This window comes from Lygodium microphyllum, unplaced genomic scaffold (genome assembly GCF_053477565.2).
Source record: "Lygodium microphyllum isolate KBCC unplaced genomic scaffold, Lygodium_microphyllum_v1.1.10 scaffold_105, whole genome shotgun sequence".
NCBI classification, from domain to species: Eukaryota; Viridiplantae; Streptophyta; class Polypodiopsida; order Schizaeales; family Lygodiaceae; genus Lygodium; species Lygodium microphyllum.
The window spans coordinates 11,193-155,371 of record NW_028229588.1 but is presented as its reverse complement, the minus strand read 5'-3'; the positions used below and the strand labels follow the sequence as shown (position 1 = coordinate 155,371).

At 41.3% G+C, this 144,179-nt stretch overlaps 1 protein-coding gene and 1 non-coding gene across 2 annotated transcripts; one reads left to right on the top strand and one right to left on the bottom strand.

Moving 5' to 3' along the window:
• Positions 1-63,976: 63,976 nt before the first annotated feature.
• LOC148008634 (uncharacterized) lies at positions 63,977-137,086 on the bottom strand. The gene is made up of 7 exons (XM_087674141.1): positions 137,040-137,086; positions 136,681-136,937; positions 106,079-106,130; positions 105,888-105,955; positions 85,363-86,334; positions 84,877-85,095; positions 63,977-64,415 (listed from the first exon to the last, which is right to left on the bottom strand). Exons 2-7 carry the CDS (start codon positions 136,858-136,860, stop codon positions 64,251-64,253), a joined length of 1,656 nt encoding a protein of 551 aa, XP_087530267.1. The 5' UTR covers positions 136,861-136,937; positions 137,040-137,086; the 3' UTR covers positions 63,977-64,250.
• LOC148008635 (U6 spliceosomal RNA) lies at positions 74,431-74,537 on the top strand. Its single transcript, XR_015689977.1, has one exon. It is a non-coding gene; the product is annotated as a U6 spliceosomal RNA (small nuclear RNA).
• Positions 137,087-144,179: the final 7,093 nt, after the last annotated feature.

Sequence of the window (144,179 nt, the reverse complement as noted above, 5' to 3'; positions counted from 1 at the left end):
CGAGTAGAAGGGTTATAGCATCTATACCCTTTCTACTGCAGAGAGTAACCAATAAAGATGCACTTCTCAGCTTTTGGATCCAACTTGGATCTCAACTCATCTGGCACATGAACATAGGCAATGCAACCAAAGATTTTCAAATGAGAAATATATGGTTTTCTACCAGTATACCTCTCCTCTGGAGTCATCCCATGTATTGATGCAGTGGGAGTCCTGTTCATTATGTAGACTGCTGTAGCAACTGCTTCAGCCCAGTAAAAATCTGGCAAGTCTTTTTCGTTGAGCATGGCACAAGATACCTCTCCAATATGCTTGTTTTTCCTTTCTGCAATTCCATTTTGTTGTGGGATATAACTGCATGAATATTGTTGCTTTATGCCATGCTCCTACAGGAACCTTGCAAACTCATTTGAGAGGTACTCTCCCCCTCCATCTGACCTTAGGCATTTTATTTCCAGGCCTGTTTCTTTTTCAACCATAGCTTTAAGAGTTTTGAAATGCCCAAACACTTCACTTTTCTTTTTCATAAAATACACCCAAACTTTTCTGCTATAGTCATCAATAAAAGTGACAAAATAATGACAGCCTCCAATAGATGCAGCTTTAGTAGTCCACACATCAGAGTGGATTGATTCCAATGGCTTCTTACTCTCTTGAACATGTCTAGGAAATGGTTTCCTTGCCTGTTTTCCAAATTGACAGGCTTCACATACCTTATGCATTTCTGCAACCTTGAATTTAGGCAATCCTGCAATAATATTTTGGGCCTGCATTGATTTAAGTTGTACATTAACATGACCAATGCGTTTATGCCAGATATCAATATCCGCAACTACACCGATCCCATGTGCAAACATTGCTGCACTCAATTCAGGCATGTCTGCATCCAATGTAAACATTCTGTCCTTCTTCTTTCCTTTTGCTATCAAGTGACCTTTATTTTTCATATCCTCAACAAAGCATCCATGAGGATTAAATCTGACCTGCAAGCCCTACTCAACCATTTGACCAACAAAAACTAGATTCTTGGTGATATTTGGGACATGAAATACATCTGACAGGTATTTCTTTTTCCCATCCTACATAGACAAAGGAATTTTTTCAATTTGCACAATAGGATGTGCAGTATCATCACCAAACTCCACAAATCCTAGTTTTTCCATTTTCCTTGCATCTTGCATCCATTCTGCATGACCTATCATGTGGTTTGACACACCTGAGTCAACATACCACACTTCGTTGCTTTCTTCTGCACTTGTCACAGAATTGGTAATGTGCTGCACCATAAACAAATGCTCATTTCTGTCATCATCCTGTCTACTAGAAGATGCATAATTCTCTTATTGCAATTTTCCATTCATGATGCCATTCTGCTTTTTATAGCAGTCTTTAGCCATATGACCCATTTTACCACAGTAGTAGCATTCAACATTGTTGTTGGCATTTTGACCTCTTTGCCATCCACCACAATCTCTTTGGCTCCCCTTGCCTCTAGAGTTACCACGTCCTCCTCCATAGGACTGGTTTTCTTGAGTTTGCTGCATATTCTGATTTCTACCACGGCCTCCAGATCGGCCTCCTCTACCTCTGCCTCTACCTCTTCCAGCATTTGAGTAAAAGACAGCTTCTTTTGAAGTTCCTCCTGAAGAAGATGCACCACCATTTCTCTACTCCTCAGAAATTAGAAGAGCAATCAACTCCTCAAAATCAGAAAATCTTTCACGGACGGAAATGGATGGTTGGAACTATGCATAATCCTTTCCTAGACCATTCAAGGTCACAGAAACTAAATCATCATCTTCCACTGGAAACCCAATGGAAGCAAGTGCATCTGCAATCTTCTTCACCTTCATGTGGTAGTCATTGATGCTCATACTTTCTCTTTGCACATTGTGCAACTCTTGCTTGAGCTGCATTTTCCTGGCTTGTGTATTTGTGCTATACATTTTTGACAAAGTATCCCATTCCTCCTTTGGCATACTTGCATCCTGAATATGCACAATCATAGAGTCTGGAATACTGATAGACAGCCAGTACATAACTTTTCTGGCTCTCTCATGCCATCCTTTAAATGCCCTCATTTGCTGTTGATTGGGAACATCAGGAAGAACTCGTTCTTTTTCATTTCCTGCAACGAATTCCCAATATCCTTTTCCCATAAGGAAATTCGTCATTCTAAACTTCCATGCTTGGAAGTTGTTCTTGTCAAGCTTTTCAGTGACAATTTATGAAAGAGAATCAGACGCCATTACAGAACACTGCAAAAAATTATGTCACTGCAAAAAACACAGCTTCAGCCTCACAAGGGAAAATCTGCAAAACTGACGAAAGTGGTATTTGACCACACAGTCACTTCCTAGTGACGATTTTGCATCAACAGGTAACAAGGATGATTCTGTAACTCCCAATGTCTCTGCGCACAGGCACACGATGCAATTTCTACGGTAACTTTTCACCGACCTGTAGAATAGTGGTCACACAACAAAAAACAGGGACTTTTCCTGAGTGTGTGTGGAAAACTTCCACCTCCAAAACAGGCCCCGAAATGGCCTCGAATCAAAAAAACAGGGCAACCAAGGGCTAAATCCCATTTCCGCAGCATATACTGCCCTCTTGCTACACCGCGAAGGGCGTCTCAATCTGAGACAATGCACTCTTGCACTTTCCAGCTGTGCTACCTACAGAGACTTGCTCCCAAACTCGAAAAATGAAAGCAACACTGGTCCTCTTACCACAACACCGTGAACTTGGTTTGTTTTCTTGAGCTCCTTACCATGAACTAGGCTCTGATACCATGTCAAGATTGTGGGAGAGAAGGAAGGAGTCTCACTTGTAGCTTTCTCACTTACACAATGGGGGAATACACACAAAGGTGGAGGGTGAAAACAGTTTTTCCTCTTCTTAGTTGTGTAAGCCAAAAAGAACACAAGTACAGAGAAATAGAAGAACCCTATATATGAGTCTCAAACCAAACTCAACTAACTAAGGTGGCATACTAACTAAGCCACGAACTAGAGTAAATAAGGATAGCTATCATCTAGCTATTATTCATGGGCGGTGTACGAACTTCATTTGCAGCTAACAAGTCAGTGACATAAATGCACAACGGTCACCTTGGCATATCACGAGTGGAGCTCGATATCTCAACAGTATAACTGTGGCATAAGATATCACAAACCCCTATTGCATCTAATATTTGATTTTACTTTGCAGATATTGTATGCATTTTTAATTTTTCCCTTTATTTCTTTTTCACAAACTTGGAGGTAGTTTCATATCTCTTTTTATGCTTTTGAAGAAACCTACACATCACAAAGTTGAAATTAAAATCACATATAAAAAACCAAAAGAAACAAAGCTCACATGGAGACACAACTATTCACATGATTAGATTGACAAATGGTCATGCAATGATAGGGCTTTGAGCCTTGCATGAAGACAAGGTTACCCACTTTATTAGACTGTCGAATGTCCATGCAATGATTGGGCTTCCTACAATTCTTATTCTTTTATGTCTGTTCTTCGTGCTCGGTAATCTATTCTTTCTGCTTAGTGAGAATTATTGTGCCAATGGTTTTTCTTCCTTGCATCTTGTGTGTTAGTTAAAGTTGTAAAGCTTCAAGTTTTTAGGGTTCCACTTTCCTTGGCTGTTATGAGACCACCAGCATGCAAACACACATTGAGGGCAAGGCCCATGCCGGTGCCTTGACACTGGAGAGGACAAACGATCTCTTTGGTGAGACCATATAAAACACTTTGTCTCAATAATAAAATAGGTTGGCAACGAGGATGAGGGGTAAGTAGTTGCATCGGCACTTGCATGATCACATATAGTTAGTTATAGGATGAATTTTGGGTGCCATATAGTAACTAATTAGATAGTTGTGCATTGCAAGGAAAAAAAAGGGGATGAGTACCCAGTACTCGACAAATTATATTTTACAGCATGGGAACTACACAAGGAGTATGGCCTGAACCATAAGGGGAATATGACTCACGACTTGACCGATGCTAATCTCCTGAAGGAATAATGGCTCAAATGTTCAAGTTGTAGCATATTGAAAGAATGCCAAGATATACCTGATTCTAAGTTTTTTGAGGGCTATAGACTGCTCTTTCATAAGCTTTATCAAGCTCCCCCATTGTATGGGGAGATCATGGAAAATTTTGACAAATACTATGCATTTGAGAGGTATAATGATGCAAAAGAAGACCCTTCCATGCATAAGATTGCATGGGCAAAGTTTAGGGAAACTATGCTAGACATGTGCAAAAGCAAGCTTGGAGGGCTAGAAAAGAAGTTGAACAATTGGAGGAGGGAAAATGGCATATTTCAAGGTGGCCTACATGAGTCGAATAGAAGGATAGTGTGCAAGCAACATGTGAACTAAAAAAGATTGTGTTTTCAAGTCAAGACCTTCTAAACTAGATTGCATTTGACAAGTTGCGTGTAGAAGTTGAGGAGCTTACATGAGTTGATGATATCTCTCCAACAAAAGAAGGAGAGCTTATTGAGGGTTGAGAGCTCCAACATCATGGTGGCCAAGAGAATTAAGGATGGCATTACCATGTTTGAGAAATGCTTGGAGGAGCTACATCGACAAGGTTTGCTTGATGATGAAGAACTAAATGAAGTGGAGGCCCATTTGAATGTGTCAAAGTGTGTGCTCCATTGACTTGGAATCACTAAGGATTTGTAGCTTCTTACCCAAACATGGGAGCTCAACATGTACTTTTTCCTAAGGCACCCACATTGCTTAGTGGTAACCCTCTGAGAGCGGAATTTTGATGCCAAGAAGTGCTTAAAAATAGCTAAAAATTACGAATATCAAGGGAAAAATATTCAACGTCGAAGGCGGCTGCTCGTTTAAGCGTCAAAGTGCTTTAAAGGCGCCCGAGTGACACTTGTTGATTTTTGATAATTTTTCAGACTGCTGTGTGGGTTGTCAAGAGTTGCCGGCCAATGCGGGATGTCAAGCCGGATGCCCAGGATTTTTTAGAGCTCGATTCGGAGTCCGGACGGGGAAATGGCCAAGGAAATGGTCAAGACGCAAAGAGGTGGACAAAAGTTTGGCCAAATGGGCAAGTGACCTTTGGGAGCCCAACATTTTAATGTAGCATGAAACTTTCATGCAAGAAGAGGAATCAAAACATGGAGAGAGGCGGCGCCAGGATGTGCTGAGAAATGCGCCTTCTCCTCTCTCATCATGGCATGCAGGTTACAAGCAACCCCCCCCAATGATTATGGGCAGTGATTCCCCTCTGTATGCTGACTCTATCGTCCTACTTCACCCGTCAAATGGTAGCCTCAATGGAGATCTCTAATTTCAGTCTTTCTCTCTCCTCCCTCTCTCTCCCTTAAGGGGTTGTTCTTGTGTGGGAGAGAAAAATGAAGAATGATTGTCCAGATGAGACCGGGTTGCTTCCGGGTGGATGAAGACATGAAGAGTGCTGTTCTTGAAGATGTTGGACATTGAATGAGGGCTAAGACGCAGTCCCATAGCAAAACTGAGATCCCCAGACACAAAGCCTAAGCGGTAATTCTATTTTTATGAAGAGAAATTGAGTTTTTATGCTATTTGGTTGATGAAATATTGTTCCCATGGGCTGATTATGCATTATGTTGTTGTTTGCTATGAGTTTGATCATTTATGCTTAGAAAATCAGAAAATCATAAGTGTTATGGCTGAAATTAATGGTATAAAACCACTAAAACACGTATTTAAGAGGCAAAATGGGAGTTTTTTGCAAAATAAAGGGGAAATATGAGATATAACATCAACAAAACCTGAAATTTTGCTGTCGAAGAACCTAAGGGCCACAGCCCACAATTAATCTTAATTTTTAGTCATTTTTTATTGAAGAAAATAAAGGGAAAATACCAAAAAATGGTGGAAAATGGGTTTTAAATGGGAGAAAATCAGGAAACGATAAAAGGAAAATTCCAAAAAATCACATAAGTATTTGTGCAATGTATAATGAAGGTAGAGCACGAGGTTAGCCTCGGTTTACCCTCATTTCTATGTTTTTTTCCGTATATATTGCTTTCTCTACAAAGAAATATACATAAAACGACTCTTACACCTATCAACGATTGCAAAACATTAAATGGTAGGGTGAGAGGGGAGTTTGAGCATTAAAGTAAAATCTTAAACCTGATTTATGTATTGCATCATGGCTATAGGACGTTGTTTTAAAATAAAGGAAAAGGCAGCATGAGCGTAAGGCTCGGTGTCTCTCCTCGTTTCAATACATAAACATTAGCATGGAAATCATGAAAAGATTGGTTTCGCACAACACACAATGCTGATTTTCTATTGTTTGTGCACTAAACCATTCACATTATGCACTATGCATGGTTCATGGTATCGAAGGAAAATCTCCTGGACTGCATAGCAATTGTTTTCTTAGGACTTTGACCCACGATTGAGAGTATGAGGTTATCCCTTGCCGTAGGGTAGAGGGTCGGTTTCCTAAGGGACTGTAAAGTGAGGAAGCATGGTATATCTCTTGAAAATATGAGAAATATAAAAGAGAGGAGTTTGTGCTCGTATGTGTTATATGTCTAGCAGCGCATCAAAGGGCCAATCCCTGAGATGTAGGAGAGCTGCAGTGGGGCTCCGACTATTAGTCGGTGGAGTGCCTCCTATGTGTATGTGATCGTGGCATTGCCAATGTATAAGGGTTCTCCCTCTGAGGAGTTTAAGGAAAATGTTGGACTATAAACTATAAACGCATGAATTAAGCTTTAGGGCAGTTTGTCCTTTAGCATTAGATTGACGCTCCTGGTCCGCGAGGCCGTGAGGGTGTTTGTGTGTCATGAGCATGAGGTCTGGCTAGTGCTATAGCCAGTTCCGACCCATTTTAGGTCCCATCAGTGGTGCGTCTGCTGCTGGGAGCTACTTATAAGTGGTGGTTTTTGGATCTAGGGTTTCTAGGGACCAAAAGAAAGTTGGTTTATGTCCTCTAACAAGGACCATCAGGCTGAAATCCAGAAAGTAGAACGTGTTGAGAGGGCTAGACGGCGGTTAGAGATTGTAAGCCGTTATTCTCCTCAAAGGAGTAGCCCAACACGTATACGAAGCAATGGTCTTAGTCATTTAACTACTCCACTTATTTCATTAGGTGCAGGAGGAAGTGTAAGATCTTCCTCTCCTCCACCAAGTCTACCCACTTCAAGTGGGGGGGTGAATTCACCCGTTCAAGCTCCTATTGCTAATCCGATTGTCACCATGGCACAGCCTATTGCGATTCCTGCAGGGACGCCGGATTTACCAACCTTAGGAGTTCCCTTGCCCATTTTTAATGGGTTAGCGGAAGAGGATGTAGAATTTCACATTTGTGAATTTCAAAGATTGATGTTCAATTATCGCATCCAAGATGAGGGACATCTCATGATGTTCTTCAATATGACGTTAAAAGGAAGGGCTGCGGTATGGTATCACAGCATAGAGTCTGGAACCATAACCACCATTGATCAATTCTATGCAGCTTTTCGAGTGGAATATGCCCCTGAAAGAGGTGGCCAATATTGGTTGCGAATCTTGAATGTAACACGTCAAGATCCTCACGAGAATGTGAAAGCATATGCTAAGAAGCTGAAGGAAGTATTCCGTAAGTTACAAACTTACATTCCCATTCCGCCGAATGCCCAATTGCAATACTTTTTGCATGGGTTGGATTTTAATATCCAAGTACAATTGAGCAGTGTGGCCTTGGCAGATATAGACACCGCTATTACACGGGCAGAGGGAGTAGAAGTACGATTACAAATGGCCTACTCCTCTCGAATGAATGTTAATGGGAGTTTAGTACCTAGTGGCAATCCAGCATTGACGAATGGAAGTCAAGGGATGCCTATGACTAACCCTAATGGGAGAGGGAGTGTGGTTTCGAATGTACCTTTACTACCGGCTCCTCCCAGTGTGACTATGCATATGGCAAGTCAGTTGGCTCCACCAAATGTTGGAGGCCAGGTTTCAAATTCTAATGTTGTTCCTGTGGGTCAACAGCCAATGCCAAATCAGATTGTTAGACCAATGGAACGACGGGTCGACGATCGAGGCTACGAGTCGAGTGATTCTAATGTCCTTGGCGAAGTTAAGGATATGATGAAGCATTATACCAATATGATTTCCAAACAATATCGACAAATAGTCGTCGACGTTAATTTCTTGAAGAAGCAACAAAATCTGATAGGGAGTCGACGCCCTGAAGAGGGTGGACCCTCTAGATTCAGTTGTAAATGGTGTGGTGGACAGCACTTCCCCAGAAACTGTCCAAATGTGAAATGTGACATTTGTGGGAAGTCAAGCCATTTAGGTGCTACCTATTGGAGTAAGATTAGTTCTCTCCAACAAGGGAGTAAACAGCTAGGCCCAGTGAATCATAGAGCGCAAGGAAATAACTTGCAGCAGAATGATGCACCAAGACAAATATTACAGAGGGGAAAAACAACTATAGAAGAGTTGCCACAAGGCAACGGAGTCAGCCTTATCGAGGCTGTACGAGTCAATGATGTTGAAACCTCTAACTTAAGAGCCATGACAAGAGGCCAAAAGGCTAAAGAGGTTGATAAAGATAATGCAAAACCGGTTGAGGCAAACCCTAAACAAGGGGATAAGGGGATGTAAGCCCAGAATCCTAATATAGAAGGGGGACCGCTAAGGCCTGTTGACAGGAAAGGCGACCCTAAGAAGGATGAGGAAGTGCCAAGAAAGAAGGTAAGAGCTAAGAAAGAAGCACCAAAACCGGTCCCAAGACCAAAAGAGAAAATGGTTTGGCGAGAAAAGAGAGCTTTGGCTACTTATCATGACTTTGATTTAGCAAGTTCTCTCTGTGAAGTTAAACCAGATGTGAACCTCTTGCAATTGATCAAATTATCTCAAAGAGTACGCAAGGAATTTAAGAAGATCCTGTGTATCAGGTATATTGTGGAACCTCTGGGCATAGCACGAGTAGGGGAAGATTGGTTTAACCATGCTGAAAAGAACTGCCCTAGGGTTCCAGCTTATGTGGATGGAATACTAGTGGAACATGCCATTCTAGACACTGGATCCTCTGTCAATATCATGAGTTCAGAGTTGATGGAGAGGTTGGGTCTAGGCAGCCAGAAAGACAGCTCCACACTTCTGAGAATGGCTGATGATAGTCTAAGACAACTAGAAGGTTGCATTACTAAGGTCCATGTTACAGTTGCGAGTGTAGAATGTTTCTTGGACTTTAGGGTGATCAGATTTGCAAGACGTCCTAGCTATCAGGTTTTGCTAGGTAGGCCTTGGATCTTACGAACAGACTGTCAAGTCGATATACCCGCCGGTTGAGTGGTTCTAGGTAGAGGTGCTAATCGAGTAATAGTCGATGCTTATCCTGAGTCTCCTCAAAGTGAGAGAGCTCCTTTATCTTCTACTGAATTAGAGACAGTAGATGATCCATCTGGTAGTGAGACATCATCTAGTGATGAATCTAAAGAGGGGTCCACTACAGAGGATATCTATCAGATAACTCTAAATGAACCGATAGAACCGCAAGATAGGATAAGAGATGCGGATGTGATTGAGTTAGACCTTGGCACTCCGAATGATTCACGGCCAATTAAATTAGGTTCCATGCTCAGTTCAGCAAAAAGGGAGGACTATGTGTCCTTGATTCAAGAATTCCGCGATATCTTTGCTTAGAGTTATGATGAGCTAAGAGGTATACCTCCCAGCTTGGCTGTTCATACTATTCCTGTAAAATATGGCAGTCGTCATGTGCATCAGAAGGTAAGACATATGCCTTTTGAATTGAGGGACGGGCTATTTGAGGAGTTACAGAAGCTAAGGAAAGCTAGCTTAATCTTCCCGGTACAACACATAGAATGGTGTTCACCCGTTGTTATCAGGAAGAAGAAAAACAACCAGATCCGATTATGTGTGGATTTTAGAGAGCTGAATAAGCAGACGGTTAAAGATTACTACTCGTTGCCGTTTATTGACAAGATTTTGGATCAATTAGTGGGTAGGGAAATATATTTATTCATGGATTGCTTTGCAGGATATAACCAGATGGCAATTGCAGAAGAAGACAAGTTGAAAACAACTTTTATTACTGTCTTTGGTACTTTTGTATACCATGTGATGGCCTTTGGTTTGTGCAATGCACTTGGATCATGGCAACGAACAGTAGACAAGACCTTTGGTGACATCTCCCCAGATGAGTTGAAAGTATTTATTGATGACCTGGGGACAGCCACTGTAAGGGAAAGGATATTGGTTATCTTAAGAAAGTGCTTTGAGCGCTGCAAACAATTTTGTATCGCTCTTAACCCACGAAAGTGTGTCTTTGGAGTACCTTGTGGGCTATTGCTAGGCCATGTGGTCAGTTCAGTAGGGATAGCAACTGACCCTGAAAAGATCAAGGTTATAGTTGCTATGAGTCCCCACCACGCACTCCAAAAGAGGTACATAGCTTTCTGTCGTCGACAGGGTACTATCAAAGATTTATAAATGCCTTGGCAGAAAGAACGTTGCCATTAACGAATTTATTATCCTTTAGTTTTCTATTGAATGGAGCGACCCTTGTAAGGTAGCTTTCGAGGATGTGAAACAGGAGCTAGTAAAAGCACCCGTTTTAAAAGCACCTAAAAGAGGTGAGATGTTCTACATATTTTCAGCAACAGCCACCATGCATAGTATAAGCTGCTGTTTAGCCCAAATATGGGAGGAAAAGTGGTATCATCCGATAGCTTTTGCTAGTCGAAAATTGGGTATTTCAGAGATCAATTATACCTACATGGAAAAGTTGTGTCTTGCGATGGTCTTTGGGACCAAGAAATTTAGGCACTACATCCTCTATGAAAAGGTAGTGTTCTATACAAAGGCGGAAGGGCTTAGATTGCTTGTGAACAAGCTACAGTCGCCTGATCGTTTGGCAAAGTGGTTAATCACTTTGCAGGAGTTCGATTATGAGATTAAGAGTAAGCCACTGAGGTTGCAGGGTATTGTGGAATGCCTTGTGGATTTCGAGGAGCCGAAAGAGACTTTGGCTGAAGGAAGTGATATTGAGGAAATGTTTAAAATTGATACAGCTTCCATTCCATCTTGGTATGCTGCTATTACACATTATCTATCAACAGGAGAGACGGGAGCTAGTTTGTCAAAGTCTGAAAAGAGGAAGATCAAACAACAGGCATTGAAGTTTTCCTTGATCGCAGGGACACTATATCGGCAAGGTGTTGATGATATCTATCGCCGATGTGTGATGCTTGACGAGGTTCCTTTCATCTTGGAGGAGTGTCATGACTCTGCATGTGGAGGGCACTTTGCAGGACGGTTGACGGCACAAAAAGCATTACGAGCTGGATATTGGTGGCCGTCCATCTTCCAAGATTCTTTTGAGTATGTAAAGAGATGTGATACCTGTCAAAGGCATGACAGTAGAGAGAATAGGAAACGCCCACTTACGCCTATCATGGCTATCCTTCCATTTGAGAAGTGAGGCATTGATTTTGTGGGTCCTATTACCCCGTCGTCTACTACCTAGAAGCGATACATTATAGTAGCCCTGATTATTTCACAAAATGGTCAGAAGCACGGGCGACGAGGCAGGACAATGTAAAAGAGACTGCAAGTTTCCTTTTAGAGCAGATCATCTGCCGGTTCGGTCCACCAAAGAAATTAGTGTCGGACCGTGGAACCCATTTTTTGAATAAGGTGATCAAAAGCTTGATTGAGGCTTGGCAAATCAAGCACAATAAAACGACTCCTTATAATCCGCAAGCAAATGGGCAGGTGGAAAGTACTAATAAACAGCTTGTGGGGATCTTGTCTAAAATAGTCTCTGAGAAGAAACGAGACTGGGACAGGAAGTTGTATGTGGCAGTATGGGTGTACAATACAACGTTCAAGTGAGCTATCGACCATACTCCATTTAAATTAGTTTATGGGGAAGAGTGTGTGTTACCCCTTGAAATCGAGTTGCCAACCATACGGTTTGCAATTAACCATTCTTTGGGTGATGAGGATTTCCTTTTTTAACGTTTCACGACCATAGCACACCTGGATGAGCTGAAGTTGTAGAGCTTATTGCATCAGGAGGTAGCCAAGCGTTGGATGAAGCAATTGCATGACCTTAGAGCGAAGAAATATACCTTTAAAAAATGGCAATTAGTCCTCTATTATGATGCGTGTAGGGAGCTGTTTCCAGGGAAGCTGGAACCCAAATGGGATGGCCCCTACAAGATTGTTAGGTTAGGAAAAAAATAGGTCTATGGCCCTATTAGCTCATTTATAGGGAGTAGAGTTTAAAAATAAGGTTAATCTTAATAAGATTAAACCTTATTATTTCTAAGTATGCTAATATAGAGAAATGCATTGCAGGTCCATGCTAGGGATGATTTGAGACTTGCAAAAGAGCTTTAAAGCCAGTTGATGGGGCGGTTAATTCCTTATTTGGAGCACCCATATCTGGAGCAAAGATACCATCAGGGGAAACTTATTTGGTGGAGCAAAGGATACAAAGTGATTGAGCAAGAAGACGGAACCTTTGTGTGGGAGATTAAAGTCTTCTACCATCACTGCTTACGACTGTTGACGAGTATCCCTGTTGAGTTCAATGAAGAAGGTGGGATGGAGCCATCAGTTCATCCTCTCAACATCCTAAACTTTGATTACCATAATTACGAATAGAGGAGTTCGCGATGGCAAGCTGTGTAAACCCATTGTGGACGTATACATTATATTTTGACGGAGCGTCCCCGGGCCCTAATAAAAAAGGGAGTATTGGAGTAGTAATCTGAGATCCCCGACGTAGAGTGACGATGAAGTTAGCTGCTTATCTCGGAGTAGGATTCACTAACAATATGGTGGAGTATAAAGCCTTGATTATGGGACTGCATATTGCCAAACAAGGTGATATTCGTCGGTTGTTAGTAAAAGGGGATTCCCAGTTCATCCTAAATCAGCTAGATGGGACATACACAGTGCGGAGTCCCATTCTCTGTATGTATCATCGAACTACGATGACCCTACTTGAGGAGTTTGAGAGAGTGTCTTTTCAGCTGATTCCATGTTATTGGAATCAGTTTGCGGATTCACTGGCAAATCTTGCTTATGAAGAAGACCTCTTCTTTAATTGTGGTCCTAGTTTGGATATTGTTATCAATGATGAAACAGGACCCGATCGCTTGTGGGGTATGTTATCAGAGCATGCGATATATGGCAGACAATGGTTGATATGGGTGATGCAAAGAGTAGCCGAAACCAATCTACTGTTATTATCCTGGATCCATAGGTTGATTAGACAACATGTTATGCATATGCCTCTTGCTATATATGCAGGAGGGATGGGTTATAACCTTATGCATTTAGTTTAGGGCTACGAGACCTGTGGTTTTCCTCCTTGAACACCATATTAGGGAATATGGGAATTTTCCATGAGTTTGGGACATGTGGTCAAATCTTTGGATTTGTCATAACTTGAACATTATAACTCCAAATCAAGCGCTCTATAGCTCAATAGATTCCATTTTTCAAGCACTTTCCAATGATAGGTCACATCATATGCTTTTGAAAAACTTATGGGCATGTTATCCGAGTGCCACCTTTTTAGTATTCAAAAAATGGAAATTGGGAGATTCCCAAACTCACTAATATTGTGTTCTTGGAAAGGAGCTTATTATTGTATATTTGGATTCTTTCGGGGAGGGATGTGTAGGTGCTATTTGGTTTTATTTCATTAGGTCAAAATGGCCAGTTTTGCGAGGTGTCATTACTTTATTTCTTTAGGCCAAGAGGGCCGATCCTTTTTTGTGGTGAAGTGCTTTATTTCATTAGGCCAAGAGAGCCAGTTGTCTGTTTAGTGCAGGTACGGTTAATGGTTTCTTGTTTTAGTTTTGTGCTAGACATGTTCAGAAGAAGAGCTTGGAAGGAGCCTTTTGCTACATGGAAGCTTCTCGTGGCCCTATCCAGGTGATATCTTTCCTTTATGAGTACTGTGGTTTTTATGCTATATGCATTTGTGTACTTGTTAAGGGGTTTTTCGTTTCTTGTTGGGGACCGGAAACCAAGGCATGAAGTCCCCAGTTTAGGTTATGTATGTCTGAGGGAGGTCTGAGTAGTCGTTGCCTCCTGTAAAGACATTGTCAGGCATTGAAAGACCTGTCTTAGAAGATGGTCCTAGTGCCCCTATTCTGCTAGCCTGCTAGGCAGCCGTTCTAGGAGTTCTTGTTAGTTGTGAGGCAGTTAGAGAAGCCTGCCAGAAGAAAAATAATGATAATAGGGGAAATAAAACCCTGAATATCTTCAAGAAAATCAATAAATTCAAAGGTGTGTAAAAAGGGGTTCTAACCCCTATCATAGAAAAGAAAAGAAAGGAAAATTTATAAGCAGTTGATCATCGCCTTGCGAGGGCTTGGTAGGTTCCTGGGGATGAGTCAGACCCGGGGCCCATGCCTTGTCTTCCTAGGGGTGGCATCTTGCTGGAAAAGAAGAAATTAAGGAAGGTTGGAGCGAAAATAAAAGTGAGCGTCAAAAAAGGATTAAGTGTCACCTTGCGAGGGCTTGGTAGGTTCTTAAGTACCGAGACAGGTCCTGAGGCCGATGCCCTGTTCTCCTTGGGTCACTACGCTCAGCTCCCTCCTTTTTACATGCCCGAGTATATCAATAAATAAAAACCCTAATAGAAGAAATGTGCTGAAAGAAAATGCTTCTTGATCAGGCTATAGGAGTCCTCGCCTGGTAGGAGCTCCTAGTTGTGTTGTCCTTAGTTAGATAGGTGGTTCAGACCACCACTTAGGGCGACCTCTTTGATAGTTCTTTTTTGTTTGGCCGTGTTGGAGCAGTTGGTTAGTGACTATCTTCGGACCTTTTATCAGATTATGCTAGGCCTACTCCTTGTGGATGTCATGCCTTGGTTTTGTCAGGGGGTAGGGTGAGCATTGTGCTATGTTTAGTATGTATCTATTTTGTATTAGCTTGATGCTTCCTTTGGTTGTTTTTGTGCAGATCTATTGTGGGAATCGACGGGCTGAGTTGCCCTATCCTGTGGTTGCAATGAGAGTTGAATTTTGATGCCGAGAAGTGCTTAAAAATAGCTAAAAATTACGAATATCAAGGGAAAAATATTCAACGTCGAAGGCAGCGGCTCTTTAAGCGTCAAAGTGCTTTAAAGGCGCCCGAGTGACACTTGTTGATTTTTTATAATTTTTCAGACTGCCATGTGGGTTGTCAAGAGTTGCCGGCCAATGCGGGATGTCAAGCCGAACACCCAAGATTTTTCAAAGCTCGATTCGGAGTCCGGACGGGGAAATGGCCAAGGAAACGGTCAAGATGCGAAGAGTGGACAAAAATTTGGCCAAATGGACAAGTGACCTTTGGGAGCCCAACATTTTAATGTAGCATGAAACTTTCATGCAAGAAGATAAATCAAAACGTGGAGAGAGGAGGTTCCAGGATGCACCGAAAAATGTGCCTCCTCCTCTCTCATCATGGCATGCAGGTTACAAGATACCCCCCCAATGATTATGGGCAGTGATTCCCCTCTGTATGCTGACTCTATCACCGTGCTTCACCCATCAAATGGTGGCCTCAATGGAGATCTCTGATCTCAGTCTTTCTTTCTCCTCCCTCTCTCTCCCTTAAGGGGCTGTTCTTGTGTGGAAGAGGAAAATGAAGAATGATGGAGGAAAGCTTGTCCAGATGAGACCGGGTTGCTTCCGGGTGGATGAAGACATGAAGAGTGTTGTTCTTGAAGATGCTGGACATTGAATGAGGGCTGACACGTAGTCCCATAGCAAAACCGAGATCCCGAGACACAAAGCCTAAGCGGTAATTCAATTTTTATGAAGAGAAATTGAGTTTTTATGCTATTTGGTTGATGAAATATTGTTCCCATGGGCTGATTATGCATTATGTTGTTGTTTGCTATGAGTTTGATCAGTTTATGCTTAGAAAATCAGAAAATCATAAGTGTTATGGCTGAAATTAATGGTATAAAACCCGTAAAACACGCGTTTAAGAGGCAAAATGGGGGTTTTTTGCAAAATAAAGGGGAAATATGAGATATAACATCAACAAAACCTGAAATTTTGCTGTCGAAGAACCTAAGGGCCACAGCCCACAATTAATCTTAATTTTTAGTCATTTTTTATTGAAGAAAATAAAGGGAAAATACCAAAAAATGGTGGAAAATGGGTTTTAAATGGGAGAAATTTAGGAAACGATAAAAGGAAAATTCCAAAAAATCACATAAGTGTTTGTGCAATGTATAATGAAGGTAGAGCATGAGGTTAGCCTCGATTTACCCTCATTTCTATGTTTTTTTCCATATTTATTGCTTTCTCTACTACAAAGAAATACACATAAAACAACTCTTACACCTATCAACGATTGCAAAACATTAAGCGGTAGGGTGAGAGGGGAGTTTGAGCGTTAAAGTAAAATCTTAAACTTGATTTATGTGTTGCATCATGGCTATAGGACGTTGTTTTAAAATAAAGGAAAAGGCAGCATGAGCGTAAGGCTCGGTGTCTCTCCTCGTTTTAATACATAAATGTTAGCATGGAAATCATGAAAAGATTGGTTTCGCACGACGCACAATGCTGATTTTCTATTGTTTGTGCACTAAACCATTCACATTATGCACTATGCATGGTTCATGGTATCGAAGAAAGATCTCCTGGACTACATAGCAATTGTTTTCTTAGGACTTTGTCGTTTGTCACGAAAGTGGTAGTGAAGCACAGGGGGTGGTACTGGTGCATGCAGGCCAGCATGAAAAGATCCACCATATAGGGGAAGTCTAAAGACTCCCCATAAGCAAAACAAGTCCCCAAAACATGGATTCTGTTTCCTTCATCCATAACTTGGGGCCTAGGAAACAATTTGAGCCTTTTGCCTCCCTCCAATTCTATAATCAACACTTTGAGAAAATCGCTCTAGGCCTGAGTCTCTTGACTCTCAACTGTGAGAAAATCACATTTCATCTACAAGAAAAATATGAAAATGTAATTACTAAAGAGTACCAAATAGTACAAATATTATCAAAAAGCATCAAAAGTAAAATCACAATGTACCAAGATACACTTGTGTGAAAGCTGGATGCAATCATGAAATCCTAGAAGTGGCCAAGGGTTGTGCTCACAAGGGTTATAATCATGAGAGTAAGTAAATATCTGCTTCTTTTCTATACTAACTGCCTTATTCTTCTTTTCCTTATTTATTATGGGTAGTCTTGTTGAACTTTGTAGATTGCGAGGCTAATATGGCATATGCAAATGACCATGCTACTAACAAGCACCTAAAGGGTGTTAGACATGACTCTGTGATGTCAAGGAAGAGGTGCCAAGGGACCCTAAACGTAGCTGAGGTGACATGAAAATGCATGAAAAATACATGTTGGGTGTGTTGTTTGTGAAGACCAAAAGGGGGAGCTAGAAGGAGAGGAGGAGCCCACTATGGTTCCTGTATCTAGAGAGTAGAAGGGGGAGCTAGAGGGAGAAGGGGAGCCCACTTTGATTCCTAAAAATGAGCAGAGACTAGGTAAAGATAATATGTAACTCAACCACTTTTGAGTTCAAGTATTTATTTAATCTCCTACACATACCTAATTTGTTAACTTATTTTGTAGCCCCAAGAGTCTACTGACTCAAAGAGGAGTCTATTGTGAAAAGTAAGCTTCTAGGTGATAATCCTCCAACACCAAGGGCAGATTGATAATCACTAATTTCAATGCAATAATCTTAAAAGAATCAAAGAAACCTTTTAAATAGGACTGGTTGTGTTGGAGGGGTTCAAACCAATCCTAGTTAGTGAGGATTGTTATTATATGGTGAGGCCTAAAGCTAAAAAGTTCCTACTTGCACTAGGAGCCAAAGAAAGTATCATGGTTTGGAGTTATTGCAAGAAGCCAAAGTTGATGCAGATTTTGTCTGCATGCTTCTCCTACACATTGGCCAATGAGAAAATTTCTTATAAGTAAAGCTATTTGGGACCCTTGGTATTTTTGTGTCTTTCTGTAGTATTCTTATTGATTAAGTCTTGTGTTCCTATTTCTATATGAACTTATGTATTGTAACATGCCCGCCCAATCTTTCCTTGGCAGTATGTTCTTAATAGCCCATTAAGAGATATCCTAGAAAGCGTTGTCCCAAATTTTTGTGAAAATCCTTGGAGTTTGCTAGCTAGGCTCGCTCGAGTCTACCCCGTAGTAGTGGAAGTTTAGGCCATTCCCATGAGTCTTTCTAGTCAAATCAATTTCTAACTATCCATTAGTATTCATAGCTTGAGATTCCATTCCCTATATGAATTGCTGACTGAAATAGACTTCCATTGTGTTGGGTTTAAAGTGAATGGGAGAAGTATGATACTTCCAATACCTTTTGCCCAAGGTTCCAAAGTGATGCGAGTCAAGCTTTCTGGTTTCTAAAGGACCATCATGTGAGATTTTTATTCCTTCTTAGGAAAGCTATCGGTTTACTAAGACCACCAAGTCATAGATCTAGATCCATTAGGGGTCCATCCCCCCGCTTCCCTTGAGAGAGTAGTTTTGGTTACCCAATTACCTACCACTTTAGGTTCAACATATAAAAACAACTTCTTTGAATTATCTCCTGATACAAATTTGTTACACGCCTTTAATTCACAATACAAAAATAGAGCAAAGCAATTCCTTCTTAATAGTTCCTTTCAAAAAAATGACTTTTACAATGTTTTCTGTTCAAAGTATTATTCTCTCTAAGTTCTGTTCCCCAACTAGTATTGCAACTTACAGGACACTGTCTAGAAACCAAAGGATAGTTGGTAGTTTATAAGAGCCTAAGGAGTTTATGACTAGAGCCCCCTGGTATTCTTACCCCCTTGTGCCGACTAGAGTTCCCTATAATAAGACCTTTGCATCATGATTGGTCTATACTCAATAACGCAAAACAAAAACTAAAACCCCTTGGAGTAGATTTTATTCATGCTGGACTTGGGGAGATCTAGCACCATTAAGAACACGGCCTCAATCGCAGCGTTCTATGCTCATTGGAATACTACCACAGTCGGTGATCTATACTCAGTCATCCATCTTTTAGCTTAATAATTTTAGAAAACATCAATACCTAGCTTGCAATCACAAACATCTTATTTCAAATGCATTACGCATAAAATTTTAATAAGTTTATTTTCAAGACAAATCTTTTCTTTCCAAAAATTAATAACATCGAGACAAATTAGCACAAGTGAAAAAATTAGCATAAGTGACAATACCTTAATAACATCGAGAAAAATCAGCATAAGTGGCAATACCTTAATAAAATGGAGACAAATTAGCATAAGTAGCAATACCTTAATAACATTGAGACAAATTAGCATAAGTGAAAATACCTTAATAACATCGAGACAAATTGGCATAAGTGGCAAAATTTAGCATAAGTGGTGGCAATACCTTAACAACATCGATATAAATTAGCACAAGTGCCAAAATTAGCGTAAGTGGCAATACCTTCCAATAGTCTTCTTGGATTTTGCCTTCCCTGGGGACTAGTTTGGAATGAATCTAAACAAGAATTTCATACTTGAGAATAACTTTCCTAAAGTTTCATAGGTCCTTGCCCACAATAGAAGAAAATCTTGTTTAGTTTAACTACAAACAGTATCCTTTGGTAATTTCATCTCAAGGTTTCTTATATACCAAGGATTAGCATTTGTGATTATCCATTAGAGACTTCGTTTGATCAACACAAGATTAAAAATATTAAATATTTTAGGGAACACAGTACTCACTTAGGTTCATCTTGTATAGACCTAAGTTACCCCTTGGAATTTGTGGTTAAAATTTCTTTAAAGAGATTATATGCAAGAATTTTAAAAAATCTTATTTTACGAATGCAGCTTTTGTTGCCTACTCATGGGATGAATGAATGCTAGCTACTTTTATTTTTTTTTAATTGTACCTAAGGATCCATGACGGGTGCTTGGTTGATGGTATTCACAACTTTGTTTGTAATCCCTGTACTTGCCATTTCGTTTGTAATAATTATGCCTGTAGCATTATTGGCAACTCCTACTTCCCCAACCTTCGTAACTTTCTTCTTCGAGGTCAAGGTATTTAATCGCAAGATCACAAAAGGGAATTTTGGAAAAGGAGCTTGGGGGTTAATTAGATTGATGAAATTTTGATTTACGAGGGGGGAAAGGCAATCACCAAGAATTTGAAAATTTTGAGAAGAGTCTTGATTCCACAGAGAAATAGAATAGAAGGAATGCAGGATTTGAATTCAAGAGCTCGCCACGGAGTATCCTTCTTGTCTTTGTGACAAGAAATTCCCATGCTCGCACTTCTCTTGCCCCACTCTCTCTTGCTTTATACTCCTGAGAAGGGCCTCTCCCCTCTTGCTCGAACTATCCTCAACGGCTCCCCATGCCTCGTATTTATAGCTAAATTGAAGAAGAAGGATTGTGGCTAAGAAGAATAGCTCTTTATGGAAGGGATCTTAGCAAAATCAACAATGTGAAGCTTTCAAGATTCAATCTAATGCTAGTAATTTGATCTTTGAGGTCTAGAGAGGCTACCAAAGATGCCATGACTGATTCGCCTGGCTCTTGGATGATCTTGCTTCAACCCAAACTTCTCATTGAACTGAGAAGAGGAGGAGATTATTGGATTTAATTCCTAAATTACTAAAGGTGAATTTAGGCTTTTTGGCACACAATCTAAGATGCCAAATTAGGGATGATAGTGCACCATTTTTTTTTTCATAAAGAAAGAAGGGGGGATGACCTATTTGTCGTCATCTCCCTCTCAATCTTCTTTTTTAAAAAATAAAGCATTAAGCTTTAAAGCTTAAAGTTTTTGTGACTTACCTTACTTGCCAAGTTTTAAACGTGTTTGGTCAACTTTGACTTATGCCTCACAACTCTTGTTCATGTGGTTACTCCCATGAGACAAATGGCTACATTCCTTGTTAATCCACGAAAATGTCGGGTTACGATCCTCAGGTCATTTTGCTTGAGATCTTCTCTATTTAATAATTTAGAGTTATTCAAGTCCATTTGTGTAAGAAGTTGGGAAGATTTTAAATTAAATTTGCGATATCACATCCTTTCCCCCTTAGAGGAATTGAGATTTCCTCATCTCAAATGAAGCTAGGGCTATTGGTTACATAGTGATTCATGGTAATCCAAGTGGCATCCTCTTCAGGGTAGTCTTTCCACTAGACAAGATACTCTCTAAGGGTTTTTCTTCTTAGAGTCTTCTCCTACATGTCAAATATCTTTCATGGCTAAAGTTTGAGGACTCCTTGATTGGCCATTATAATTTTTTGGTCGTTAAGTACATAGTTTGGGTTAGGAACATATACTTTCAATAGACTGACATGAAATACATTATGTACTTTCAAGTTATTAGGGAGTTGCAGCTTGTAGGAAGTTGGTCCTAGACACTTTAGCACCTTATATGGCCCACAATACATGGGAATTAGCTTCTTAAATTCTCCCAAATATAAGGAACTTTTCTTTGGGTGAACTCATAGGAAAACCATGTCACCTTCTTTGAAGATGTGTTCTTGTCTTTGTTGATTAGCATATGCCTTATATCGATCCTTGGTCGCTTGAATATCTTGCCTTATAGTCTTTACTTGTTGATCCATTTACTCCAGCATTTTCCTAAATGCTTCTACCCGTAGGGTAGGATTGGAACAATTTAATGGTGTAAAAAAATCTTGCCCATATAGTGCCTTAAAAGGAGTCATTTGAATACTTTGATGGCATGATGCATTGTAGGAAAATTCAACTAAGGGTAGGTATTGGATCTACTGTTTGGGTTCCCTATTACAATAAGCTCTTAGTATGTCTTCAATAACTTGGTTGACTTGCTTTGTTTGACCATCAGTTTGGGGATGGTAAGTAGTATTGAAGCAAAGCTAGGTTCCTAGAGCTTCGAACAAACTCTTCCAAAAGTTTGAGGTGAAGAGAGAATCATGGTTGCTGATGATTCTTTGGGGTAATCCATATAACCTAAAACCTAGCAATATCTAAAGCCTTGTAATTGATTTTTACAGGAATAAGGTGTGCAACTTTTGGTAGCATATCCATGACTACCATAGAGGAGTTATCTCCTCCTTGTAGCAGGGGTAATCCAACTATGAAGTCCATGTTGATATACTCCCATTTCATTTGAGGGATGTCAAGTGGCTGGAGCTTTAATCTTGGCAACTTGACATGCTTGACCTTAATTCATTGGCACTTCAAGCATTCAGTGACATACTTGAGTACATTACCCTTGAGTCTTTCCTAATAGAAGCTTCCTCTGAATGTATTAAGAGTCTTAGCATAACCAGGATGATCCGAAAATGGGGAATCGTAAGCTTCCCATAGTATTTTTTTGAGTTCCTAACTTGCAGGAATACATAGTCTTATCCTATAATAGGCAAGCCCCTCATTTATGGAAAAATCTTGATACTTAGTCTTGAGTTTTGGATTTGAATCCTTGAAAAAATTTTATATTAACAAGTTCTGATAGCTTGGATCCTTTGCTGCCTCTTTTTTGGCCATTTCTATGAGAGGGTTACTAGGCAATGAAATCATTGTAGCAAGAGTTCCATCCCTAGATGGTTCTTCTAGGATTAGAGCATTAAGGAATGATTTACGACTTAGGGCATCTACAATCACATTCTCCTTGCCTAGTCTATACTTGGTTTCAAAGTCAAATTCTTGCAAGGTCTTAATACATCGACTTGTCTCAAATTGAGATCTGACTGAGTAAAAATCCACTTTAGTCTTTTATGATTGGTGACTAGAGAAAATCGATTACCAAGCACGTAATGTCTCCATAGTTTAAAGGAATGAATTACAACAAGTAATTCCAAATCATGTGTGGCATATTTTCTTTCATGGATCTTTAATTTTCTTAAAGCATAGGCTACTCGATGTCCTTCTTGCATAAGCACACAACCCAAAGCAAGAGAGCTTGCATTAGTTATGACTTTGAATTCTTTGCTAAGATCGGGTAGCCTCAAGATAAGTGCAGTTACCAAACTCTGCTTAAGCTTCTCAAAGCTAGATTGTTTGATGAATGACCATGTAATGGAGATCTGCCTTTTGAGAAGGTTCGGTGAGAGGTGCGGCTATTGAGGCATAATCTTTAATGAAGACTCTATACCAGCTTGTTATCCCTAGAAAGCTTTGCACTTTCTTAACCGTTGCTGGGGGTGGCCAGTCTTGTACATCTTGGACCATGGCAGTATCCACTAAAATATCATCTGTCGATACTATGAAAACTAGATATTCAATCTGCTTCTTAAAGAAGGCACATTTCTTCTTTTTAGCATATAGTTTGTGGGCCCTCATTGTTTCAATAACTATTCATAGTTGTGGTCCATGGTCTTCTTCATTATTGGAATATTTAATATATATTGTCAAAGAAGACGAGGACAAAGTTGTCAAGGTAGGGCCAAAAAATGTCTTGCATCAACCTTGTTGAAGGTGGCAAGAGCATTTGCTAACCCATACAACATCACAATAAACTCATAATGACCGTACCTTGTGTTGAAAGAAAGTTTAGGGATATCTTCCTCCCTAATTATTATTTGATAATATCTTGACTTGAGATTGATCTTTGAAAAGACCTTTGCTCCTTGGAGTCAGTCAAGCAACTCACCTATCCTAGGAATTGGATATTTATTTTTCACTGTCACGTGGTTTGATCCACGGTAATCGATACAAAGATGGAGTGTTCTGTCTTTCTTTTTTTGAAATAAAATCCGGGCTCCCCATGATGAATTACTTGGCCAGATGTATCCCTAGTCTAATAGCTACTTGGGTTGTTCTTTTAGCTCAATGGCTTTAGGAATTGACATTCGCTAAGGCCATTTGGCGATGGTGAGGGCAGTGGTTGGAATGAATTGAATTTTATGATCTACTTCCCTTGCTAGTGGGAACTCTATCAAGTCTTATGGAAAAACATTCACATATTCTTTTAGCCAAGATGGTTGATCCTTGGCTTCACTATCCTACTCAGCCTTGTTGAGCTTAATTAGATAGAAATGTAATCCTTTCTTAAGTACCTTTACTATTCGGGAGGCTTTAGCCAACTGAGCCTTAGGATTTCCTACTTCTCCCTAAGTGGTTACTTGTTCTCCCTTTGAGTTTTGGAATGTGATTTGGCCCTTTTCGCAATGGATATGGGCATTATTTGGAATTAGTCAATCCATTCCTAGCAAACACTCATAAGCCCTAAGGTTCGTAATTCGGACGTTCATTTTGAAAGAATTGCCATCCAAGCCAAATTCTATCTTGCTAGTTTGTTGTGTTGATAGAACTTATTTGCCATTTGCTAACTCCATAAGCATTCTAGGTGCAAGAATAGTGTTTATCCCTAGCACATTTTGGTGATACGAAAGAATGGATACTTCCACAGTCAATTAAAATTCGAAAGGGTTTACCTTGATAATCTACTGGTGTTTGAATTACTGAGAATTGGCGATTTCGACCCTTCTTATTGAGAGCGGCATGTACTCTAGCTCTTTCCACATCGGATTCCATTGTGGGATATTTATCATTACTAATCTCCTTTAGGTTTATTCCAGTGACCTTTCCCTTGGCATCTTGGCTTTGCTCGCAAAACTGACCATGTCCAAGCTTCACGCACTACCTCTTGAAATGTCCTGGTTCCTTGCAATAGAAGCACCTTGGAATCCCATTGCTCCCTCCTATGGGTATAAAACTTCCCACTGCATTTGATTTGGCCTTCTTCGTCTTGTTTGGTTGGTACTATCCTTGGGCTCTTTTTGCATAACCTTGGAAGTTGCCCTTATTCTGATTGTTCTATTCCAAATTTTTGCATTTCTTGTCCTTTGTTCAATCTCCTGAACTATTAGAGCTACTCGAATCAATGCATCTTGTAAATTCGATGGTCTCATTGATTCAAGATGCACATTCAGGGGAAAATTTAGACCATTGTAGAATTTGAATACTTGCTGTGAAACATCCATTATAGGTACATATTTTAGTAGTGTTACAAATTTGGAGTAGTAGGCTTCTAGGCTTAGGCTTAATTGCTTTAGATTGAAGAATTTGTTCATCTTCTAGGCTTGATATGTGGGTAGAAGATATCTCCCATGTACTACGTCCTTAATATTGTCCCAAGTGATAGTGCTTTCGGACGTTCTTTGGTCCTTCCACCATTGTTTCCACCAAAGATATACATCTCCTGTGAGTTTTAGTTTGGCGATCATGGCTTGATTTGATGGTGCAGTCCCCTTGCAACATTGAAATAGTCTTCCATAGATTCTATGCATGTTTCTGCTTCAATTGGAATGTCCCTCCCTTTACCATCAAACTTTGATGGCTTGTACTTCTTGAGAAGAAATTTCTTCTCTTGAGCTTCCATAGTATTGAGATTTGGGCTAACGTTCTAAGAAATTATGCAACTTTATGATCAATTTCTTTTCAACCATATTCAATAAAAAGATGTTTACTTGCTTACTCTACCTCATTAATTTAGGAAGGAAATTATATACTACTTGTCCTTCCAATAATGATCAGGGTTTATACTTCAAAAGAGAGTTTTAATTTGTAATCAGAAAAAAAAATCTATCTACTATTTTTTATTTATCAAGGAGACAAACGGATGGATGAAAATAATCTTTAAGTCAATAGGAGGGGAATACATTATTCAAGTAGTTTGGAAGCTCATATTATTCTTGGAAAAAGGTTCTTCTACCACAATCTATGCATGGCATTGCAATATGTCCATCGCATAGTAATTAAGATTCTAAGAATAGATATCCAAAAATCTATATTTCATAGGAAGATTAGGCAAATCATCTTTCTTGCAATTGTGGCAATTTGCATCCTACAACCATGACTCGATCAGCCGGTATAACCCTTGTAACCTCCTTATAGATGTATCGGTTTAGTTTGACATGTCACCCTCTAGTTATCATATTTGAGTTTACTTTGGCCTCGTAGAAGAGATAAATCTTGGCAACCTTAAGGTCTTACATCCACCTTAACGTCTTTAAATTACTCTAGAGGTAAGCAAGATGGTTTTCATCAATATAACAATACCCTCCGCTTAACATCCTATCACCTTTCATAATACAGGGGTAAAGGATTATATATTTGATCTAATATTTGCATCATCTAGTTTCTCCAACTAAAGCTAGAGGAGTGCATTGTAGACATAAACATAACTTGAAAAATCAAGAATCATTTTCAAGGTTTGTCTTTCTACCAAAAATCAAGAACATATATCAACAAGAGAAGATTTTACTATTTAAGGGAAAGATATTTTATGCTATAAATATAACTAGTTTTTTTTACTTGCATCATGTCCTACATCAACATGTGCTCTCATACTAATTGTAACGTGCCCGCCTAAGCTTTCCTTGGTGGTATGTTCTTAGTAGCCCATCAAGAGATATCCTAGGAAGTTCTACCCAGCATTTTTGTTAAAACCCTTAGAGTTTGCTAACTAGGCTCGCTCGAATATAACCCCTAGTGGAAGTTCAGACCGTTCCCATGAGGATTGACCTAAGTCTTTCTAGTCAATTCAATTTCTAACGGTTCATTTGTATTAGCGGCTTGAGATTCCATTCCCTATAGGAATTGCTGACTGAAACAAATTTTCATTGTGTTGGGTTTAAAGTGAATGGGAGAAGTATGACACTTTAAATCCCTTCTGCCACCCGCGGTTCTAAAGTGATGTGAGTCAGGCTTTCTGGTTTGTAATGGACCATCATGTGTGATTTTTTTTCCTTCTTACGAAAGCTCTCAGTTTACCGAGACCACCTAGCCATAGGTCTAGATCCGTCGTGGGTCCTCCTCTCGCTTCCCTTGATAGAGTAGTTTTAATTACCTAATTACCTACCACTTTAGGTTCAACATATAAAAATAGCTTCTTTGAATTATCTCATGATATAAATTCATTACATGCCTTTAATTCACGACACAAAAACAAGGTAAAGCAATTCCTTCTTAATAGTTCCTTTCAAAAAAATGACTTTTACAATGTTTTTTGTTCTAAGTATTATTCTCTCCAAGTTCCATTCCCCAACTAGTATTGAAACTTCCAAGATAGTCTGGAAACCAAAGGGTAGTTGGCAGTTCATAAGAGCCTAAGGAGTTTATGACTAGAGCCCCCTAGTATCCTTACCCCCTCCTGCCGACTAGAGTTCCCTATGACAAGACCTTTCGTGTCATGATTGGTCTATACTCACTAATGCAAAACAAAAAGTAAAGCCCCTTGGAGTAGATTTTATTCACATTGGCCTTGGGGAGGTCTAGCGCCATTAAGAACATGGTCTTAGTTGGCATTCTGTGCTCATCGGAATACTACCTCAGTCGGCAATCTATACTTTGTCATCTATTATTTAGCTTGATGATTTTAGAAAATATCAATACCTAGCTTGCAATCACAAACATCTTATTTTGAATACATTATATATAAACCTTTAATAAGTTTATTTCCAAGAAAATCATTTTCTTTCCAAAAATTAATAACATTGAGATAAATTAGTACAAGTGAAAAAATTAACGTAAGTGGTAATACCTTAATAACATTGAGACAAATTAGCATAAGTGAAAAAATTAGCGTAAGTGAAAATACATTAATAACATCAAGATAAATTAACATAAGTGTCAAAATTAGTATAAGTGGTAAAACCATAATAACATCAATACAAATTAGTATAAGTGACAAAATTAGTGTAAGTGGCAATACCTTAATAACATCGAGACAAATTAGCATAAGTGGAAAAAATTAGCATAAGTGGTGGCAATACCTTAATAACATCGAGACAAATTAGCATTAAGTGGCAAAATTAGTGTAAGTGGCAATACCTTTCAATAGTCTTCCTCGATTCTCCCTTCCTTGGGGACTAGTTTGGACTAAATCTAAACAAGATTTTCATACTTGAGAATAACTCCCCTGGAGTTTTGTGGGTCCTTGCCCGCAATAAAACAAAATCTTGGTTAGTTTAACTACAAATAGTATCCTTTGGCAATTTCATCTCAAGGTTCCTTATACACCAAGGATTAGCATCTGTGTGATTACCTATCAAAGATTTCGTTCGATCAACACAAGATCAAAAATATTAAATCTTTTAAGGACACATTACCTTGAACTTGCTTAGGTTTATCTCGTACAGACCCAAGTTACCCCTTGGAATTTGAAATTAAGAATTCTTTAAAGAGATTATATGCAAGAATTTAAAAAAATATTATTTTATGAATGTAGATTTTTTTACATGTTCATGGGATGAAGGCTTGCTAGCTATTTTTATTTTTAAAAAATAGTACATGCTGAGGATCCATGACAGATGCTTGGTTGATGGTATCCGTAGCTTCTTTTGCAATCTCCATACTCACCATTCCATTTGTAGTAATTGTGTCTACATCATTAGGTAGCTCTTGCTTCCCTGAACTTTGTAACTTTCTTCTTTGGGGCCATGGTCTTTAATCATGAGATTGCAAAAGGGGATTTTGGCGAATGAGCTTGGGGGGTGATTAGATTGATGGAATTTCGATTGACGAGGGGGAGGGGGTGTGATCACCAAGAATTTAGAAAATTTGAGAAGAGTCTTGATTCCATAGAGAAATAGGATAGAAGGGATGGAGGACTTGAATTCAAGAGCTCGCACTGTATCCTTCTTGTCTTTGTGACGAGAAATTCCGATTCTTGAGATTCTCTTACCCCACTCCCTCTTGCTCTACACTCTTGAGAAGGGCATCTCCCCTCTTCCTCAGACTACCTTCAACGGCTCCCCATGCCTCATATTTATAACTAAATTGAAGAAGAAGGATTATGGCTAAGAAGAAGAGCTCTTTATGGAAGGAATCTTGGCAAAATCAACCATTTGAAGCTTTCAAGATGCAATCTGATGCTGGCGATTTGATCTTTGAGGTCCAAAGACGATGCTAGAGATGCCATGACTGATTTGACAGGCTCTTGGATGATCGTGCTTCAACCCAAGCCTCTAGTCAAATTGAGAAGAGGGGGAGATTTCTGGAGTTAATTGTTGAATTACTAAAGGTTAATTCAGGCTTTTTGGCTAAGAATCTGAGATGCCAAATTGGAGAAGATAGTGCACCGTTTTTTTTCATCTCCCTTTGAATCTTCTTTTTTTTTAGATAAAGCATTAAGCTTTAAATCTTAAAGCTTTTGTGACTTACCTTACTTGCCAAGGTTTAAACATGACTGGTCAACTTTGACTTATGGCTCACAACTCTCGTTTACGTGGTGACTCTCATGGACGGATGGCTATAGTCCTTGTTAATATGGAAAAATGTCGAGTTACAATCCTCGGGTCATTTTGCTTGAGATCTTCTGTATTTAATGATTTAGAGTTCTTCAAGTCCATTTTTCCGAGAAGTCAGGAAGATTTTAAAATAAAGTTAGGGTATCACATGTATTCGCTTAGGAAGATTGTGAAGTGTAGCAAAAGAGTTTTTATCATATCCCTTGTGTTGATGAGCAACATTAGAAAACTCCTGTGTTCTTAAAAAGCTTATGGAAAGTGCGGAAATAACACCCTTAGCTTGATGCTAGCAACACCATACTCTTGGAGGACTATCGCTACAAGTCTCTAAGAATGAGTATGGAAACTACTTAGTAGTCCATTCCTATGTGCTAAAGGTTGGGCCCCATGGCAGTCTTTCATAGGATATTATTGAGCATTGGCTTCAAGGGTGGATCAAAGACCCCTAGCCACTATCCTATTATAGGTGACTTTTGATGTATGATGTCAAAGAGGACTTAACTCAAGTGGTGAAAAAATTCTTAATTCAAATGAAAGGCTATTGATATCAACCTAAAAGGCCAAATGTATGAGTTGTTACAGTTGGTGGTGTGTGATGTGAATCTAACATGGGTTCACCACCAAGTGAGAGAGCCCCATCAAAATAGTGGAGTTCCCTCCTATTGCTTTTTGGTGGTGATCCTCATGGGTTGCCACATTGTATGATACCACATTGTGTACTTATGTTTGTATCAAATTTTTAATACTAAGGCCCTTTTGGATGATTATGTGGTTACATAATGATATTATAGGTGGTAATATGTGGTGATCTTAGGAATTTTAAATATCTCAATGGTAATTATTTTGTGATTATGAGGTGATATGATATTGTGCATGGCAATAGGTGGTGATCTTTGAGCTTTTAAAAATGACAATGTTGATAATGGTATCTTAGGAAATTATGTTGAAGAGATGACATCATGTTGATATGGCCTATTATTACTTGGTGGTGATCTTTGTGTTCTATGAACCTGACATTGGTCACCACCAAGCAAGAGAGCCCCATCACAATATTAGAGTTTCCTCCTATCACTTGGTAGTGACCCTTGTGGTTGGTGATAAGTGGTGATTTATGGGAAACATACCAAAAACTACCCAATGCATCCTACATTTTTAAGTGTACCAAATGCAACCCCTAAACCTAATGCATCAAAGAGAACCAAATGTGTCAAACAGGACCAAATCAGCCAAATACTTTGAGATTGTATTAAGTTCTATCGGATGCTTCACGTACTAGAGAGATTAAAATGTGCCAAAGAGTACATGAATCACCAAAATATATGAGAATGAACCAAAGTTTATACCAATAAGATTTTAAGTAAGGAGAATAGCCATAGAAAGTTCCAAGGAGAACCAGATGGAACAGAAAGGGTTTCAAGAGTATCAAATGTATCCAAAACCACCAAGTACTCCCAACAGATTAAGAGGCAATACCAGCAAGGACAAACCAAGACAAAGTACATTGAGTATAGTTGCTCAAGGTCAACCTCTTAGAGCTTAGCCATTTTATATTCTAATTGCCTTGAGACGTTGCAACATTCATTGACTTGCTCCTAGGTCAACTTCAACCTCCCTTATCTCTTTATCATTACACAAAAGTTGATATTGAAGCTCTTGGAGGCGTGCTTTATACACTTCAATCCCATCCTTTATGAACTATGACTCTGATACTTTTATGTGTGTTAAGTGACCAACCCTCAAATATCAAGGAGAAACATGTTGAAAGGAAATTCAAAAATATGCATACAACAAGCTATAGAGCAACAAAGACACCACATGCTATTTCACAATCATTCTAACTACAAAGTAAGTACAATAAGCATTGATCTAGGTTCTCTTAAGTCTATCCATAATTTTTGTACATAAGTGACACAAGAATAACTGCTCCATGTCTTAGTTATTTTCTAAGTCTAACAACCTCCAACCAATATACTTGTTTTTGCAATAGAAAAAAAATTGAACTCTCTTTTGGGCCCTTTAGCATGCAAGGAAAAGTAGAGAGAAGAAGACTAAAAATAATGCTCTTCTCTCTTTAGTTTTCCAATCTCATCTTGTCTTTTTAATATTATCCATAAATGATTTGCTCAAATTCCTTCTCTCTCCTCATCCAATAGATCTTTTTTAATTATATTCAAATAGATTAATTACAGGATTGTGATGCTTGGTTTCCAATGGAAAATGATTATTAGATATGTCATACTTCATTTTTTAATAGAAAACAAGTGAAATTTCAAGATTCCTTTTAATATTTTTGGGATTGTTAAATGTGCTAGCTTTTCATCAAGAAACAAAATTTTTGATTAATTTTTGAAATATATTTGGAGGTAAATATGAATTTTTTAAAACTTGAAAACACTTGGACATCCCTTCTCACTTAGCTCTTCAGCTCCATTCCACTTCTCTCAAAGCTCTACGGTATCTTGTTCTTATACTCTACCTTGACACATTGAACTACCCCATTTCCTTTGATCTCTCTTGTTTCTATTTATTCCATAAAACAACATTCATTCAGCTAAATTTTTTAACCTCTTTGGCATCTCTCCAACTATAATTTGGCTATTTCAAAGACCACTTTACAAAAGTTTTAGTGTACAATAGCATGGTAGGTCTTTATCAATGATCCCATTTGATCATATGTGTATCATTTGCTCATCCATCACTTTTCCCTTAATGATTATCATCATGACTACTACACTATCTTCATGGATCATTAGGGTCAACACCATACATCAATCATCCCCTTCCCAACCTTGAGGCAAGACAAATTTTCTATAGGTACAATTAAAATGCACATGTATCAAAGGAGTTATTGTATCTAGTATGACATAATCTCAAAGTTAGCTAATAAAAAATACAAATATGCTATCAAATAATGAGAAATATGAATCTACTCTCAATGAAAAGCATAAGATCTAGGTCATGAGATGAGTCTCCACTTCAAATTGCCATAATCAAGAAACAAATAAAGCATATCATCATGGTTGAAAAACTACTTATTTGAAGAAGCCAATGCCACTCCTAGATAAGTGTGTAACAAATGGAAGAATCATGTTAGGAGAAATCAAGTATAATCCTCATGTTAGCTACATCAAATACAAATATCAATGTCCTTGCAAAATGTGACACATGATCCAAGTCCCATCCTCCAAAGGAAATTATATTTGAAGCGAAATCACACAATTTAATCTACTATCATATCCACAATCTAGAGTCCTATGACTTAGAATCAACCACTCTTGAAGTTATAGATAAAGGAAGGTATGGATCCACCAAGAATGTAAGCCAAAGATTACCAATCACAAGATGATACAAATGAGTGTATATCCACTCCGTATTATGAAAAACAATCCAATATTTTTGGCTTTAAAAGAGACTACTCATCAAAGCTATAATAAACCCCATTCACACGTGAGCCTCCCTCCTCATTTTCAACTTAACTTGTCGAGTAGACATGGAGAGAGAGAGAGAGAGAGAGAGAGAGAGAGAGAGAGAGAGAGAGAGAGAGAGAGAGAGAGAGAGAGAGAGAGAGAGAGAGAATATGAGTGTAGGTTATCCTTCCCTCCTCTTATTCTACATCCTCTTGGCTTACAATGTCTCACCACAACCAAGTACTCCCACTATTTATTAACCCCCCTCTTGCCCCCAAAGATTAATCTCATCCCTTTGCATTACCCTAATCCCTAGTCTTTCGAAAAACTTATGTTTTGGATTCTTGATTTAGTATGTATCATTGCTTGATAGCAAGATGAAACTAGCAAGGATAATCTAATTAAGAGAGTATCCAATATGGGTCAAAATCCTTAACTAGCCTGCATACCTCTAGAACATGCTTTTGGACATTGTTAAGAGTCTATGATGGCCACCCTATATTCCTCATTTGGAAAACCCATTTAGAAGTAGAATTTTCCTCCTATGAAATAGTGAAGAAAGCAAGATTGACTTCATAGATCTGGATATTCCCTACATGGAGAGTCTTAGACCAACATTGCTATGGAGAAAATTTGCAGGCTCTTATTTCTAGTGTGGCATGAAGAGCAAGTGCATTGCATACTTTGATAGGTCCCATTAGAACACCTAGATAAAAATTATTTAGGAATGGATGTGAAGATTCAAGTTGCATCTAGAAAATTTTATGTGGGGCAAATGTTGATAAAAATGAGAATTGGTTCAAGGCACAATAGAACATGGAATTCCATTATATGTAGGAAGCCCTCAACCAAAGTAATTGGCTTGGTGATCGTACAAATATAGTGACATGTGGTTCAAATAGGAGCAAAGATCAAACCAAAATACTATTGATGGAGGTCTCAACAAGGGATTAAATTAATATGGTCGCACTAAATGTTAAAGGCTTAAATGGGGATGCCAAAAGACACTTTTTTTAGAAGTGGGCTACTCAAAATGACTTGGATGTAGCTTTGATGTAGGAGCACAAGGTGCACAAATGGAGTGAGACTCAATTTCTCCACAAGGATTACATATTCTTCATGAGTTGATCAAGGGGCTCATCTTTAAGCTACATGATTGCAATAAAGGTCACCGTGGAGGTAATATGTACTTATAGGTCATTTGAGGGTGGTATTATAGTCATCTCTATCAAATGTTGAGATGTTGAGCTCTACATGAGCTAGCATCCACTACACATCTTGGTGATGTGGTAGGATATTATTCACTAATATTTTAGGTGAATAACATGAGGATACATCAGTGATTCTACAACTGGACTACACCCATGCAGTCCATCCTTGGTTATGGTGCATTCATCATGCTACCTCTTCTTTCCTTAGCGAATTCACACTTAGTGACCGCATATACATATATTATGGTACTTTCATATTAGTCTTTTATAATATTGCAGACTTAGTTATTTTGTGTGGAAGAAGAGGAAAGAGCAAGAAGAAGATTTCAGCTCTATCTATGTGTATTCTCAAGTCTCCATTACTTTTCTGTGTGTGCTCTTGGGTGGTTCTTCACCTCTCTAGCTTATTTTCTGTTTTCATGGTATCAAAGCTATTCCACAGCTATATGAAGCTAGATTAAAGGCTAAGGTGAAGGATTTGGAGTAAAAAGAAAGCAAACAAGCAACAAGTAAGAAGATCTTCCACCTTACACAATTGGCCTTGGGTTATAGCTATAGGAGGCTCCTAAGGTTGGTAGAGCTATAGTGAAACTTGGTAATCAGGATGAAAAGTGTACATGCTATAGATTAGCCCTTGAGGATCTATTGACTATAATTATTTGTATATGAAGTCATTTTGGCCTCCTCTCTAGACTTATAAGTGGTCTTAACAATAGTTTTTGGGTATACTGTAGTTTCAAGTGTCACTATGTCAGCCATTTACACACGATCATTTATAAGTACACAGTTTACAAATTTTGAATCTGTAAGGTTTCAAGTTTTTGTTGGGTTGCAAGCATAGAAAGCATCTATATATAGAATGGAGATTGTTGTTATTATTGTACAATCAATGAAAAAGGCTGCATGTTTAGTTATGATACACTTGGTATCAGCTTGCTTGCAAATTGTAGTTTTTTGCAAGCTATCTGTCTTGTCAAAATGTTTGACAACTTCAATCATATTGTTAACAAGAAGCTTGATAAGAATAATTACCCCACATGAAAGTTTAGGATGACAAATTCCTTGAAGGACAACGGTATTTGGAATTACATTGAAGGAAACATGGTAGTAGCACCTAAAGTTCTTGTGCAAAATGCTACTACAAAACAGGTAAAGGCTAAGAAAGATTGGGTGCAAACATAGAGTAAAGCTATGTATTGGCTATCTAACAGTGTCAAAGATAGCATAATGGACTATTTGTAGAAAATTGATACCTCACTATTGCATGGAAGAATCTGACAAGGTTGCTCAAAGTAAACACAAAGACTAGAAAGATGTAGCAAAAGAGGGAACGTGTCCACCATTAATTATTATACCTTGAAGATTAGGTGTATTGTAGAAGCTCTTGGATCTATCAGTGTAGTTGATGATGATGATGATGTTGATGTGCATGTTTATATGGACTTAGAGATAAATACAAGAGCTTCAGGTCATCTATAAATATAAGGGATGATATCCCTAATTCTCTAGACTTGATTTTTATACTGATACTCGAGGAGAAGAACCTTGGCTTGGATTCCTCTTCTTGCCAAAGCAAGAAAAAGTTTGAATAGGTGTTTTATTCTACTACAAGGTAGAGGTTATGGTAGAGGCCAAGGTGGTGGTCATGGTCAAGGTTATGATACACAAAAAAATAGAGGAGGATAGCCTTGAAAAAGAGGGAGTCAAAGAGTGCGAGTTGCAGATTCTAATAAGCAACTTAATTTTGGTGATAGTAGAGTATGTTGGCATTGTGGTTAGAAATGTCAACTTTCTATAAAAAAAGGAAGCAAGGCAATCATGGATCCAATAGAGCAAAAACAATGATGACAAAAGTGAATAGTTGTTTATTATGTAGCACTTAATAAATACTATTACTACCAATGGTTCATCAAAGAATGATGTATAGTATGTTGGCCTAGGTTCCTCTAACCACATGACTACTCATGGAGAGTGGTTTGGAGAGATGCAGTGTCCAGAGTCTTCATGCTATGTGAAGATAGGGGATGATACAACTCACCTCATTACTCATGTTGAAAATATCCCTTTGAGTATATAGGATGATAAAGCTAAGTACTTGGTTGAGGTGGTGCATGTACCAAAATATTACAAAAAATTTGATTTCTATTAATTAGATGGTAGAGCAAGGATTACAAATTTAATGTTGTTATGTAGAATATCTAAAAATTTATTGCAAGTTAATTTCAAAAGGAAAATGTGCTGGTAGATTTTTTATTCTTGATGTGAGTTTTGCCTAAAATGGATGTTGCCATGTTTGCATAAGGCTCAAGTCTTGTAGCGGATATTAAAACTTAGTATAAGAGATTTGGTCATGTGAATGTGCAATGGCTAAAGGATATGCAATCAAAGTAGATTATGGATGGCTGGCCTAAGTTTAAAGTTGATGGGATGCATAAAGTATACGAAGCATATCAACTTATATTTTCAAATTAAAAGCATAAATACAAGAAGTCACTTAAATTGATATATTCTCATTTGTGGGGTCCTACAAAGACTGTGACTTTGAGTGGTTGAAAATATTATGTTTCCTTCATTGATGATCATACTCATAAAGTATGGGTTTACTTTATGCGTAAGAAAGGTGAGGTGTTCACTCACTTTAAAAGCTTTTTGGTTAAGAAGGAGACAGGTTGTATATTAAATGCCTAAGGTCGAACAAAGAAGGAGAATATCTCTACAATGAGTTTTTTTATTTTTTACAAAAAAGGTATACATAGATAATATACATGTAAATATACTCCACAACAAAATGGATGCTGAGAAAAAAAACAAACATATTGAAGAGGCAACTTGTGCATTGATGACAGAAAGAAATTTGCATCATTACTATTGGATTGAAGAAATTGCTACTACTATATGCATTATGAACAGGACACCCCTTGCTATTGTATAAAGTATGATACCGAAGAAACGTTTACAGGTAGAAAGCCAAATCTATCCCATCTAAAAGTATTTGGATGTATTGCTTATGTGTATATTATTAATGACGTACAATAAATTGGATCCCAAAGTAGAAAAATGTGTATATGTTGGATATTCTCTTGAACAAAAGGGATATAGATGTTATAACCCTGTTACACATGAGTTGAGAGTTAGCAAGGATGTTGTTTTTGATGAAAGGAGTAGTTGGTATAGCAATGTGCAGAATGCACTTGGGACTAATGATCATGTAATAGAGTAAAAAAACCTTAATGCCTTAGTCAATATTTAACCCACTAGGGTTAAGTGTAAAAGGCTAAGTTGTAACTTGTGAAGGATCTTTTTTCCATGTCTAACATTTCATATTTAAGGTCTCAACCTCATACCATCTAAGAGGGATGGGTAGCATCAAGCGAGCATCCATGCAATCAAGGGACTATGATGGGAGTAGGAGGGCCTAAAACATTGACAAGGGCAATGACATAGGCCATGGAGGAAACGATGAATATTCTGGCAAGATGGGAAGTGGTGGATAGCAAACTATAGCAAGTCCTAGTGGGAGGGATGTGTAACGTGCCTGCTCCTCAAATCCTGGGACATGTCTTAGCAGTCCATCGAGAGATATATCTAGAAGATGCCGCCCGACACTCCCAAGGAATGACACGGGGTTTGCCAACTAGGGTCTCTCGAGTCTGCCTCGCAATGGAACTTATCCGGCCATTCCCACTAGGATCGACCTGAAGTCTGGGTTCCTTGTAGTTGGATCTTCTTGACAGCCTTCTAGCGTCGGTCTACATCTGCTCCACTTTGCGCAGATGCAACTGGACCAAAGCAGACTCATACCGCACTTGGTTCAAAGAGAATGGGAAACGAGAGGGATGCATCGCTCGACCTCTCTGCCCGTAGGGCATAATCCCATTCCGGTCCCCTAAAACGGTATGAATCAGGTTTTTAAATTACAAGTTCTAAGGTCCTTGTCTATCTAACATTCGCATCAAGTAAATTCCATTGAGGAAAGCTCTCGGCTAACCAAGACCACCCAGCGGCAAGATGGACCCGACGGTCACATCCACCACTCTTCTCTCAGGGGTTGTTTTAGTTATCTAATTACCTACCACATTATGTTTGACACATAAAAGCAGCTTCCCGTTAATCACAGGTTCCTTTACATAATTTAGGGCATAGACATGAAGACAAGATAAAACAAGATCAAACACTTCCTTAAGTTATCTTCAGATTAATGTTTGTCTCCTGCCCATACAGGGGAATTAAGTGTCCCTTTCTACCTCCGCAGAAAAAATCCTTCCATCTCTCGGCAATAAAAACTCTAAGGTTTATCCTTCCAATATTCTACCTTGTAACTAGTATCAAGGCCTCGAGATCCCATCTCGAGTCACGTAGAACACTTGTGTAGGGTCTGGAGGCATTGAGATTTACAGCCAGAGCCCCCTTGGCACCCAAGCATCCTCCTATGCCAAGTAATTTCCACCGGGAGACCTCTCGCGGTGGGTTCGGTCCACATTCCCGGCGCAGATTCATAAACCCCTTGGTTAGGGTTTGGCAGTTTGCGGGGGGTAGCTAGCGCCATCCTTCCTTAATTATCCCTTTAGGAAATCATCCACATCTGAAGCAACCTGCCTAATAACATTTACTAGCAAAAACATCCCTTTTGTTCCCAATTATCCTTACAGTTCCCGCCATGAAAATATAATCACTTGGATATTCATCCAAAACCACAACCAATCCTTAAGTATCCTTTTGGAAACAATCAAGCTGAAACAACCAGCCTAACATCCTTTAACTAGGAAAACATCCTTTAACTAGGAAAACATCCTTTCCTAATCTAGCAAGTAACCACTCTGCCTAGCAATCACTTTTTCCATCTTTAACAAGATCAACCTTCGTTAAAACCATTTCAATAGTTCCAAGCAACATGCTTAGCATAAATCAACTACCATAAAGTTTGCTCTCCCCCTTGGGTTAGGGCTTCACAAGGTCAATTTAACAAATTCCTTCTAGATCCTTTAAATGACCTACTGGTCTTTCCCTTCATCCTGATTTGATCAAGGCTAACATTGTCCTATTGTTTCAACTCCTATGGAAAGCTATGCGCAACATTAATGAGTTTACAGATTTTAAGTATGATGATATAAACATCTAGAGAAAATAAGAGTTTGAGGAACCTAGACTTGATTCGCAGGAGTAGGGGCATAGTTGATGCTTGCATCTCCGTCTGCATCTCTCGTGTCTCTGGCTCCACTTATGATCGAGACTCGTTGCAATACTCGGCTTTGGTGCCATCATGGAGAACTCTTCCAAGATCTTCTTCTTCTTCAACTCCACTTTTCTCAACCTCCTTCTCCCTTCTCTCTCTCTCTCTCTCTCTCTCTCTCTCTTCCTCTACCTTTCTCCCTATGATTATCCCTCCTCTCTCTCTCATCCACCTTCCTACTCTCCCTCTCCCTCTCTCTCCTTCTTCTTCTTCTCTTATTCTCCTTCTCTCTCTCCCTCTTCTTCTTCCTCTTCTCTCCTTCTCCTCTCTCTCTCCCTCTTCTTCTTCTTCTTCTTCTCTTCTTCTCTTCCTCTCCTTCTCTCTCTCCTTCTTCTTCTACCTCTTCTCTCATTCTGCTCTCTCTCTCCCTCTTCTTCTTCTTCTCCTCCTTCTTCTTCTCCTTCTCCCTCTTCTTTTTCTTCTTCTTCTTCTCTTCTTCTCCTTCTTCTTCTTCTTCTTCTCCTTCTCCTTCTCTCTCCCCCTCTTCTTCTTCCTGTTCTCTCCTTCTCCTCTCTCTCTCCCTCTTCTTCTCCTTCTCTTCTTCTCATCTCTCCCTTTTCTTCTCATTCTCTCTCTCCCTCTTCTTCTTCCTCTTCTCTCCTTCTCCTCTCTCTCTCTTCCTCTTCTTCTTCTTCTCTTCTTCTTCTCTCTCCCTCTTCTTCTCCTTCTTCTTCATCACAGCCAAAGGGGGGAGGGGGGGCACACTGCAATCAAAGGGGGGAGTGTTGTGTTCAGACGGAGGGAGAAGGGCTTGCTGCCTACCATCGCAGAGAGGGGGGGCGTTGTCCCCTTATAATGGGGGAGGGGGGGAGGTTTGGGGGGGAGGGGGGGGGGGGGAGACGGCTGTTAACAGCCGCCACCCCTCTCACCTGGGAGGCACCTAAAGTGCGGGTTCCTTGTAGTCAAGTCTTCCTAACAGCCTTCTAGCATCGGTCTAAAACTGCTCCACTTTGTGCAAATACAACTGGACCAAAGCACACTCATACCGCACCTCGTTCAAAGAGAATGGGAAACGAGAGGGATGCACCGCTCGACCTCTCTGCCCGTAGGGCATAGTCGCATTGCCGTCCCCTAAAACGGTATGAATCAGGTTTTTAACTTACAAGTTCTAAGGTCCTTGTCTATCTAACGTTCGCATCATATAAATTCCATTGAGTAAAACTCTCGGTTAACCGAGACCACCCAGCCGTAGGATGGACCTGACTGTCACATCCACCACGCTTCCCTCAGGGGTTGTTTTAGTTATCTAATTACCTACCACATTATGTTTGACACATAAAAGCAGCTTCCTTAATTAACCCGTTAATCATAGGTTCCTTTATGTAATTTAGGGCACAGACACGAAGACAAGATAAAACAAGATCAAACACTTCCTTAACTTATCTTCAGATTAATGTTTGTCTCCCGCCCATACATGAGAATTAAGTGTCCCGTTCTACCTCCGCAGAAAAATCCTTCCATCTCTCGACAATAAAAACCCGAAGCTTTATCCTACCAAGATTCTGCCTTGTAACTAGTATCAAGGCCTCGAGATCCCATCTTGAGTCACGTAGAACACCTGTGTAGGGTCCGGAGGCATTGGGATTTACGACCAGAGCCCCCCTAGCACCCAAGCGTCCTCCTACGCCAAGTAATTTCCACGAGGAGACATCTTGCGGAATGTTCGATCCACATTCTTTGTGCGGATTCATAACCCCCTTGGTTAGGGTTTGGTGGTTCACGAGGGGTAGCTAGAACCATCCTTCCTTAATTATCCCTTTAGGAAATCATCCACAGCTAAAGCAACAAGTCTAATAACATTTACTAGAAAAACATTCCTTTTGTTCTCATGGCAATTTATCCTTACAATTCCCACCATGAAAATATAATCACTTGGATATTCATCCAAAACCACAACCAATCCTTAAGTATCCTTTCGGAAACAATCAAGCTGAAACAACCGATCCTTAAGTATCCTTTTGGAAACAATCAAGCTGAAACAACCAGCCTAACATCCTTTAACTAGGAAAACATCCTTTCCTAATCCAGCAAGTAACCACTCTGCCTAGCAATCATTTTTTCCATCTATAACAAGATCAACCTTCGTTAAAACCATTTCAATTGTTCCAAGCAACATGCTCAGCATAAATCAACTACCATAAAGTTCGCTCTCCCCCTTGGGTTAGGGCTTCGCAAGGTCAATTTAACAAATTCCTTCTAGATCCTTTAAATGATCTAAGTGGTTTCGGAAACAATCAAGCTAAAACAACCGATCCTTAAGTATCCTTTTGGAAACAATCAAGCTGAAACAACCAGCCTAACATCCTTTAACTAGGAAAACATCATTTCCTAATCTAGCAAGTAACCACTCTGCCTAGCAATCATTTTTTCCATCTATAACAAGATCAACCTTCGTTAAAACCATTTCAACTGTTCCAAGCAACATGCTTAGCATAAATCAACTACCATAAAGTTCGCTCTTCCCCTTGGGTTAGGGCTTCGCAAGGTCAATTTAACAAATTCCTTCTAGATCCTTTAAATGATCTAAGTGGTCTTTCCCTTGATCCTGATTTGATAAAGGCTAACATTGTTCTATTGTTTCAACTCCTATGGCAAGCTATGCACAACATTAATGAGTCTACAGATTTTAAGTGTGATGATATAAGCATCTAGAGAAAATAAGAGTTTGAGGAACCTAGACTTGATTTGCAAGTGTAGGGGCATAGTTGATGCTTGCCTCTCCGTCTGCATCTCTCGTGTCTTTGGCTCCACTTATGATCGAGACTCGTCGCACTACTCGACTTTGGTGCCATCGTGGAGAACTCTGCCAAGATCTTCTTCTTCTTCAGCTCCACTTTTCTCAACCTCCTTCTCCCTCTCTCTCTCTCTCTCTCTCTCTCTCTCTCTCTCTCTCTCTCTCTTCCTCTACCTTTCTCCCTATGATTATCCCTCCTCTTTCTCTCATTCACCTTCCTACTCTCCCTCTCCCTCTCTCTCCTTCTTATTCTTCTCTTCTTCTCCTTCTCTCTCTCCCTCTTCTTCATCTTCTTCTTCTTCTCCTTCTCTCTCTCCCTCTTCTTCTTCCTCTTCTCTCCTCCTCTCTCTCTTCCTCTTCTTCTTCTTCTATTCTTCTCCTCTCTCCCTCTTCTTCTCCTTCTCTCTCTCCCTCTTCTTCTTCCTCTTCTCTCCTTCTCCTCTCTCTCTTCCTCTTCTTCTTCTTCTTCTCCTCCTTCTTCTTCTCCTTCTCCCTCTTCTTTTTCTTCTTCTTCTTCTCTTCTTCTTCTCCTTCTTCTTCTTCTTCTTCTTCTTCTTCTTCTTCTCCTTCTTTCTCTCCTTCTTCTTCTTCCTCTTCTCTCCTTCTCCTCTCTCTCTCCCTCTTCTTCTTCTTCTCTTCTTCTCCTCTCTCCCTCTTTTTCTCCTTCTTCTTCACAGCCAGAGGGGGGAGTATTGTAATCACGAGGGGGGGGGGGGGGGCGGGGAAGTGTTGTGTCCAGACGGAGGGGGGAGGGCTTGCTCCCTGCCGTCACGGAGGGGGGCACTGTCCCCTTATAATGTGGGAGGGAGGGAGGTATGGGGGTCCCACCTAGGGGGCACCTGAAGTCCGGGTCCCTTGTTATCGGGTCTTCCTAAGAGCCTTCTAGCATCATTCTACAACTACTCCAGTTTGCGCAGATACAACGGGACCAAAGCAGACTCATACCACACTTGGTTCAAAGAGAATGGGAAATGAGAGGGATGCATCGCTCGACCTCTCTGCCCATAGGGCATAGTCCCATTGCGGTCCCCTAAAATGGTATGAATCAGGTTTTTAACTTTCAAGTTCTAAGGTCCTTGTCTATCTAACATTCGCATCAAATAAATTCCATTGAGGAAAGATCTCGGCTAACCGAGACCACCCAGCCGTAGGATGGACCCGACGGTCACATCCACCACTCTTCCCTCAGGGGTTGTTTTAGTTATCTAATTACCTACCACATTATGTTTGACACATAAAAGCACCTTCCTTAATTAACCCGTTAATCATAGGTTCCTTTACGTAATTTAGGGCACAGACACGAAGACAAGATAAAACAAGATCAAACACTTCCTTAACTTATCTTCAGATTAATGTTTGTCTCCCGCTCATACAGGAGAATTAAGTGTCCCTTTCTACCTCCGCAGAAAAATCCTTCCGTCTCCCGGCAATAAAAACTTGAAGGTTTATCCTTCCAAGATTCTGCCTTGTAACTAGTATCAAGGCCTTGAGATCCCATCTCGAGTCACGTAGAACACTTGTGTAGGGTCCGGAGGCATTGAGATTTACAGCCAGAGCCCCCTTGGCACCCAAGCGTCCTCCTATGCCAAGTAATTTCCACCGGGAGACCTCTCGCGGCAAGTTTGGTCCACATTCCCGGCGCAGATTCATAAGCCCCTTGGTTAGGGTTTGGCAGTTTGCGGGGGGTAGCTAGCGCCATCCTTCCTTACTTATCCCTTTAGGAAATCATCCACAGCTGAAGCAACCAGCCTAATAACATTTACTAGGAAAAACATCCCTTTTGTTCCCATGGAAATTTATCCTTACAGTTCCCACCATGAAAATATAATCACTTGGATATTCATCCAAAACCACAACCAATCCTTAAGTATCCTTTCAGAAACAATCAAGCTGAAACAACTAGCCTAACATCCTTTAACTAGGAAAACATCCTTTCCTAATCCAACAACTAACCACTCTGCCTAGCAATCACTTTTTCCATCTTTAACAAGATCAACCTTTGTTAAAACCATTTCAACAATTCCAAGCAACATGCTTAGCATAAATCAACTACCATAAAGTTCGCTCTCCCCCTTGGGTTAGGGCTTCGCAATGTCAATTTAACAAATTCCTTCTAGATCCTTTAAATGATCTAAGTGGTCTTTTCCTTGATTCTGATTTGATCAAGGCTAACATTGTCCTATTGTTTCAACTCCTATGGCAAGCTATGCATAACATTAATGAGTCTACAAATTTTAAGTGTGATGATATAAACATCTAGAGAAAATAAGAGTTTGAGGAACCTGGACTTGATTCACAGGAGTAGGGGCATAGTTGATGATTGCCTCTCTGTCTGCATCTCTCGTGTCTCTGGCTCCACTTATGATGGAGACTCGTCGCAATACTTGCCTTTGATGCCATCATGGAAAACTCTGCCAAGATCTTCTTCTTCTTCAACTCCACTTTTCTCAACCTCCTTCTCCCCCCCCCCTCTCTCTCTCTCTCTCTCTCTCTCTCTCTCTCTCTCTCTCTCTCTCTCTCTCTCTCTCTCTCTCTACCTTTCTCCCTATGATTATCCCTCCTCTCTCTCTCATCCACCTTCCCACTCTCCCTCTCCCTCTCTCTCCTTCTTCTTCTCTTATTCTCCTTCTCTCTCTCCCTCTTCTTCTTCTTCTCCTTCTCTCTCTCTCCCTCTTCTTCTTCCTCTTCTCTCCTTCTCCTCTCTCTGTCCCTCTTCTTCTTCTTCTCTTCTTCTCCCCTCTCCCTCTTCTTCTCCTTCTCTCTCTCCCTCTTCTTCTTCCTCTTCTCTCCTTCTCCTCTCTCTCTCCCTCTTCTTCTTCTTCTTCTCCTCCTTCTTCTTCTCCTTCTCCCTCTTCTTTTTCTTCTTCTTCTTCTCTTCTTCTCCTTCTTCTTCTCCTTCTCTCTCTCCCTCTTCTTCTTCCTCTTCTCTCCTTCTCCTCTCTCCCTCCCTCTTCTTCTTCTTCTCTTCTTCTCCTCTCTCCCTCTTCTTCTCCTTCTCTCTCTCCCTCTTCTTCTTCCTCTTCTCTCCTTCTCCTCTCTCTCTCCCTCTTCTTCTCCTCTCTCCCTCTTCTTCTTCCTCTTCTCTCCTTCTCCTCTCTCTCTCCCTCTTCTTCTTCTTCGCAGCCGCCGGGGGGGGTTACCCTATGTTCAGACAGAGGGGGGAGGGCTTGCTGCCTGCCGTCGTGGAGGGAGGGGCACTATCCCCATATAATGGGTGAGGGAGGGATATGCGGGGGAGACAGCCGTTAACGGCCGCCACCCCTCCCACCTAGGGGGCTGCATGCCCCCCTCTGATCATCACTCTCTCTCTCTCTCTCTCTCTCTCTCTCTCTCTCTCTCTCTCTCTCTCTCTCTCTCTCTCTCTCTCTCTCTCTCTCTCTCTCTCTCTCTCTCTCTCTCTCTCTCTCTCTCTCTCTCTCTCTCTCTCCCCGCCATGTAGTCGACAGGGGGAGAGAGGGGGAGAGTTAAAAAAATTGAATTAATTTTTAAAAAAATCTTAAGGGAGGGGGGTTTCGCATGGGGAAAGGCACGGGGGCATGGGGGGACATTACAGGATGGAGGATCTGCAGTAATAGAAATGGGGAGGGGAGGTAAGGAGATGATGGTGAAGGGGTGTTGAGATGGCAAGCTCAACATAAGTGGACATTTGATGATAGACTGCTTGGCTAGATGGGTTCACACATCTACACTTAGCATATCGGTGGTCATTATGATCCTCACTTGGCCACTAACGTATCACTTATTATATTTAGTTTGTTGGACCTACTTACATTTGGCATAGTTATAGTACTAAATGATTAGTATAGTTAGTTATGCACTGCTTGACTTTTAGGCCACTTTTCTTCATATTTTATCTTATCTATAATTTTTATACATTGTATTGTAAGTGAAAAAAGAAAAAGAAACCAATAAGAAAACATTTTGGCCTCATTTCTCTTCTTGTGTACTTGAGTGAGTTTTCTCTTGTGTGTATAGTATGTGTTTAGCACAACAACTCAAGCAAGTTCCCCTAGCATATGATTCTCGACATGGTATTAGAGAAATGCTACTAAGAGAGGCTGGTTTTTAGCCATGTGAGGCTAATTTGGCCCCCATTTTAGAGTTCAGGGTTATACAATAGTTTTGGAGGTATACTGCGATTTTGACTGTGTCAATTATTGGAAGTGAGTACCCATGTTACAAATTTCAAATTAATAAGCTCTTAGGTGCTTAGTAGAAAGAAAACACAATATTTATCCACAAATAGGTTATAGATTACATGTACTACTGAGCAGTCTCAGTGAGAAAAGTTGCTTGGTGTATTGCTACGCACTTATTGTGAAAGGTTACAAAAGATTGCTTATTGTTTTATATTATTCTTAGCACAATGATAGAGAATAGTGGAAAACTCATCGTTGAGAAGCTAAATAAGAACAACTACCCATCATGAAAGTTTCATGTGATGAACTTCCTTATTAGAAAATGCCTTTATGAGTTCATTTTAGGTGAAAAAATGAGCCAAAGAACTAAGTAACCCTACAATTGCATATGAATTAAAGGCATGGAAAGAATGGAATGCAAAGGACAAAAAGGTGATATATTGTCTATTTTCAATCATTAATAATATTATACTGGGATATTTTTAAAATGTAGAAACTCCACATGCACCTTGGGTAATTTTTGAGAATATGTTTTCATTAAATATAAAGCCATGAAAGGTTCAACTTAAGCAAGAGTTGAATACTTTGAAAAAAGAAAAAATGTCTATCAATGAGTATGTTTTGAAGGTGAGGATCATTGCAAATACTTTGACAACGATTGATGCAATGCATGATGAAGATGATTTGATTTCATCTACTTTGGATACCTTCATAATAAGAAGGCTTAGAAATTATTTGTCACTTCTAAATATGTATGAAATCCATTTCTAGATTTTGATGAGTTCAAGCATTCTTAAAGGAGTGGTGAACATGTCCAAGTATTCTACTCAAGTTCAAGAAGGGGACGTGGTAGATCCTCTTCAAGAGGCTATGGGATAGGACATGCTAGTGATAGGTTGAATTAACATTTTGGTAAAATGCAAGTTTCAAGAGGTCATGGAAACTTTAGAGGTAGGGGGAGATCTAGAGGAAGAGGTAAATGGCAAAGCAAAGGTTCTGGCAATTCTAGAATTATTTTCCATTATTGTGGAAAAATAGTCTATATTATTGAAACCTATTGTTATGCTAAGAAGAATGAATATGCATAGTGGTAAATTGTAGCAATGGAACTGGGCATCATCTTCATAATAGAGTAAAGACAAAAATGAGTGTTTGTTTGTTACAAAGCATATGATTAATGATGTTACAAGAAAGAGAATGCATGATGATATATGGTATGTTGATTTAGGTGCATCTAATCATATGGCTAGTTGTGCTTAATGGTTTAGAGACATGTGAGATTTACAAAATCTAGGTTATGTGTAGATGGTTGATGATTCATGCCACCCAATTTTACAAATTAGAAATGTTCCCTTATCTTTGCATGATGGCCAAACAAAGAGTCTATCTGATGTATTACATGTGCCATCAATCACAAAGAATTTAGTGTATGTTGGGCAAATAATAGGGCAATGATTATAGGTTTGATTTAATGTAAAAGTTTGTTTTTAGAATACTTTAATGATAAGTGTAGGTTGGTCACAAAAGGAGGTAGAGTTGGTTGCATGTTCACTTTAGATGTTGAAATTCCTGGTATGAATGTTGCTATGTATGCTAAAGAAAAAGGAGTGGTTGGCAACATTGAAATATCGCATAAACATATTGAACATACAAATGTACAAAGGCATAAACGTATTGAGCATACAAATGCACAAAGGCTCAAATTAATGTAGTTCAAAGGATTGATTACAAGATTACTTACTTTTAGAGTTAAAAATTCATAAAGTATGTGAAGTGTGTCAATTTGGTAAGTATACAAAATAATATTTTTCGTAATATGATAGAGATGTGAGAAGAAACATACTTGATGTTGTACATACACATATTTGGACACCTATACAAAGCATATCTCTTACTAGTGTTAAATATTTTGTTACATTTATTGATGATTGTTCAAGAAAGAAGTGGATATATTTCATGAAGGAAAAGAGTGATATATTTGAGCACTTCAAAACTTTCAAGGTTGTGAAATAGAAACAGACTTGAAAGTTAAGTGCTTGGGATTAGATGGAGAGGGAGAGTACCTCTCTAATGAGTTTATGTATTCTTGAGGTCTCATGGGATAAAGAGATAGTTTATTTGCAAATATACACCCATAATCTCCATTACCTTGTTATTCACTCTCTGTCTAATAGTTATAATCACAGATGGCCTTGGAAGTATGCAATTACGCACTTGTCTTTGCTCCATATTTGAATGTAAAAGCTAGAAAAGTTGTATATAAGCATCTCGACTGATACCAATATTATCTAGTGTCTTCTGCACTAACTCAGTATCCAAAGAGAGATCCTTTATAAATGATACCAAGCATTATTTCTTTGCCTTTTTAAATTTCTTCTTCTCCAAAATATCTTTTGAAACTACTGAAGGAAAAAGATGATAATAAAACTAAGATGCTTTGAAAGAATCTCTTTCACTTGCATTCAGTTGAAGAAGAAAATCAACATCACAAATCAATACAGTTAATTATAAACAAAGTCATATTTTATATTTTTTAAGTGAAAAAAAATGTACCTTTACTGCTTTGATTATTTTACTACAACCATCTCCTCCTCGTTTGAGACTCTCAATATTTGTAAGAGTCTTTTATCGATTTTGAATTCCTAAAATAGTTTGCTTTCGTTGATAAGATTTGATGCGTTTCTCTAACAAATAAATCCTCTATTGATAGCCTTCTAGCTTCTATAATAACTCGTTGTTATGTTTTGATAAAAGATGGTTCTGCAATTTGAGGACATCCTTTTCTGCAAACCAAGTTAAGTGTATAGCCTAGAAACCCATTATAACCATCACCAATGCACCTCAACAAACAATGAAGAGCTATTATAGAAAGGTAGAGTGCTATTTTTGCTAGGATCTTTGGGATATAGCCTACCATCTAACCAAAGATCAAGACTCTTCTTTCCTTCAAACTTGAGTATATGTTTCGTAGACTCTATAACAGTAATGTGTTTTGTTATCTTCATTATTGGTTCATACTCACTATCCATAGCTAAGGATGTGATTAGAAGATTGGATTGAAAAAGTATACAAATTAGAAACAAGAAGGAAAATGAAGAAGAAATTAATAAGGATGGGAAAGAGAGTAGAGAGTGAGAATGGAGGGAAGTAATCAAACGTCGAAAAAAATTCAAATTGAATATTAGTTTTCACTTTAATGAGGATAAGTAAGATATTGATTATGACAATCTTTGTCACCTTAATGGTGGCCTAGATTTCTAGGTTTGATGTGACCACGAGAATATCCCGACAATGACTTATTAACAATTTTTTATATATTTACTTACCAAAATACAACAGTTTTTAAAAATAAAAAATAATAATTTTATTTCTTAAAATATTTTATCTCTCTAGGATCGCTTACAAGGCATTTTCGTGACCTCAAAACTCCCCTAATGCAAGTATGCTTCTCGTATATCCTCAAAACAACAATTCACTCACTTTTGTCAAGGCCTTAATCTACCCCTTTATTCTTTCCTTAGAGTGATGATGCATATCTCTTTGATTGATTTCCTTATTATAGCCAAACAAGCCTCTAGTAAAGAAGATGTCTAAATCTAGATAATAAGAAAGATTATTTTCAACACAAAATTAGTGAAAGAAACTACTCTTAGAGAACAACTCGCCCTAAATTATCAAGGTTTATATCCCAAACATCAAAATACTTGTGCATGTGCAACTGCACCATATTAAAGAATGTTTCTAGTGTAACAAAGTGGGTTATTTGAAGGCACAAAGCTCAAATCAAGCTAAGTCTATTAGTCTCAATACTTCTATCATAGCTCAAGGAATAGGAAATCCAACAAATGTATCCTCATCTCCAACTTGGTGGTCTAGCTCAAGAAGGCTACATCACATAGACTATATCCCTACCTAATCTCCTTAGATCCCACTATAATCTATATAGGGGCCTCCTTTGATAGACTCCTTGCCTCCATCCATTAATCAGGAAAGTACATGGGTCTAAATCTACATATCATCTCCTCTAGTGTGCAACTATTTGATACTCTATGTGGATCCCTCTCTCTAAATTTGGTGGTCATCCTCGATCATGAGAATAAAAATCCTATCTCTATTAGTCACAAAAATGCCAAGTAGGATGTTCCATCTCTAGAGAAGAGACATATCCAAGTCTAAGAGGTGAATGTACTTGTTCTCTACTTGGAAGGAACTCCCTCCATCACTATCTCTACCATAAGTCTTGCATATCTAATACCTTAAAATCTTTACCTCTACATCTCCTCTGGTAGCTCCTAAAAAGTAAACTAGTCCCCCCTAAGGACACAATCTCGTGGAGGACACAATGTCGTGGAGAATCTCCCCCAAGAAATATGGGCCCTCTATCTATGGGTGTGGATTGACTCTAACCTCAAGTAATGATTTAAAATAAGAGATTCCCCCCCTTCTCTTGAATTGTGGCTTGTTGTAGCTAATGACAGCAAAGAAAATAAGATTTCTAAGCTTTATTCTTGATCTCCTATAAATTTTGATGAATGCTTGGTTGCCACAAATCTCAAACTATAGGTCTAGTAGATTATAACCTCCATATCTCAAACTATAGGTCTAGTAGATTATAACCTCCATATCAATAGGATCTTCCAAGACTCCTTGCTTGGAAGAAGACTCCTAACAATTAGACTCCTATCTCCTTCTAACCAACTAATTTCCTAAGAAGACTTCTAACAATTGGACTCCTATCTCCTTCTAACCAACTAATTTCCTAACTTCACCTACTCAATGCATGACCTAACAAAAAGTGATATGCCACGAGGTCACAAGACAAACTTGGTTGGCTACCACCACTCACCCTATGCTCCGACAAAGGATCTCCACTTAATGCTTAGAAGAAGCAATGCCTTTGGGTTAATGTCAATCCCCACATGATACCCAAATCTCATTACAAACTTTGCAAGAATCCAAGTGAAATCCTCATGATGGCTTTGGTTTGATTCCCTATAGTGTCAAATATCCAAAAACCATAAGACGTGTTGATTGTGATGAGAGCACTAGAAGCTCCATTGAAGGTCTGCATAACTATAACAAAGTCCATAAAGGTGATCTCATCCTTATCTAACTATTACTACTTTGTCATCTGCAAACTCCAAATGAAGGATCTTCTCAAACACTGGAATGGGCAATAGAATGCCTTTAATACCAATGAACCTATCAATCAAAAAGAAACTCATTACCCCTCTACTATAAATAGAAATAGGAAGGGAGCTACTTAGTAGCCATGTCTCACTTAGCTTTGAGTGCTACATCTCTCCCCTCTAGCCCAATTGATGAGAACCTAGATATAGGCTAAAGAGTATAAAGTTGAGACTCTTTTCACACATTGCTTTAGAAATCCATCCTTCACATGGTACCCTCCAAGAACTCCTATGCCTTCTCAAAATTAAAGAGAAGCACAATGACATCCTAATTCTTGGATTAGAAGTTGAAGACATTATCCAAGGTACTACACTCTCAAAGGAAAGTTGTTTGAGTGAGATAAATAATGTATAGCATTAAGAAGGCCAATCTAAGGCTGATCACCTTCAAGGATCTTATAAGAAATTTCAAGCAAATTGATCGATCTCCACTATGTATTCTTCAATTTGCCCCTACAATGCCACTTACCAACAAAGCATTTGCACCTTTACAAATTTTGTATGAAAAAGAGTATTTGTTTCCCTTAAATTTCTCAAATCCAAGCCTAAGAGTAGAAGCCCCTTGGGTGATGCTTTAAAAAGGCCATTTGTGAAGACATTAAAGTAGCTCAAGAGCAATAGAAAAGCTACGCCAACACATTGAGATCAAATTAAGGATTCTAGCAAGTAGAAAAAGTATTTCTCAAAGTCAAGCCTAAGCATAACTCACTTTCATTAGGGAATTTTGAGAAACTTATCCCTAGGTATTGTCACTCTTATGAAATTTTTGAGCACCTACATAAGCAAGCTTACAAGTTGAAGCTACCTAGTTATCTCAAAATTCATATCAACTTATTATAATCTTACATGCCCAAATCCTAATTATTTTTTTAAAGAATAAGAAAATGGCTATGCCTACTCAATGAGTATTTAAAATGCAATCTGATGGAATTTTAAACACTCATCAATAGAGCCTCTTAAAGCCCATGTACTTTATGAATCCTAGTCAAATGAAAAGATTCTTCTCATGAAGATGTGACATGGATAGATGAGACGAGGATATCTCAATTTTTCTAAGGGTAAAGGATGGAACATACTCCCTTCACAGGTAAACCCCCTTAGTTTCTACATTTTTAAATGAATAAATTTAAATTTTAAAGCTTTTCTCCCTCTATCCCTTTAAGTAGCCATGGTTGAGATATATATATATATATATAATAAACTCTAAAAGGCATTACATGTTTGGGACTTGTTTTTTGAGCTTTCAACTTTCATACTAATGCCATTAAATTGTATATCATCAATTGCCAATGAATCAAATTTGTAGGCCTTATGGAGGAGGGTGAGGCAATTATGAAGCAATCAAGAAGGGAAAGTGAATGGACTATCTATTTAAAGAAAAAAGTGGACTTTAAATTTTATTGTGTATTCCTCTTCATATAGGCAAATGGGCACATCTAATACATTGTATTTAGTGTAGTTCAACCTAGCAACTTGAATTCATATCCATCCAATGCACCATCCTTATCTCTCCACACTCTAAAGCCTAGTTTCTATTAGATTTGTATACAAAGAAGGCACCACCCTTAAATACACACAACAAATGTTTCAACACCCCCCTTTGTGTCTTATTTAGCTACTAAAAGGTGGTCATGTGAATTACAAGTTTGGTTTCACAATGATCAATTGTCCTCCCTCCCACTACGTGCATTCTATGGCTACTGCTAGTGGGTTGTCAAGCTCTTTGTCTTCTTGTCTTTAGAAAAGCTGCCCTTCTACCTTTTTGTCTTTTTTCTTTTCCTCCGTGAAATTTCATTGTCTTTTGAATCTACATGCATATTCATGATTTCCAATATTCTTAAAGTGATTGCATTTGGGTAAGTATTTTAGTATGCATTCTATGTTGATGTGTCCTTTTTTCTACAATGGTAACATTCCTTAATATCCTTCTTCATAAAGAACACATTATCCTTCCTTGTAGATAGCTCAACCTGTCCTTTAAATTTTTTCTCTTTCAAAATAATTGAAGATATATGGCCTTCAAGGTTAAGTGTTTCATGCATAGGGAGTGAATCTTTCAAGGATGCATATTCTCTAGATAGGCTTATAAGTAGCATTGTTATTGCGTCTCTCTTGAGAATTTGACTTGAATTTCTTCAATTTTCTTGATTAAGCTTTTTTATACATGCTCTACACGTGAATCCTTGTATTCATGATGCAAACTATAGAGATCCATCTTCAAATACATCTCTTGAGTGTTAACTTTAGCACTAAAAATTTTATTCAACTCCACCCATTCTTTCTTTGTTGTTCCTTTGATATTAATGTGCTTGATAAGGCCCAAAGCAAGATGTAGACCAATTAATGCAAGTGTTTTGTTCATCCTTTTCCTACCCACTATATTCAATTATCTGTGATGATGCATTATCCCGAGTTACCATCCATATTTTTTTGTGCAATTGAGTTGCCTAAGTCTGATACTTCTTCCCTTGAAAGGGGTTTGAAGGCGAGCAAGGGGTTTATGATCTTTAATAAGCTCTTTATTTTTTTGGTTTTCTTGAAAGGTCATGTGTGCAACTACCACCAACTGAATGGGCATGGTGGACAAATCAAGGTGCAAGCCTCGGTCTTCAGGGATGTTGTTGATCGTGTCGATGATGGAGTCGCTTGATGCTGCAGTTGTAAGTGTCAGTACAATTGGACTTGTACATGAAGCTGTGCCTCTCATCCCACATGAAGCGACCAAGGAGGATAAGCGAATGAACCATTCATTTTAAGGAAAATGTGGATTTTCAAATTGTATTGCTTCTGCCTCTTCATATACGCAAATAAGTATGTCATCCAATACTTTTTTTTTGGTCTAGTTTTCCTTGCCGACTTGGATTCTTATCCAACCAACTTATCATCCTCAACTCTCCACACTCTAAAGCCTAGTTCATATTACATTTGCATATAACAAAGGCACCACCCATACATATGCACGACAAATGTTTCGGCACATTCCACATGACAATGCTGGTGGATAACATCTAGTGGGTTAACCTTCAATGTTGATCTATAACCTAAATAGTTGCTACAATGGACTTCTTAAAAGTTGGAAGCTAAGTTTCTTCATCCGAAATCTTACGCATGGCATTTCCATGTGCACCTCAAAGTGGCACAAACTATAGTGCTCCTTATGATTACTTATTACTGGCCTCTTTTGCCTTGATTCAAGAGCAGTTTGAATGACATTATGCGACATATCCATTTCATGCTATGGGAAAAAGATTCTATGCATGCTGGTATTTCTTGGATTTCATGGAGCCATGTCTATACTCCAAAAAGCACTTATATGGTTGATCTCCATTCTTCATTATCACAAGCCATGTGTGATGTTCAACATCCCTAAGTCTCTATTGTTTGTTTTCTCTTGAAGTTTAGGGAGTGGTGCATGGAAATACTAAAATTTAGGGTTTGTAGTGGCACATGCTCAACAATGGCTCCTAGCTCTTTCTCTTGACCTATTTGGTATGCTCATGGAAGGTTGTCCTTCAAAAAGTGAATTAGCACCCAATGGAGGATAGATTGCATGCTAATTCTTTATGGGCCAAGTTGTCAACTATGTCTTGGTTACTCTCATGGGAAAGAAAAAAATATGATTGCTCTAGGTTCAATTACATGGCATGTTTAGGCTTGGTTTCCATTTCCAATCCAACTCTATCAGCCCATAGTGTGCTCTTTTTATTCACATAGTCACGTGGGTTATTCGGATTCCTCACAAGTACCATGATTTTTAAGATGATCTAAACGAAATTGTGATATCAATGGCACTTCCCCACCCTTCATTGTGATCATCATTGATAGGATTGGAGACTTGTGGGTCGATTGTGTTTGGAGTGTACCTCAATTAACCAAATCTACCATATTTTGTTTATAGACACTTTGGGGGCTCCATCAAAGTAAGGCCTGGTAGAAAGTGACAATGATGGAAGGATGAATCAATAAGACATGTATTTTGCCCACCTGCTAACCCTTTCTTTTCAACTCCCATTTCTGTTAAGTATTCACTTTTGAACCCTCCCCAAAGTTACTCCTAAATATCTCCCCCTCAGGACATATTCATCCACCCCATCCCAGAAACTTAAATCACTTGTCCCTTCTTGCAACCCTAGTTCATCAAGATTTGTCCTCAAAAGCACAACTAGTACACCATCTAACAATGACCCTATTAGGCATTCAAGGATTTGACCATTTTTAAAACTCATGGAAGCCCTTATGTCTCCTATCCACTTGTATTAGTTGATGCCACAATGGAAAGGTGCCAATGGTCAAGGATGTCATGAGTAAACGTACAAACAACAAAATGTTCAATCATCTCAAGTCAAGTCAACTTCGTCCAAATTTTTTATGTGATAGCATTTGTAGTAAAAGGAATTGGACTAAATTGCAATAGAAAACCTTAAAGAAACTACAACAATGGGAAAGTCCCAATGGTCAAGGATGTCATGAGTGAACCTACAAATAACAAAATGTTTGATCAAGCCAAGTCAACTTCTTGTGGATTTTTTATGTGATAGCATTTGTAGAAAAAGTAATTGTACTAAATTACAATAGCATTAACATTAGTACTAAACTAAAAGAAATCTAGATAAAGTGGTTTTACCAAATTAGGATTTATGCTTATATCAAATGAGAGATTTATTTATTTATCAAAATTGAAAGAGATACCTTTGGTTATTGTTGCTTGTTTTATATGCTTGTGAATAAAGGGTTCTAATGCATAATTCCATATATGAGCAATTAGACAGTGGTATTTAATAAAATACAAACAAATAATAGTTGGTGCCCCAAATTAATAGTCTCTTGTTCACTTGGAGAGGTGATGGGAAATTTTAATTTCTCGATATCAATGGACACAAACAAAGTGGTAGGATAGGCTAGCATGCATTTTCAATTATGTATGAGAGCCTTAAAGGAGCTTTGAGCTAGTAAATCCCTCATATGGCCCTATGATAAGAGTGTGACCATGCATGTTCTAACTTAGACTTGGTTAGAAGGCCTTATTCTAGATGAAGATAGGATGGCCAATCAATAACGATCTTGTGAAGACTCTTAATAAATGAGCTTATATATTTGATTAGTGATCTATTGTTTGTTGAGGGATCGCCTTCAAAGAAACAATACATAAAGGATTAAGTAAAGGAAGCTATTTTTATGTCTTGAACCATGGTAGTATATGATCATGTTTTGTGGATGAGTAAACTTGATAATAGCTTATAATTAATAAAGACCTAGACGTTAGGTCTAACACCTAATCCACTCCATTTTAGGAAATGCTTTGATGAATCCGTCTCACTCCTCAAGTAAAAGCATTTACAACCTTGAACAAAGTGCAAAGTTGGTTTGCCCTAATAGCACTTGCAAAGTGTCAAGTGATTTAGCTTGAGATATGGGTTGAATGATACTAAAAATGTGTATATTTCCATGCAACATTTGCCTCATCAATTAAGTTTGTAACTTTGACAATTCTGATAGTTGTAAATCAAGAATTCAAGCTTCAACCCCTACGAAGAGGCACTCTTTTTGCATAATCAAGGCAGTACATCATCAAACAATCTATCCATTGAAGCGTCAAGGTCACGAGTCATTAGCTATTCAAGGATCAAAATTGCACCTCCTAATACATAAGTATTATGCCCAAAATAGCTTAAGTGTTACATCTTAAAAGGTAAAACCTTGGATTTGAAGTTTAGTCCTTGTATAAAGAAAATGCTTCATAAAATATAATAAATAGGTCACAATGTAGGTATGAAAATTTCATAACCACAATATCTCTCATATCACAACTAAACCTCTTAGGTCTCATGTATCTAGAATCTAGTGGAGAACAATATGAAGTAATGGGTTCTGTTATGCTTTAAATGCCCTCTCAAAACAATGGAGAATGACATCAATACTGGCGTAATTAGACTAGAGAAAAATATTGATTTCCATGTAGAAATCAAAAAGCGCAAATATCAATTTTCATATCGCAATCGGAACATGGGTTCCCATTTAAGAAAAGGTTCTAACCTATTGTAATCTCTATCATAGGTTGTAAGCACCTAACTTTGCTTTTACAACCCTAACTAAGTCATTCCTCTTTCAAATGTAACTCCTACTACTTCAAAAATTCAAACTCATTGATTGGTAGTGTTATGCAAACTCAAAGGAAGTTTGTTCAACATTCCTTCTGTATTCGAGTCTATGCATCAAGCATCTACTTGTTCCAAATACCACAATAGACATTTCCTTGAGATTGATCTTCTATTTTGCACATGTTTTTATTAGAGGATTTCTTATCAATCATGATAGCATGCCAAATGCATTCATGATTGTATGACTTAACTAACTCTTCATACTAGTATAGAGGACATATGTATGTCAACAAGTGTTCTATATCCCTAGTCAACACATCTATTTGTTGTGTAAGTAAATCCAATAATTTTTAATGTGTATGGTATAGGATTACAAAAAGAATATTGGTTGTCAAGACTCAACTTGTTCCTTGATCCTTGGTGCATTGGTGGTAAGAGTTTAATCAAAATCACCTAATCACTTTACAAACACACATGCATGTATGCATGTAATGGGTAATGAATTTATGTAACACTTACTGCTTTTTTATCAATTCACCAAATTTAAATGCATGATTATGTTGATTTCAATGCACAAGAAGTACATGATCCAAAAAACCCTTTGACAGCTTTTGAGCTCACTAACACAACAAACCATATAAATATCACAATTGTCAATGCTAAGATTCATTTAATAGTTTTGAGTCTTACTTGAAAATTAGTTGTTGCTTATCCTAATAAGTTGATTGTAGGACCTAAGATTCATGTCAACTTCATGGGAATGACTAGTGAGCCTATTATGAAAAAAAAAGCCATGACAAAAATATACTGCAAATAAACATAGCATTTAGTTCCTACATCAAAGATAGCAAATTGCATGTTCTGTTCAACAAGGGCTTATGGACTATGTGACTAATGTGCACATTTACTAAGAAGGCCCTCAAGTGCATTGTTATATACCATGGCAATTAACCATTGCATGTAGTAAATGAGTTGTCATATCAATAGCATGCGCGTGAAAAAATATGCAATTTAACACTTAGATCAATCAAGATCAATCTCCTAAATATATTTATCATTCAACTTCAATATGTAATAGTATTAGCATAGTAGATAGCCATCAAAATCAACAATTACCATGCTCAAATTCTATGATCAAGTTAAAGATATATAATCTTGACACTAAGAGGCCAAAACATGTGCTTAAGCCACTCTTATGCGACTCTCCAATTGTTCAAAAAACCACCAAAGTTCAAAATCACTCCAAAATATGATTCGCATAGTACCCTATGGCCATCCATACATTAAATTATTAAAAATCCAATATTTCCAAGGCGACTATGACTCAATACATTACTTAAAGCATGCAATCAATCAAAGCAACTTACATTTGTTTTTTCTTGTCTCGAGTCTTACAACCACCTCATTTATGCCTACATAGATAGAAATAGCAAAACTAATCAAGACAACTTTTTGCTGAATGTGTGGATAGACATACATACTAAATGCAAGGATGTGTACAAACTGACTCCTTTATATTGGATAAGATCATCACGTGAACACTACTACCTCTTTGTTGATTATTAATTGGAAACAAGCTGCATGGGTTTTTGCAACAATAACAAACCACAAGTATTGGAGGCATACAAAAAGACAGTAAAGAATTGATTAGGAGTTCAACTTTTTTGAACTCCAATATACAAGGTATTATATATGAAATCTAGTACCCCTAAATTACCCCAAGAAATATCAAGTATTGAACCATAAATAGCACAAATTTTTTCAATAAGAAATTGCCTTTAAAATCCTATATACACAATGAGGACATCCTTGAGACATCTAGCTTAAGGGTAGCTAACACATCTATTTTCAAGAAAATTGAGATCCGTAAGTGTATAATCAAATGCAACCCTATTTTATGTGTCTAGATATACTAGCAAACTATTGCCCTAGACAAAGAAGAGACATTGTCTTCTATATACTAGAAAGTATGGATAGTTTCGAGTTTTGTGATTTACCTCCCAACTTTAAGGATGCCCACACCATTTTATGTAGTTAACAATGTGCAATAAATTTGATCAAGTGTACCAAATCAAATATGTTACAACTTTCTTAGAAACTCTTTAGAAGACCACGAAAGTGTCTTGTTCTACTACAATCTTAATCTTCATGTCTTTATGACAACATTATTTTAACTAGGTTTTACCACTTTGTACATTTGGGTTGCCATGTGCAACCATGCCATAGATATCCAGGATGTCTTCACTACACAAACTCTTTCAATGATTCGAACAAAGATCATCCATATTGTTCATAACAGATGGGAGAGGCTACAAGGTGGTTTTGCAACGATGAGCAAGAGAGATGCCTTCTTGTGAACCTCAAACTCTGGCACCTCATTTCACACAGTACCTCAAATGATTTGCCATTAAAGCCCCCCAAATTGGCTAGTCACCCCACATTATACTTATAATGTACTTATCTACTCTTCACATGGTTTTTTGTACTTTGTATTTTACCTCAAGGGGGATTTTCTTTTCTTTGGAAGAAAAAGCTTGCTCAGTTCAACTTCCAAAACTCGCTTAAAGTTGGCAAGATCGCTTTGATCAAGTCAATGTAACCATGAAGGTTATCAAATAAGGATTATGAAGATAATTTTTTTCACAAGTCATAAACTCAATGCAAACTAAACTTACCAAATTGGTCATTTCTTTGACCTAAGAAAGACACACATACAATCTTGTAAAGAGATGATATGATGGAAACAAAGACTTCAAGAAATGAAAACATGTCCCACATGTGTCCTCATACCAACGATGTGCAGTGCATAATCCTTATACCGGCAATAGAAGTTATTAGTCAAAATAAGTTGAGGTTCTTTATAGCTAATAGCTAGATTTCTTGTAAAAACTTTCTCCTCCAACTTTTAGGTTTCTAGAAATCTGAGATCAAAGGCAATATGCACGCTTTTTCACATGGACTTGCTTCTACTTCTTAGTTAGCTGAGCATAAGATCAACATCGTCTATTTCTGCACTATATTGTGTGCTAGCATATAACACTCCTATCACAATGGGACACTCCTCAAATAGATTGTTCCTTTGTATAAAGTAACAGGACATTGCACTAAGATCCATAAATACAACTACAAATATACAACTCAAAAGAGACCGACCTTTTCTTAACACTTAAAATTAAAAACCATAGGGAACAACCCCCCACCCCCCCCCCCCCCTCTGCCTTCTTGTGAACCTCAAACTCTGGCACCTCATTTCACACAGTACCTCAAATGATTTGCCATTAAAGCCCCCCAAATTGGCTAGTCACCCCACATTATACTTATAATGTACTTATCTACTCTTCACATGGTTTTCTGTACTTTGTATTTTACCTCAAGGGGGATTTTCTTTTCTTTGGAATAAAAAGCTTGCTCAGTTCAACTTCCAAAACTCGCTTAAAGTTGGCAAGATCGCTTTGATCAAGTCAATGTAACCATGAAGGTTATCAAATAAGGATTATGAAGATAATTTTTTTCACAAGTCATAAACTCAATGCAAACTAAACTTACCAAATTGGTCATTTCTTTGACCTAAGAAAGACACACATACAATCTTGTAAAGAGATGATATGATGGAAACAAAGACTTCAAGAAATGAAAACATGTCCCACATGTGTCCTCATACCAACGATGTGCAGTGCATAATCCTTATACCGGCAATAGAAGTTATTAGTCAAAATAAGTTGAGGTTCTTTATAGCTAATAGCTAGATTTCTTGTAAAAACTTTCTCCTCCAACTTTTAGGTTTCTAGAAATCTGAGATCAAAGGCAATATGCATGCTTTTTCACATGGACTTGCTTCTACTTCTTAGTTAGCTGAGCATAAGATCAACATCGTCTATTTCTGCACTATATTGTGTGCTAGCATATAACACTCCTATCACAATGGGACACTCCTCAAATAGATTGTTCCTTTGTATAAAGTAACAGGACATTGCACTAAGATCCATAAATACAACTACAAATATACAACTCAAAAGAGACCGACCTTTTCTTAACACTTAAAATTAAAAACCATAGGGAACAACCCCCCACCCCCCCCCCCTCTGCCTTCTTGTGAACCTCAAACTCTGGCACCTCATTTCACACAGTACCTCAAATGATTTGCCATTAAAGCCCCCCAAATTGGCTAGTCACCCCACATTATACTTATAATGTACTTATCTACTCTTCACATGGTTTTCTGTACTTTGTATTTTACCTCAAGGGGGATTTTCTTTTCTTTGGAATAAAAAGCTTGCTCAGTTCAACTTCCAAAACTCGCTTAAAGTTGGCAAGATCGCTTTGATCAAGTCAATGTAACCATGAAGGTTATCAAATAAGGATTATGAAGATAATTTTTTTCACAAGTCATAAACTCAATGCAAACTAAACTTACCAAATTGGTCATTTCTTTGACCTAAGAAAGACACACATACAATCTTGTAAAGAGATGATATGATGGAAACAAAGACTTCAAGAAATGAAAACATGTCCCACATGTGTCCTCATACCAACGATGTGCAGTGCATAATCCTTATACCGGCAATAGAAGTTATTAGTCAAAATAAGTTGAGGTTCTTTATAGCTAATAGCTAGATTTCTTGTAAAAACTTTCTCCTCCAACTTTTAGGTTTCTAGAAATCTGAGATCAAAGGCAATATGCATGCTTTTTCACATGGACTTGCTTCTACTTCTTAGTTAGCTGAGCATAAGATCAACATCGTCTATTTCTGCACTATATTGTGTGCTAGCATATAACACTCCTATCACAATGGGACACTCCTCAAATAGATTGTTCCTTTGTATAAAATAATAGGACATTGCACTAAGATCCATAAATACAACTACAAATATACAACTCAAAAGAGACCGACCTTTTCTTAACACTTAAAATTAAAAACCATAGGGAACAACCCCCCACCCCCTCTGCCTTCTTGTGAACCTCAAGCTCTGGCACCTCATTTCACACAGTACCTCAAATGATTTGCCATTAAAGCCCCCCAAATTGGCTAGTCACCCCACATTATACTTATAATGTACTTATCTACTCTTCACATGGTTTTTTGTACTTTGTATTTTACCTCAAGGGGGATTTTCTTTTCTTTGGAAGAAAAAGCTTGCTCAGTTCAACTTCCAAAACTCGCTTAAAGTTGGCAAGATCGCTTTGATCAAGTCAATGTAACCATGAAGGTTATCAAATAAGGATTATGAAGATAATTTTTTTCACAAGTCATAAACTCAATGCAAACTAAACTTACCAAATTGGTCATTTCTTTGACCTAAGAAAGACACACATACAATCTTGTAAAGAGATGATATGATGGAAACAAAGACTTCAAGAAATGAAAACATGTCCCACATAATCCTTATACCAAAGATGTGCAGTGCATAATCCTTATACCGGCAATAGAAGTTATTAGTCAAAATAAGTTGAGGTTCTTTATAGCTAATAGATAGATTTCTTGTAAAAACTTTCTCCTCCAACTTTTAGGTTTCTAGAAATCTGAGATCAAAGGCAATATGCATGCTTTTTCACATGGACTTGCTTCTACTTCTTAGTTAGCTGAGCATAAGATCAACATCGTCTATTTCTGCACTATATTGTGTGCTAGCATATAACACTCCTATCACAATGGGACACTCCTCAAATAGATTGTTCCTTTGTATAAAGTAACAGGACATTGCACTAAGATCCATAAATACAACTACAAATATACAACTCAAAAGAGACCGACCTTTTCTTAACACTTAAAATTAAAAACCATAGGGAACAACCCCCCACCCCCCCCCCCCCCTCTGCCTTCTTGTGAACCTCAAACTCTAGCACCTCATTTCACACAGTACCTCAAATGATTTGCCATTAAAGCCCCCCAAATTGGCTAGTCACCCCACATTATACTTATAATGTACTTATCTACTCTTCACATGGTTTTCTGTACTTTGTATTTTACCTCAAGGGGGATTTTCTTTTCTCTGGAAGAAAAAGCTTGCTCAGTTCAACTTCCAAAACTCGCTTAAAGTTGGCAAGATCGCTTTGATCAAGTCAATGTAACCATGAAGGTTATCAAATAAGGATTATGAAGATAATTTTTTTCACAAGTCATAAACTCAATGCAAACTAAACTTACCAAATTGGTCATTTCTTTGACCTAAGAAAGACACACATACAATCTTGTAAAGAGATGATATGATGGAAACAAAGACTTCAAGAAATGAAAACATGTCCCACATGTGTCCTCATACCAAGGATGTGCAGTGCATAATCCTTATACCGGCAATAGAAGTTATTAGTCAAAATAAGTTGAGGTTCTTTATAGCTAATAGCTAGATTTCTTGTAAAAACTTTCTCCTCCAACTTTTAGGTTTCTAGAAATCTGAGATCAAAGGCAATATGCATGCTTTTTCACATGGACTTGCTTCTACTTCTTAGTTAGCTGAGCATAAGATCAACATCGTCTATTTCTGCACTATATTGTGTGCTAGCATATAACACTCCTATCACAATGGGACACTCCTCAAATAGATTGTTCCTTTGTATAAAATAATAGGACATTGCACTAAGATCCATAAATACAACTACAAATATACAACTCAAAAGAGACCGACCTTTTCTTAACACTTAAAATTAAAAACCATAGGGAACAACCCCCCACCCCCCCCCCCCCCCCAAAAAAAAGAAAAACAATACAGGGAATGAGAAAAAGAAAAGAAAACTAAGAGATTATGGCCATCAAGTTTCATCCACGTCTATTGCACACTACCTTGTCCAACGGTCTACCTAAATCTCCACTCCTCTTACATCCCACCAAACTACGTGATTTCTTAGTTTCATGGATTGAAAATGTTGTGTGTTTCCCAAACTAAAAGTGACTTACAAATACAAAACAATATATCCAAGAAAAGCAAGGAAATATGTACAAACTGCAACCTTTCAACCAAACAATATTGGAGTCAAAACAAAACTATACAGACTAGTATGGCCAAAATTAGTATGTACAACAGGCTACAATGGAATCCTGCAATGAGCTGTAGGTGTTGTCAGCATGCTCTCAAAAGATTCACTTTCAATTCGCATATTGTAACCATGACGCATGCGATCCAGACTTACAGCCACTGACTTTGTTTCTTCCCGAAGTCGCTCCAATGTTTTTAGCAACTGTTCTGATTTCTGGAAAGAACAAACAAATCTCCTTTTTTTTCATGGAGGGTAACAAACAAATCTCTCTTTTTGTTCAAAATGAGTAATTATACTAATCACAAACATCTCTCTGTCTCTCTCTTTTTTTTTCATAAAAGATCTCTCTCTCTCTCTCTCTCTTTTTTCGTAAAAGGTAATTGTATTAATTACGAAAAAAAGGTACAAGTTTACATGACTTCATGATTATCTCTCTCTCTCTCTCTCTCTCTCTCTCTCTCTCTCTCTCTCTCTCTCTCTCTCTCCCCTACCTATTGCACCACTAATATTAGGGTTTGTACTTAGATATAATTATGATGCATTTATTCCTAGTTTAGTCTACTTAAAACAGCCCCAAAAAGTAATTAATGGAAATTTATCAAAAAAAGGCTTTATTTTTTACAATAGGACAAAGCCATCAGCAACCAGCCTCTCCTCTTCATTTTGCTACCCACAGCCCTTACAAAGCATAGCACCCCAAATCAGTGTTTCAGACCCTTGTTTCAGAAACGCCGTTTCAGGAACATTTCCAAAGCTTTGAAATGCATTTCTGGAACAACTTATTTTTTCCCTTTTTTTGGTGGGCTAGGGGGGGAGGGGGTTGGATTGGTGGGTGAAAAAAGGTTTTTGTTTAGGGGGGGGAGGCCTTGAAATTTACACACCTATGTTTCAGTTTTTGGCTAATTGTCAATGTGTTTTAATTCTCAGCTTTCAAGTCTAGCCTTCAATTACACTATTATTGCATGTGTTTGCATGCCTATTTCTCTTTAGTAAAGCCATCTATAGAGGATGCAAGCAGCCACACAGATTTGTGTTCCTAAGAAGGCCGCACATGCAGCAGAGACAACCATAGTCAAAGCATGAGTCAAAGGCTGAGTTAGAGGCTGCTCCATTACCCTCTCAATCAAGGAGGGAGTCCTTGGATAAAGAGATAATGCACGGATATTCAAATGATGCTTAGAGTCTAGCGTGGGTGACGTGTCATAGTGCCATAACCCATCATCCAGATTCCATGTTCCTATCATTCTATGATGGCAGGTGGCGCAAATACACATGTGACATTGCACATAGACTATAGCTTTTTGATTACATGATCGTTGATGTTGACACTTAGCACTGGAGTCTGGGCAAATATGTGTACCTGGATTTTACTTAGTACTATTATGTGTCTTGGTTCTTGATGTCAATCTTCAAATTATTCATGAGTCGTAACTCATAACTCATAATTCATCTTGTTGTTTTGAAAATTGAGTCTTAATTTTAACATTTTGTTGTTTTGAGTTTTAACTTGTAAATGGTGAGTCAATGATAAATATTTTATGTTCTTCAATCATGTAGTGATTGTGTTTGATATAAGTTGTAACATGTTCAACTTCAAACTTCATGAATTCAATCATGTGACATGAAGACTTGAAAATTTGCGTGAAATTTGGGTAGATATTGCTGTAAGCATTGATTTACTTAGATACCTATGCACTCATTTTAGAGTAAAATCCAAAACTCCTTCCCCTGTTTCCAAAGCTGTCCAAAATTCCAAAACTCTGTTTTTTGCCATTTCCGTTTCCCCCATTTGCAAAACTCCCTTGTGCTATGCTATAGAGGACATTGCCAGACAATGGACCTTCACCAGCTACTACCACACATCTAGGAGTTGTCAGCCTGCCACTACCTTTCTAAGGGCTGGCTACAGCAGGCAACATCATTCCTCAGCTAGCTACTTTATCCAGAGTGCTCCAGCTGCTATGTTTGATAAGTCTTCTGGCCACCCTTCCGCTATTGATCATCTCCTACCTATTGATTTCTTTTTTTTTCTTTTTTTTGCAAATAAAAAGTGGCTAATTATATTACTTCAAAAAACCCCTTGAATACAAGGAACTGCTCGTGCTCAACAGACTAGCTGGAGCTGATGCAGAGTCGCAAATATATCAGATGTACAAGCCTCTCAGGGTGGTCTAGGGGGGATGGGAGAAGAAGCCATGGAGGGGGGTGTAACGCCATTTGGGGCTGCCTACCTGCATCTTGAAAAACAGGTCCTGGCCGCCCAAGGTGTGCATGAAAATGAAAACGGAGCTCCTGACGAGCTCTGGACTCACCTTGCACCTGATCCCATCGGCCGCAAAGGGAGCGGATGATGGAGGTCCAAAGCTCTGCTAAGGTCTCCTGTATTGAAAGTCTCTCTCCGCCAAAAACGTCCTGACACCATGCCTTCCAGATATGCCATCCAGTAAGACTCCCTATGATCTCCCATACTTCAGAGTGGTCTATTGTGGGCTCCAATACTTGGCGGATGGGTAGAGCCTCCAAACCAACCACTGCACGCGACCCTGCCTCAATAATGAATATCGTGTCCTACATCCCAGCCTCAGAAGATGACGGCCCTAGTTAACTGCCTGCTAGCAGAAAGCTCCCCTCGAGATCCATCCAAGGCTGGGGTCCATGCGGCGAAGGATGCGGCATGCTCCTCTCCACACTAGCTGCGCCGACTCGCACGACCAAAGGTAGTGTTTTGGGGTTTCCAAAGGCTGCCATGTGCAGCGCTTACAACCTCCCTCCTGCATCTAGGCAAGCCAACTTCCCACCGCCCAGCTTCCATGTGCCACCATCCATAAGAAATACGATACCCTCCTCGATCTCCAGCTATCCCATAGGCCGCACCAGAAGGTCCGTCGGAAAGGCTCCGTGATGCCGTGCTCCGCCTAGTGCTACGCAACAGCGCCCAATCCATATCCTCTTGCATCAGTACATGTCTTCCAATCCTGGCAATCTACTCCAGGAGCCTCAGTAGCTTCTTGGCGACTACAATGGCCGGCCATAGCCACTCCCCTGGATCCCACTCCAGCTCATCAAGTGGCCTACCCTCCCAGATCCAAAGGCACCACTCCTTGAACTCCTCCCAGAAGAAAAAAGGGTCCAACCACCATGTCTTCCCCTGAAGGCCAATCACTCGGATCCTCCTCCATGAAAGAACAGCAATCCCCTCATCCTATTGCCCCTTGTCAAGAGCGAGCCGCCCCCCCTCCTGCACAGTGAAAAAGGTCCCAAGTGGAGTGCAGCCCACTCTACCTGCCACCTAGAGGGGATGCCTGCTAGTGAAAACCTAGCGGCCCATACCTCCCCAAGCTCTATCGGCTCTTATATCAAGGGAGCAAGCCACTCCTGAGGTATTGTTGCATCTATTTTCCTTCTCCTCGGCTCCACTTCTCTCTGGCAGCTTGATACTCGCTGCAGCACCTTCTCGTCCACCAACTTGTACACCTCCCACCACGTCCTAATGATACGAGCCGAGCCGGCCTCCCACCCCACCCACTGGATGTGGGGGCGCTCACCAATTTTTGCCCCATCCCAATCTTTGACTTGGGGGTTCCAGATCACCGGCTGACGATCTATCTCCTCCTGGCAGCTTGGAGGGCTCTGGATTAGGACCTTATGGAGGCCCTACCACCCACGGAGCAAGCTGCGTAGGAAAGGTGATCTGGGGAGGGATCTGTGCTGACGTGAAGATCCATCTCACGGACGGCCTCTACTCACCACCGAGCCTCGGTCCTACACTCCTGAAGACCCTCCTGCAATAGGACCTTCTAGGCTGCCCTCCTGGTGTGAGGCTGCAAACAACTAGCTTTCCCAAAGGGCCATACTCTGTTACTTTGGGTCTATGATCCCGAGCCCTCCCTCTAATCAATGCCGTATGATGGTCGCCCATGTCACCTTGGCCCTGGAATCCCTGGAGCCATCTGACTTGGACCAAAGGAAGTTCCACACTAGGCTGCGAAGCTGCACTGCATAGGATGAGGAGAAGTACCAACACGAGGCGATATACTAGGCCGTCACTAGGACCTGATTAACCACCAAGGCTCGGCTTGCTAGTGAGAGGTGAGCCGTGCTCCAATAGGTCAACTTCCTCCGAATAGAATCGAGGACTAGAAGAAACCGCTAGGCAAGAGTGATGTCAAGTCCCACCTGGAATCCTAGATAACGGATGGTCTGCTGCTCTCTGTTCACCCATCTAAATCCCAGGTGGACGCCCCACTCCGTGCTAGAGTCCGGGCCTATGAGGAAACCAACCACCTTTCACTAGTTGATTTTTTCTCCCGCTACAGAACGAAACACCTCAAGAGCCAGCCTCACTCTCTCCAGCATCAACTCATCGTCCTCTATGTAGAATGTTGTATCATCTACATACTCTAAGTCTAGCAAGTCAATCTCCTCCCTCACGGGAAGTCAGAGGCCGTGCAATCTGCTCACCCAAGACCTGAGAAAATGAGACATCGCCTCTGTAAAGAGTAGGAATAGGTACGGGGCCAGAGGGTAGCCCTGTCGGACCGATCTCTCTAGCCAAAACTCCTCCCCTCGCCTACCACCTATGAGAACCCTACTAGTGGCCGATCTATAAAGTGCGGAGATTCCGCCAATCCAAGCCTGGGGGAAATCCAACCTCACCATGGTACCCTCTAGAAAATCCCAGTCCACCCTGTCATAAGCTTTCTCAAAATCCAAGAGTAGTACGGCCAGTCTCTGCCCACTGTGCTGAGCCCACTTGTCGCCTCAAAGAAGGTGAATACATTGTCGAGGATACTCCTATCCTAGACAAAATCTGTCTGTGTGTCATGGATAATGTCTGGAAGCACGGAGCGTAGTCGTCTACCAATCATCTTTGCCAGTGCCTTATAGGCCACTGACAATAAGGTGATCGGTCTCCACTGAGAAAGCTCCAACCGGTCTCCCCCTTTGGGGAAAAGACTGATAAGGCCTACCGAGAGACTCCTTGGCATCTGTCCTAAAGTGAAGATCTCCTGGAATGCCATCAGTAGGGAGTCCTTCACCACCTCCCAGTAGGTAGTGAAGAAAGCCTTAGAGAGGCCATCCTCTCCCGGGCATTTCTGCCCGTCATATGTATGGAAGGCCTCCTCTAGTTCATTCTTTGTGAAGAGGGCTAGGAGATAGCGTCCCATCCCGTCTGTGACGAGGGACAAGATATGATCCCAAACCTGCTGTCTACATAGTTGTCCTCTGGCTGAGGTTGTATCCTACTAGAATAGGCACCTGTAGTAGTCAGTGGCAATCTCCATCACCTCATCTGGGCTAGAAAGAGTCCTCCCATACTGATCTCGAAGGCTGCATATCTGCTCTCCTAAGGTGCGATGCTAGTGCACTTGGAAAAACTCCATGCACATGTGTCCCCTTTCTGTGCCCAGAAAGCTGCTGAGGTGCGAAAAGAGAACTCCAAACGCCTGTCCTCAAGGCCAGCAATAGCTGCTCATGCGCGCACCTCTTGTGCATGGAGCATGGGATCCCCTAGTGCCTCCTGTAATAATCTCTGCATGGCTACAAGGTCCCGCCGAAGTGCTCTCTCCTCCTCATTCTGCTGCCTAGCCTGTATGGCTGCCTCTTGTTGACAGATACTGCTCAACTCGGTTAGGACCTCTGCAACCTCCTCTGTGATCCGGTCCCTCCTACCCCACTCCCTGGTCCAAATCTGCTCAATCTGTCTCGTCACCTCCTCCCTCCTATAGATTGAGTCTGAGATCCGACAAGATCGTGCGTCAAGAGCAGATGCTGGAGAATCAAGTGTCAGGAGAACCGGGCAATGATCGGACAATGTGGTGCCCACCAACTGCCCAATCTAGCCTCCTTGAGAGCATCCCCACTCTCCCACATAAAACCTATCCAACAGCTCCAGCAAGGCTCCACCTAGCCGCCTGTATTCCTAAGAGAAATCCAACGACCTCTCCTCCTATGGAAGGCATGATCTCTCCATGCATCGCGTGCTTCTACTACCAGTAGGAAGACCTTCCATGCCTCCTGCTCCTCCCCAAGCATACCCTAGTAGTTTCTACCTTTGTCCTATTGGTCCTCTAAAGCCTCCAAGTTTTTGAAGTCTCCTCCAACGATCCAAGAGTCCACCTCTAGGAGTCCATCCGCGATCTCCGCCCAGAACCTGCTGTGTGTCCTAACCTCAATAGGGGCATAGACATTGAGGACTCCAAGGCATGAGTCCCCAATATCCAATCTGATCCATAGAACCCTCCCTGCCACTATCGTCCCATGGTCTCATACGCAGGCGGTGAGACTCGAGCCAATAGAGGTGAATACGCCTCTGCTCCTGCCATGGGCACTGATAGCGTGGTCCCAATAAGTGTGCGAGCTGCCCAAGAGTACCTTCCCTACCCTATGGGCTTGGGTGGGAGTGAGCTTAAGCTCTTGTAGAAGTAAGATGTTAATCCGTCCAACAAGGGCAGGTTGCAGCTCCTACCGAACAATCAACTTCCTGGAACAATGCAAGGTACACAAGTTTCTACTTTTGTCCCTTCATCTTTTTTTTTTCTTCATCGCCTTTGTAGCATGTTGATAAAGAACAAGTTCAAGCAAGAGTGCCATATGTTGATCACAGTAAATCTCCCATTGAAGATCCACTCATGTACATTAATATAAGGTGTGATGTGACTATAAGAAAAAGTCCAGTATCTCTTCTTCTTCCCTTCTTTCTTTTCATTATGCTTCTCAAAGTCAAAACAAGTCTCTTACATTCACATTCCAATGCCTCCACCATCGGCACCATATGGATACTCACAATCTATTTTTGCCTACCCACCTCCTATTCCTTCTTATCCCTCTCTCTCCTATCCACCTTATCCTACTTATCCATCTTATCCGACACTTCAAGGTTCATATCCCTCATCAATCAAGCACGTCTTTTCTAATAAGACTCATTTCCACAAGTCTAATTACACCACTTGGTCAAACTTGATGAGCCATGTACTTGACTCTCAGAAACCTATGGAACCTTGTTAAGGGTTGGAATCCCGACCCAATCCCGCACTTGTTCCATATGAGGCTATCTACTCATGGAAGGCTATGAATGCCTCCGCCATAGACGGTTTGATGCAAGGTTCTCTCTTTAAGCTTTACTCCTAGTTACCGTAGTTCTCAACCTAGCATCCAAGCAATGGGCACACTTAACTAACCACTATGCAGCTTGGGATAGGACCCATTATACCACACTTGACCATGAACACCAAAACTTCAAAATCACTGACCGGGATAACCTTAAGGTCAAGTTGGTTGACTATCGGCAACTTCTCATTGAGTTCTCTACCACAAGAGCTCCTAAGTCCTCTGATGACCAGGCCACATTGTTTCTAAATAAACTGCTGAGGAAATACTTCCATTTTTCACAACATGTGATCTCACAGCCTACTACCATGTCCACTTTCTATGAACTCAAGTATCAACTCTTCTATTAGGCTCAGCTATTTGATCAAATTCATAGTCCATCTTTAGAGGAAGCCCTCACACCATCTTCTTAGAAGGGCCAACAAGGGAAGAGCAGACAAAACCAATAGTACGGTCAAACCCACATTGCCACCTATCAGCCATCATAGTCAACTTCATTCTCAATTCCAAAGGGCTTCTCTAGTTGGTCTACTGAGGCTCGCCTTGTCTCTAAAGACATCCGAGGATACAAGTCTCATCCACATCTGCAAGTTATCTCCCAACAAGGTGACTGCAAAGGCCTACTCTTCACAACCACACAATGCTTGTCCTCTTTGGATTGTGGACAATGACGCTATACATCACATGACTCCCATCCAAGACATTTTTCTAACCTAAGCCTCTATAGCCACACATATCCGAGTTAGAAATAATCCTTAGTCAAGATTCAGACTCATGGTCCCATCAGTTTTGCCAATGATCAGGGTCCGGATCTCGCTACATTAGACGATGGCTACCATGTCCCCCAACTTGGGATGAGCATGTTATCCATTCAATATCTTTGCCAATTGGGTTAAGTGGTTCTCTTTACAGCGACTATAGTCAAGGTCCTTCACTCTCAAATTGGTTTGGTGATTGCTTGCAGTGAGACATAGCCTAGTGGCCTTTACCACATGACCCAGTTTCTTTCCAAGCCGACAGCTAAGGGCTCAAAGTTCCACTGCTTCCAAGCCTTAGCCACCACACGGGAGCCTAAGAACAATGACCATCTTTGGCATTTCTGATTGGGGCATCTTGGATACAACTCTCTCCATGCATAGCAACATGGAACGGGAAATGGGAACAAGGAACAAGAATGGGGAATACCATAATTTGCCATTCCATATGACTATATAATCACATGGAATAGATATGGAACAAGGAATAGGGACTGGGAATAAGAATAGGGAACCCAAAACTAGTCATTCCATGTTGCTATGTCTCAATGAGTTGTTCTGTCTATAAATGGTTGAGGGCCTTCCACGCATGAAACTATCTAGAGATGTCTCTAAAGCCTATTAGCTAAGAAAACACTATACTCCATTCCCTCACCAATCTACACATAGAGTTAACGCACCGCTTAGATTGATCTATATTGATCTTTCAGCTGACATCCACTATCGCCTTCAACAGCATATTATACTTCTTTTCAATCATGGGTGATTCCTTTAGATACATGAGGGTAGACTTCTTAACACATAAATCTAAGCATTCACCTACTTCTTTGATTGGGTATTCTTGGTACATAACTAGACTAGTCATCCTGTAGGTTGTGTGAGGAGTGACAATGGTGGAGAGTTTATCTCTCATGAGTTCGCTAAGTTTTTACCTTTATATAGGAGCATGTTATTTCTTGCCAACTCACCTCTACCAACTAGTCTTTCTAGAATGGAGTTGTAGAGTGTAGGTACTGAACAGTCATGAACATGGTACGCTCTATGCTATTCGCAACAAATCTTCCTTAGCACCTTTGGGTCAAGGCTATTAACACTTTGGTGTATATCCTCAATCGGTGCCCCACTGTGGCGGTCTCTCAAATAACCCCATATCAAGCATTTTTGGGCTCTCGGCCTGTAGTTTTCCACTCTAGAGTCTTCGTGTATCATGCTTACACACGCTCCTGATGGTAAGATAGGAAAGCTCACTCCTCGAGCTGATCTCCTTGTTTTTGTAGGATACTCTTCCCGAGGCAAAAGCCCATCGTTTGTTCAATCCTTGGACAAACAAGATGATCGTGGGAAGAGATGTCATTTTTTATAAGAGAGACATTGTGCAATCTTCTACACCAAACTCCAAGCCGGTTCCTCAAGATATACCATCGAAGATAGTGCCGGGTAAGCCAGGTCTACTACTGGCTCCTAATCTTCCCGCAAATTCTTCAACCCCCAAGCCCCCTTCACGACACTTGTTACCTCACTAGTACCAGCTGAGGTAACTGTGAGTCTATTGGAGGCATCTCTATTTACAATAGACTATATAGCGCATTCCGAGCCAGAAAATTGGCAAGAGGCTCTTCAACACCCCCAATGGTAAGAGGCCATCGCAAAGGAGCTAGAGAGTATTGACCAAAATGAAATTTAGACCTTGGTGATGGTCCGAGTGACAAGAAAGTTATTGAGACCAAGTGGATTTTTAGGACCAAGTTAAAAGCTTATGGGACTTTAGACAAGTACAAGGCTCACCTTGTAGTACAAGGGTTTTGACCATAATCACTAGAAACATTTTGTCATGTTTCATGTTTTGAGGTTTCGAAGTTTCGTTTCACATTTTGTTTCATTAGTGTCACAACTCTATAGAAACAGAATTTGTATCATTTTTCATCAATTTGTCTATATAATGATTTATTAAATTTGTTTCCTTTGCACTAATTAGATATAAAGAAAAGTGCATTGGAGCTGGCCACTGATGAGTGGTCACAGGTTATGGTGGACCCACACTGTGGGTTAGAGAAAAGATAGTTCACACTTCCACCTATATGGCCCGATTGGGCACCTGTGACCAGAACTCACGCATATCAGGGTTAGACTCGCACACAGAAAGGATTGATGCCTTGAAGTGTGGGCTAGATCTGCCAGAACAGAAAAATTACAATCAACAAGATGGCATGATCATGAAAAGCTTGTACAATGTGTATGTGTGGGCTGAAAGCTTGAAATGCACATTTCTTTGCATAGGAAAGTCATATGAAGATTCTGATACCGTTTTTGCAATGTACACGGAAAAAGCTTTCATATGACACCCATAATGGGGGATCCCTAAAATTTAGGAGTTCAGAGACATCTGATAAAATTGGAACGATACAGAGAAGATTAGCATGGCCCCTACGCAAGGATGACACGCACAAATCGAGAAATGGCCAGCTCCAATGCACTTTTCTTTATATCTAATTAGTGCAAAGGAAACAAATTTAATAAATCATTATATAGACAAATTGATGAAAAAGGATACAAATTCTGTTTCTATAGAGTTGTGACAATTAGCTACCTTGAGGTTTCAAGGTTTCGAAAATATTGTTTATAATAATTAAAATTGTTATATATAGTATTCATATCTTACTACTATATTATTTTTGTTGTAGGTTAAAAAAGCCCCGAGCCTCCAAAGGGCTTCCCGAAACTACCCCTTTTCCAAACCTCGCTTTTTCAATCAAAACCCTCTCCCCTCCCCTCTTTCTCACGTGTAATCTCTCCTTTTCTCTTCCCCCTTTTTTTTATTAAAAGGTCGCTCCCGCCCCCCCCCCCCTTCTATATGTAAAAATTGTGTAAAATTGGTATTGAAAAAGTCCATCCTTTTGAACCCACATGATATACTTACATATGTATGAGTAACCCCTTGAGGGTCAATTGCAAGTCTCTTTATCAAATTATTTTTGCTAACTCTCAAGTCTCTTGATTTAAAAATTCAAACTTGAAAGACAAGATGGGCCTTTTAGTAGACAAATCTTGATATGCCTAGGATTTGATTTCCTTGAGCCTTTGACATAGGTATCATTTGTGTGTATTATGGCTAATGCATAAGCACCTTCATATGCTTGCACATCATTTCAATAATTCTTTTGATATGGAAACAATGTTTTGCTTTATTGTTATATGTTTAAAAAAAGAATGTTGTTTTTTAATTGGTTGTATAGCTATGTAAAATATTGTCGAATGGCAACAATGTCACTTATTGGTTGTACACTTCATGCAGATGCAAGGTTCCACATGTTGATTTAATGGTGTATACTTAATCAAATGATAAGTTAGTTTGCATTTATATGACTGCATAGTTATGAAAAGACATGCCTTTGGAGTGATCTTCCACTAAAAGTATGGCAATACTTAAATGTATATGATTGAGATGTCCAAATTTGTAAATAATGCAACGAGAATCAAAACATTTAAAGTTAAAACTACGTTCATTATTCTCTTTGATAAGCTACTTGGTACACTCAAAACTATTAATTAGTTAATTGATATGATTTAGCAAGTTACACGCATGAGCAATCGACCCAACAACATGGGTGAGAGAACATTAATTTTTCTTCAATCAATAGAGAGAGGTAACATGGACCTTGAGTGCCCTGGTAGCTCACAAAAGGTTTCTTTTTGTTCACTTGTAAGAAGGTTCTATATTATGTGATTCACATGTTTGCGGCAACCTTTTATAGTTTTTTGTTGCTTGGTTGCAAGAAGGCAAATTGGTTGACCTAGTGCGAACAATGCTAAGAGGGCACCCTATTGTACCTCAGAAATGTGAAGCCTTCTTTAATCTAGGATTATAGAAATGCTACTCAGTGAGGCTAAATAGCTTTCTTATTTTATGTCACGTGTAGTATTGATTTTTGACTTTTTGGACAATGCTCATGGAAACCAAGGTATAATCTAAAATGGATTGCAATATTTTTTAAAACCCTTCAAAATAAAAGAAAAATATTTAGCATCATGTACTTTATAAAATGTTTTCCTTAACAATGTTCATGAAAACAAAGGTTTCAATCCAAATAAATTGTGATACTTTTGAAACCCTTCAAAATTAAATGAAAAAGGTTTAACACCTACACATGATAAAAGCTACAAAGATGGGCAATTTGATTCAAAAATCCCTCCAAATTTTTTAGTTAAAAGTTTTTTCTTATATCGCCTCCTAAATGTTTAAACTTTTTATTAGCGAACTTTGGTTTTTTCGATTGGGATCGTATTTGACTATGCTAGCGTTATGACACAATTAGGCCCCGCCAGTACAATAAGTAACGTGAAGAAATAGACACGAAGACGAGAGAGAGAGAGAGAGAGAGAGAGAGAGAGAGTGTGTGTGTGTGTGTGTGTTCTTATCTATTTGCGGCTTTCTTGATTCTCCCTACCTTTCAGCATGAACAGTCAATACAGATGAAGCTCCATAGTCGCAATCCCTCAATGAGTCAACAGCTACAAACACTCTCATCTTCTCTCTCATCAAGTAGTTGGGGAAAGTACTTGGTACTCTCAGAAGCATTAATTAGCTAATTGATATGATTTAGCAAGTTACACACATGAGCAATCGACCCAACAACATGGGTAAGAGAACATTAATTTTTCTTCAATCAATCGAGAAGGGTAACATGGACCCTAAGTGCCCTTGTAGCTCACAAAAGGTTTCTTCTTATTTACTTCTAAGAAGGCTATATATTATGTGATTCACATGTTTGTGGCAACCTTTCATAGTTTTTTATTGCTCGATTGCAAGAAGGCAAATTGATTGACCTAGTGCGAACAATGCTAAGAGGGTACCCTCTTGTACCTCACAAATGTGAAGGCTCTAATCTTACTACTATATTATTTTCGCTGTAGGTTTGAAAAGCCCCGAACCTCTAGAAGACTTCCTGAACCTACCCCCTTTTCCAAACCTCACTTTTTCAATTAAAACCCCCTTCCCTCCCCTCTTTCTCACGTATAATCTCTTATTTTCTCTTTCCTCTCCCTTTTTTTATTAAAATCCCCGCCCCCCTCACCTCCCTTTTCTAAATTTAAACCCCTTTCCTTCTCTCTCACTTATAATCTTTCTTTTCCCCCTCTCCTTTTTAATTAAATTCCTCCCCCTCCCCCCTCTCTCTCATGTGTAGGGCCTAGATTCTCTCTGGAGTACCAGAGCTACATACGCACATACACATATACGACACTTATCACACTCACAGCACCGTATTTTCAATTTCCAGTTTTTAGCTTTTCATTCAGCACTTTTATTTTGGATAGCTGGACCTCATCAGTTGTATCACAGTTTGTCTCATAGGCCAGTTTTGGTCTTTAGAAGACGTTAATATAACTTTCTCTCTCTCTCTCTCTCTCTCTCTCTCTCTCTCTCTCTCTCTCTCTCTCTCATTAAACTTTTTAATTTAAAATTTTCAATTAAATATTTTTAAAAGCTTTTTTTAATTTAAAGTTTTTTTGACATAGTTTTTCACACACTTTAAAAGAGAGATAGAAGAAGAAGAAGAAAAGGATTAAAAAAAGAAGAAGAAAATACGGAGAGAGAAAGAGAGAGAGGAAAGAGAAAAGAGAATAGTCCTTTTTTAATTAAACCTTTTTTTATATAGTTTTTGATTTAGAGAGAGAGATATAGAGGAAATATATAATTTGAAAGAGAGAGAAAATAAGAGAGAGAAAATAAGGGAGAGAAAGGGAAAGAGAAATATAGAGAGAGAATGAAAAAATATATAAAGAGAAAAGAGAGCAAGAGAAAAAAACTTGAAAGAAAAAGAAAGAGGAAAAGAAAATTAAGGAGAGAGAGAGGGGGGGAGAGAGAGCGAATCCAAAAGAAATATACAAAGAGCAAAAAAAAAGAAAAGGAGAGGGAGAGAGAGAGAGGGAAGACAAAGAGAAAGAGAATTATATAGAGAGAAAGTATAAAATTTAAGAGAGAGAGAAAGAGAGAGAGAGGAAAAGAGAGGAGAGAGGAGAGAGAGAGAGAGACTGAGAGCAAAAAAGGAGAGAGAAAAGAAAAAGAAGAGAGAATTTGAACACAGAGAGAGAATTATAGAGAGAGAAAAGATAAAATTTAAAAAAAGAGAAAAGAAAAAAATTTTAACAGAGAAGAAGAAAAAAAGGAAAAAAAAGGAGAGAGAAGGAAAAGAGAGGAGGGGAGAGAGAGAGAGAGAGAAAAAAAAAACAGAGAGAGAGAGAAGAAGAAAAAAAAGGAGAAAAAGAGAAAGAGAAATTGGAAAAAAGAGAAAAGAGAAAAGTATTTTTTAAATTTAATATTTTTTGGAAGAGAGGAGAGAAGGAGAGAGAGAGAGAGAGAGAGAGAGAGAGAGAGAGATATAAGAGATAAAATTGAAAAGAGAGGGAGAGAATTAAAAAATGAAAATTAGAAGATAGGGGAGTAGAAGAAAAGGGAGCGGAGAGAGAGAGGAGAAAAAGAGAGAGAATATAAGCATAAAGAGAGAGAATTATATATAGGGAAAAGATAAAATTTACATACTTTAAGAGAGACTGAGAGGGGGGGAGGGGGAAAAGTGAAAGACGAAGAAGAGAGAGAGAGAGAGAGAGAGAGAGAGAGAGAATTATAGAGAGAGGAAAGATAAATTTTAAAAAGAGAAAATAAAAAATAGAGAAGAAAGAGAGAAAAAAAAGGGGAGAGAGAGAGAGAGAGAAGAACAGCTCATTCGGCACTCTGACTTACTCCCTCGGGAGGACTTACTTCCCTAGCATATGGCAATTTCCTCTGCGTCTTTGCCATGACTTTTGTAACATGACTTTTGTAACTCTTTTCCATCCATTACAAGAAAAAAAAAAGAGAGAAGAACAGCATAGAGAGAAAAAAAGCACAGAGAGAGAGAGAGAGAAAAGAAAATATTTAAAAAGAAAATGAAGAGAGAGAGAGAGAGAAAACCAGGAGAGGAGAAACAACAAACTAAAATAAAAGGCAGAGAAAGAGAGAGAGAGAGAGAGAGAGAGAGAGAGAGAGAGAGAGATAGAAAATAAGACATGGGGAATTTGAGAGAGAGATAGCCTAGCATTCTACGCTTTGCGCAAAACGCTAGTATAGTATTATTAGAAGAAGAAAATTCATATTCATATATAGTATTATTGGAAGAAAAAAACATTTCCATAAAATGAAAATGTTCATTCCACCTAGATCCTAGAGTTAAAAGTCAAGGTTTAAAACCAAAACATCCATTTCACCTACTAATATAGAAATTAGCATTCATTACTCAAATCAAAATGTGTAGGTTACAACATAGATATAATACATAATGTAAAGTGAAAGTAGAAACTAATGTTCATTAGTGAAAACCTTGTGAGGAGGCATTTTCGCTTGAGATGAGAGACCCAAGGTAAAGGGGAGGATGGAGGAGTGTGTTGAAGAGGTGGAGGACGAAGAGGAGGAAGAGATGAGGTATAGATATAGGAGGAAATTTGAGAGTGTTGTCAATTCTACAACCTTCGTCTTCATTGATGAAGAGGATCTTTACCTTTGAGAGCACCTCCACTCTCATACCATGTCCAGCAAAGTGATGGTGCCATATGCACTCATACCGTATTAGAAAGACAATAGGGTTTGTTGGGAGAAACACAAAGTGTATGGCAAACACTTAGAGAAGAAAACTTAAAAGAAGACTGAAGAATGATAAACACTGAATCATGCTGATACAATGGAGCAAAGCTCTAAGATGACTACACTGTTGTGGCTGATCAAGCGGCAACACCTATAGGGAATCTACACAGTGAAGGGAGCAAAATGCAGTCCTCTATGCAATAGATTATAGAAGTAAATGCTGAACGGTAAAGTACAGCCGTAGAGGGAACAGAATGCAGTCCTCAGGTGCCATTGAAGTGGAAGAAGAAGAAAATCAGCAACCATCGGCTCCAGATGATGTAGGACAGCAGGATGGCCTGCAATAGGCTGAAACACAAGCTCGGGATGATCACCAGCTGCAAAACACGGGTCAGCCAAAAGCCAAAAGCCACATGTGTTACCAAAGAAGGGACAAGCTGCAAAAACGCATATTAAATCTGCACAAAATCTGGTCACCAACCAGCCTGAAGGAGGTGGACAGCTGGGCGACCTGAACTCTGTCAAAAGATGTACCAACGGGACAGTAGGGTTTGCGGGGAGGAACACGGAGTGAACTCGACAAACATGGAGAAGAGAAGAGAAGAGAGAAGAAACTCTAAAGAATGGAAGGATGAAGTTCTCAATCATGAAGTGAATGTGATACAAGGGAACAAGGGTGCCGTAGCACAAGGAAAATGATAAAGACAGCCACAAACCACGAACCGCAATGTCCTCCTGAAGGGGTGTGAGGGTAGTGGAGAGGCTGTAGAGAAGAGGTGACGGACTGAATGAATCAATCGTAAGGAATGAATGAGAGAGTGGCCTATAAATAGGCATAGTAAGTCTAGGATGGCGCCCCTTTTTGAGGCTGCAAACCCTAAACGCAAAACACAAAAACACAAAAACGCAAACTACAGGTGAAGGGTGAAGGGTGAAGGGTGAAGGGTTTCTCAACACCCCCTCTCAAGCCCAAAAAGGAGAACAAGAGAAGAGTGAGGTGGAGATGCAATGCTTATGCAGCAAGTGCCACTTGGACAGTGTCCGTCATTGGGAAATTATTCACTTGCCCAAGCGCCATAGTACAAAGATGATGAAAACGTGCAGTGCATAGGAGGAATGTCGAACTTTGTGTGGTGCCGAGAACCATAAGGATATGCCCGTACTTGATCTCGAGAGGTGGCTCCATGCTAACCAAGGGACAAAGAAGATCCACCCTGTAATTTGAGAATACCACCTGAAAGGAGACCTTTGAAGATAGCCAAGAGACTAGATGAGCTGTAGAACCCAAAACTCAACCTCGGGAGAGAAGCCACTAGCTCTGTGACTCCATGTTGGAAGGAATACGAAGGCCTAGCCACCAAGTCGTTGCTGAAGACCCAAGGGCCCTGATCTAGGTAGACCCTCTAGATCCTGGGTATCAATAGAAGAGATGACTGGTCGAAGATAGCCATCCCAAGAAAGTAGAGGATAGGTGAAGAACATGTGGAGTAGGTTCCCCCTCTGAGGTGGGAGGTGGAGGGGCCCCCGCTGAAGTCGAAGAAGAAATAGATGCCCCCTCTAAGGGCAAAGAAATAACATCCCCCTTTGAATCCCCCTCTGAAGTAGATAGGGAATCCAAAAACTCATGGATCACGAACTCTGATACGTCGGATGACGAAGGAAGTACCACCGGTCGTGCCGAAGAAGGTATCTGGGGTGCCAAAGAGCGCCCAGAGGTAGCCTCTCGAACCTGAGTAGTCGAGGGTGGGAAAGGGTGGGGCTCAAAATAAGCAAGAGGTGGACAACAATCACCGTCTCTCAGTAGAGCGGACTGGGTAGCCGAAGAAGACGAAGAAGTTGAGCAACCACTGTCTCTCAAAGGAGTGGACTGACGAGGAGACGGTATCAAACAATCATTGTCTCTCAATGGAGCGGACTGCAGAGCCGTAGGTCGTGGAAGCCACTATACCTGAAAATAAGGGGGAGAAGACTGCCATTGGCATTGCAACAATCTCCAAGAGGTCATAGCGTCAATCAATCCTCCATGTGCTCGAAAGGACTTAGTGCGCATCGGATGCATTTTATTGCCTTGAGCATAGTATTTTGATAGCCAATGCACAATGATCTCTGTGGCCCAAAAAAAGAGAGGTGGCACAAGGAGTGCTTGGTGGAAGACGCATATACTCCAGGGGGGTGGGGAGCAAAGGTGAAATTCGGCAAGCATCGGTGGTGTGTTCAGTGATGCCACAGCAGGAACACCCAATAGTCTGGTCATCTGTTTGGTAAAGAAGCCATGGATACCATTGTGCCTTGCTGAAGAAGGAAGAGGTTAACCACCATGAACCACAAACCGCAATGTCCGCCTCAAGGGGTATGAGGGCAATGTGAAGTACGAACCGCAATGTCTGCCTCAAGGGGTGGGAAGGCAATGGAAGGGCTGGAGGTGAGCTGCTAGTGGAAGGAGGATGCGATCAGCAGTAAGAGGTTGCAACCAGTAGAAAAACGCAGGTGAGGAGAGAGAATGACTAAAAACGTAGGCAAGACAGCTTGTAGGAGAGAGAAATACTAAAAACGTAGGCAGCAGGTGAGAGAAAGACTAAAAACGCATGCAGGGCAGCTTGCAGAAGAGAGAAAGACTAAAAACGTAGGTAGCAAGACTGTGATGACGTGGCAAGCTGTACGGCAACAGGTCTGCACAAAAACAACAATCGCCTCGCTAGAATCAGCCCCAAATTGCGTGAAGAGGGCTGGAAATAAGACGCCAACTAATGGAGACAGCAATGGACAGCTTCGGCTGAGGTGTTCTCCACGAACGGGGTATGGGCGGCAAGCTGAAACACCTGAAATCTGCAAAAACGAGATTTTGATGCAACGGAAGAAAAAGAGAAGTGGATGCCGAACCCGCCACTGGTCTTTGCCTTCACTGGAGTGAAGGATCTTTGCCACTGTCTAAGTAGAACCGGCTCTGATACCATGTCAAAAGATGACGCACTAGCGAGATAGTAGGGTTTACGGAGAGGAACACGGAGTGAACTTGGCAAACATGAAGAAGAGAAGAGAAGAGAGAAGAAACTCTAATGAATGGAAGGATGAAGTTCTGAATCATGGAGTGAATGTGATACGAGGGAACAAGGATGCCGTAGCACAAGGAAGATGATGAAGGCAGCCACGAACCACGAACCGCAATGTCCTCTTGAAGGGGTGTGAGGGTATTGGAGAGGCTAGAGAGAAGAGGTGACGGACTGAATGAATTAGCCGTAAGGAATGAATGAGAGAGTGGCCTATAAATAGGCATAGTTAGTCTAGGATGGCGCCCCTTTTTAAGGCTGCAAACCCTAAACGCAAAACGCAGAAACACAAAAAACGCAAACTGCAGGTGAAAGGTAAAGGGTTTCTCAACAAACTCCTCCAAAACGCAGTCTACATATGAAGAGACATGGCGCCTGGCAACAGACAGCAAGGAAGAATACTCCACGAACTATAATGTCCCCCAAGTCAGGATGCAAATAGCAATGGAGAGGCTGAGGAGTAAAGAGAAGAATGATGGATGACGACATTGATCTGATGGATGTAAGTTAGTGAATGTGTCTGATGAAGAGAGTCTGTGCCCTATTTGTAGGCACTGGGGTGTCTCGGGAGGCACCCCAAAATGTGGACGCCCAGCCTTTTTTCCGGCTGTGAGTGTGAAACCAAAAAAATTTAATGAAAGAAATGAACTCAATGAATGGGTTTCTCAACACCCCCCCCTCCCAAAAAGGGAAAGGCCTTGCCACTATCGAAACCAACAACGAGGCTTTCCCCTTGAGAGCAATACCTACTAGATATGGTCTAGTGGCTACAACAAGAAAGCAAAACATTAAAGGAGGAGCTGAAGGAAACAAGGAAGAAAGTTCAAGAGCTGGAAGAGCACAATAGCTACAAGACAAGACTATCCATCACGTACAACAATCTAAACCACAAAAGAGATTCCAGTAAAGGAAGTAATAACACATATTTAAGAAAAACAATAGCAAAATTGGCTTGCCAAGGAAATCAGGGTAGGAGGCTTTGGATGATGGATGGGACAAGGTCAAGGTCTTGGAAGATAAAGAGATCGTGAAAGATATTTTGGTTTCAAAAATATGAAATCATACAAAGAAAGGTGAGTAGAGACATCCCTTTCATTAACATTGGGGATCCTTCAATCATGGTCAAAGGAAAGCATTTGGTTCTGAGATACACAATCATGCAAGAAAAAATAGGAGTAATGAGGCAGACTAGATCCTTGCAAGGAACCAAGATATGGATGGTAGATGAGCTCACACCCACCCAATTCAAGAATAAGAAACAAGAACTAGCTAAAATACATGAAGCCCAAGGATGGGGAGAACATGCAGTCTACAAACAAGGCAAAGCCATCATTGCAGCATTCCGAACATCCAAAATAGAAAGGAATTGACCATCTGAAAATGTTTAGGTGGACCTTTTGACTCATTGTACGCCTATCTTACAATGATAGGCTGATTGTAGAGTTCACTTTTACTTTTTCCTTTTAATTTCCAGTTGATTATGCCTTTTTGACACCCAAAGTGGAATGTATAAAAGATGATTGATGTAATTGATTGTGTCTTTTAGGTCAGTTTTGGCCTCCACAGGACATTGATATAACTTTCTTCCTTTCTTAGTTTCTTTCTTCCCCTCCCCCCCCCCCCTTCCCCAACAACCATCTAAATGGGTCGTGCCTCTTGACTGTCAAACCATAGATGTAGATTCAAATCTCCCACTTTTTCTTATCTTTTTCTACATTATAGACAACCCAGATACATGAATTCACCCAAAGACCTGCAGATGATTATGCATTTAGACTAACCAGCTGAGCCATACCCCTTTGCTCCCGCTTCCTCCCTCCTCTCAAAAAGTTAATTCTTGTCAGGGCTTAGAATGAGTAAGTTTGGTCAAAGAAAATGGCATTGCCATAGATCCTAAGAAAGTACCAAGCAGTGAAGAATTGGGAGGCTCCCCGCAAAGTTGGACAAGTGGAGTTTAGGAATTACTGTGTTTCTGTTGCCAAGGTTTATTAAGGGGGTATAACAAGATTACAACCCTGTTGACGTTAACATACAACTCAGCTACGTTCCAATGGACGGAGCAGACAGCTGCCACTCTTTCAGCTGTGGGCATAATCAATCCAAACACTACTCATCTAAAAAAACCAATATTCAAAGAAGGCACAGACCTCTTTTTGTGTCTGCAGGATTTTCTCCTCCATGTCAAGACTGTCTCCTCTACAAGAACGCCTTTGTGACATTGGTTTTTCAGAAAGAACTCCCTCATAATTCTCTGTAATCCCATGAGAATCTAAGACATTAATGTTTCGCCTTAAAGATCGGGTAAGCTTCCCCTCTGCTTTTTCTCTGCTGTTATTGAATGCAGAGGCAACACTGCCATCCTGTACCTGCATAGTTCAGTAGCATGAGAAGGAAGAACAGGTAAGGGAGCATGATGAAGCCAGGCAATACACGCACATATGCATGTATACATGTATGTACATGCATGCACATGGACTGGAGACTCTGCATCCCTGAGAAGCAAACTTAATGAAACTTCGAAAAAATTTGTTCTCTAGTGAATACAATTCAACCAGTTCTACGTGACAAAACCATGTCCATCTGGATTCCTCTTTAGAGCTCAGCATCTCCAAAATCTAGAAGATGAGAAGTACCTGCAAAAGCTTCCAGCTTTCAAAATCGGTTGAAGGGATATTATCCTTTGATTCAAGAGGACACTGAACTGCTGAATCATTGAGATGCAAATGCCCCTCTGAGCCACATAAATGGCTTTCTCTGTCAGGTGCACACGATGCCTCTTGTTTCATAATAGTTTGAAGTTTATCAGTGCTCTTGTGTGTGACTCCTAATAAACCTCTTGTGTCTTTAACAGAAGTGTTTTCTGCAACTTCAGTCTTTTCTTGTGTATGTCCCAATCTTGAGCTGCTATCTGGCACAGCATTTTTCAAATTTCTGAGAGACTTTCTCTTGGACTTAGCATAAGCAGACTTATCCTGCCATTGGTCCTGATCACTTGGTTTGCCTACACTTGGAACCAAACGTGCCCGCAAATCCCTTATTAAAGTGTCTAAGGTTTTGCAGGGACTTGCCAATTGTCTAGAGTGAGATGAGCTTTGCTTTTCAGAACTTAAACTCCAAGATATGTTTTGAGGCTTTTTCATCAATTTGTAAAAAGCTTGGGGATTCAAATCAGATTTGGTCTGATTATTCTTCACATTCCTGCTGCTACTTTCATTAGCATTTATCCTTTGTCGATGGTGCTTGAGATCCTTCCCTTCCCAGTCCCATGTCCTTTTATTGGACTCACTTCCTTCATCAAACTCTTCTAAACCTTTTGACATCCTCTCTTTCCATACCTTAGCCAAATTACCAAGTACCCTGGCACGTGCCCGCTCTCTGAAAGTCTTCAATTTCTCCTGATCTGACAGCCAAGCAGCCCGGTTCAAATCAGGAACACTGTCAGCCCTCTGGAAAGCTGCTTTGTGTATGCCAAAAAGATCATGAGTGGTCCAACGTTCAGAACCTAAAGGAAATGAACCATCGTGTAAACACCATCGACATTGGATCACTGCTCTTTCAGTGTTGAAAGTTCCACGCTTTTTCTCATCACCAAGGCACGCATAAGCCTGCAAGCAGAAGATGAATAGATTATCTTCATTACAATCTGATTGCAAATGGAACCAAAGCAAAGAAAATGCCATGCATGACAGTGATGAAGCATAAAACATGCTCTAAACATGAACGATCAAGTTATTATAGAATTCATGAGTTTCATTGTCCTGGCTGCAATTCTACCACAGTCAACTGAAAAATGTAGCTTCCAGACAAAGACCTTTTCTCTTGTTCAGTTTCCAATCCATGCATCTTCCACTTCTATTGAGCATCCAATGTAAGATCAATATGAATTTCAAGCATCCCACATGCAGAGTAAAATTTCAACATAAGCCATCACGTGCTTGTGCTAATCCCAAATCTTTAAACTGCTAGAAAACCTCCAATACATTGGGATCATGCCCAGCAGATACCTCAGTTGTAGTGCATCCCTAAGTAGTGCCTCACAGTCCTACAGCCTGGCAACCTGATTCGGGGAGCTTCCTTTGCATCTTCGGCATCAAAGAGACATCGCCCAGCTGTCCATCTGTTCCAAGACAGGTAACCTGTTTCAGCACCCACATCAGGCTGCTTTTTTATCTTCTGATTTGCTGCCACAGCTGTGTTTCTGCTCCTCCCGGCCACCCAGCATAGTTGGACATTCCCACAGCCATCGCCTACAGTTTCAAGTCTGTCCTTTGCTACTCGAGGTCATGTACATCCTGCTTCCATCTGTGTTTTCATGCTAGGTAGGCCCCCTTGTTGCCAGCAGCCTAGTCTCCTCCTGATGATTCGATCAGCTGACAACATCACCACTCAGCCAAATCTGTGTTTTCAGCAGTTTGGGCCCACATACTGCTGCAACCTTCACCCAGACATCATCAAAGAGTACCTCCTTCTTTTTGGGAGCTTGAGGCTGTCAATGGTGTCTCCAACTCACCTCATCCCTAGTCCACCCGAGACAGAGGTTTGAGGTCCATTGCATTGTACCCTTGCATACAGTTTAATTCATACATTCATTCGTCCACCACTCTGAGTTCTCTTCGCCTGCATTCTAGTATTCACTATGTTTGTCATATACTTGAGTTCTCTAGATCTATATTACAATATCAAGAAGCCACTTTACTCAAAGACAACCAAGATTTGCAGGGTCCACTTGCAAAGATATTGGCATCATTCATTCAAACAAAAGAAGTATGAAAGGGAGTGCCTCATATCATAGGACTAAGAATGGCCTCATACAAACATGTTGATCCTCCAAAATAAAAACACCTCGGATTGGACAGTATGTATACTGTCTAGCACCTATTTTTTATTTTGAAAAATCAGTTTTGATCTAGCACCTTTTCCAATTTGACAATCCACAAATCTTAGAAAACTTGCACTAGAAGGGCTTCAATTTGGGGATTGTCAAATAGGTAATTGCTTTTAACATCCTTTTGGCCTGCTTTTAGCAAAGCAAGTTCTCAAATTAAAGCTCCAAAACTAGTGAAAAAGCTCAAGAATACCAAACAGCTGCAAAAAATCTGTAAAAAGTATCAAACTATGCGACTATAGAGAGACAATAGGGTTTGCGAGCAAAAACATAGTGTGTGTATGGCAAACACTGAGAAAGAAGAAAAACTCAGAAACACAAGAACACAGTCATGATACACTGAATCATGCTATGAGAAGAAAAGCCGATACAATGCATCCGAAGCTCAAAAGATGACTACAAGAACACAGTGATGATACACTGAATCATGCTATGAGAAGAAAAGCCGATACAATGCATCCGAAGCTCAAAAGATGACTACATTGTCCTGTCTGAATCACACAGTAGCACCTATGGGAATTTGCACAGCGAAAGGAGCAAAACGCAGTCCTCCGGGCAATGAGCTATCGAAATAATCACTAGAAGGTGAATGACAGTTTACTGAGGGAGAGAACCGCAATCCTCTAATGCCATCAAAAATGAAGAAGACGATCAATGGCTGTCAAGGGAGCGAACCATAGTCCTCAGATGTCAGGGAGTGAGCCTAGGTAGCAAAACGCAAATCCCAAAGTGTGTCAGAGCTGTCAAACATAGGGAGAGATGAGCCCAAATGTTGATGAATGATGTCAAGGATGGTCGCCAAGGTGGAAGAAGTGTCCCAAACAATCAAACACAAAAAAGTAATGACGCCTGGAGAAAGAGAAGCTAATGTCAGGGTGTGGGCGCTGCCGCAAAAAGGCGGCCTCCAAACAACAAAACGCAAATCCAAAAATAGTCTGATTGAAGAAGTTGACACCAATGCTCGAGCAAAGGACGCTAGGCTGGGAGAGCTCCAAACACAAGACCTGAGTAATGGAACGCAATACTTGAAGGAGAAAGGGAAGCGTGACCACAAACTACGATGTCCTTCAATAGGGGTATAGGTAGAAGTGGAGAGAAGAGTATTGGAGTGACGAAGAAAGAGGGGGTGAAGAATGACTAAAGTGGTATAGAATGAATGAAGTGGCTGCCTAGTTATAGGCATAAACTATCTAGGGTGGCACACCACTAAGTGGGTGCCCACTAAAAAGGCGACCAAAATGTGGACACCAACCCATCATGGGGTTGTCAGTGTGAAACCCTAAACGAAGAGTGTAAACTAAAGAAGTGGTCTCTCAAAACTCCCTCTCAAGCCCAAAAAGGGATGAAGAAAGAGGAGCGAAGAGAGATACAATGAAGATGTATAGGATCTTGGAGGTCCAAGATGTCCACTTGAAAGGTAACTTGTAGTTAGGAACGGTAGATGGGATGAACTATAGAACCTAGCTCCACCTTGGAAGAGAAGCCACTAGCTTCATAACTCCATGCTGGAAGGAATTCCAAGGCCTCATCACCAAGTCGCGGCTAAATCTTCAAGGCCCCGATCTAAGAGTGGTACCTAAGTATCCTAGGTATCAATAGGAGAAATAATTGCTCGAAGACAGCCATCCCCAAAGAGTAAATGGTGGGTGACGAACTTCATGAAAGGTGAGAAGGATTGAAGCTTGCTTAGAAGAGCTATGGTGGGAGAGCAAGAGCAAGAAAGAGAGAGACACAAAATAGGAACTCCAACAGTCACAATGTGTGACCGACGAGCCTTCCTTTATTCAAACTATCACTAAAAGAATAAAGAATAAAGTGATGGTGACGGGCACTTGCCACCTGCAGTGTGCAATGGCGGATACTGTTAGTGTAGTAATACACGAGCGGCTAGGTGAAGGCGCCTTTACCCCCAACAACCTCCCACTTAAAGGCGAATCTGCCCTAGTAAGGAGTGAAAAGAAAAAAAAAGACAGTATAATGTACACATGTACAATAGGACGAGGAAAAAAAACACCATGTCATCCAACGCCCCATCAATCTCCTGAGGAAGGCAAAGCACTCAATAGTAAGGCTTTTTGTGAGCAGATCTGCAAGATTTTCGTCAGTGGAGATCTTGACAAGGTCAACAGACTTGTCCTCCACAACTCCACGTATGAAGTGATGCCTCACCTCAATGTGTTTCGTCTTTGCATGGAAGACGGGATTCTTGGCTAGCTAAATAGTACTCATAGAATTCGAATGCAGCGTAGGTATAGTATTAATCCCAAGGTCATGAACCAAACGGCCCAACCATATGGCCTCCTTGCAAGCCTCAGTGGTTGCAACATACTCAGCCTCAATGGTAGAGAGAGTTGTACACTTCTGAACCCTGGACATCCAAGAGACAGCACCTCCAACACAAGTGAATACATAGCCAAAAATGGACTTCCTACTATTTGCATGTCTTGCATAATCGGAGTCTGTGTATCCCACAACTCGAGTATCTTGGCTGCCATTGCAAATACACATATTTGCTATGCCTTTCAGGTATCTCATGATACCCTTCACCACATCCCAATGTTTCTTGTGAGGTGTAGCCATATAGCGTACCACAACACTAACTACAAAGGAAATATCTGGACGAGTGGCTATCATGGCATACATCAAATTATCCACATCTGATGCATAAGGAATCTTGGCCATCTCGGCCCTCTGCTTATCTATCTATGGACAATCGGCCTATGAGACCTTCACATAAGAAGGTAATGGACAACCAATAGACTTCACATCCTGCATGCGGAAACGCTCAAGGATCAAGGACTTTATGACTGTACTCCCTCTGTAAGAGGTAGACCCCGATGCCTGTCGCGCTTAATGGGCATACCAAGAATATGAGAGGCGTGTTTCAAATCCTTCATCTCAAAGCTCATCGTGAGTTTTTCCTGCTATCAACATATCATCCACATAAAGTACCAAAATAAGCAAAGAGCCATCACGTGCTTTCTTCGTGCAAAGACACATCCATAGCACTCTTGTTGTAGCCATGTGACTGCATAAAGGCATCGAACTTATGATACTGTTCCCTAGATGCCTACTTCAAGCCGCCACAAAGACTTTTCTTCAACATGCGCATTAGGTGCTCCCTGCCAAGTTCTGCAAAGCCCTTAGACTGCTCCATGTAAATCTCATCATACAAATCCCCATGTAAGAATGCAATCTTGACATCCATCTAATACATGTCCAAGTCAAGTTGCACAACTAAGGCCAAAACCAAGCATAGGGTGGTCATCTTAACCACATGAGAAAAGACTTCATCAAAGTCAACTCCATGCTCCTGTTTAAAACCCTTAGCAACAAGTCTTGCCTTATAGGCTAGCTTGGGGTTTCCAGGGGGTACTTTTTAGCTTATACACCCATTTGCACGGCAAAGCCTTCTTGCCCTTAGGCAATGCAACCAAATCCCAAGTCATATTCTTATGCAAGGAGTCCATCTCAGACTACATAGCCCTCTCCTAAGAGTGATTATCAACCCTGCGCATAGCCTCATCATAGGTGAGAGGCTCTCCTGCATTTATAACCAAGACATAATGCATCGAGGGCTCAAATCTATCAAGCGGATGTCTAGCTCTAGTAGATTGTCGCACTACAAGCTCTGCTACATGTCCAACATCCTGTCCAACACCTTGGCCATGTGTACCAACTGTTGTTGCAGGCTATCCAACTAATTGTACACGAGCACGTGGCTCCTTCTAGAATATAACCCTACGTATCTCTACCACCTTCTCAGGCTGTCAATGCATCTTGTCTTCATGGAAGATGACATCATGGCTGCAGATAACTTTCCGCGTCTGCAGATCCCAAAGGCAGTAACCCATCTTGCCTGCATCTCCATAGCCAAGGAAAATGCATTTGACACTCTTAAGATGCAGCTTACTATGCTTGTCCTTGGGCACATGGCAGTATGCCTCACATCCAAAGACACGTAGATGCGCATAAGACAGAGGTTTCCAAGTTCATACCTTCTCTGCAACCTGGAAATCCAAACCACTGAAAGGTGTCCTATTTATGATATGCACAGCTGTACTGACTACCTCAACCCAAAAGCTCTATGGTAGGCCTGCATAACTAGGCATACTGCATACACGCTCCTGGATGGTTCTATTTATCCGCCAAGCCAAACCATTCTGAGGTGGGATATATGGGGCGGTGAACTGATGCTTAATACCCCTCTCATCACATGACTGCTCAAAGGAACGTGACACATATTCTTCCCCCATTGTCAGTCCTAAGGCATTTCAACCTATGCCCATTCTAGTTCTCAACCAATGCAAGCCACTAAAACACATTCAAGACATCTAACTTAAGCTTAATGGGATAAGCCCAGACTTTACACAAAAAATCGTCAATAAACGTCACAAAATACTTTGCACTGACAAAGCATGGACCCATAGACATCCAAATATACCAATGCCAAGGACTCACTCATGCGTGTCCTACCAGACATATTATGCGTATTCCTAGTCTGTCTGTCATAAAGACAATGCTCATATGAATCAAAACATACATAGTCAAGGGGCGGTGAGTACTGCAAACCAAAAAGCATTTTCATTCCCTCCAAGGACATATGGCCCAAACGGACATGCCAAAGAGATAGAGGATAGAGATTGTCATCCTTGGCATCTCTAGCAAACACAAGTCTGCCACGTATGATCTTCCAAGCAAAATCCCCAAAAAATACATAAAACCCAGCATCATCAAGCTGCCCCGCAGGCATAAGACTGTGTGTAAGCCCACGTACATGACATACATCCTGTAACAGAAAAGTACTGTCAGTAGAGAACTGCAACTGTACATCCCCAATGCCAACAATGGCAAGTGACCTGTCATCACCCAAGCGAAATAAACTAGAGACAGTGCAGGAGGAGTGAAACCACTCACAACATGGTGTAACATAAAATGAAGCACCAGAATCCAAAAGCTAGCACTACACATACATAGAGTGAACCTAGGTCAACGGCATAACATCACAAGAACTAGCTGCAAGTATATATTTTCCATCGAAGTCATCAATCTGCATGACATTTATCTTCTCGATTTTCACACTGGATTTTGTAGGCACAATGCTACAATCAAAGAACTTTTCTTATACTTTGTCTTTCTCCTTCTCTTTGCGCTTCTTGTTGCACAACTCATGACATTGTGAACACCGCAATGGTGACATGTCGCATTAGCATTTCTCCCACGAGACTTGCTGCACGACTTACCACGCGACTTAGACCTAGACTTCTACAAGTCTTTGCCATGGCCATTCCCATGGTCATTCTTTCCATTACCATCTCTACCTCTAACAGTCAAAGCATGCAGCAAACGAGAGATCTAAGTTATTACAGTTGATCTCTTCCTGCAGAAGAATACTCTCTACATCAAGCAAGTTCAAAGTAGTAGCACGAGCACATAAGGCAATGCGGAATACATCCCATGACTCAGTCAGAGTCCCAAGCAAAAAAAATGGAGTAATCTCAACATTGAAGGTAATGCCCTGCGAAGTCAAGTTCTTGAGAATAGCATGGAACTGGCTCAAATGAGCAGACATCGTCATATTCTCCTTCATGCGCAAGTCCATAAGTTGCTTTAGTCAATACATCGGACTTGCTGGACTTTTCTTGTCATAGAGATTCTTCATCTATCCCAAAGTTGCCAAGCACTCTGTGCTTCCTCAACCACATTGTAATGCACATGTTCAGTGAGAGACAAGATGAGGGTGGACTTGCATAATTTATTAAGCTCCATCCAGTCGTCATCAATCATAGTTTCAACCTGCTTTCCATACAACCTTAGTGGTTTTATCTATGATTTCTGCACCAATACCTGCCAAACTTGGCTCTTTCAATAGGCATAATCCGTACCATCAAGCTTAGTGATTTTTAAGATAGCACTGTCAGTGGAAGAAGATACCATACAGCAGTCCAAAACACTATAGACAATTCAAATTTGCTTGTTGTTTTCTACTGTAAACAGCCAAAATACCACCAAAACCAAGGTAAAATGACAACGAACTGATAGCTAATGATGCTGCCCTCCAAGTACCATCAAAAGTACATAAAATCAGGATGATTCAGCATGAAAAATACATCACAGTCCATGCTTAACTGCTTGCTGTAATGAATTACAACCAGGTACAATGAGAGCAAACTGTAGGCAAAATGAATGCACCAAGTCAACCACTGACTGTCAAAGCATAACCAACATCAAGCAGGCATAAATCAGTATGTGACAGTCATACGAACATCAAGCAAACACCCAAGCATGTCAAATAAATCCGGCGTCAATAAGCCGGCACATCCCCTGTGTAATAGGGCAAAGTGTACACAACATTGGCAAGACCTGACACAAATAGTTGTATGCTCAGGGAGTGCAAAGCCCAAATCAACCCAAGTACATCTGTGAGGACCATGGCATATCAACCATACAACATCCAAGTAAAGATCCCAATCTCAAGTGTCTGAATGCTCAAGTAGCAGAAACCGCCTGTTCAATGTCTGTCAAGCATCCAAAGACGCTCCCACTGGCACAAAAGCCGTAAATATCAAGCAAAGAAGCTCAACAAGGACATATGATAGCACCAGTGCCAGAAGATCCAAGATCAAGCATCAATAAGACCTCATGAGCATATAAGCCGTATAGCATCCATACATAGCATCCATAGACATCAAGTACATCCAAACAACTCTGGCAAGCCAAGAAATAGCCAAAGTAAGCTCCAGACGACCGATCAAATATCAAGCCAAAGCAAGGCTCAACAGCATCCAACTCCAAACAATGTAACGGGCATGTAGTAGTGGCATAGGCCAAGCATGTCAAGACCGGCCAGACATAAGCAAAGTACATGCCATAGATACATCAAAGATGGAGACCCAAATGCTATGCAAAGCGAGCTCAAGCTCAACCAATGATCCGAGAGCATATCCAAGCTCTATGTCGATCCTCGAGAGTCACTACATCAATGTATACATCCAAGACGTAGCCCGAATCCAATAGGTATATCCAAACATAAGCAAATGAGCTTCAACCCAATGTTGTACAACAGTGATTTACTATTGAAAACTGTGATTTTTCAGCCCAGAAATCAATCCAAGGTCATGGCAAAGCATATGCGCGATATCTACCAAGCATAGGCATCAATGGCATAGCATACGGGCATGAAGTAGTGTATGTAGAGAGCTCCAATGTAGATGTAAATGTGAATGGCAGAAATAGACAGCAGGTTTGTTGTTCATACAATCAAACTGGAGCTGAATATCAATGCCCCAAAGCCTCTACAAGGCTCAAAGCATGCCAAGGATCAATCAAGTAGTGCCACAATGCCCAAGAATCCAAGCATGATCATCAACAAGTGGAGGATGAGCTGTCCAGGAGCTGCCAGGAACTAGCGCAAATCATGGTGAGTTTCTAGTGGCTTCTGCTGCTTCTACTAAGGCTATCCAAGGTGAAAGGGGGTTCAATCATAAGCCAATGAAGGCCTAGTCCAAGCCCAAGATAGCCTACAAAGGCTTTAGGCAAGATATGGTGTGAACAAGCTCCAATGGTAGAAGCTATGGCTGCCCCTGCTCTTGCAAACCCTGTTATTCCTGTGAACTTCAATAAAACCCTGAAGCAAATGAAGAAAAACCTCTAATCCAATGCCCTGAGGGTTTCCAAAGGGGCCGAGTATGTGCTCGGGAAGCCGCGGAGTGATGCAAGCTCGAGAGAGTCGGCTATGGCTGCCGGGAGGGAGACCCAATGAGTGTAGGTAATCAATAGGAAGCTGAAGGAGTCACGAACCAAGTCGAAATGCTCAAGCAACCATGCTCTAATACCAGTTGAAAGGTGAGAAGAATCAAAGCTCGATTGGAAGAGCTATGGTGGGAGAGCAAGAATAAGAAAGAGAGAGACACAAAATGGAAACTCCAACAGTCACAATGTGTGACCGGGCCTTCCTTTATTCAAACTGTCACTAAAAGAATAAAGAATAAAGTGACGGTGACGGGCGCCCGCCACCTGCAATGTGCAATGGCGGGTATTGTCAGTGTAGTAATACACGGGCGGCTAGGCGGAGGCACTTTTACTCCCAACACTTCATGATGAGTAGGTGCCCCCCTTGAGGTGGAGACACAAGGGCCTCCTCTAAAGCCGAAAAAGTAGAAGCCCCCTCCAAGGGCAAAAAGAGTACATTCCCCTCTAAATCCCACTTTGTAAGAGAGAAAATCTAAAAACTCATGGATCACGGAATTCGAATCATCTGATGACAAAGAAAGTGTCATTGGTCATACCAAAGAAGGTATTTGGGGTATCAAAGATGTCGAAGAACTCCCAAAGGTCACCTCTCAAACCTAAGTAGTTGAGGGTAAGGAAAGGTGAGGCTCAGGTGGAGCCAAGGATCAGTCTCTCTCAATGGAGTGGACTATGGAGCCAAACCACTATCTCACGAAAAAGCAGACTACTGAGAGAATGGTAGCCAACAATCCTTGTCTCTCAGTGGAGCAAACTAGAAAATCAAGGATTGTCAAGGAGGCATTCCCGAAACCCTAAAAGAAGAAGAAGAAGCAACTTTCCTAGCACATTGCAACAGTCGCGAGAAGCTTGTGGCACCAAACGATCCTCCTTTTGCTCGGAGGACTTAGTGCGCATTGGATACGTCTTATTCCCTTGAGCATAAAAATCTAAAAGCCGATGTAGAATAAACTCCGTGGCCTAGAAGGGAGAGGTGGCACAACGAGTGCTTGGGGGTAAATGCATATACTCCGGTGGTGTAGGGAGCAAAGGTCCATGTCGGCAAGCATCGGTGGGAGGTCCGATGATGCTGAAAGAGGAACATCCAATGATCCGTCCATTTGCCTGTGGAGAAGTCATAGCACCAAAGTGTCAACTTGTAAAAGGGAGGGTGGGTGGGAGAGGAAGATAAGGGTATCTTTCTCTCCTAGTGATGCAGCAAAAGTGAAGGGGAAAATCAGTAGATGATGCCTCACCCACAACCTATCTTTGCCTTCTCTAAAGAACAAGGTCTTTAACTCTCTGAGCTCCTACACTCTAGTACCATATCAAAATATGTGACAGTGCAGAGAGACAATAGGGTTTGGGGGAAGAAACACAAAGCGTGTACAACAAGCACTGAGAGAGAAGCAAAACTCAAAAACGCAAGAAGAACACGATGATGATACACAGAATCATGCTATGAGAAGAAAAACTGATATAGCACAGCAAAAGTTCAATAGATGACTGCACTGTCTTGTCTAAATTAGACAACAGCACCTATTGAAATTTGCACAGTGAAGAAAGCGAAACACAATGCTCCAAGCAATGGAATATCGAAGTAATCACATGAAGGTGGAGAACAGTTGTCGAGGGAGCGACCACAATCCTCTAATGCCGTCGAAAATGAAGATGATCACCAACTGTCAAGGTAGTGAACCACAATCCTCAAATACAGGGAAGTGAGCCTAGACAACAAAACGCAAATCGAGAGTGTGTTGGAGTTGTTAAACGCACGAAGAGATCAACCCACATGCCGATGACTGATGCCAAGGATGGTCGTCAGGGTGGAAGAAGCCTCACAAACAATCAAACGCGGAAAAGTGATGACGCCTAGAGGAAGAAAAGCTAATGCCGAGGTGTGGGTGTTGTTGCAGAGTGAAGACTGCTGACACCAGACTGCACGAGAAGATGCCAAACAAGAAGAAGGCCTCAAGACAACAAAACGCAAATCCAAAGAGAGCCTTGATGAAAGAAGTTGACATCAATGCTAGAGAAGATGACATCAGGCTAGGAGAGCTCCAAATGCAAGACTTAAGTGATGGAACAAGGTGCCTGAAGGAGAAGGGGAAGGGTGATTACGAACTACGATGTCCTCCAATACAGATATGGGTAGTAGTGGAGAGAAGAGGAAAGAGAGTCACACTGACGGAGGAAGGGGTGAAGAATGAATGAAGTGACTATCTATTTATAGGCATAAGCTGTCCAAGGTGGCACACCACTGAGTGGGTGACCACTGAAAAAGTAACCAAAATGTGAATATCAGCCCTTTTTGGGGTTGTCACTACAAAACCCTAAATGAAGTATGTAAACTGAAGAAGTCGTTTCTCAACAAAAAGGATACCAGACACGTCAATGAGAGGCATCTTGATTTGGATGCAACTCATCCTCTCATATTCTATGGATCTCTTCTTAATAGAAGTTGTGTAGTTGCTTCTATGGAAAGATTCTACTTCTTGAACCTTGTGGAAACTTAAGTCTCAAAATGGAAAATTACAATGAGACCTCTTGCATAGAAGGAGATTTCTTATCTTTGTTTGGCATTGGATTGAAACTTCTAGTAAGAAGCTACTTTATGTTTTGTCCTACATGACCAAATAAAGGTTGAAATTCACTAACATGTTTTCCCATCCTTGTCTTGTTTCTCCATTAATTGGTATGAAGATGTTTGTTTCCTATTAACATGTGTCCCGAGCCAACATTTTCACAAAAATTGAAAGTGTAAGGTATAAATTTCTTCAATTTCTTTAAAATTTTGAAAAAAAATTTGGACCTTTTGCTCGGCATGCATTCCAAGGCAGACAATAGGTGTTGCAACAGCATTATCTTGTTGCACCAGTCAAATCTAGTGGTGAATTTTGGGGATTTCAGTAAAATTTGGGGAGATTCAGCATTAAATTGCTGTAAATTGTCTTTTTGGACATGCATTTCAAGGCAAAAGCGGTACAACAATGTATCACTGTAAATTGCAGGCTGACTGTTGATGTGTGCAACCTTGGGCACAATTTGGGACTTGCAAGTTGCATTCTAATCCCATGTGGGGACTTTTGGTACTTAGCAAAGTACATTCTATACTTCAGCATGAAGTATTTGGCTGCTGATTTTTGTGCATCACAGGTAGCATAGCATACCAAGGGCATAATGACCAGAGCAACATCTTTAGTGTCCCCACTCAATAGGACAAGCTTGATGGCACCAACTACCCTCTGTGGAGTTTTATGGTGCGTAATCTTCTTGTGACAAAGGATTTGTGAAACTATGTCACTGGTGATTTGTAGCGACCAAGTGGTCTTGCACCTCAGACACCTAAGCGTAATGATAGAGGACAGGCTACTGCTGCTGCTACTACATGCCCTCCCCCTCCTACCAAGAATCAACAAAGGTGGGACTCGAAGGATGCACACGCCCTATCTTTGATTGCCTTGTCATGTGCATCTATCTTTGATTGCCTTGTCAGTAAAAAGAGCTATTATGCTGCATATTTTGACAACAAGGCATCCGGGCATATCACTTCTAGGAAGTGTTTCTTCACATATTTGCATTCAGCCCCACCAAGGAAGCATGTTACATATGCCAATAGCAATAGTTATCGTGTATATGGCACTAGTTCAATCATGATACTACTACAGATGGTTCCACTTTCATACTTTTAAATATTGTGTTTGTGCCTAGCATCACAAAAAATCTATTGTCTATATCTGCCTTCAATAATCATGGCTTTTGGGTCACCTTTGAAGATGACAAATGCATTGTCAAAGACACAGAGATGGATTATGCACTTTGGCTATCCGACACCCTGTATAAGGGTCTCTTCTTGTTGGATATGTATGACAGACGGTCTCATGATACTCTCACAGTTAGTACTCTTTCACCCACAATGCAGAATGTAGAGCTATGGCATGCCCACTATAGACATATGAGTACGGCAGTCTAATGACCCTTAAATAGTGTCAGATGGTAGATACATTGCCTCTAGTGGAGACCCCACCTCCCCATGCATGTGAGGGATGTATTTTGGGCAAAATGCACAAGTTTGCTTTCAAGAAGAATAGTGCAATGCATGCTGTCTGGAAAATGCAACTTATTCACTCCGATGTTTGTGGTCCCATGAGGACGCGCGCTTCGGGGCCATCTTTATTTTCACTTTTATTGATGGCTACTTAAGGTATACATGGATGTATGGGCTGAAAGCAAAGTCTAATGTGTTTATGCTTTTTAAACGTCTTGTTGCAAAGCTTGAGGCTGAAACTGGCTTGAAAGTGCACACACTTCACATCGATAGAGAGGAGGAATACATGTCTCGAGAAATTTTTGCTTTAAAATGGCATTATGCATCAAGCCACAATTAGAATGACACCTTAGCAAAATGGTATTGCTGCAAGGAAAAATTAAACACTTATGCAAATAACTCGTTGTATACTTAACAGCAAGGGGTTACCACGCAAATTTTGGTTTGAAGGCCTTTAGTGTGTGAATCATGTCTTAAATCATACACCCATCAAAGCACTAAAGATGATCACACCATTTGAAGTTTGGCATGGCAAGAAGCCCAAGGTTGATTACTTTCCACTGTTTGGATGCATAACCTATGTATACACGTGTTCCGAAAGAGCTTTGTAGAAAGCTCCATGACAAAGCTATAAAATGTATTTTTATTGGCTACAGTTCTAGAGAGCAAAGATAATCGTTTGTATGATCCACGCACAAAGAAAGTATTTGTTAGTCAGGATATTATATTTGCTGAAAACGTTGCATCTTCACATGATCTATTGAGATGCCAACCACCCATGACATTGGTGATGTCTTTGAGGGTCTTACGCCACTTTCTTTGGAGTCCATACCAGCTGGAAATGGCCGAACAAAATACTACAGCAAGCCATTGCTACACCACATGCTCTTGAACACCATGCACTTGATCTTCGATTGCCTCATGCAATGGAAAATGCAATACAGCATAAAAGGGCTGCTATGAATGCAGCTCAAAGAGTCCCTAAATGGTTGTTAAGAACTCTCCAAGAGAGTAGGATGGATGCTTCCTTGCCTCGGTCCTCAGCGCACTAGAAGGGCTACTAGGCATGTAGCACATGATGCGGGGGAACACATTTGGCTAATTTTATGGAAGTAGATGATGTCTGTGATGAGCATATGTTCACGAGCTCACTGTCGGATCATGATGAGCCTACTTCCTTGGACGAAGCTCAACAAATGTACATTGGATGCAAGCCATGCAGGAAGAGTTGGACTCTGTTGCCACTAACTCTACATGGGATCTTATGGATTTACCTTGTAAAAAGGCTATTGGCATAAAATGAGTTTTTAAACTCAAACGAAGGTTGATAGCACCATTGACAGAGAAGGAAACCTTTGCTCCTACATCTCGTATGTGTACAGTCAGATATGTCATTGCTATGGCTACAAATTATGGCTTGAAAGTACATCAGTTGGACATAAAGACAGCATTTTTGAATGGGGATCTACATGAGAATGTTTGTGTGTCACAATCTCTAGAGTTTATGGTTAAGGAAAAAGAGTTCAAAAATAGTCCAACTACTCCCACTCTATACATTAAGAATAAAGGGGGAGGCTGGTTGATTATCATTCTTTATGTGGATGACATGCTACTCATTGGACCTAAAGAGGATAAATTGCAAATTTCAAAGATGAATTGAAACATGCATTTGATATGTCAGATATGAGCTGTCTACACTACTATTTGGGGATTCAATTCACCCAAAATCAGTCCGGTATCATCATGTCACAATCACAATATATGGACAAGCTTTTACATAGGTTTAACATGCAAGGCTGCAAACCTATGTGCACTCCTATGGAGCCAAGTCTAAAGTTGTATATGGATGATGGTGAAGAGATGTCTAATGTTGTAATTTACAACAAGGCTATTAGTTGTCTTGTTTATCTTTGCAACACACGCCCCAACATGCAATATACCATATCTCAAGTGAGGAGGTATATACACAGCCCACAGACCATACATTGGTAAGCTATTAAGCGAATCTTCATATATTTGCAAGATAATCACATACATTATTATTTCCCAAGGAGAGAGACTTGAATCTACAAGCTTACAATGATTCAAATTGGACTAGTGATTCAAACACTAGGCAGTCTACCAGTGGACATTGTTTATTTTTGGGCCCTTCATGCGTTTCATGGCTAAGCAAGCAAAGATTGTGGCTAACTCATCTTATGAGGTTGAGTATAGGGCAGCCTTCATAGCAACAATGGAATGTGTATGCCTACATAGATTGTTGGCTGAACTACATATACCATCGGAGGGTCCTACGCCCATTCTTTCTGATAGTCAAAGTACTATTGCACTGGCACAAAATCTTGTGTTTCATGCTCGCACAAAATACATTGAAGTGCATTACCATTATGTCAGAGAGAGATGTATGCAAGAGAGATCAGCTTGATGTATATATCCACACAAGAAAATGTTGTAGAAGTTTTCACCAAAGCACTACCACGTGAAAAGTTTCAGGCTTTTAGAAAGTCCTTAAACTTATTACCCTTTAATGAAGGATCATCCTTGTACTTCATCACATTGACATTGCAAGGGGGTGTTAGAATTTGTCAATTCTAGGCAAACCCAAGAAAAGCTTATTTTATTGCCAAAAAAGGCATTTATCATATGATGATTTTGTTGACAACTAGGGTCATGTGCTTTGCTTTGAAGCTACTTCAGCTAAATATGATCTAGGGATGCACTATCAACTAGTTAGAATGGAATATCTTCTATGTTTGTTAGAGCCCATCCTACCTTGCATCAGTATTTCAGGCTCTCAGATTGGAGTTTCTCCAGACCTTTACCTCTTTCTAATTGGTATAACTTCTTGTCCTTTCTCCACCATGGATCCCTAACCATGTCAAGGCTTTGTGGCAAGTAGATAAAACATTGGCATAGTGGCACAAGCATCTTCACAGGATCTGGAAAGGCAAGCTTTCTCTCCAATCAAGATTTTGCTTTGGCACTCTTTAGTAGGTGCCTTGCCAATGGGCAGTTGCCTTGCTAAGCATAATTTGGGGGATCGCATTGTGCATGTGCATGGTAGCTCACAGAAAAATCCAACATGTTTTTTGGCGTTGCCCTATCTCTTGGTCCCTCCTTGATCATGTCTCAGCATACTTGAGAGCTCCCTCTACCACTTTTGGGAAGTTCTTCCAGCTCCCTGGCATTGTTCCTGTTGCCTTATTTTCTCACTTATACTTTTTTCATTGAGTTAGATATGGGGCTTCATGGATGGTTTGGCATCTTGCAATCATGTTGTTTTTAGTATCACCCACCATTGGGCACTTAACAATTTCATTCACAGATCCCTTCAACAACCTTTGTTTGATTGTCTCTCTTCATGAGCTTGGCCACCATATGTATTCACTTTTTTCAGAGTGTTTTGATCTATTGGATCTTGACTAAATGCAACACATGTTGTACATCAATATAATAGATCAACTTGTTTCACCAAGAAAAAAAGAATGCCCACACATGTGATTCATGGATCTTGACTAAATGCAACACTTGTTGTACATCAATATAATAGATCAACTTGTTTCACCAAGAAAAAAAGAATGCCCACACGTGTGATTCATCATTTGGAACAAGGCAAATATTGATAAATTTGTGTGTATGGCCATGGATATTTAATGAAATATTAAAAAGTCACAAGAAGGAACTCAGATTGACGGCTCTTGCTAAAGTGTGTTCTCCCACAGTGCATGGTGACTTGAACATCCTGAGTATTCAGGATCATATATTGGTAAGAAAAGCTACAATAGTCTTGAAAATTGTGCTAGTTAAACAACCTTGGTCTATCATGTTTGCCGCATTGGTCTACAATAGTCTTGAAAATTGTGCAAGTTAAACAACCTTGGTCTATCATGTTTGCCGCATTGTGTACACAAATCTCATTTTTGTCTTTAGCCATTGGATAATCACTCATTGGAAAGCTGTTTTCAGCCACTTTGAGAGAGAGTCCCTAGTTATCCATTTTCCACAAAGCTCATTGTCAATTGGAGAGAGTTTCGGATGTATAAAAATGGATTCCTCAACAAATGTAGCAAGCAAATTCCATGCACCTAGAATGCATTCATTGGAGTAGACTTTAGGACAGCATAGTTCATTGCAAAGAAAGGCATTGCCACCATAAAAGATGTTATGCAAGGTATATGGTTTGGGCATGCATTATAAGCCACCATGGCATGAGATTAAAGATCTTTTGCTTTCCTTCCAACCAGTTCTGCCACTTGGTTCACAATTAGATTGGCTGATTGGAGTTAGTTGTATCCTTTGCCAAATACCAAACTCTTATCTTCATTTTCTATGATTGGCAAAGTGGTGTATCTACGTGTTATTCCTTTATCATGGACAAGAGATCAACCTAATTCTCTCTAGCATTTGTCAAAAGATATCCCAGTGGAGGAAAATTTTATGAAGCTTTAGGGTTTCGTTTCATTGCACACCAGAGTCTATGGTTGTGACTTGGGGGATAGTCGGGTGGGTCAAGGACAAAGATCCAGCCTGTAGATATGAGGATGTACAAGGGAGTCACACCTATCTCATCTCAGGGAAGCTCTTGAGCAAGATTGCCACATCATATTTTTCACAAGTAGCGTGTACCCAAGGACTCTGCTATAGATGGGAGCTCATAGCTAGCATCATTGTTTGGTATATTTGGAACCACCAGAAGCCATGCTATAGACCTATTGGACGCATCCACTGTTGGAGAAAGTATTTCCATACTGTCCACTGGAGATGGGAGAGAATATAGCACAACTTTGTTTTGGAAGTCCCTTACAAGGCTACTTTTAACTCTCATTTGGGATACTTTTCTCTGAGAAAAAACATTGGAAAGTTTATGGAAAAATAAGCTTCCTCTTAAATTGAGACTTTTCCTCTGGAGATGCCTAGTGGTTGTGTTGGCTTTTGGAGTGCTTCTTGCAAGGACAAGCATTGTTGGTTCAGCATGTCAATGATGTGCTGTACCAATGGAAATAATCCCTCACATGTGGTTTTGGCCTGCAACCCGTGGCTTTCTAGATAGTTTGTCACCATATTTGAGGGTGTCAGAGTGAAGCAATGGGGAAGCGAATGACCATGACAAAGAGTGAACGGAGAGAGAAGAGAGAGAGACAAAAAGACAGTGAAACACAGAAAATCTGCAGTGAAGAATGCTGTATAAGAATGCAGAATTATACATGGGTGTAGAGAGAATATCTGCGTATGTTTCCACCTTGAGGACCTTGATCTCCATCACCCCAAGTGCTATCTCCGTCACCAGCAGGCTGTAATCGGTCAGATACAAGTGATGGACAATGTGCTGGAGGGCCGCTATAAATAGCAGAAAAGAAATGCCAAATAATGACCAGGTTGGCTGCATTAAATGCAGCCGACTGGTGCAGAACTGTCCAACTGCACCTGGCCGACTGCAGACTGCCACACGTGGCATCTGCCCTGGCAGCGATGACATGGCTACTGACGTGGCTGCTGCTCTGTCCTGCTCTGCACACTGTAACACTCCTGGCTGTCCAGGGAATGACAATCTCTAACAGAGGGATCATCCCTGCCCACAGATTCTGCATGTTGGGTCTTGCTTCTGTTTTGAGGAGCTACTTTTACTTTTCTTTTGGGCCAGATTTTGGGCTATTCGAACCATTTAAAAATCCCAACATTGTATGATCTTCAATGACTTTGCTATTGATCCTCTTACCTTTTTTAGGAGATCTCTGCAACAGTCTTTATATGACTCCCTTAGACTTCATGATATTGATCAGGATCAGTACTCCCTTTTGTCAATGTTTTTTATATTAGCGTATTTTTTTATATAATATTATTCAGTTAACTAAAATGTGTATGTGTGTGTTTGTATGTGCACACACACATGGCGTGTGGTATCTCTGCAAACAATGTTCATTAAAAACCTGTTGCTGAAAGTCCCATTTATGTGGCTGCCGAAAAAGGCCGAATCCTTCATTATCATGTGTTGAAAACATTCACCCCCTGATTTTCACACTTTCCAAAAAACAATGTGATGTCCCAACAGACGGTTGCCACTTAGTTTTGACCATTCAAGATTCATATTCATCTCCTGAAAACTGGATGTATACCATATTGGTAGACAACCAGAATTCCCCTTTCAGGAAGACAAAACCAGTAACATATTCCAATTTGCTACATTATCATCATAAATCCAAAGAACTAGACTTAAGAAAGAAACCAGCAACAGTGTCACTTCAACACAAATAAGAAAGGCATTCTTTTCCAGCCAAGATTTTCTTCCTGACAACCACCCAGTTGTGGCATTTTGAAGCATCTCCCTCTTCTATGATAAATTGTACCTTTTGTGAGTAGGTCATCATGGCAACAAAATTCAGGGTATTATACCACTGTCAAGCTTTCTAGCACATAGGCATAATGCACAAAAATCTGTTCCAGGGTAGACATAACATGTTATACAGCTAAGAAATCATAACTACAGCTAAATTCCAAACCTCAGATACAAGCTTGAAAGCAGCCTCTGCCTTCACGTGCTTATTTTTATCAGGATGAAGTAATAACGCTGTTCCACGACAGAAAAAACAAAGTATTCAGTTCAAATGCATGACTTCCAGTAAACTGCAAGCATGAAGGTTTACATATGTCCAACCTTTGTTTTATTATATGTAAAACCATGCATCCTTACCGAGGTGACGGTATCGTTTTTTAATGGTATCAAAATCTGCTCTCTCATCAACCTGAAACAATGTTTGATTAGAGAAACCATTTTGTCATCATTTTCAAAATCACTAGCTAGTACAAAATCTAGATCACAATCCATAATCAGATTTACCTCGTGTGATGGGAACACACAAACTTATGACAGATCTTGACATCCATTTTGTCATCATTTTCAAAATCACTAGCTAGTACAAAATCTAGATCACAATCCATAATCAGATTTACCTCGTGTGATGGGAACACAGAAACTTATGACAGATCTTGACATCCACCCATGACAGTTTTGTAACCTGGCAGGTATTACTTCATCCTAAAGAAGTCTCCATCATAATTAAGTAGCATGAAGTCTAGCCATACATTTCATCAAGGGATAGAGGGATCAAGGTCCACTATCTCATTTTACATCATTAATGCAGTGTATAGTGCAAGTTGCATGAAGATACATACAACTTTAAACACTCTTTATGTCTCTTATAAAGCAACCCAAAATCAAAGATCCATGAGAAGAGAACTATTCCTACTTAATGACCAAAATCAAAGATCCAAGGCAAGCTTGAATTGTTCCTAATTCGATCAGAAATTACTCAGCAATTCTCATAAGTGTTGGTTGGATGCCAAAGTTGGACCATCAATTTTATCAGGCATGAGACTGTTAGCAGAGTATTTGTCAGCTCATGTGTGAGTCTGAGCTTGATCTGGGCTGGGCATTTTTATTAGGTATTTTAGGTTTTTTTCTGGTGTGGCATTTTATGCCAGTGGAGCATTTTATGCACCAATCGGCCAGCTTTAATGCTATCCGACCAACATTATTGCTCCCTACTTTTTCAGCCTATTTATACTCAGTGGCTCCTCCTCAGTCAGTCACATCATCTTCACCATCTGCAGACTCTGTGGAGAGAGGAGCCAGTGCTAGTGCCCACACAGCCAGTGACTCACTATTGTATGCGACTGTCTCGTGTTCAGATATATGGATTCCATTTCCCGTGCATACATCTGAGTTCTCATCTGTATCGTGTTCTTTCTTTTCTTTTTGTCTTGTGTTTCAGCAGTTTATTTCAGCACATGTTTATGCTTTCACCGCTGCTCCACTTCTGACATGGTATCAGTTTTCAGGATTTGTGTTTCTGCTGTGTTTTCTTGCTGATTTCAGGACTGTTTTGTACCCCTGCTGATCAGACGACTGCTGTCGCAGCCAGGCGACCTGTTTTGGGGCTGTTTTCAGCCTGCGTTTTTTGCAGTTTTGCCATCGCCTGCTGCCTCCGCACCCTCTGCTGCCTGCGTTTTTCATCTGCAGCTGCTGGCGACAGTTTTCTACTTGTTTTTCTCCAGTTTACAGCCTGCGTTTTGCTGATTCAGCGTCTCTCGTGGCTGGATGACTGTTATTTCAGGCCGTTTTTGCTGTTTTTGGCAGTTTTTGACTGATTTTTTAACTTTATGCAGCAAATTTTGTCTTCTATTGATCAGATTTTGGGTTATATTGCATGTGAACTCTCATTTTCTGCAGTCTGTGCTTGTGTTTTGGCTGTGTTTCCTCTCTCTAAATTACATCTCTTCTCTACTTCTCTTCTTATCCTCTCCATATGGCTCCTCCGTGCACTTCCACTGATGATAAGTTACATGGACCTGATTATCTCACATGGAGTGCTGTCATGAAAGCTTGGTTTGTGCAGAAGCGGCTATGGTACATCGTCTGTGGAGCTATTGCTCGACCTCTCCGTCCTTTTCTTCTTCCTGAAGACTTTGATGAGGACAACCATGCGACATCCTTGAGATTACAGGGGCGGCTTCCGGCACATTATGGAGGTGAGGCTTATGTAGCTTCAGAGAGGGGTGACGGGAAGAAGAAGTCGAAGGCCCAGTGTTACCACTGTGGCAAGAAGGGACATTTGCGGAAGGACTGCAAGAAGTTAGTGGCTTCCAGGAAGAAGGAGCAGAAGACGAAGTGGGATGCTGACTCTACCGATGAGTCCTCTCATTCATCAGACTCCGACTTCGATCCTCCGACCAAGGTGAAGTCCAAGGCGCGGAAGGGATCGTCTTCTTCGGATCGCGGGAAGGGCTTGGTGGCCCCTTCCTCGGCTGCTTTCTAGTGGTGGTGATGAGGTCATCCCTCACGACTCTCTTGTGCCAGAGAGGGAGTGTGAGCGGGTGTTCAGATGGGGCAGCCGCGCCCCATCTATATTTTTATACAGGTGCACAGGTTCCAGAGAGGGACGTCCCTGACTCATCGACTTCAGTCTGGCGGAATCAAATCCTGGAGCTGGGATTGACATCCAGGTTCATGATGAGCTGGTCATCTGACAGAGAGCGGGAGGCTTTCGTCTGGAGCTCACATGAGGGGACACTTTGGCGGTCTGGCCAAAGGTGGGGACTCCATGGTCACCTATGTTCAGAGGCATTTTTGACAGGCTGGTCTTGTATGCCACTGTGAGACATTGGTGATGGACACAGAGACATGCTATACTCTTCTCTATTTTCAAGTGTTTGGTACGATCGACATCGACATCAGGTTCTCTCCGAGGCACCTTGGTGGTGGCTTGATCACCCACTGCTTGGGTATCCATGGTTCTACTTGGTGGTTCTATATTGTATAGTTCCTGATCCCTTTTCCTTGTACTATTGTATTGTATCAGATCACCCATGATCTGAGAGAGGGTGTTAGCAGAGTATTTGTCAGCTCATGTGTGAGTCTGAGCTTGATCTGGGCTGGGCATTTTTATTAGGTATTTTAGGTTTTTTTCTGGTGTGGCATTTTATGCCAGTGGAGCATTTTATGCACCAGTCGGCCAGCTTTAATGCTGTCCGACCAACATTATTGCTCCCTACTTTTTCAGCCTATTTATACTCAGTGGCTCCTCCTCAGTCAGTCACATCATCTTCACCATCTGCAGACTCTGTGGAGAGAGGAGCCAGTGCTAGTGCCCACACAGCCAGTGACTCACTGTTGTATGCGACTGTCTCGTGTTCAGATATATGGATTCCATTTCCCGTGCATACATCTGAGTTCTCATCTGTATCGTGTTCTTTCTTTTCTTTTTGTCTTGTGTTTCAGCAGTTTATTTCAGCACATGTTTATGCTTTCACCGCTGCTCCACTTCTGACAGAGACTGCCCTAAGAGACTTGTATACATTAGTGGATTTTGATTTGTAGACAGATCAAGCTAGACTTTTGAGCATTTGTACTCGTATTTTCTTCTAAGTAATATAACTAGCTAGAATTTTTTTTGCAAACAAAAAAAGACCACCTTCTAGACTGTTTGTCATAGCCCTCAAACTCAACTTGATTAACGAATTTTAACCATTTCTTTTAAGCCAGAAGCAGTTCAAGAGAGTTCCGTGTCCCACATGTTAACCCTAATTGGGAGGCCCCAAACTTTCTATAAATAGACAGCCTGCCCTCCCACTCAGTTCAATCTCGTTTTTGGAGGTTTCAAGTGCTAGAGCTTTGCTGTCCACGCCCCATTCATAAAGAACATCTCAACAGAAGCTGCCTGACACTATCTACACCCATCTAGCGTCTATTTCCAGCCTCTCCAATGCACTTCTCATGCTCTCTTGCTATTACCAGCTGTTGCCGACCCTCTTGGTGGCTGCGTTTTAGCTTGGCATTTGCATACTCTGCATTTGCTGCTCCTCAGTCCTCTCGAACTAGCAACATCAACCTCAAGCTGTGTTTGTCATCAGAACGCTGTGTTTATCAAATATTTCAGCATTTTCATCTCCCTAGTGCTCTTTTGCCTATTGCCTGTCTCTTGAAGGCTGCATTTGCAGTCTCCCTCTCTCTCCTTTTCCTGTCTAACACTGATTCAGCATCTACACTGCTGCATTTGCTATTGCCAGATGACTTCAAAGGTTGGCTTGCTGCATTTTGGGATCCAATGTGGAGGGGGATATTTATCAAGCCACAAACCAAAGGGGTTCAAAAGAATAGACAAGATGAAAGGAAGAATCAAGAGAACCAAAAATACTCTATCTATTACTCTGCAAAACACTTTATACACTATACACACCCTCTTAGATCACAACCACTCTTTTGATAGCCCAAGGCATCCATCAACAGTAGACAAGTAGAAACTTTAAGGAAGAAATATCAAAACCCTGAGGATAGAAGTCATGTCCTAAACTAACTCAGAATATGGTCGTCTAGGTACTCAAATCGACCCCAACAGATCTTTCTACAAGCCACCGAAGCAAAATTGCAAAAATCGTCTCAAAATAGTCGAAAAAGCCACTTTTCATAAGACATGTTGCCTTTTTGTATTTTTAAGCCTAGATGCTCTGTAGCACTGAAGATAACTCCTTGCATGTGTTTTTCATTAAGTTATATTAGAACTCAATTGTCATTAAGCTATTTGAACTCAATAATGAATATTAAATCTATCAAGTTTATGAGGAAGTATCCCATAGATATATATATCTTCAATATTTATATGGATGTCTTTTTCTCGTTCTTTACTTCATCAAACATGCAACCACACACATCCACCCCCCTCCAAACCTACACATCCTCCGGCATGTGCCAACCTATGCATCCTTCCGAGATCGAAAAGCCATCTCATCTTCACTCAAAGTATCATGCCCATAATTATACTATTGCCAAGATTATAAATCCAAATCACGGTCATCCTAAGAAACACATAGATATCCGAAGCACTCATGTTCAGATCATAAGACATTGAAAGCTCATACATCCCAAATAGCATGCAACCCTCAGTATCCAACTCCACAAAACCAATAGACCCTCTAGGATCAAATGGTAACGATAGCACATCAAACCTTGTAGCATTCCAAAACATATAAATCTACCTAGATCGTACGGCAACATTGCAGCATTCCACATCCCTTTGACTAGTGGCAACCCACTTGATTTTGATCCATCCAACATATTCACTTTTGTCCCAATATCATATATAAAAAAGCATATATCTACATGTATCTTGTTATCGTGCATAGAAAAACATATGCTCCTAGATTCAAAGCTCCATAAAGATACATCCTCAATGATAGATATCTCTTGGCTAATATCTTTTTTCACATGCAGATATTGTGGCATCTCTATAACTCAAACAAACAGAAGTAGTGATGCCCTCTTGATAACATCTACATCTATCCCATCAACAACATCATCAAAAGCATCTAGTTCTTCTTCATCCTAAATCCCTAGATCACCTACATGTACTTCTAATATAGGAATAGCATTACTACTAACTAGGCATTGTTTCATCCTCAATAAATTATCTATTGAGCTAAAAATGCATTACCTTTACTTAAACAGCCCCAAAACTTGCTTAATTAATGAATAAACCTTGTTTATTTAAAAGAAACGCAATCCTAGAGAGTTTCTGTGTCCCATAAGCACAAACCCACTTGGGAGGGCCCAAACTTTCTATAAATAAGTATGCTGCCCTCCATTCAGCTCTCAATCTCATTTTTGCACATTTCACATGTTTCAGCTTGCTGCCCACACCCCGTTCGCGGAGTACATCTCAACCGAAGCCGTCCATTGTTGTCTACATCAGCTGGCCCCTATTTTCCAGCCCTCTTCACACAGTTTGAAGCTAGTCGTCTGCTGTTCCTACACCACTTTCGTACAGCCTGCCACGTCATCACAGCCCTTGTGTTTGCTGCTACAGCTGTTGTATTGACAGTTTTCTCTCTCCTCCAGGTGCCGCCATCTCCTCCCAACTGTCACGAAATTGTCCTGCCCTGCGTTTGAAAGATTTTCTCTCTCCTCTACTGTTGCCCGCCATCTGCTGCCTGCATTTGGCAGTTTTCTCTCTCATCAGCCTGCGTTTACTGCACATTCTCTCTCCTCACAGCCCTCTACATCAGATCCATCTTCTCACTGCTACGTTTGCTGGTGTTCGACATCCAAAGGCTGCCTTGCTACGATTCGGGATCCGTTTGAAGTACGACACACTCTCCAGCTTATTACCCTTGCCTTGATCCTTGAGATACAAGAGTTCGAGGTTCAGTATTCATTCACTGCATAGTGTGTTTGTTGCATGAGCATTGTATATTCAGCAATTATATCACTTCAGTTATTTTTCTGAGTTACCCTAACTGTATTCTTTTATCAGTCTGAGATTTGTCGTACAATTGTTATTCGTGCTTTTGTGTAGAGTACTTTTTTATATGGAATCAAAGCCTAGTACTCTCTAAGAAACTTAGGCCTTTGATCTAAAAGCTCTCCGCAAGAAGCAAGAATAAAAATAGGTTCAAATGACTTCGAACACATCAACACCAATTCAGTCTCCAAAACAACCTATGCTGAGAACCGAGCGAGAGTGGGCAGAATAGCTTGCTCCACAAAGTTTCGACATGGTGGAAGACACTTTTGACAACACGGAAGAAAGGCTATACAAGCTTTCGATTGAAGAATATCATGTGATCATGGACTATAGACGAAAGAAGATTGAGGAGCTCGATCGAAGGATTGCCCTTCAAGAGAAGCTACTCAGTGAAAGCATGCATGAATTTCTCTCTTTAGATGTTGCCCATAAATCTGATGATATTGCAGGACCGTCGAGACCTCCCTCATGGATGGGCCCCCCCTGTTGAAGAAAGAGATCTAGAGTATGTTCCATTCTTTCATCCGCTCTAGTGCAAGGTACTTTAAATTCGTATTTTGTTCCTTCATCTTTTACCTCTTCTGCTTTGCAATATACTGATAGAAATCATGAGGAAGATAGAGTACATTCCATTGACTACAGAAAAGGTTCTCTTGAGGACCAATTCTTCTATGCTAACACACGTCGTGGGGATTATAAGAAAAAGTCAAGTACCTCTTCTTCTACCCTTCCTTCTTCTCAGTTTTCTTCTCAAAATCACAATGAATTTGGTGTTTCTATTTCTACATTGCATGGTACATCATCATCATTATTATTTCATTTTCAATCATTAAATGGTAAAAATGAACAAAATGCATCTACACCTTTCACACCACAAATTCAAAACCCACCACATTCTTTCGTTGCTTCTCCACTTACTTTTACACCATTTACATTCCCCTTTCAAACACCTCATGTTACACATCACACCACACCGAGGGGTTATGGAAACATAGGCACCACCTTTAGGATCTCATCCTTTCCTCAATCGGGTGGTGTTCCACCTTCTTCTCACATACTTACGGAATCATTACAACCTAGGTATCCCCCCCAATCTCTCCCAAGTGTGGATCAATTGGTACCATAGCTTGCCGCTATAGCATTACCTAGTGGACCTTCTGGTCATTTTATTGTGCCCCTGCCAAGCTTTAGACAAGGCTTTTGTGTCCCAGTGCCTCCACCTCCATCGGCACCTTATGGAAACATTCATGTTCCAGTGCCTCCGCATCAATCAGCACTCACTGGACACTCCCAGCCTATTTCTACCTACCCACCTTTCCCCCTCATTCTTCCTATCAGACATACCCACCACCACCATCTTACCCTCCATCTCCATCTTATCCCACTCTCTCGACACCTCATGGTTCCACCTTATCTTCTACTAAGCATACTTTCAATGATAAGACTCATTTTAACAGGTCAAATTTTACCACCTAGTCAAACTTGATGAGACATGTCCTTGACTCCCAAAATCTATGGGATCTTGTACAGGGGTTGGAACCCCAACCCGATCCCGCACTTGTTCCATACGAGGTTGTCCACTCATGGAAGGCTAGGAATGCCTCCGCTATTGTTGAGCTGATGCAGGGCTTATTGTCTAAGTTTCATTCTCGACTTCAGCATTTTCACTTAGCGTCAAAACGATGGGCACACTTGACTAACCGCTATGCGGCTCGAGGTAGGACCCATCATATAAATCTTAACCATGAGCTCCAACTCTTTAAAATCACTAACCGGAATGACTTGAAAGTCAAGTTGGCTAAATATCGGCGACTTCTTGCTGAATTCTCCAGTACGGGGACTCCCAAGCCCTCTGACAATCAAGTCACATTGTTTCTGAACAAACTTCCCAAGAAATACTTCAATTTTGTGAAAGGTATAGTTTCAAAGCCTACCATGCCTACTTTCTATGAATTTGAGTGTCAGTTGTTGCATTACGCACGATTGTTTGATCAATTTCATATGAACTCTTCCTCAGAGGGGACTCTTGTTGCTCATTCTCAGAAGGAGCAACACGAGAAGGGCAAACAAAATCAAACCTCCACTCAAAATCAATCCGGGGAATCACAAGGAAACTCCCGGTCACAACTCAAACCAAGGTGGCAGAATGTACCTAAAAAGAATAGGTATTATCAACATTGTCAAAAGACTGGTCATTTTAACGACGAGTGACAATCAAAGGCAAGAGACACAACACCCAAATCTAAGTCTCAAACCCCCGCCCCTCAGTTGGGCAACCCCCAACAAGGGAGGTAGGGTGATGGCAACGGGCAGTTTAAAGGTCAGACTCATACTGCCACCGCTTAGCCATCTCAATCGACAACATTCTCAACTCCCGAGGGCTTGTCTAATTGGTCTGCAAAGGCCCACATCATCTCCATAGAGACAATCGATGCGAGTCTCGTCCACATCTGTGAGTTGCCTCCCGACGAGGTTACCGCAGAGGCCCACTCGTCACAGTTGAGCACTTCAGCTCTTATTTGAATTGTGGAAAATGGAGCTACACATCCCATGACTCCTATAGATGACATTTTTCGTACCTGAGCCCCCGCAACCAAGAGGCCCGCATAGGAAACAACTCCTCGATCAAGATTCAAACTCAAAGTAGCGCTAGTTTTGACATTGACAAGGGTTGGGATCTCGCTTTGTTGAACAATGTATACCATGTCCCCCAGCTTGGGGTAAACTTGTTATCTGTTTAGTAGCTTTCCTGGTTGGGGCGAGCAGTTTTCTTTACCATAACCACAGTCGAGATCCTTGACTCTTAGAGTGGTTTCGTGATTGCTCACAATGAGGCACAGCCTAATGGCCTTTACCACATGACTCGCTTTCTAACCAAGCTGACAATCAAAGGCTCCGTGTTCCACAACTTACAAGCATTAGCCACATCTCAAGAGCCTACGAACAATGAGCGTCTTTGGCACTTTTGCTTAGGGCATATTGGTTATGACTCCCTTTATGAGTTATCCCACTGTGAGCTGGTTGAGGGCCTTCCCCGCCTAAAACTAGCTCATGATGTCTATAAAGCTTGTCAGCTCAGAAAGCAGCACTGTATCCCATTCCCTCAATAGTCCACACATCGTGCTGAGGAGCCTCTTAGATTGATTCATGTTGATCTTTGTGGGCCGACATCCACTACCGCCTTGAATGGTGTGTTGTACTTCTTTTTGATAGTGGATGATCATTCTAGATACCTGTGGGTGTACTTCCTCAAGCATAAGTACGATACTTTTATCTATTTTTCTGCTTGGGTACTGCCGGTTTATAATGAGACTAGTCATAGTGTTGGTTGCATGAGGAGTGATAGTGGTGGTGAGTTTATCTCCCACGAGTTTTCCAAGTTTCTACTGCAACATGGCATCTCTAGCCAGCTCACCTCTACTAACTCCCCCTCTCAGAATGGAGTCGTAAAGCATAGGAACCGGACACTCATGGAAATGGCACGCTCTATGCTGTTCGCAGCAGAGATTCCTAAGTGCCTTTGGGTCGAGGCTATTAAGATTTCAGTATACATCTTCAACCCGTACCTGACTATGGCTCTTCTTAAGAAGACCTCATATGAGGCATTTTTTGGATCTCGGCCTATCATATCCCTCTTCAGAGTCTTCGGGTGCCGTGCCTACACACACACGCCTGATGATAAGATAGGAAAGCTCACTCCCCAAGCTGATCTCCTTATTTTGTTGGATATTCTTCTAAAGCAAAAGCCTATCGTTTGTTCAATCCTCAGACAAACAAGGTGATCGTTAGGAGGGACGTCATTTTTTACAAGAGCGATATCGTGCAATCCTCTGCACCGAATTCTGATCCTCTTCCTCCTTCCACATCATCGGAGATCCTGCCTCTTCTGAGCCTAGTCTAACATTCTTGCAAATTCTTCATCTCCCAAGCCCCCCTCCGCGAGACCCGTTACCTCCCTAGTACCAGCAAACCATGCGGGATTTGGAGATCCTACCATCGGGTTCCACTCTAGAGGGACCTAGAATATCTACCTGGTTTGCTCCTCAGGCTTCAATTGCATCGCTGTTTACAATCGATTACATAGCACATTCTAAGCCGAATACATGGCAGGAGGCTCTTCAGCACCCTCCATGGCGAGAGGCCATGGAGAAGGAGCTAGAGAGTATTGACCGAAATGAGACTTGGACATTGTGGATCATCCAAGCCACCTGAAAGTCATCGGGACAAAGTGAATTTCAGGAGCAAGCTAAAAGCTAATGGGACTTTAGATAAGTACAAGGCTCGCCTTATCGTGTAAGGGTTTCAACAGAAGCATGGTATTGATTATGAAGAGATCTTTACTCCTACTGTGCGGTTGACATCTTTCCAGTTGCTTCTCGTGCTAGCCGCTCACCACGGTTGGCCAATATATCAAATGGATGTCAAGAGTGCCTTCTTGAATGGTTATTTGAAGGAGGAAGTCTATGTGGAGCAGACATCAAGGCAAAGCTTAGTGCTACTTTTGAGATGATAGACCTTGGTTTGTTGACTTATTTTTTAAAGATGAAGGTACTTCGTTCTGGGGGATGCATTTTTGTGTCACAGCAGAAGTACGCACTTTAGCTAGTGGAATAGCACACTTCGGATCAAACATGGCCAGTGGCCACACCTCTTGATTATATTGTCCACTTGTCGAAGGATACCCTAGGACAACCCTTTGATGCACATATCTATCGCTCTGTTGTAGGAAAACTTCTTTGGTTAATTCACACTAGACCAGATTTAGCTTACTCAGTTAGCTTACTCAGTCAGTATTTCACAGCACCTAGGATGTCACATTGGATTGTCTGTCTTCGTGTGTTACGTTATTTACGGTGTACTTATTCTTATGGCCTGATATATGGTTCTGGTTTATGTTTGTAGGGGTACACTGATTCTGATTGGGCAGGAGATCCTGGCACACGGCGTTTCCATGGTGGCTACCTCTTTACCTTGAACATGGCTCCCATTTTTTGGTCTAGCCATAAGTAGGAGACGGTGACGGCTTCCATGACCGAGGCTGAGTAACGGGCTCTCTTCGATGGCACCACCAAGGCCATCTAACTAAGGAGTTTATTGGCAGCACTTCATTTCCCATGCGACTCTCCCACCATTGTATACTACAACAATCAAAGTGCCATTGCCCTTTCAAGCAATCCAATCATTACACCACGAACGCAGCATGTGAGAGTCCACTTACATTTTTCTAGAGAGCAAGTTGAGCTAGGCACTATCCGCCTAGAATTTGTGCCTACATCCGACAATTTTGCAGATATTTTGACCAAAGCGGTCAACCAGCCGATTCTTCAGTACCTGTTACCCAAAATCGGTTTGGATATACCCTCCCGTACTTCTTCACCTTGACGGGGAGTGTAAGGTGCCCGCCCATCAGCTTTCCAGGCACTCTTTTAGCGGTCTATCGAGGAATGAATCTAAGCGTCGCTGCTCGGCACTCCCAGGGAATGTTCCGAGTTTTGTCGCCTGGGGTTTCCCGAATCCGCCTCGCAACGGAATGTTCACGACCGAACCCACTAGGATCGACCTGAAATTCGGGTTCCTAGTTGTCAAGGTCTCCTGATAGCATTCTAGCGTCGGGTTTTGAACATTCTACTTTACGTAGAGATACCCAATCCGAAGCAGACCCATGCCGCACTTAGTTCAAAGAGAATGGGAAACGAGAGGGATGCGCTGCTCAACCTCCCTGTCCATAGGGCATAGTCCCATTCCGGTCCCCTAAAACGGCATGAATCAAGGTTCTATCCTAACAATTTCTAAGATCGAAGATGATAAACCTTGTGAGAAGCCTCCCAGCTTTTTGGGACCACCCTGCCATAGGACAGACCCGTCGGGGGTTCCGCCCACCCGCTTCCCTTAATAGCTTTAGTTTTCTAATTAGATCCTACCACATTTATGTATGACACTTAAAGTCAGCTTCATTAATTAAGCCTTTTAGGGAACAGGGTTCGTTCGCATAACTTATAACACAGACACGAAAACAGAGCAAAGCAATCTATTGACAGATAAGTTCAAACAAGTTCCTTAACTTATCTTCAAGTTAATCTTTGTCTCCCGCTTATACAGGAGAAATTATGTATCGCTTCTGTCCAACAGAAGTATCCCTTCTGCCCTGCAGAAGTAACTGGTCCAATTCACATGGCACCACAAACTCAATCCTTTATCTAGAATAGGATCTCCCAATATGCCCAGATGTTGGGAGCCACGGAGGTCTTCAACTCCATTCTAGACCTAGCAAGGGGTGTCCAGAACTCCAATTGACCCACAAGCTTTCTAAGAGTGAAACATCATTCCCGTGGTTAGCCTTTTCACCACTCGACCTTCGGCCCATGAATCGAGCAGTGCCCTCTCGGGTTAATACGCGGTGCGATCATGGAGGTGATCCACCCATGCAATATATCCTTTCTTAATTAAATCCTTTAAGAATCAAGCACAAACAAGGCATTCAGCCCTAATATCATTTTCCAAGAAAACATTCCTTTATTCCCATGGGGACTTGTCATCACAGACCCTTGCCATACATTTACCATAAATCACAAGCACTTGGAATAATCATCCAAACAACAAAGCAGCAACCAGTTGAATGTAAAAGCATCAGGGATGTTATTCGATCAATCAACAAACCCAATTGCATTCTTTCCAACCAATGCAAGAATAGACGATATAACATTTCCATCGTATATTTACTCTCTCCCTTGGGATCTAAGAGCAATACTATGCAAAAATGTTTCTTAGCACTTCCTTCCTTCGGCTAGGGCATATGTTAAAGGTTCAAACACTATTCATGATGTAAGTTCTATAGACCACTTACCTTGATTGGTAACCCAACCCTGGATTTGGATTGGCAAAAGTCATCGTTATCCAACAGATCTCAAGACATCCTAGTTTTAACCCTTATGATCAATTTCTTGTACTAGCTCTTAGTCAAGTCATGAGGCAACTAGAAAATTATCCTCATATATCAAACATGTTATAGGCATAACGTGTGAATACTTAATAAGATAAGTGCGAGATGATCTCAAGTAAGTAGACTCCAATAGGCCTTGCATTGAGCTAGAATCTAGTTTTTCTTAATATTTGGGCTCTTAGGCTAAGTACTTTTGAAGTATCTAAACTTTAAACTAATACTTTCTATTCATGATTCTCAATGTCATATTCCTTTAGTAATCATGCTATTTATAACCCTTGACTATACTTTAATCTAGCACTTGTATGCACAATCTTTTAATGTCGTTCTTTTGACGACTATGCCATTCATAACGCTTGACTAATTCTTCCTTGTAATTACTCTACTAGCAAATAAGTCATATGTAACTAAGTGCAATTATCTTCCCTTGATATATACACTTTACAAACTCCATCTTCCGAGTAGGTGAGATGAAATTGATCCTTTCCCATGACCTATACTCATGCAATAGTATGGGGCCTAACGTATCTCATACGAGAATCAAAGCAAGCATCTATCAATTTGAGAATACATTACTTACGATCGGAACCGCAGTTGGATTGACAGTGATGCCTTTGCCGAAAGTCTTATTGCTCGTTGCAGGATTGTCATCCGCATGCGACATTCTTCGCTTGGAGGCCATCATCCGCAAGTAGACTCAAGAGATTAAGAAGGTGGAATAGATTCAAGATGGGAGAGCGTAAGAGAAGATGGTTAAGTCGAGGATCGAGATAGAGGGGATTGAGCTAATTCTCTTCCTTGCAGCCTCTCGGTGTGACTCTTCTCTCTCTCTCTCTCTCAAGCTCTCACTCACAATCTCTTGGAGGGGTATACTCTCTCTCTCCCTTTCTCTTGCAGCCTTTCAAGGTCTCCTTATGCCTCTTTATGCCTCTCCCATGCCTCATATTTATAGTGAATTAGAGAAGAGGGCTTGTGGTTGAGAAGTAGAGCTCTTTGTGGAGGGGGATCTTGGAAAGATCAGTGATCTGATACTTAGATTATAAATCTGATGGTTCCATTGGCTTCGAAAGGGGGGTAAAACTCCAAGACACTTGCTTAGAAAGCTCTTAGTTCACTCCTTCTTTTCTCTGTTCAAAGTGCTATCCACTGCCTATGTACTGCGATCGCGGCGCGCACGATTTCGCAAATCCTCTCTTTATTTTTTTCTTTTTATAAAATCTCCAAACTAACTAAAATATCACTTGTCTTTTAATGACATCCAGTTCTAAAAATCTCCATATCTTTTTTTTTAAGGATAATATCTAAAGTATCTAAAATATACTAGTTTTGCCCAAAATCTAATATTTTTAGACCATCCAAACTATACACATTATCCTGGTGATTAATATAACTCATAAGTTTCGTTCACATTGTAATTTACGTGAAGGGTGGCTATGGTCCTTGCCAATCCGAGAAAAATATCGAATTTACGACTCTTGATTTTTCTAAATAAAATATTTTAAATTAAATAAAAATTATTAATAATTAATATTAGTGAGTTTTTACCTTAGTTAGTCTTTAGTTAGTAATCTTACTAACTTATTAATTGACTAACTAACTTTTAAACTAACCAACTAACTTTTATTGTGTGGAAATATTACAGGGAGCGGGTGCTTCACTCCTGCTTTCCCTTCCAGTTTGAGAGGGAGTGGCTTCTACTCTTGCTAATGACAGTGATGATGCTTATAGTTTTTTAGACATTCATTCGTTTATTCTTCTGTAATGTATTATGGACATTTGTAACTTCATCCGCACCGTCAGGATGACATGATTGTAAAAGGACACTTGGACAAGTGAACAATTCCCTTGTGAGGGCTCTGTCCAAGTCGTATCATTGCATTGCATCTTGCGTAAGCATGACATCTTGCATCACCCTTTGCATTACCCCATGCATTGGCATTCTGTTCATATAAACATGCATCTATGCGCATTTATCCCTTTTTGGTCTTTTGGAGTGGTCAACTCTGGATCCACCATATTCGTAGCATTGCCCATGGCAATCTTTAAGGCAGTTTTTTCCTTCGCTTGCTTGCTTGCTTTGCTTATCTTGCTTGCTTCACATATTTTCTAAATCCAAACCTTAGCCTTCTTTTTCTTCAACCACACCTAATAATGATAGGGATGGTATGCTTGTTCTGTGAAGGTCTTGGGTCTAACCATCCTTTATCATTCTCCCGTTTGGGGCACGGATACTCAATAGGACGAAAACTGCTTTGAGCCCCACACCTAATGCTAACTCTATCAAATCTAAAAACAAAAAGACCTCAAAAAAAAAGGAGCAATCCATAGTTGATTCCATCCGTCTTTGTAGAGCCTAGTAGGTCACTGGGCAGCCGGCATGCACCCTTTGTCCGATGCACTATTCTCTCTGGGGTGATCACTTGGGCTCCCTTGGTAAGATAGCCATCGTCTCTATAGTCTTAATAGGCCACTGGGCAACCGCGTGCATCCTTTGTCCGATACTTTGGCTACTTTGGGGTGGGACGCCTTGGGGTAAAAGATCTTTCTCGTGGCATCGTTGTTGAGCCTGAGAGGGGGTGTTGAACTAAAAATGCATTAGCTTTACTTAAACAGCCCCAAAACTTACTTAATGAAGAAACCTTGTTTATTTAAAAGAAACGAGATCCTAGAGAGTTTCTGTCCCATAAGCACAAACCCACTTGGGAGGGCCCAAACTTCCTATAAATAAGTATGTTGCCCTCCATTCAGCTCTCAATCTCGTTTTTGCACATTTCAGGTGTTTCAGCTTGCTGCCCACACCTTGATCACAGATGACATCTCAGCCGAAGCTGTCCATTGCTGTCTACATCAACTGGCACCTGTTTTCCAGCATTCTTCACACAGTTTGGAGCTAGGCGTCTGCTGTTTAAAACCAGCCTTCCTTCTTGGAATGGGTGGTAATAACCTGATTTAAGAGTTAATTACAGCAATAAATAAATGCATATAGAATGAAATACACACTTTACCATAACATTCTTGGACAATAGACACCCTGTTGGCCCCAAAATTGGCGCCCCTTGCGGTATTTCTTTAGCTTTCATTCAATTGAAAGAAGTACAACTCGAGATTTTTCAATCTCCTCCTGCTGACCAATTGCTCTTGCTGTCATAGATGACCAGCAAGCCTTTTGGGTCATTTGCCCCTTGATCCAGGACTTCTTCTCCAATTTGACCCTTGGCTGGCCAAATGCTGCCCCAAATCAATTCGGGATGGGTTGGCTCCTGAAATCCCTTGATAATCTTCAATTATCAGCTGCTGATTTCAGTCCCTTGAGCCTTCAATCTCTGGCACGGATCCCAAGGTGTCTGCTGAACCCTAGTTTCTACTGTAAATTAGGATTTACTGCAGAAATTACAGATCAGCCCACCAAAAATGATTGAGATCTCCTCCGAATGGCTAAGAATTGCTCAGAATGGCTAAGCATAGCCTGAAGGAGATGAGAGAATGCTGTAGAGAGAGAAAATTCTGATATTTGTCGCGAAGAACTGATCAAAATCAACTACTGCCCTGCTGTACCAGCCCCAAATGGATGCACCAACAACAATAGGAGCATCAAAGACTGTGATCTTCAAGAGAAAGTGCATCAGCAGCAATTGCCAGCTTCCCAAGGTCAAGAATATGCAATCTCCATCACCAAAATGGTCTCCAATGGCTAGGAAATGGCCCCAAAAGCTGGCAGCAACAGTCCAACATCTCTTTCCAACAGCTCCAAAATGAAAAAACGAGATTTCCCTCTCCCTTCAGCCCTATTTAGCCTTTCCTCCACTTGCATGGGAAAGTTTTGCCAAGTGGCAGCTTTCTTAATCCATTTTCAGTAATTTCCAGTCATTTAATTAATTTTCAGAATTAATCAATTCTGAAAATTAATTCAGCCCTTAATCCATGCCCAGAAAATTGACCTTGCCCATCCAAAAATTAATTGGCTAGGCCATTTGCAACCCAAAGTGGTCCCATGCATTAATTGACCCTTGGACAAGCATTAATCCATTAATTAATGCCTAGTCCCTAGTGTCACCACTGACACTTAATGGCCAATTAAAGCCAATTAATGGTCCTAGGGGCAAACTGACACCAAAATTCACCTAGAATCTAACAAGTGTAACTTGTTACAACTTTTGCCTTTCACAGCCAACTTTGTCACAGGGTCCTTCGGCCTTCAACTGTGAAAAAGTAGCTTGCACCTCACATGTGCATCTTTTAATTGTACATTTGATTAATCCTTTAATCAAATGTCAATTAAACATAAGCAAAGCATCAAATTTTCACATCCTCGTGACACAGTTCCTGCACCGACCTGCTGTCGTACAGCCTGCCACATCATCACAACCCTTGCATTTGCTGCTGCAACTGTTGTACTGACAGTTTTCTCTCTCCTCCAGCTGCCACCATCTCCTACAGGCTATTGCCAAGCTATTCTGCCCTACATTTGACAGATTTTCTCTCATCTGTTATTGCCTACCATCTCCTGCCTGCGTTTGGCAGTATTCTCTCTCATCAGCCTGCGTTCACTGCACATTCTCTCTCCTCACTGCCCTCTACATCAGATCCATCTTCTCATTGCTGCGTTTGCTAGTGTTTGACATCCAAAGGCTGCATTGCTACGATTCAGGATCCGTTCAGAGTACGACACACTCTCTAGCTCATTACCTCTGCCCTGATCCTTGACATACAGGAGTTCGAGGTTCAATATTCATTCACTGCATAGTATGTTTGCTACATAAGCATTGTATATTCAGCAGTTATATCACTTCAGTTATTTTTTGTGTTCGTTGTCTCTGAGTTACCCTTACCCTAACTGTGTTCTTTTATAAGTCTGTGCTTTGTCGTACGATTGTTATTTGTGCTTTTGTGTCAGAGTATTTCTTTACATTATCTACATGTACTATTGTTGTAGTATCTATCTTCTCAGTCAAAGCATCATTAGTAGACACTTTCACAATAACATCAATGGCTAGTTGATCCGCATTATCGAATACAACCTGTATATCATGTGCACCCTCCTCTAATACTGCATCTGCAACGACAGTCATTGCATTTGTATCATCGATACTAACCTCTATATCAAACAACATAGAAGCATTCCTATTGAGGTAAAACCACATTGTCATGACTTAAACAACCCCAAAACACCCTTATTTAATGACACCTTATTATTTTTAAAGAGAAACGTGATCCTAAAGAGTTACTATGTCCCACATGCAAAACCCTAATTCAGGTGCCCAAACTTTCTATAAATAGGCATGCAACCCACCATTCTCCCTCAATCTCGTTTCTGCACGTTTTAGGAACCATATTTCTGCTGCCCATACCCCGTTCAAGGAGGACCTCACGGTCAGAGCTTCCCACTGCTGTCTACTACCATCTAGCGTCGATTCCAATCTCTGACTCCACCTATGAGCTGTTGCCTAGTATCTTTTTTGTCTGAGTTTCTCCTCCAGTTGTTGCCTACACTTCCTAGACAATCGTCTACTGTTTTCAACTATTGCCCAGTTTTTCTCTCTCCTCAGGTGCTTGCATTTTTTGTCTTACTCTCTCCTCATTGCTTGTCTACATCAGATCCAACCTCTTTGGCTGCATTTGCTATTGTTTGACACACGAAGACTGCCTTGCTACATTTCAAGCTCCATTTGGAGTACAAGACACTCTCCAGCTCATAACCTCTGCCTTGATCCCAAAGTTACAAGAGTTCGAAGTTCAGTATTTACTTCATAGAATGTTTGTTCTATGAGCATTGTATATTCACCAGTCAAACAATTCATTATTCATTGTGTTCATTGTTTCTAAGTTACCCTAACTCTAACTGTGTTCTATGTTTATCAGTTTGCGCTTTGTCGTACAATTGGTTTTGTGTTTTCTGCATTTAGAGCATTTCTTCACAATCCCTAGTCAAGATCTTTGCATTATCAATACCCTTTGGTAGTACATTTGTACCATATTACCCCGAAATGGCGTTTCAGGGCTGCCAAAACGGACCGGCCGTTTCAAACCGAAACAAAAACGGCAAACCGGTGTTTCGGCATCCTACGGTCCGTTTTGGGGTACTCCAACTCCCACCACCTCCGTCGCCTTCTCCACCGCCGCTGTTGCCTAGTATCTTGAAGCTGTTGCCTGCAGTCTGCACCCTGTGTTTGCTACTGACATCATCATTTGGAGCTATCACCATCATCCAAAAACTGCATTTGCTAAGTTTCTCCTCTAGTTGTTGCCTACACTTCCTAGACAATCGTCTACCGTTTTCAACTATCACCTAGTTTTTCTCTCTCCTCAGGGACTTGCGTTTTTTGTCTTACTCTCTCATCATTCCTTGTCTACATCAGATCCAACCTCTTTGGCTGCATTAGCTATTGTTTGACACACGAAGACTGCCTTGCTACATTTCAAGATCCATTTGGAGTACAAGACACTCTCCAGCTCATAACCTCTGTCTTGATCCCAAAGTTACAAGAGTTTGAAGTTCAGTATTTACTTCATAGTATGTTTGTTCTATGAGCATTGTATATTCACTAGTCAAACAATTCATTATTCATTGTGTTCATTGTCTCTAAGTTACCCTAACTCTAATTGTGTTCTATGTTTATCAGTTTGCACTTTGTCATACAATTGGTTTTGTGTTTTCTGCATTTAGAGCATTTCTTCACAATCCCCAATCAAGATCTTTGCATTATCAATACCCTTTGGTATTGCATTTGTACCATAGTACCCCGCAATGGCGTTTCGGGGCTGCCAAAACGGACCGGCCGTTTCGAACCGAAACGAAAATGGCAGACCGGCGTTTCGGCATCCTACGGTCCATTTCGGGGCACTCCAACTCCCACCGCCTCCGTCGCCGCCTCCACCGCCGCCGCCTTCTCCTCCTCCTCTTCTTCTTCTTCTTCTTCCTCTTTCTCTTCCTCTTCCTCTTCCTCTTCCTCTTCCTCTTCCTCTTTCTCTTTCTCTTCCTCTTCCTCTTCCTCTTCCTCTTCCTCTTCTTCTTCTTCTTCTTCTTCAAGAGTCTAGAGACCAATACAGAGTGCTCATTGCTCACTGGACTTTGGAGTTTTGACAAATTATTCACATGACATAGATACATGTATCATTGTATCTTGATTTCACTTATGCATCTTAATTCTTGTTGTTCTTGATGTCAGCCTCCACTGTTATTGATGTCAATCTTTACTGCTCTTTAGATCATAGATGATTCATAAGTCATAAATTATAATTTATTTTGTTGCCGTAAGTTTTTAAAATTGAGTCTTAATTGTGTTAAGCTGTCGTAAGTTTCAACCATTGAGTCTTAACTCTTCAATCTTCACTCGTGAGTCATGACATTTGTAATGAATCATGATTGCAATCATATGACATGGACTCAAAAGTTTGTATGAAATTTGGGTACATGTTATTGTAGACATTGATATATTTACATATCCACATAATATTGTATTTATTTTAGTGTACAATCCGAAACGCCGTTTCCTCATTTCCAAAATTTGGCTGAAACTCCGAAACTCTAGTTTTTCCCGTTTCCGTTTCCCCTGTTTCCGAAGCTCCCTTGTATTATAATTTATACTATGCTCTATCAAAGCATTTGTACCCTCCTCTGTCAAAGCATCTATACTCTCCTATACCTTCACTTTTGTATTCTAAGTTTTAGCCAAGCAAGCATAAACTGAGTAGCTATCAACAGGGGCATCCTATCCAATATGCATTCTAATAGTCTTACCTACACTAGCCAAATCTACTTAAGGCACCTTGCCCTTTTCTATAATTTGCAAGGCATAGATCCATAGCTCCATTTTTTCACCTTCAAGTTTCTTTTCAATCTACAAGCCATAGAATGTTGTATCTACAACAATATAGGCAATCTGCACAACCATATCCTCAAGGATCTACTTCATGTCTCCTTTCTCGAAGTTCGTGGTTATAGCTTGTCTCGTTTCAGAATAGCAAATCTTCCCATCCTACTAGAAAATCAAATTCTACCTATGAGGCTCTTTAAAAGCCTCACAATCCCTCTGGTCATATTTGGTGCTATCGCACCATATGCATCACTGCACAAAGCTTTCTCTTCCCAAACTCCTGGGTGCTATAGACGGACCTATAGTCTTCACTTGTTCATCCACCCTTGACATCTTCAGCTTTAGCTCCCTCATACTTTTGATTAACTCATCCATATCCTTATCCTTGGCAAGAGCAACCAAAGAAATAGGTGGCTTAACCATAGAAACAGGTAAAGGCATAGAAGTAGCTACTAGAGAAGATAAGAAAGTAGATACAAGCGAACGTATAAGAAAGTAGATACAAGCGAATGTATAGAAAAAGAGATTGAAGTAATAGAACCAATTTACAATCTAGTGTACCACATCTGTCTCTTATTCAACATAGAAACAGTCTCCTTGGCATCCTCCCAATCTGTCTTTAGACCCATCACTTTGGTTTTATTTTCAAGTGACTTTACTATTCCATCTACAACAAATAGTCTGTTGCCTATAAAAATGGATCAATCTTCTTAGGCTCCAAAACTACCTGCTCTGTAGCGTCTAACTAACTCAATTTAAGCTCAAACTCCAATAAAGCTCAAATATGGCTAGCCCTTTGTTGAGCTTATGAACCCACTCTTGAAAAGATTGATGGGTGACCACCCCTACCTAAGTCTTCAAGAAAGTACTCTTCCTTCAAAGCTTTCTTACATTCTAACCATCCAAAATCTTGCACATAAATATCATTGATGCGTGACTTCAATACAGGAGTTACAAGTCATACAAAGTACTCACTCATCATGCAAGTAGAGACCCCAGAGAATTCCATCTTTGCTTCATACAACTCTAGATAACTCAAAATATTCCGGCCCCATCAAATAGCTTCATCTGGTTCTCTACAACCTCCCTTGCTTTGGTTGCTCCAACTTCATATTACGCATGAGACTGTAATTCAATTTGCTATTGTAAATATTGTTAATGGTGTAATTGTTGTTGTTGTTGTTGTTGTTGTATGTACATATTGAAAGCTTGTAACATCTATTTTACATCATCAAAAGCATCTCCCAATCCTACAGGTCTTGTAGATCTTGAAGGTACTATTGAATCTTCCATCTTGTCGTAGCTTGGACATAGCTTTTCACATCCGAGTTACCAAATGTCAAGGGGGTATGTGTCAAGCCACAAACCACAGGGATTCAAAAAAATAGACAAGATGGAAGGAAGAATCAAGTGAATCAAAAATACTCTGTATATTACTCTACAAAAGACTTTGTAAATTGTAGACACCCTCTTGGATCACAAACACTCTTTTGATAGCCCAAAGCATCCACCAATGGTAGGCAAGTAGAAGCTTTAAGAAAGAAACCCTATATCAAAACCTTGAGGACAACAATCCTGTCCTGAACTTGCTACTTGTTGTCGCTCTAGCTTTCTCCCCCGAACTCAGAATATGATTGTCCAAGTACTCAAATCGAGCGGAACAAACCTGATTTACAAGCTAACACAAGTAAAATTACGAGAATCGTCTCAGAATAGTCAAAAGAGCTACTTTTCGTAGATCACATTGCTTTATTGTATTTTTAGGCTTGCACGCCCTATAGCACTCAAGATAACTCCTTGCATGTGTTTTTATCCATCCAAATTTGTCATTAAGTTAATAGAACTCAATAATGAATATTCAACCTATTTTGAAGGCCAATTTTGAACCTAGAAAATCCACAAGATCACGAGGACGTATCTCATAGGCATATATCTGAAATATTTATATGGATGTCTTTTTCTTGTTTTTCCTTCATTAAATGTGTAACCACATAACACCATCGAAGTACGACACACTCTCCAACTCATTACCTCTACCTCATCCTCAAGACAAGAGAGTTCGGGGTACAATGTTCATTTACTATATAGTATGTTTGTTGTATAAGCATGTATTATTCAAATTCATTCATTCTAGATTATTTGTTGTGTTCATTGTCTCTAAGTTACCCTAACCCTACCTGTGTTTTGTTATCAATTTGTGCTTTATTTGTGTTTTTTGCGTTTAGGGCATTTCTTTATAGAACCCTATTGAATGAACACAACCTTAAAGAATGAGAAAACTGTGACAAATAACTACGTACAAGTAATGTTTCTTCAAATTCAAATGCATCAAGTGACAAATGGCTATGTTGTTGAGAGCCTACAAGATTCTCATATGTCAACTAGCAACGCCACCATTTTGGGAACATCATGAGAGTCTACCCTTTGATTTAGCCAAGGAGTGGAGTGGAGATGGAGGAGTTTACAAAGCCATTTTATGAGGATACTCCCCAACAACACCCATCTTTGTAGAGTCCAAGATGGCTATACTAGTGAGAGAATATAAGATTGTCATATGTAAATCCACACCTCCATTGCCACCATTTTGAGCACATCATGAGACTCTACCCTTTGATTTGAGACAAGGAGTCCAGTGGAGATGGAGGAGTTTAGAAAGTCATTTCTTGCAGATACTCCCCAACAACAAGGACAAAAATATGCATGCACAAAGATCTGCAGGAAAAGGTGCGAGAGATCAATTATGTGAAGACCCACAAGAAGCTAGTAAAAGTAAGAAAGGTGGTGGACAAAAGTGGTATCCAAGCTCATATGAATGGCAGTCTAAATGAGATAGGAAGCAAAGGGAGCCCTCAAAGGAGAGGATTAAAGCTGTGAGTGTGCAATGGAAGGGAAAGGAAGACGGAGAGAAGAGAAGAGCACATGAAACACAAAAGAAATAGAAGGAAAACACTGATCTGAACACTAATACAAGGCTACACACGCTCAGCCCCTATACATACAGAGGTGCATTAGCGAGGGCACTAGACTAACGGCAACAGAGAAAAATCTGACTCAAGACAACGAGTGAGAATGATGGCCGGCTGACTGATGTGAAATGAAGTGTGGAGACATGCAAGTGGCGACCTATAAATAGGTAAGTGGCATGAAATAAGCTGACTTGATGCTAACAAAGATGGCATTTCAAGTTCATGGAGTCCCATGTAGCATATCAAAGGTTAGGCTTCAATCCCATCTTGGTAGCCATGACCATTAGTGGCACAAGGGAGCAGCTCAAGAGCAAGGCCACTGCCTGAGTAAGGTGACGAAGAGCCATGGGACACGGGAGCAGCCCTCCATTGGATCCATTCTGCTTTTATTGGCTAAACTTTAAAATCATTCATATAGTTGGAGGAGAGTTTGGGGGCAAGGGGAAAGTGTGTGTGTTCTACCCTGTTTAATGTCTCTATATGTGCATATAGCCTTGATAATAGTAATATTTATAAACCAAGAACAACACTTGTGATAGCCTTTTTGCTTTATATCAAAACACACAAGAATGCTGTTAAACATTTCCATGTATCTTTCAAACTGTCGATGCTGAAAACACTGAAACCGATGAACAACTTCAGTATTGGGTGGCTGGTGGGTGGGGGGGTGGGAATGGGTGGGTGGGTGTGGGTGTGTGTGTGTTCTACCCTGTTCAATGTCTCTATATGTACAGATAACCTTGATAATAGCAATATTAATAAAGCAAGCATAACACTTGTTACAGCCTTTTTGGTGTATATCAAAACGCACAAGAATGCTGTGAAACATTTCCACGTATCTTTCAAACTGTCAATGCTGGAAACACTGAAACTGATGAACAAGTTCAATATTTCAACTATTATTGAATGCATGCAGTTTGTTTTCCAGCCCAGACTAAACAAATTCAAGCCTCCTGATTCCCAAGGCACAAGAACTTGTTAGAGAGATCACAGCCAGGCAGGTTTCAGCCTGGTGCAGTCCAGTCGGACTACATGCAGTCGGACTGCACAGTCGGACTGCCACGTGGCAGTCCGACCCTGCAGCAGGCAGTCGGGCTATTTTTGGCGCCCCATTCCAGGCAGTTTTTCGGCTATATATTGCTGACGTTTTCAGCAGTCTGGCCACTCTTCTCTGTCGCAGATTACAGACCGGTGCCGTGCAGATTTCTGTCTCTGTTCACAGATTTCAGACAGCAGACAGTGCAGACTGCAGCAGACTTCGAGGTGGACAGCAGGTCGCATCGTCGAGGTGGAGACACGCAGTCCAGCGCACTGCGCCCGTGTATATCTTTGTATTCAGCATTCTTTATACAGCAGATCTTCATTGTACACTGTCTCTTTCTCTCCCTTTTTCTCTCTGCGTTCTCTCTCTCTCAGTCCTACGCTTCCGCACCGCTGCACTCTGACATGGTATCAGAGCAGTGTTTGAGGGCTGACTGAGCGCAGAATCAACCTGAAGAGGAGTTTCCATCGCGACACAAATTTGCGTTTTTTTCGTTTAAGGGCAGACAGGAGGGCTGCGCCTTGGAACAAGGCTGAAACGAGTGTAGGCGCACAAGAAAGGAGTCCAGGTGGTGGATTTGCTGCTGTTTACTGCTGTTTGACGCGGAGAAAGTTTGGGTTTTCAACCTAAAAGTGCAGGTTTTGCTTTTTCATCGCCTCCGGCGGGTGAAGAAGCTTCGGGACGCGGAAGAGCCTTAGCAGGCTGAGTTTACTCAGTCAGAGGGGGCTGCTTTTGCGTTTGAGAAGGCATTGCAGGTGAAGATGTCTACAGAGATGGACTTGGAGTTCCAGGCAATTATGGACCGGAAGGTGCCTGTCTTACCGGCTCTTCCTACAGATCAGAAGCTCGACGGCGACAACTACCGCATTTGGCGCGTTATGATGTTGGCCATTCTTGAGTCCTATGATTTGGCGGAGTTGGTACAGGAAGATATTGACCGGCCTTCGATAAGAGATGAGTCCAAACTCTCTTCCGATGCTCGTGCGGAGTTGGCCAGGGCCCAGTCTCATTGGAACAAACTGAATGCCAAGATTCGATCCTTTCTCTTTCTATCATGCACTACAGCCGTGATCGCTCACATTGAGCACTTGACGGTGGCTCGTGAGATATGGCTGGAGCTTGATCAAATGTACAATCGGATGACCCTGATGAAGAGGGTTTCTTTGGAGGTACAGATGCGGACCTTGTCCGTCAATAAGTCTTCTTCGCTAAGGGAACACATTAACAAGCTAAGGCAACTACAGATGCAAGTTCAGAATGCGGGGAAGCCAATTTCCTCCGAAGACATGGCGATCACACTCTTGTCCCAGTTGCCGCCACGATTCGGTACATTTTACTCTGCCCTTATTGCTTCGGGGCGAGAGTCTACTCTTCGGTGGGAAGAGTTGGTTCCTATGGTCTTGGACCAAGAGGAACAGTTAAAGGGACAGAATGCTTCCAAGACGGAGGCGTTGACAGGTCAAGCCTCTCAGAAGAAGGGGAAGGACCAAAAGAAGAAGAAGGGGGATAACAAGTCCAAGAAGGACAAGGAGAAGGACAAGGACAAAGACTCCACATGCCATATTTGTGGAAAGACTGGCCATTGGAAGAAGGATTGCCCTGACAAAGACTCGAAGGACACCAAGAAGAAGGAAACCAAGGATTCTGGAGCGGTGGCTGCACCCTCATCAGCTGCATTTCTACATTTAGTTGTCATTGAGGACGCTTCACCGAATGCTTCTGATGCTGCGATGGCGGCTCCCCAATCTCGAGAGTGGATTATTGATAGTGGTGCCTCACGGCACATGACTCCTTCATCAGATGGTGTTGCCCAGCTGCGACCTTCGCGTGGGCAGGTTCTCATTGGAGACAGCTCTTCAGTTTCTATTGCAGGTCGGGGTAAGATGCAGCTTATTCCGGATGGACGAGGTAGCACCCATACCTCAGAGGTTTTGCATGTACCAGGATTGGGGTACCATCTCCTTTCAGTTCATAAGATTTGCTCCCTTGGTCTTTTGGTGGAATTTGACAGTTCTACTGTGCGAGTCCTTGATCGTGTATCGAGGAAGGTTCTATCATCTGGATATGAGGAGAACGGCATTTACAAACTGAAGTCTTCCACTGCCCTCTCTTCTCTCCTTCTTACCTCACAGTCACAGTCTGAGTTATGGCATGCTCGGTTTGGTCACCTGAACTATGACCATCTTCGGAAGGCGTCACGTGGATAGCTTGTTCGAGGGTTGCCGGATATAGTGGTGAGCCAGCAGCCATGTGTCTCCTGCATACGGGGGAAGCAGCATCGGGATGCCATTCCCCACACAGCTTCGCGGCAGTCTACTTCACCGATGGAGCTAGTATCTACGGATCTATGTGGCCCTATGAGGAATGAGTCCCTGCGTGGGAGCTCGTACTTCATGCTGATCGTGGATGACTACAGCAGGATGACATGGGCCTACTTTTTGGCACTAAAGTCAGAAGCTTTCTCGCACTTCAAGGATTGGCTTCTCTTTGAGGAGAACCGATCAGGCCAGAAGTTGAAGACCTTGCGATCCGACAAGGGAGGTGAATTTGTGTCTAATGAATTTGCTCGGTTTTGTGCAGATAGAGGAATTCACCAGGAGTTTGCCAATACCAATACTCCTCAAGAAAATGGTATTCTAGAACGGAAGAACCGCAGTGTGATCGAGATGGCGCGCACCATGATGGAGCACCGACAGACCCCTCAGGTTCTGTGGGCCGAGGCTGTGGCTACTGCAGTCCACATCCTTAATCGATCCCCTACTTCGGCCGTGGAAGGGATGACTCCATTTGAGGCTTATTTTGGGACGAAGCCAGATGTTTCTTATTTTTGGGTCTTTGGGTGTGATGCCTATGTTCACATTCCCAAGGCTCACCGTGACAAATTTGAAGCGGCTTCCCGAAAACAGGTATTTGTTGGCTACAGCTCCCAGTCCCAAGGCTACCGACTGTATGATCCCGTCAAGCGGGATGTATATACTAGCCGTGATGTACGGTTTGTGGAGGTTCCGGCTTCTTCAACGGGTGAGGAGCATCCCGTTCTTGGAGATCCAGGGGAGAGTTTGGCTCCTTCTACAGTTCCACTGGAGCCTGTGCCGTTTGATTATGATTTTGTTTCTGACAGAGAGTCTACTGTTCCACCGGATCCTTCTGAGGAGTTACCACCGGTAGACATTCCAGAGTCTTCTACTGATGGAGAACGACGAGGGGAGGTTCGGCCTCCTCCTCGTTGGGCCCGTGACACACTCCGTGATTCAGGGATCGAGGGGGTTCCTGAGGAGTGGGGACCGCAGGATGGTCCGCGGCGGTCACGGAGGCACCAGGCGCATTCTTCGGAGCTTGTTTGCTCCAATTATTGTTTGATGTCCCGAGTTATGCACGATCGAGAGCCCACCTCCGTGAAGGAGGCTTTACAGTCCGCCCCATGGAAGAAAGCTATGGAAGCTGAGTTGGAGGCTATTGAGAGGAATGGCACTTGGTCACTTGTGCCACGCCCCCCGAAGAAGAAGGTGATTGGAGTCAAGTGGGTCTTCAAGACCAAATATCTCAGTGATGGTACTTTGGATAAGCACAAGGCTCGCCTTGTTGCTAAGGGTTTTGCCCAGCGCCCAGGGATTGACTGTCATGACACCTTTGCCCCTACAGCTCGTATGGCAACCATTAGAGCTGTTCTTGCTTTGGCTGGCCATAGGAGATGGCCTGTTTATCAGCTGGATGTGAAGTCGGCCTTCCTGAATGGTGATTTGAAGGAGGAGATCTACGTTGAGCAGCCTCCTGGCTTTGGTTCTTCAGATGGGAAAGTCTACAGGTTGAAGAAGGCCCTGTATGGTCTCAAGCAGGCCCCGCGAGCTTGGAACGAGAAGATTGATTCGTTCCTCCAGACTCAGTTGGGATATCGGCGGTCCAAGGCCGATCCGCAGCTGTATGTTCACACTTCCGAGGATGGTTGTGTGCTGTTTGTATTATATGTTGATGATTTGATTGTCACAGGTGATGATGCACAGCAGGTCCAGGAGACAAAGTCAGCTTTACATCGGACGTTCGAGATGACGGATTTGGGGCTACTCCATTTCTTTTTAGGACATGAGATTTATCAGTCTCAGAGGGGGATTTTTCTCTCCCAACAGAGATATGTACAGGAGCTCTTGGTGTCTTTTGAGATGGAAGATTGTCGGGCCCTCTCTACTCCTATGGATCCGAACTGGAAGGCCACTTTCCACTCAGCTTCTCCTTTGGCGGATGCTTCCCGCTATCGACAGTTGATAGGGTACTTGATTTGGCTTCTCAACACGAGGGTTGATCTATGTTTTGCTGTTGGGCTCTTGGCAGGGTTCATGAGTGAACCTAAGACGGTGCATTGGCAAGCTGCTCAGAGGATACTTCGGTATCTGAGGGGGACGTCTGATTTGGGGATTCATTACCCCGCAGGGACAGATGGGTCAGATCTTGTACTTGCAGGTTGGAGCGACTCGTATTGGGCCGGTGACGTGGACCACAGGCGGTCTACAACAGGTTACTGCTTTACTTTGGGTGCAGGTGTTATTTCATGGAGTAGCAAGAAGCAGCCCACAGTAGCCCTTTCGTCTACTGAGGCGGAGTATCGAGCCGCATCTTCCACCACATGCGAGGTTGTGTGGCTTCGGAGATTGTTGGAGGAGCTTGGGTGCCCCCAGACTCGTCCTACATTGCTGCGATGTGACAATGAGAGTTGCATTGCCTTGGCAAGAAATCCTGTTTTTCATGCCCGGACGAAGCACATTGAGATCCAGTACCACTTCATCCGAGAAAAGCTTCTGGATGAGACCATCACTGTGGAGTATTGCAAGACAGAGGACAATATTGCGGATTTGTTTACGAAGGCGCTTCCTCAGGCTCTACTTCGGCAACATTCCAGATCCCTCAGGCTTCTGCCCTGCCCAGGCTCTGAGAGGGGGTGTTAGAGAGATCACAGCCAGGCAGGTTTCAGCCTGGTGCAGTCCAGTCGGACTGCCACGTGGCAGTCCGACCCTGCAGCAGGCAGTCGGCTGCAGACTGGCTATTTTTGGCGCCCCATTCCAAGCAGTTTTTCGGCTATATATTGCTAACGTTTTCAGCAGTCTGGCCACTCTTCTCTGTCGCAGATTACAGACCAGTGCCGTGCAGATTTCTGTCTCTGTTCACAGATTTCAGACAGCAGACAGTGCAGACTGCAGCAGACTTCGAGGTGGACAGCAGGTCGCATCGTCGAGGTGGAGACACGCAGTCCAGCGCACTGCGCCCGTGTATCTCTTTGTATTCAGCATTCTTTATACAGCAGATCTTCATTGTACACTATCTCTTTCTTTCCCTTTTTCTCTCTGCATTCTCTCTCTCTCAGTCCTACGCTTCCGCACCGCTGCACTCTGACAACTATCCCCTTCATAAACGGACAACAACTGGGTATCACTTGTAGATTATGACCCCAATTTGTAATTCGTGTTGAACATGATAATGTGAAGGACCCTATTTTCCTACTATAAGTTTCAACATGTTGTAAGTAAAGTTCCATATTGAGGGCCTTATCAAAATCACTAACAGTCATACATTTAAACTAAGCAACCCATATGAGTCCCATAAAACAAATTGACCTAGGGGTGTTACTTATATTCAATTTTTACAGACCAACATGCATGTACATTGCGGCAACACTCCTTAATTCTGGTAGATGAAACAAAGTGACTGGCAAAGCTACTTAGCATAGAGAAAAGAAGCACCTCACCTTCAGAACTCTGTACCAGTCTGGGCTTCTATGCTTCCTTGCCAAGCATGCACAAGGCCTCTGAAGAGCAGCGTGACATACTTCTGCAACTGCCGTAAGCTCTGCAACTCCTTTGACAGCAGGGTAAAGCTGTGGAATTTTTTCTAGCAACCATAAAGCTCTTTCATATTTCCCTTCCATGACATCATCACTAGCTTGGTCCAAAGCCTTTCTTGAAGCCTCCTCATGATCACCAGAGTCTGAATTGTTGTCACCCCCTTTTGAAAATAGAACATTTACTAAAATCAGAATTGATTCACTACAGCCAACAAAAACAGCTAGAAGATCTCGCTCCTGATCAAGTTAAGAAGTATTATCACCTCTAATTAACTCTTATCTGACGTCCAGTGAACCATTTCTTGTCTCTACACTATCATGATGCACTGTAGCCCTACCATTGTACCAACAATGTTAGATGGGCCTAATCATAGAAGCCACATGTTGATATCATAAAAGCCACTTACCACAATAATAGATCCCATATGCAATTCATGCCAGACACTAAAGTAAAAGTAAATCTCAAAATGGAATTCTGATGTACCAAGCAGAGTTTTCCACTGATTCAATGATAGACACTCCAAAGTTCTATTCATCTCAATAAATAATGAAACAAGAGCAAAGTTTGGCTAGATGCTGCATTCTAAACAACACATATGAATGAAATATGAATGAAGATGTAAGGTTTGGGTACTTTTAACGTTACTCTTACAGAAAGAAAAATCCATATCAAACAAATCTACTATGCGTGTCGTAGATTCATCTTTTTATTGTTGGTCAAAGAAGTAAAGGAAACGCCTTTTCAAACAACAAACGGAAAGCTACATTGAGAGAAGATAAGGGTAGCAAAAATCCTAAGAATAAAGGCAAGTGTAACAACTGTAGGAATGAAGTCATTTCATTGAATAATGTTTGAAGCTCTTGAGAACAAAGCAATTTGGGTGGGTGGTAACTCAAAGACAATGAACACTAAAGATGGATAATGAATGAATGAATATATGCAACACTAAATGCAGCAAACACACTATGCAAAGTGAATACTGGCCCCCGAACTCCTCTCTCTCTAAGACCAAGGTAGAGAGTATGAGCTAAGTGTATTGCACTTGTTAGCCTGCCTATGTTAGTCATGACAGTCAGTCATCTCCTAATTGTGAGCTCCTTTCAGCATCTGACAGAGACATAGGAGCTCTAGCAATTTTAAGTGCATTTCCTTTAGTTGTCAACTTCCTGCATGCATTCCTAGGTTAGTTTTTGCTTTTCACAATCTGTCTCTACCTGCCAAACATTGTCCTTGCCATCCAAGATTTTTTTATGTGGCCTTCCCCTATTTTTTTGCATTTCTTTTAGTGCGACCGGCATTTAAATGCTGGTCGACCAGCATTTATGGCATCTAATAGTGCAAGTTGGCCAGATTCTCGTATTGTTGGCTCTTTATAGCCTACCTCTCCCACTTACCAAACACACACTCTCTTCAGTCTTCAGTCCTTCATTTGCAAGTGCACACTCCGACACTCTGTGCTTGGTGCTACCATCATCATTGGCCTAATCTAGTGCTCACTAACCTTGTGGGCTGCTTGCATGAACTGATCAGTCCATCCCCTTTGTATCAACATTCTTCTTCACTCAATGCATTATTCCTCCTCCATCTTCTACTTCCTCCCTCTCTCTCTTTTTTTCGTAAAGGGCATGAACTTATCAGTCCATCCCCTTTGTATCAACATTCTTCTTCACTCAATGCATTATTCCTCCTTCATCTTCTACTCTCTCTCTCTCTCTCTCTCTCTCTCTCTCTCTCTCTGTGTGTTCATGTTTCTCTTCTGTTGCGCACTCTCACATGGTATCATCGCCTATGTGAGGACACAGTTTGGAGATTTCTCACTGAGGAGCACACAATCTTCCCGAGAGCAGCCTAGTCATCAAAATGCAGGTTTCAGCCTGTGTTTGCTTCAATCGCAGCCCTTATAGGAAGTTTTGTGCCCAATTGACCCTCTCTAGCAGCCAAACGACATCAACCGGAGGCCAAGCAACAAGATACAAGTGAAGGTGGCAGCCTTCTGCATCAAACGGCCCATCTTCCTCATTGTTTTGCTAAAATGTAAATTTCCGGGCAATGATGTTCATTCCCTGGAGCAGGCAGCAATCTCTTGGTGCAAATGACAACCTTCTGGTGGCAAGCAACAGCATTGTATGTGCAAGCGGCACATCTCTAAACATTGTAGCTAACTGCTTCTTGCCTTCCATGTTTCCATCAAAACGTAGATTTTTGAGTGATTGCATAATCAAAGATGTCTTACTAGTTTATAGGCTTTGATGACTTAGAGGAGGATATTCTTTCCAAACAATCTTCTAAGTAGAGACGTTACTACCGCAACTATCGTCGGCGGGAGGAGTCTGTCAGAGTGCAGCGGTGCGGAAGCGTAGGACTAAGAGAGAGAGAACGCAGAGAGAGAAGGGAGAGAAAGAGACAGTGTACACTGAAGATCTGCTGTATAAAGAATGCTGAATACAAAGATATACACGGGCGCAGTGTGCTGGACTGCGTGTCTCCACCTCGACGATGCGACCTGCTGTCCACCTCGAAGTCTGCTGCAGTCTGCATTGTCTGCTGTCTGAAATCTGCGAACAGAGACAGAAATCTGCACGGCACCGGTCTGTAGTCTGCGACAGAGAATCGTGGCCAGACTGCTGAAAACGTCAGCAATAAATAGGCGAAAAATCACCTAGAACGAGGCGCCAAAATAGGGCGCAGCCAGGAATAAAATGGCTGCAGGCAGTCGGACTGCCACGTGGCAGTCCGACTGCACAGTCCGACTGTGCAGCAGGTCCGACTGCTGCTGGTCCGACTGCTGCAGCTGGTACTGCCCTACCAGACAGGCTATGATCTCTGACACCCCCTCTCAGAGCCTGGACAGGGCAGAAGCCTGAGGGATCTGGAATGTTGCCGAAGTAGAGCCTGAGGAAGCGCCTTCGTAAACAAATCCGCAAGATTATCCTCCGTCTTGCAATACTCCACAGTGATGGTCTCATCCAGAAGCTTTTCTCGGATGAAGTGGTACTGGATCTCAATGTGCTTCGTCCGGGCATGAAAAATAGGGTTCCTTGCCAAGGCAATGCAACTCTCATTGTCACATCGCAGCAATGTAGGACGAGTCTGGGGGCACCCAAGCTCCTCCAACAATCTCCGAAGCCACACAACCTCGCATGTGGTGGAAGATGCGGCTCGATACTCCGCCTCAGTAGACGAAAGGGCTACCGTGGGCTGCTTCTTGCTACTCCATGAAATAACACCTGCACCCAAAGTAAAGCAGTAACCTGTTGTAGACCTCCTGTGGTCCACGTCACCGGCCCAATCCGAGTCGCTCCAACCTGCAAGTACAAGATCTGACCCATCTGTCCCTGCGGGGTAATGAATCCCCAAATCAGACGTCCCCCTCAGATACCGAAGTATCCTCTGAGCAGCCTGACAATGCACCGTCTTAGGTTCACTCATGAACCCTGCCAAGAGCCCAACAGCAAAACATAGATCAACCCTGGTGTTGAGAAGCCAAATCAAAGACCCTATCAACTGTCGATAGCGGGAAGCATCCGCCAAAGGAGAAGCTGAGTGGGAAGTGGCCTTCCAGTTCGGATCCATAGGAGTAGAGAGGGCCCGATAATCTTCCATCTCAAAAGACACCAAGAGCTCCTGAACATATCTCTATTGGGAGAGAAAGATCCCCCTCTGAGACTGAAAAATCTCATGTCCTAAAAAAAAATGGAGAAGCCCCAAATCCGTCATCTCGAACGTCCGATGTAAAGCTGACTTTGTCTCCTGGACTTGCGGTGCATCATCACCTGTGACAATCAAATCATCAACATATAATACAAACAGCACACAACCATCCTCGGAAGTGTGAACATACAGCTGCGGATCGGCCTTGGATCGCCGATATCCCAACTGAGTCTGGAGGAACGAATCAATCTTCTCGTTCCAAGCTCGCGGGGCCTGCTTGAGACCATACAGGGCCTTCTTCAACCTGTAGACTTTCCCATCTGAAGAACCAAAGCCAAGAGGCTGCTCAACGTAGATCTCCTCCTTCAAATCACCATTCAGGAAGGCCGACTTCACATCCAGCTGATAAACAGGCCATCTCCTATGGCCAGCCAAAGCAAGAACAGCTCTAATGGTTGCCATACGAGCTGTAGGGGCAAAGGTGTCATGACAGTCAATCCCTGGGCGTTGGGCAAAACCCTTAGCAACAAGGCGAGCCTTGTGCTTATCCAAAGTACCATCACTGAGATATTTGGCCTTGAAGACCCACTTGACTCCAATCACCTTCTTCTTCGGGGGGCGTGGCACAAGTGACCAAGTGCCATTCCTCTCAATAGCCTCCAACTCAGCTTCCATGGCTTTCTTCCATGGGGCGGACTGTAAAGCCTCCTTCACGGAGGTGGGCTCTCGATCGTGCATAACTCGGGACATCAAACAATAATTGGAGCAAACAAGCTCCGAAGAATGCGCCTGGTGCCTCCGTGACCGCCGCGGACCATCCTGCGGTCCCCACTCCTCAGGAACCCCCTCGATCCCTGAATCACGGAGTGTGTCACGGGCCCAGCGAGGAGGAGGCCGAACCTCCCCTCGTCGTTCTCCATCAGTAGAAGACTCTGGAATGTCCACCGGTGGTAACTCCTCAGAAGGATCCGGTGGAACAGTAGACTCTGTGTCAGATACAGAATCATAATCAAACGGCACAGGCTCCAATGGAACTGTAGAAGGAGCCAAACTCTCCCCTGGATCTCCAAGAACCGGGTGCTCCTCACCCGTTGAAGAAGCCGGAACCTCCACAAACCGTACATCACGGCTAGTATACACATCCCGCTTGACGGGATCATACAGTCGGTAGCCTTGGGACTGGGAGCTGTAGCCAACAAATACCTGTTTTCGGGAAGCCGCTTCAAATTTGTCACGGTGAGCTTTGGGAATGTGAACATAGGCATCACACCCAAAGACCCGAAAGTAAGAAACATCTGGCTTCGACCCAAAATACGCCTCAAATGGAGTCATCCCTTCCACGGCCGAAGTGGGGGATCGATTAAGAATGTGGACAGCAGTAGCCACAGCCTCGGCCCACAGAACCTGGGGGGTCTGTCGGTGCTCCATCATGGTGCGCGCCATCTCGATCACACTGCGGTTCTTCCGTTCGAGAATACCATTTTCTTGTGGAGTATTGGTATTGGCAAACTCCTGGTGAATTCCTCTATCTGCACAAAACCGAGCAAATTCATTAGAGACAAATTCACCTCCCTTGTCGGATCGCAAGGTCTTCAACTTCCGGCCTGATCGGTTCTCCTCAAAGAGAAGCCAATCCTTGAAGTGCGAGAAAGCTTCTGACTTTAGTGCCAAAAAGTAGGCCCATGTCATCCTGCTATAGTCATCCACGATCAGCATGAAGTACGAGCTCCCACGCAGGGACTCATTCCTCATAGGGCCACATAGATCCGTAGATACTAACTCCATCGATGAAGTAGACCGCCGCGAAGCGGTGTCGGGAATGGCATCTCTATGCTGCTTCCCCCGTATGCAGGAGACACATGGCTGCTGGCTCACCACTATATCCGGCAACCCTCGAACAAGCTGTCCCCGTGACGCCTTCCGAAGATAGTCATAGTTTAGGTGACCAAACCTAGCATGCCATAACTCTGACTGAGACTGTGAGGTAAGAAGAAGAGTGGAGAGGGCAGTGGAAGACTTCAGTTTGTAAATGCCGTTCTCCTCATATCCAGATGATAGAACCTTCCTCGATTCACGATCAAGGACTCGCACTGTAGAACTGTCAAACTCCACCAAAAGACCAAGGGAGCAAATCTTATGAACTGAAAGGAGATGGTACCCTAATCCTGGTACATGCAAAACCTCTGAGGCATGGGTGCCACCTCGTCCATCCGGAATAAGCTGCATCTTACCCCGACCTGCAATAGAAACAGAAGAGCTGTCTCCAATGAGAACCTGCCCACGCGAAGGTCGCAGCTGGGCAACACCATCTGATGAAGGAGTCATGTGCCGTGAGGCACCACTATCAATAATCCACTCTCGAGATTGGGAAGCCGCCATCGCAGCATCAGAAGCATTCGGTGAAGCGTCCTCAATGACAACTAGGTGTAGAAATGCAGCTGATGAGGGTGCAGCCACCGCTCCAGAATCCTTAGTATCCTTCTTCTTGGTGTCCTTCGAGTCTTTGTCAGGGCAATCCTTCTTCCAATGGCCAGTCTTTCCACAAATATGGCATGTGGAGTCTTTGTCCTTGTCCTTCTCCTTGTCCTTCTTGGACTTGTTATCCCCCTTCTTCTTCTTTTGGTCCTTCCCCTTCTTCTGAGAGGCTTGACCTGTCAACGCCTCCGACTTGGAAGCATTCTGTCCCTTTAACTGTTCCTCTTGGTCCAAGACCATAGAAACCAACTCCTCCCACCGAAGAGTAGACGCTCGCCCCGAAGCAATAAGGGCAGAGTAAAATGTACCGAATCGTGGCGGCAACTGGGACAAGAGTGTAATCGCCATGTCTTCGGAGGAGATCGGCTTCCCCGCATTCTGAACCTACATCTGTAGCTGCCTTAGCTTGTTAATGTGTTCCCTTAGCGAAGAAGACTTATTGACGGACAAGGTCCGCATCTGTACCTCCAAAGAAACCCTCTTCATCAGGGTCATCCGATTGTACATTTGATCAAGCTCCAGCCATATCTCACGAGCCACCGTCAAGTGCTCGATGTGAGCGATCACGGCTGTAGTGCATGATAGAAAGAGAAAGGATCGAATCCTGGCATTCAGTTTGTCCCAATGAGACTGGGCCCTGGCCAACTCCGCACGAGCATCGGAAGAGAGTTTGGACTCATCTCTTACCGAAGGCCGGTCAATATCTTCCTGTACCAACTCCGCCAAATCATAGGACTCAAGAATGGCCAACATCATAACGCGCCAAATGCGGTAGTTGTCGCCGTCGAGCTTCTGATCTGTAGGAAGAGCCGGTAGGACAGGCACCTTCCGGTCCATAATCGCCTGGAACTCCAAGTCCATCTCTGTAGACATCTTCACCTGCAATGCCTTCTCAAACGCAAAAGCAGCCCCCTCTGACTGAGTAGACTCAGCCTGCTAAGGCTCTTCAGCGTCCCGAAGCTCCTTCACCCGCCGGAGACGATGAAAAAGCAAAACCTGCACTTTTAGGTTGAAAACTCAAACTTTCTCCGCGTCAAACAGCAGTAAACAGCAGCAAATCCACCACCTGTACTCCTTTCCTGTGCGCCCACACTCGTTTCAGCCTTGTTTCAAGGCGCAGCCCTCCTGTCTGCCCTTAAACGCAAAAAACGCAAATTTGTGTCGCGATGGAAACTCCACTTCAGGTTGATTCTGCACTCAGTCAGCCCTCAAACACTGCTCTGATACCATGTCAGAGTGCAGCGGTGCGGAAGCGTAGGACTGAGAGAGAGAGAAC

Excerpts from the sequence above, each read along its gene's own strand:
- LOC148008634 (XM_087674141.1), bottom strand. The coding sequence starts at position 136,860 with ATGGAAGGGAAATATGAAAGAGCTTTATGGTTGCTAGAAAAAATTCCA. Across the intron at positions 86,335-105,887 it reads CTTTCAAGCTTGTATCTGAG|GCTTATGCGTGCCTTGGTGA; the intron begins GTTTGGAATTTA and ends TTCTGCTTGCAG. Across the intron at positions 85,096-85,362 it reads AAAGCTGGAAGCTTTTGCAG|GTACAGGATGGCAGTGTTGC; the intron begins GTACTTCTCATC and ends TGAACTATGCAG.